The 135,778-nt window shown below is 52.5% G+C and overlaps 8 protein-coding genes, 1 long non-coding RNA gene and 1 pseudogene across 24 annotated transcripts; 5 read left to right on the top strand and 5 right to left on the bottom strand.

Annotated features, from left to right (window-relative positions):
* Positions 1-260: 260 nt before the first annotated feature.
* On the top strand, positions 261-11,988 carry COX5A (cytochrome c oxidase subunit 5A). Its single transcript, XM_019751022.2, has 5 exons — positions 261-465; positions 5,626-5,742; positions 7,996-8,117; positions 9,866-9,988; positions 11,822-11,988. The coding sequence occupies exons 1-4, from the start codon at positions 360-362 to the stop codon at positions 9,977-9,979; spliced, it is 459 nt and encodes a 152-aa protein (XP_019606581.1). The 5' UTR covers positions 261-359; the 3' UTR covers positions 9,980-9,988; positions 11,822-11,988.
* Positions 11,989-24,029: 12,041 nt separating this feature from the next.
* On the bottom strand, positions 24,030-26,166 carry LOC141570640 (uncharacterized). Its single transcript, XR_012494876.1, has 2 exons — positions 26,028-26,166; positions 24,030-24,583 (listed from the first exon to the last, which is right to left on the bottom strand). It is a non-coding gene; the product is annotated as an uncharacterized LOC141570640 (long non-coding RNA).
* A 564-nt stretch (positions 26,167-26,730) lies between these two features.
* On the top strand, positions 26,731-32,701 carry FAM219B (family with sequence similarity 219 member B). Of its 4 annotated transcripts, none has more exons than XM_019751011.2 (5): positions 26,731-27,078; positions 27,285-27,372; positions 28,095-28,172; positions 28,588-28,636; positions 30,067-32,701. In XM_019751011.2, the coding sequence occupies exons 1-5, from the start codon at positions 26,865-26,867 to the stop codon at positions 30,229-30,231; spliced, it is 594 nt and encodes a 197-aa protein (XP_019606570.1). In that variant the 5' UTR covers positions 26,731-26,864; the 3' UTR covers positions 30,232-32,701. The 4 variants fall into 4 exon arrangements, with proteins under 4 accessions (XP_019606570.1, XP_019606569.1, XP_074184396.1 ...); XM_019751010.2 differs by having other exon boundaries at positions 30,064-32,701; XM_074328295.1 differs by having other exon boundaries at positions 28,588-28,721.
* On the bottom strand, positions 32,702-41,135 carry MPI (mannose phosphate isomerase). Of its 5 annotated transcripts, none has more exons than XM_074328293.1 (8): positions 41,059-41,135; positions 40,462-40,589; positions 39,484-39,684; positions 38,600-38,741; positions 38,069-38,251; positions 36,217-36,390; positions 35,388-35,596; positions 32,702-32,919 (listed from the first exon to the last, which is right to left on the bottom strand). In XM_074328293.1, exons 1-8 carry the CDS (start codon positions 41,072-41,074, stop codon positions 32,884-32,886), a joined length of 1,089 nt encoding a protein of 362 aa, XP_074184394.1. In that variant the 5' UTR covers positions 41,075-41,135; the 3' UTR covers positions 32,702-32,883. The 5 variants fall into 5 exon arrangements, with proteins under 5 accessions (XP_074184394.1, XP_019606573.2, XP_074184392.1 ...); XM_019751014.2 differs by lacking the exon at positions 32,702-32,919 and adding an exon at positions 33,200-35,096 and having other exon boundaries at positions 41,059-41,126; XM_074328291.1 differs by lacking the exon at positions 32,702-32,919 and adding an exon at positions 33,200-35,096 and having other exon boundaries at positions 41,024-41,089.
* A 45-nt stretch (positions 41,136-41,180) lies between these two features.
* On the top strand, positions 41,181-42,802 carry LOC109457832 (DNA repair nuclease/redox regulator APEX1; annotated as a pseudogene).
* Positions 42,803-46,206: 3,404 nt separating this feature from the next.
* On the top strand, positions 46,207-67,460 carry SCAMP2 (secretory carrier membrane protein 2). The gene is made up of 9 exons (XM_019750995.2): positions 46,207-46,385; positions 56,924-56,992; positions 57,577-57,675; positions 59,841-59,958; positions 60,451-60,579; positions 61,150-61,309; positions 62,411-62,512; positions 65,665-65,782; positions 65,968-67,460. The coding sequence occupies exons 1-9, from the start codon at positions 46,329-46,331 to the stop codon at positions 66,100-66,102; spliced, it is 987 nt and encodes a 328-aa protein (XP_019606554.1). The 5' UTR covers positions 46,207-46,328; the 3' UTR covers positions 66,103-67,460.
* A 573-nt stretch (positions 67,461-68,033) lies between these two features.
* On the top strand, positions 68,034-74,873 carry ULK3 (unc-51 like kinase 3). Of its 4 annotated transcripts, none has more exons than XR_012494875.1 (16): positions 68,036-68,260; positions 68,916-69,056; positions 69,141-69,261; positions 69,841-69,945; positions 70,608-70,751; positions 70,962-71,044; positions 71,451-71,606; positions 71,773-71,878; positions 72,081-72,121; positions 72,351-72,453; positions 72,592-72,656; positions 72,739-72,817; positions 72,891-72,931; positions 73,275-73,341; positions 73,559-73,625; positions 73,747-73,817. XR_012494875.1 is itself a non-coding variant. In XM_019751023.2 (16 exons), the coding sequence occupies exons 1-16, from the start codon at positions 68,159-68,161 to the stop codon at positions 73,761-73,763; spliced, it is 1,419 nt and encodes a 472-aa protein (XP_019606582.1). In that variant the 5' UTR covers positions 68,036-68,158; the 3' UTR covers positions 73,764-74,873. The 4 variants fall into 4 exon arrangements, 2 of the variants coding, with proteins under 2 accessions (XP_019606586.1, XP_019606582.1); XM_019751023.2 differs by having other exon boundaries at positions 73,294-73,341; positions 73,747-74,873; XM_019751027.2 differs by lacking the exon at positions 68,916-69,056 and having other exon boundaries at positions 68,034-68,260; positions 73,294-73,341; positions 73,747-74,873.
* A 5,207-nt stretch (positions 74,874-80,080) lies between these two features.
* CPLX3 (complexin 3) lies at positions 80,081-84,426 on the bottom strand. The gene is made up of 3 exons (XM_019750953.2): positions 84,103-84,426; positions 82,813-82,900; positions 80,081-81,119 (listed from the first exon to the last, which is right to left on the bottom strand). Exons 1-3 carry the CDS (start codon positions 84,264-84,266, stop codon positions 80,898-80,900), a joined length of 474 nt encoding a protein of 157 aa, XP_019606512.1. The 5' UTR covers positions 84,267-84,426; the 3' UTR covers positions 80,081-80,897.
* Positions 84,427-84,952: 526 nt separating this feature from the next.
* On the bottom strand, positions 84,953-96,357 carry LMAN1L (lectin, mannose binding 1 like). 4 transcript variants are annotated; one of them, XM_074328287.1, is made up of 14 exons: positions 96,168-96,357; positions 93,730-93,884; positions 93,515-93,622; positions 93,350-93,408; positions 91,814-91,913; positions 91,326-91,446; positions 90,515-90,570; positions 89,781-89,913; positions 89,340-89,491; positions 88,635-88,782; positions 88,068-88,135; positions 87,177-87,300; positions 86,446-86,573; positions 84,953-85,420 (listed from the first exon to the last, which is right to left on the bottom strand). In XM_074328287.1, exons 1-14 carry the CDS (start codon positions 96,340-96,342, stop codon positions 85,340-85,342), a joined length of 1,608 nt encoding a protein of 535 aa, XP_074184388.1. In that variant the 5' UTR covers positions 96,343-96,357; the 3' UTR covers positions 84,953-85,339. The 4 variants fall into 4 exon arrangements, with proteins under 4 accessions (XP_074184388.1, XP_074184390.1, XP_074184391.1 ...); XM_074328289.1 differs by having other exon boundaries at positions 93,730-93,963; positions 96,168-96,284; XM_074328290.1 differs by lacking the exon at positions 93,730-93,884 and having other exon boundaries at positions 96,168-96,295.
* Positions 96,358-101,589: 5,232 nt separating this feature from the next.
* CSK (C-terminal Src kinase) lies at positions 101,590-119,289 on the bottom strand. Of its 3 annotated transcripts, none has more exons than XM_019750999.2 (13): positions 118,657-119,289; positions 106,260-106,338; positions 105,833-105,946; positions 105,613-105,725; positions 105,079-105,298; positions 104,204-104,297; positions 103,941-104,006; positions 103,758-103,857; positions 103,576-103,666; positions 103,060-103,133; positions 102,780-102,975; positions 102,590-102,676; positions 101,590-102,415 (listed from the first exon to the last, which is right to left on the bottom strand). In XM_019750999.2, exons 2-13 carry the CDS (start codon positions 106,272-106,274, stop codon positions 102,233-102,235), a joined length of 1,353 nt encoding a protein of 450 aa, XP_019606558.1. In that variant the 5' UTR covers positions 106,275-106,338; positions 118,657-119,289; the 3' UTR covers positions 101,590-102,232. The 3 variants fall into 3 exon arrangements, with proteins under 3 accessions (XP_019606558.1, XP_019606559.1, XP_074184387.1); XM_019751000.2 differs by lacking the exon at positions 118,657-119,289 and adding an exon at positions 117,500-117,874; XM_074328286.1 differs by lacking the exon at positions 118,657-119,289 and adding an exon at positions 112,697-112,719.
* Between the last annotated feature and the right edge of the window lie 16,489 nt (positions 119,290-135,778).

Raw genomic sequence — 135,778 nt, 5'->3', positions numbered from 1 at the left:
TCCCATTTTGAGGTGATAAAGTAGTCTCCGGAGCCGGACTTCAACCACGACACCGTCCACCGCTCGCCTCTCGTCTTCCTTGCATTCTCGCTCCATGATGGCCGCTGCTGTCCACGGAACCAGAGCCCCATCGGGACCGGAGCGGCGCCGAAACGGTTTGTCCGTAGGGCGCCGCCGTAGCCCGCTCGCGGCCGCCTGGTGACCCCTCCCGCCTAGGCGCGAGCTCCGCAGTGGGCGTGGCCTCACGCCCCGCCCACCGTGCGTCGGTGCGTGAGTTCGGCCCCCGCGAGCTCCGGAACGGCCGGTGAGCTCACAGCCGGCTTCTCTTCAGCTTCAGCCTGCGCGCCGCCATCGCAGTCATGCTTGCCGCCGCTCTCCGTCACTGCGTCGTAGCAGCAGCTGCAGCCGCCCGGGCCAGCGCTAGAGGCCTCCCACACCCCGCTCTGGCCCCCGGCTCCGCCGCCGGTAAGGCTCCCGCCTGCCACTGCCTGCGCCCGCGTGTCCTTGCGGTGACCTGGGCCCCCGCCGCCACGCGAGGGCAGGCTCGCCCCGCGGCCTAGCGGCTGCCCTACTGGCTAACGGCCGAACCTAGTGACCGCGGGCCGCCCTCTCCGCCGCCTCTGGGTTTAGAGGACTCGAGGACGCGCCCCAGGGCTTCCTTCAGCGCCACTTCCTGGTGCGAGCAGCCCAGACGGGTCAGATGTGGACCTGCTGTGGGCGCCAAGGAGGGGGCGCAGCGCACCTCCCGTGTCCACCCAACCCTTTTGGTCCCCGGGCCATGATCGTACCCCGGCGCTGACCCTTTCGGCCACCTGACTGGAAGTGCTCGCCGCCGGCCTGCAGCGCCTCGGCGAAGGTGACATTGAGTCCGCCGGCGCGCCGCTCAGTGTAGAGGTCGGAGTGGCCCCTCCGGGAACCTGGGCACCGCCGCCCCCAGCGTCTTTCCTAAACACAGTGTGCCTCCGTGTGGGACACAGTATACTTTTTTTTTATCAGGCGTTTATTTCTCGGCGACTTGCGTGTCTCCTTCACAGACCGTTCTTGGTCATTTTTAGAGACTCCTGTGCCACGTTCCAATAATCCCACGTTTATAATAGATCGTGTGTGGTGGTTTGCTGAGGTCTGAAAGAGAGCCCGAGTATTGAGAGGTCATATAATAAGAATGTTACTGTTTCGAAAATGGGGTGCCACAGACCAGGAAGGCTGTCTTCTACAGACGTGAGGCAACTTCATTCTTTGCTCCGGGTTAGAATCCTTATTGCTGGAGTATGAGATGTGCCGCTGACCCGTCTTATGTTTTGCCTTCGTCTTCTGTGTGTGTCCTGGGTGACTTTGAGTCCAGCACCTTGCTTTTAATTATTGTAACTGTACTTTGATCTTGGGCCATGATGGTCGTATATGCTACATCATTTAGCCCCTAATCATGCGTGTTTAAACATAAGAACTCAGAAACTCAAAAATAACAAGGTTTAATTGGCTATTTTGAGTGTTTTAACTAGACACTTCAGAACATAGTATGTTTCGCTTCGTTCAATTTAGACCTTCATTTAGACTTTATCTTCTGTAATTTATCAGAGAACGGTAAGGCTGGCATACACGTCAGAGATCACTGCGATCATCTTATTTTATGGAAGAGGAAACGTAAGCCCATCTTGGGAAACTGACTCCTCAATTAAGTGGTAGAACCATTTTCTGTTAGCCACAGTTATTTTTGGCCCATCCTGATGTTTGTCAGATTTTGTTTTTTTAATTCTTTCCTTATCTAAATGCTAGAGTAGCAAATACTACTTTAATTTTTTCACGTTGGGGAGGATTCTTACGACTTCTTCAAAAGAATTGCTGCATTTTGTTGCAGGTTGAGGAAAAGGCAGAGATTTTTGTCAAACTAAATTAAGGGAATTGTTTTTTTCTGACTAAGTTTGAACATAGTGGTTTTGTCTCCTAGGTGTTCTATTCATTCATGCTCTTGAATATAATTAGTAAACAAAGCTTTATTTTAGGTGTTTGTCCCATAGGTCTAAATATTTGCCACAAGGAGGCAGTATTATTTACAGTTGTGTCAACTACTTTCTAACTGTGTGACCTTGGACATGTTAGTTGACCTTAAGACTTAGTTGCCTTTTACCTAAAACTGAGATAATAGTTGATAGTTGTGAGGCTTAAATGAAATAAAGTAATTCTTAGCACCTTGCCTGGCACAAATGTTTAATACATATTTGCTTTATTATAGTGCATTTCATTTTTGTATATTATAGGTTGGGGTTTATTATCAGTGTGAGACTGAAGAGGTTTTATGCAGTTGAAAGTCAGAAAAGATTAAGGTTCTTGGATGAGGCGATCCAAGGTCAAAAGAGTATACTTGAAAGCGCTCTGGAGAGGTTAACCTGAGAGTCCTCAAGTTTGTTCTAGTTAAGTTGCAGCCCAAATTCCATATTTGGTCTATGAAAAAGCCTCCAACTTGAAACAATTGTTTTCCAATAACTGCTGAATTAGATAATTAAAATGTTTTAAATAATGGCTAGATTCTCTAGTCAACACTTAAAACCTACACAATCCTGGCTCCTGCATCCTTACCCTGATAATTTGGGAAGGGTGGGAGGAATTTTCTCTTTCCCTTTCCTGGTGCAGGGCTGAATTTATTTAAGTAGCACTTTTTATCACCTTCCAACCTTTTCTGTACCACTTCCAATTTCCAGATTTCCAGCCTTCGAGCCCCAAAGTCCATGCCTGCTCTTAAGCTGTGCACCTCAATAACCCTGTCTTTGAGCTTGTTCATGTACCCTCTCCATTAATTGGTTCTTTCCTTTACTCCTAGTATCACCTCCACCAAAATATCCATTCTTTGGGCTTTGTCCCAGCTGATACGTTATTAAATGGAAAGCTATCTAATTAAACCAAAGGGATTAATGAGCCCCTTAATTTTTCTAAATATGTTAGGTTTGTTTTATTTTAATAGAGTGCCTAACTGAATGCCGAGAAGCAGTGTTAGAAATAGCTTTTTAGATTGAGGCTGTAAAAATGTCCCAGTTTTTTATAGCTGCTTCCCTTTTTCTACTCTGGAACCTTCAGGTTGTATGAAAGACAGAGCAATTTTTTTCTAAAATAGTTTGCCTTACAAGCCTCAAAACTAGGTGGAAATGCTATACTTAAGTTTGGGTGGGTGGCGGGGAGGGTGAGAATGCCTATATAGTTTTACCTCAAAATCAAAATGTTAAGCATATGGGGGGCAGGTCTATAGCTATGAGACTAGAACCTACTCTACCCAGTACTGGAATTAGGAATATATAATTTAAACCATATTGAGAGTTTTTTGCCCTCCTGGAAGGGATGTTTGTTTCTGATACATGCTTGGTGTCCTAAATAGTTGTTTCATGTAAGGTTTTTTGTTTGTTTGTTTGTTTTTTTAATACAATCAGTTTGTAATTTGAGACTCACAGAAAGGAAGGTAAACAAATTATTGAAGGGGATCCATAGCTCTCCCTACCGGGATTTGCAGTTGCTAGTCATCTTTTTTACAGTTAGAAAACAAAACAAAGCTACCAGCTGCTAGTGAAATATATGCCCAGCAGTGAGAATGATGAAACACTTTTCTGGGTGGTCGGAAATGTACACTTAATTATTACGTCTGGGGAGGGAATACATGTATTTCAGTTTTCTTGGGTAAATACTTAGAAGTGGAATTACTGGGTGGTATGGTCACTGTGTGTTTACCGTGATAAGAAACTGCTAAACAGTCTTCCAAAGTGGTTGTACCATTTTACACTTGCACTTTTAAGTATTCAGCTCAGGATAACTTTAGTTTTTGAAAAGGGTAGCCTATAAATTTTTGGTAATGGTATGAGAGGGTTGTTGTGATCTATGCTTTCTGTTATATTAAATGTGAATGTTGGTCTTGAAAGAGTTATTAAATATCCGTATAGTTTTGATTAAATGTTTGCACTTAACAAATACATTTAGGTCTAGAGAGCCAATCTTTTTTCTTGTCATAGAAATTAAAGGATGTCCAATTCCAGCCCGTGGATATACATGTTCCACTTCGTTTTGGAAATAACTTAGGTCTCTGGTAAGATGGGGACTTGTGCTGTGGTCTTCTAACTAATGGCAGGTATTTTGCTATAGGCTCAAATGGTAATTTAAGCGAGAATCCTTTTGCTTAATCTGGTGACAGTCCATCTCCAGAACTGGCTAGTATTCCATCTTTTCATGTTTTTCTGTTTTTCTCTTTACACTTTCTTCTGCCAGTGATTTTATTAAGGATGTGTGGGATATTCTAAATGTTTAAATTTCGGAGTATTCCTACAGCCCAGAGATTTCTGGGTAGTTTTTTCCTTTTTTGGACAAGACTTGTAAAATAACTAGAAATTATATCAGGCTTGTCTAATTCATCTAACAGGAAATGCAATTTTTTAAATGTTTTATTTCTGTAAATTATGATTTCCATAAATAGAAGATCAATTAAGACAAATTTAGGCAAAGATTAATTTATAGCTACCATTTATTGAGTACCTATCTATTATACAAAGTGCTAAACCGTGAGTGGTGTTACCTGGCTTTCATCGTCATAATCTGCTAAGGTAGTGGTATCCCCATTTTACAGACAAGGAAAATAAAACTTGAGTTAATTTTACCAGGGTCAAACAGTGGGAGAGTAAGGAGCCTAGCAGTACCCAACCACTAGGCTCTGCTGCTTTCTAAAACCCAAAGGTAACATTTCCTTCTCCCCTGAACCCCACCAGACAGAGGCTGTTTAAAAAGAATCCAGATTTCCTGACTCCTAGTTCAGTGTTCATTTGACAGGCAGAAACTGAAAATGGGAAGGTTTTTCATATGGTACTGCAAAGGGTGTATGATTGGGAACAGCATGCTAAGTGTCCTATTTTTTAACAATGTTGTATTTTTAAAATTTCACTTCTTAGAAATCTTATAAAGCAATTTTTTTTGTTGTTGGGTGTAAGTCAGAGGGCATGTTTTCCCTTAGGAGATTTATCAGAATTTTTGGGAAGGGGTCTGTAGTTTAATAAAACAATTTTTAAATTACCGTTGCTTTGTCGGGATGTGTAATTTATTTTGGAATATAATTTAATAGCAATAAGATTTTTTTTAATTTATCAAAAAAGTATGTTATAAATTCACTCAACTAGAATGAGCGTTATTTTAAATTAGGAATTAATACTCTGCTTATTGTAGAAATACAGACATTGTGGAAGTGTGTAAAGAAATGAAGTTTAAAAAGAAAGGAAGGAAGCTTTTCCTTCCAAAGATACCAATGTTAACAATTTTGAGCTAGCATTACACATTTGGAGAAAAAAGCAGAAACATGCATCTATAGTCCTTTTTGTTCTACTTTCCTTTGCTTAATTTTTAAGGTATTTTTTTCATATAAATACATAAGATTTGTTTCATTTGGCCTGCTGAATAATTTTCCTACTGTGACAGTTGATTCAAAACTTATGCATTGAATGTACTTAATATCACTGAACTGTATACTCAAAAATGGTTAAGATGGTGAATTTTATGTTGTGTGCATTTTAACACAATAAAAAAAGAAACAAACAAACCTTAATGTATTGCAAGGTATGTCAAGTACTACTTCTATACATTGAAGTTATTCTGTCTTGATTGTAGCGCTCCAGTCAGTTCGCTGCTACTCCCATGGGTCACAGGAGACAGATGAGGAGTTTGATGCTCGCTGGGTAACATACTTCAACAAGCCAGATATTGATGCCTGGGAATTGCGTAAAGGTAATTGGAACATGGTCATATTTGCCTATTTTGGTGTAGAATTAGGAGCTGCTTGGTAGTCTTCTACTACTTTGTTGGAAGCAACTGTTTTGAAAATATGCATCATGTAAGCTGGGTGCTGTCATGCAACTTGCAGTTAGAAAATATTCTAGTTTCTATAGTGAGTGTTTCTTGTAAAACAGGACTTTAAGGCAGGCACAACTAACATTTTGGGCCGGGTAATTCTTTGTTGCAAGGGCTGTTTTTCGCATTGTAGGATGTTTAGCAGCATCCTTGGCTTCTACCCACTAAGTGCCACCCACCCACCCTAAGTTGTGACAAACAAAAATGTCTACTGGGGGACAGAGTCACCCCAGATTAAAACCACTGCTATAATGATAGGTCAAGGTGAGCAAGAGTTAAGTTTTGCATCTTTTAGATTATTTAGTCACGTAGTCATTTGGGTCTTTTCTCCTCTTGATAGTAGTTTGGGTTTTTTGTTATTTTTATTCTCAGTTATGATTTGTCTTGCCCTGAATAAGTGTCCAGTCTGAGTACGCTAGATTGTTGCTAAATTTGCAGATGGGTGTTTAACATGAGTAAGTAGCATTAACATAACTAGTCTAATAATTAGACTGGTGATTAACTTATTTTAAGTGTAGGTAACTTATCTCAGACCAAGACTTTAGCCTCTGTGACAGTATTCTAGCATTATAGTCACTGGTGTCCTTTGTTTAAATATTTTAAAATAAAAGCAAGAAACCTAAATGTTTCAGACTTCTCTATGGAGATGTAATGACTCCATTTTGCTGCAACCGGGGAAATTCTTATTGAATAATCTTGAAAAGTAATGAAAAGAATAGCAATTCTGCATTCCCATTAAAAGAATCTTAAATTTTATGATGTGTCATTTTGTGTAGAGCTGAAAGTAATCATGCCCAATCATTTTCTGGTTGAATGTTTGAGTCTGTGCACTAAAGTTTCTCTATATCTCTGTAAGGTCATTATTTGGGCTTCATTAACTCTCCTTAAGCATTTCTCTGGTTGTCTTTAGATTACTTTCCAATCAACTCTATTTTAAAGCAACCAAAGTATATATATTGTACTAAGAGTTAAAGATATGAGTTGAAAATGACCCTCTTATATGAAAAGAAACCAACAAATTATTATGAAAATAGTGTTTGCATTTAAGGAAACTCTTGGATTTTTCCCCCTTCAATCTGCAGGCTACTGCATACATAGTTCCTTTCTTTCCACTTTTAATTCATTGTGGAAGGTCCACTGTGATCTTGTAGAATTTGTTAAAGGTAGATTCTCTCATTTTATAGAGGAGAATAGAGACCTGACAGGGTTCCAGGGCCCAATTCCAATGTGTGTGTAGAGGCTTCCCCACACCAACAAACAAATCAGGACACCAGCAGGGTGTCCAAAAATTCCACTCAAGGTGGCATTATCTACCCTACCCAGAAGTAGCATCAGATTCCACAGGTAAAGGGCTCAGTCTCACAAAACCACCCTCCACTTCAGAGGATGGTCCTAAGCCCAGGTTGTTACCCATGCTTCTGACCTACCAGCTACATATCAGAGGTTCCCACAAACCCCTCCTTGGGTTCGAACAGCTCACAGAACTCAAGAAAACGCGTTTACTCATGAGATTACTGATTCATTACAAAGAATATAAAAGGATGCAAGTCAACAGCCAGATGAAGAGATACATAGAGTGAGGTTCCAAACGAAGGAGCTTCTGTCCTTATGGAGCTTGGGGCCAGGCACAGTGGCCCATGAGCGTGTTCTAGTACCCCAGGATGGAAGCTCTCCAAAAAAGGATCGAGTTGCTAGCCTTTGGGTTTTATGGAGGCTTCATTACCTAGTCATGATTGAGTAAGTCTTTGACCTTTGGCAATTGATTCAACTTCAAGCCCCTCCTCATCCTTGGAAATCAGGGGTGGGACTGAAAATTCCAATCTTCTAACCTCAGGGTTGGCCCCTACTAACAACCAGCCCCCACTCTTGGGTGGGGTCCAAAAGTTACCCCTTTAACATAACAGGAGACACTATTGTTGCTCTCATCACTTGGGAAATTCAAGGGGGTTTGGGGGCTCTGTGCCAGGAGCAGGGACAGAGACCAATGTATATTTATTATAAATCACAATGTCACAAGGCCCAAACAGACAAGATCAACGTGTCTATGGTCCAATAAAAATGTAAATAACTACATTGTAGTCTGAGTGAGAATAGTCCAGGTTGACATGGCCCCTCTTTTTGCTTTGACAGGGATGAACACACTTGTTGGCTATGACCTGGTTCCAGAACCCAAAATCATTGATGCTGCTTTGCGGGCATGCAGACGGTTAAATGATTTTGCTAGTGCTGTTCGCATCCTAGAGGTTGTTAAGGTCAGTGAAATAACGCTAAATTTGTTCTGGAAGTGGGTGGGCTGTCGATTAGGTAGCAGCATATTCTGTATTTTTTAATTTGTTAAAATACCTAAAATTCGTTCTTATATAGCTAAAGGTAATGCGTGTTGTATAGGTAACAATCTTTCTGGAGCTCAGTTCGGCAGAATTTATCCAAGGCCTTAAAAATTGTGCTTGATGTCCTTTTGTTCATCAATTCCATTTGAGAATTTATCTTAAGGAAATAATTAAGGCTGTATAAAGGTTTAACTATAGTTTATCTTTGTGCTATTTATGATAAGATATTAAATGTTGCTCGTGGTTTCTTAAGATGGGACTTCCCAGAAGAGGTTATTATTACACATCTCTTAATGTTGTAATGTGTTTAACATTAAACATATTTATAGTATATTAACTGAAGAAAATTATGAAATAATTTTTGTGGTGTGACCTCTTATTAAAATATATATTTAAAAAATATGTATATATATAGAGAGACGAAAATGTAGGAGGATATATTCTCCCTTTTGTTTGATTATAGTTTCTAATTTTTCTATAATGAGCAAATAAATACATTGCATTTTAAACAAGCATTTTATAATTAAACACAGCTGAAGAGACCTAGAATTTGTTAATGGCAGAAGAATAACAGCCTGGCAGTGTCTTAGTCCGTTTGACTTTTTATTATTTGTCCCTGGGAAACTTGTGGCAATATATAGGTATAATTATATGGTATGGTGAGAGTCAAAACTCTCTTACCCTGGAAATAAGTATTCTTTAAGTGTAGCTCTCTGTGAAAAGACATGGTCGATTAGAAAGAAATTCAAGGTCTGTAAAAGGGAAACTGTGACATTACTTTATCTACAATGGGTAAGATAATTAAGGGTTCTGTAGGCTATCAGTTTATTCAGCACTCGTAGTTAATTCAGTTAGGGTCTCAAATTGGAGGCACATTTAAAAACTTTTCCTGTGTTAACTTAATTATTCCTGTGGCCTGCTGGGCATGTTTAATTACCTTCACAAAATTCTGTCATCACTACCTTCTTTTTCAGTAACTCGGGCTTTAAAAAAATTTTTTTCTGGATTGAGTCTAATTGCCTTTTTCTCAATGTGTCTTAAAACTTACCTTGAATAGTGCCCACATAGTTGCTCTTTATTGAACAAATATGTTGACTTAAAAGTTAAGTGACTTGGGCTGGCCCGGTGGCTCAGGTGGTTGGAGCTCTGTGCTCCTAACTAGGAAGGCTGCCGGTTCGATTCCCACATGGGCCAGTGGGCTCTCAACCAGAAGGTTACCAGTTTGATTCCTTGAGTCCCTCAAGGGATGGTGTGCTCCGCCCCCTGTAATAAGATTGAACACAGCACCTTGAGCTGAGCTGCCGCTGAGTTCCCGGATGGCTCAGTTGCTTGGAGCGCGTGCTCTCAACCACAAGGTTGCTGGTTCGACTCTTGCAAGGGATGGTGGGCTGGGCCCCCTGCAACTAGTAACGGCAACTGGCCCTGGAGCTGAGCTGCACCCTCCACAACTAAGACTGAGAGGACAACAACTTGACTTGGAAAAAAGGCCTGGAAGTACACACTGTTCCCCAATAAAGTCCTGTTCCCCTTCCCCAATAAAATCTTAAAAAAAAAAAAAAAAAAGTAAGTGACTTGTATTCTCTGCTACTAGCCTCCGCATTTTCAAGTTCATTTTGTAAATAGATACGGCTTTTCAGAGAACTAAATGTGAATCTTTCCTTTACCATCAGGACAAAGCAGGACCTCATAAGGAAATCTACCCTTATGTCATCCAGGAACTTAGACCAACTTTAAATGAACTGGGAATCTCCACTCCAGAGGAACTGGGCCTTGACAAAGTGTAAACCCCACGGGTAAGCGACATACCACTGAAAAAGACAGGAAAAAGTCCAGGGAGGGGTTAGGGAGTGACACTTCCGTGTTCTCAGAATAAGATCTCTTAATGGGCTTGTTAGCGGAGATTTAGAGAGTACCAATGATGACAACTTCAGGGAGCTAGGATTGTTATTTCTGGTCGTTATAATTGTTCTCTTACTGGTAGAGAGGCAAGTAAAAGTCTCCTCAATTCAAGAGCCATATAAAATATTGCAAGCATAGACAGTAAATTTAAGCACACACAGGTTTTCAGATATTACTATTTTGCTATATCTGCTTTAGTTTTTTTTCCCCCAAGAAATGATTGGTTTCATATAGAGTTGAAGCCCTCTGTGTACCCTTCCTTCATTTCAGCCCTTGAACCTCCTGCAAACTAAAGATAATCCATTGCATTCAAGGTGTTTATCATGCATGCTTTATACATCTGTTTTTAACAGCAGGATTTTATTAATTTGATCCTTTTGCTTTTGTGTGCCCAGGTTAGAATTTAATAACCAAGTAAATATGTATCGATAATAAAAACTTGTTACCTTTAGTTCTCTGTGGAAAGACAGATCATGTAATAAAACTGGCCACAAGATTGTCTAGGTAGTGAGCAGTGTGCAGAAAATCCTTTGTATAACAAAATATATAAGCAGTAACCCATGCTTTTTATTTTATTTAGCAAACACATGCAGTGTATATAATTGTTGGTATGGCAGTGTTTCAAGTGCTCTATAAATATTAACTCACGTAATCCTCGTAAACTGTCCTGTGAGGCAGGTACTATTATCCCATTTTACTATTTACTGATGAGGAAACAGGCACCTTGTCCAAAGTCACGGTAGGAGAATCCATGTTTAAACCCTGCGGTCCGGCTCCAGGCTCCATTACCCTTACTGTGCCACATGTCCTGTGTAGGCATTTAGTAAGGCCATGCTCTTATTTCTCAGAGGTAAACAATTGAGGTTTAAGTAGAAGATTTGCTTCCTAAGAGTGAGAGGAAGTTTTTTAATAGTGGAATTAAACTATGTTATAAAAGTTCCAATAAAAATGGACCCGAAATTATTTGAGGAGCTAATATCAGATTCCTCATAAGATAAAGAACCAGTGAGCCTGGTTACGATATCATTAGCAAACACTAATTTAAAAATCTCAGAACTCAAAGAATCCCTACATTCAGTCTTCCTACTGGCAGACTGAGCAGAAAATGCCTGAGGCTTTGTAATCCACATTTGGTATCTCTTTATAAAGCTTGTGTTTTGGAGTAGAGGTGTTAATTTTGTCTTTGCCCAACACCACCACCTTCCTGAAGTCAGGTAGTTCATCTTTGTAATATATAGAAAGGTTTTTATGTTATTTAAAATGTCTTTGAGTACTTGGAGAAAACTTGGTATTCAGAATAGAGGATTTCCTAGTTACATTTTTAGAGCTCTTTGGTTCATATTTCATAATGGACTCTTAAGAGGCTGTCTAAAACTTGGGCTTAATTTTTATTTTATCAAGTACTATTCCAAGGATTCCAGAAGATCTTTGTTAGATATATTCTAGCAGCAGTAACATATTTCTTTTTTAAAAAAAATTTAGAGGGCTACTTCTCAGCACTTTTCTGATTGGAAAAGAAGACTAACCCAGTAAGTTCCAGGTGTAAGAAAACAAAAAAGCCACAGAGCTAGTCTATGCGTTGATGTAGGCGGGATAGAGGAAGAGAGCAGAAAAGCCCACATGGAGACAGTGATCTCCCCGGGCTGTTGCTCTGAGGCATGTTATTTGTAGTAAGATTTTTACCTTTTCTTTATGTCCTGGCTAATTCTTCATGTTTTCTCTTACAGCTGGGCTTCCCAAGGATTTACTGATAATGCTACTTGATGTAAAATATCACCTGGAAATACTGATGATAACATATTACCTTATTTGAACAAGTTTTCCTTTATTGAGTACCAAACCATGTAATGGTAACTTGGACTTTAATAAAAAGGAAATGAGTTTGAACTGAAAATAGGTATTGTTCCTGTTTTTGCATTGAAAAGCACAAAATGAACTATTATAGGTCCATTGGTTTCACAGTTTTGTTTTTACCTATCTGCTGAGAGAACTGCTTTAATTTTCTGGAAACAATCTGACCTGAGAGTCAGCTGTATAAACATGTTTGGGTGCACTGGCTGGTAAATTAGCTAAAGTCTACGAGTCATTTATATAGGATTTCCTTATTGACAGGGCCAGCAGAGCACCCTGGACTTGGGGGATTGGTGGTCCGGGATAGATGAAATTGTGTACCTTACCCGAACAGGTGAAATAGTTTCAGAGTAGTCACGGAGATAATCCTGTGGGCGTGCTGTGTGGCAGCCAGCCCCTCTCTTAGTGTCCCTTTCCTAGTGTCCTCCAAGGCAACAGTAGCCTTGGACATCAAAGAATTTGCTGTTGCAGATTTGGAGGCTTTCTGCTTGAAGAACTGAATAAATAAGTTTACCTTTTTGAGAGCATTAATATAATAAACAAATCCTGTCTTTAGAAGCTCTATAAAACTGGAAAGCAGCTGCTGGATAAAGAGGTTCTAGGTCTGGGTGACTTTTACTATACCCAGTTCCGACTGCAGCATCTGGGGAATAGGATTAATGTTAGGCTGAGATGTAGATGTCTTCTCTCCCACAGCCATGTAAGGAAAGGTTAGTAAAATCAGTTTGGGGAAGATTTTAACACTAGTGACCTTTTATAAAAGGCTGATTGGCTACCAGAAAGCCCCCCTCCCCTTTTTTAAGAAGTAGAAATGTGAAATGAACTAAAACAGCCACGTACATCTATTTAATGTGTAGTTGGTAGGCCATAGTTCTGTAGCAACATTTTCCTGCCCTTGTAAATCCTAGAGAATGGGGGGTCGAGGGGAGGTGTTACCAGAATAATCACATATATAAAGATGGCATGGCAGATTTTGAAAGTTCTATGAACATACATATGGGTACTGAGAAAGGCAGTGATGTTTAAGCTCAATCCTAAAGCATTGGGGGTGTTGGTTTAGATAGGGCTTTAGCTCAAAGGTAATTTTAGTTGTATGACATGTTTGGCTTTTGCACCATTCGAGTGGGGAGGAGGGGTTTTTTTTGACAGCTACCATATGTGCATACATAATCACACTTAAATCTGCTTCTTTAATTACCCAGATCTAAAGGATTTACTCTAGCTAACTGAAAAGGGACCATGTCAGTATCATGGGCTGTTACCATACTGGAGGAAGACAAAATGGTTTCTGCCCTTAAAGTCGTGGGAGGAGCCTAAGGAGGGAACGTAGGTTCACAAGTATCTGCAAGGTAAAGTAAGACCATGATGGTCTGCATGCCACAGATATTTATTGAACAGGTACTGTATACTAAGCATTGTGCCAGGGACTGAAGGTAGAGCATGAGCAGGAGAGACAGAATTGGAGCCCAGACAGATGAGGTAAGAGCACAATTTAGGTAGCTATTCGGCATGGTTATAACTTAATGAGGATTTTGAGTTAGGTTAGTAGCAGTAGAAATGGAAAGAGAAGAACTTTGAGAGCCACGTTCTTGAGTTGTAGTTAATTTGGTGAGGAGGAATGAGAACTCTTGGAAGATCCATTTTACAGATTTGAGTGATGGTGCCATTCCTAGAAAACGGGAGTCAGCGCAAAGAGCAGCTTGGCGCAGGATGGACAGGGTACTGCATTTGATTCTGGCCTTGGTGCATTTCAGGCATTAGTGGGCAGGGTGGGTCTAGAACTCCGAAAAGAGACAGAGACAACAAAAAGTGAGATTTCTGAGGAAGGCCATTTGGAGGCAGAGGTGAAGGTGGCTAATGGCTGAGCAGATACACTTAGCGGGGAAAAGGAGAGAAACTTTTAATTAGAAAATTTCAAACATTTACAAAAGTAGAATGGTATTATAAATTCCTATAAACTCATCACTCCAGCAATTATCAGTTCATGGCCACTCTTATCTGTATCCTCATTTACCCCAACTCCAAATATTTTGAATCAAATCTCAGGTGTCATTTCATCTGTAAATATTTTGGAGTATCTCAAATTATATATATATATATATATATATATGCATAACCACAATAAAGCATGACTTAAACTTTTTTTAAAGGAAGTTTTGGTGGTGGCCTTTTTTCCTTCAAGTAAAAATATCTTTACTGGTTTTCTTCATTATACAGTTCGTACATTATAAAGATAATACATGCTCATGAAACAATATAGAAAAATACAAGAATAAACACGTAAAATTTCACCAGTTTTGGTGATCAGCTTTCCAAGTGTTTCTCTGTTGTGCTCGTTTGTACACTTACATGCTGTTTTACAAACCTATTTTTCTCCCCTTTGCTAGGTCAAGACTTATTTTCCATGTTGATGAATGAATGTCTGTCTCCTACTTTTTGTGTGGTGTTTCAACTTGGGTGATGGCTTTTGTAATGATTTGTCAGTAAGGTATAACTTACATGCATTAAAATGTGGTAATCTTAAGGTATACAGCTTGAATTTTTACAAGTGTATATCCATAAAATCAAATGAATGACTTCTAAAAGCCATTTTTGTGAGGATTAAATGAGATTAAGTGAAGTTGTTAGCATACAGGGATGTTCAACACATGTTAGTTTCTCTGCAGTGGAACTGAGGGTGAAGTGATCGTAGGCGTGAGGGAGGACTCCTGAGAACCTCAAGTCCAAGAGGGTGACTGGAAAGATGGCGATGGTTGACTACGGTATTGGCACTTATTTTCCAGTTACAGTTGACATTCAGTGTTATATTACTTTCAGGTGTACAGCGTAGTGGTTAGACTTGATACTATTTAAAAGTGATCCCCCCAATAAGTCTAGTACCCACCTACACCATACATAGTACAATATTGTTGACTATACTCCCTATGCTGTACTTGACATACCCATGACTATTTTGTATCTGCCAATTTGTACTTAATCCCTTCACGTGCTGGAGATTTTTAGTATGTAGCTGGATCTAACTGGTAGCTGGAAAGCAGTGGTTACTGTTTCCTTTTCATTTTAAGTTCTGTTGAGATTTCTAAATTTAGTTTTTACCTGAGTAAGTCATTTGTGCTGTAGAAACAGGGATTTGTGATAAATTTTGTAAATGCTTTTAAACCCCTTAAAGTTTGTTACAGCAACACCTTAGACTGCAGAAATACGCACTAGCTTTTAAATTACGTTATGTATCTCCTTTTTCTCTAAAGTAAAGGTGGCAAAGTATGGCCCCTGGGCCAAATCCAGCCCACTACCTGTTTTAGTACTGTTGGCAAGCTAAGAATTGTTTTTACATTTTTAGATAGTTGAAAAATCAATAAAAGAATAATACTTCATGACATGTGAAGTCATGAAATTCAGAATTCATTGTGCATAAATGCGGTTTTACTGAAACACCAGCTGTGCATTCATTTGCATATTATCTATAACTGCTTTTAAAAAATGTAAAATACACATAAAATTTAACATCTTATATTTTAAGTGTACAATTCAGTGGCATTAAAGTACATTCACGTGCAATCTATGGCTACTTTGCACTGTAATAGTAGAGTTGAGTAGTTGGAACAGAGGCTGCATGGTCACAAGGTCAAAAATATTTTTTGCTGAGTATTTTTTTTATTAGTTTCAGGTGTACAAAACAACAGTGATTAGACATTCACACCCCTCACAAAGTGATCACCCCAACATGTCTACTACCCCTCTGACACCGTGCATAGCTATTACAATACCATTGACTATATTTCCTATACTGTACATTCTGTGACTATGTATTTTTTAAATTATAGGCGACATTCAGTATATTAATTTCAGGTGTACAGCATAGTGGTTAGACATTTATATAATTTATGAAGTGATCCAACAAGTCTAGTCGTTATCTGACACTATACAAAGTATTTACAATATTGTTGACTATATTTCCCACATTGTATTATTGCACAGCCCCATGACTGTTTTGTAACTACCAGTTTGCACTTCCTAATCCCTTCACCTCTCTCACCCATCCCTCCAGTCCCTCTCCCACCTGGCAACCATCAGTTTGTTCTCTGTATCCATGAGTCTATTTCTGTTTCGTTTGTTCGTTTATTCTGTTTTTTAGATTCCACACATAAGTGAGATCATATGGTATTTGTCTTTCTCAGTCTGACTTATTTCACTTAGCGTAATACCCTCTAGGTCCATCCATGTTGCTGCAAATGGTAAGATTTCATTCCTTTTATGGCAGAGTAATATTCCATTGTATATGAGGTCCGACAAGTTCGCAAACTCATCCTAGAAAAAGTGCTACATACCTCATTGCTGAATATCACTATGGTCACCTTCGAAGTTCTCCCCTTGGGAAGCTATGCACTGACACCAGCGCCTAGTCCACCCTTCAAAGCGATTTTGGAACTCTTTTTTTGGAATGGCCATCAGAGCTGTCGTATTATCCTTGATGTCCTGAATGTCATCAAAATGTCTTCATTTCAATAATATTTCCTTTTTCTTCTGGTAAAGAAAGAAGTCACTGGGGGCCAGATCAGGTGTGTAGGGAGGGTGTTCCAATACAGTGATTTGGCTAAAAACTCCCTCACAGACAGTGCCCTGTGAGCTGGTGCGTTGTCGTGATGCAAGAGCCATGAATTGTTGGCGAAAAGTTCAGGTCGTCTAACTTTCACGCAGCCTTTTTATCACTTCCAAATAGTAAACTTGGTTAACTGTCCAGTTGATTACCGATTCATAATGAATAATCTCTCTGATATGAAACAAGGTTAGCAACATCATTGCAACAAATTCGCAAACTTAATTGTCAGACCTTGTATATGTACCACATTTCTTTATCCAATTGTCTATTGGGCATTTCAGTTGTTTCCATGTCTTGGCTATTGTGAATACCGCTGCAGTAAACATAGAGCTCCATATATCTTTTCAAATTAGTGCTTTGGATTTCTTTGGATAAATACCTAGGAGTGGAATTGCTGGGTCATAAGATAGTTCTATTTTTAATTTTTTTTTTTTGAGGAACCTCCATACTGTTTTCCATAGTGGCTGCACCAATTTGCAAACCCACCAACAATGCACAAGGGTTCCCTTTTCTCCATATCCTCATCAACACTTGTTTGTTGATTTATTGATGATGGCCATTCTGACAGGAGTGAGTGGTATCTCACTGTGGTTTTTGCATTTCTCTGATGATTAGTGATGAGCATCTTTTCATGTCTATTGGCCATTTGTATGACCCCCAGACAAATGTCTATTCAGGTTCTCTGCCCATTTTTAAATTTTTTATGTCCTCTTGTTGGATTGATCCTTGTATCATTATATAATGTCCTTTGTCTTTTATTATAGTCTTAGTTTTAAAATATTTTGTCCAATATTAGTATTGCTACCCCAGATTTTTTCTCTTTTTCCATTTGCATGAAGTATCTTTTTCCATCCTTTTACTTTCACTCTATGTGTGTCTTTCAATCTGAGGTGGGTGGTCTCTTGCAGACAACATATACATGGGTGTTGTTTTTTTATCTATTCAACTACCCTATGTTTTTTTCTTTTTTAATGTTTTGGTTGGGTTCTGTTTGTTTGGGTTCTGTTGGGGGAGTATATTGGGGAACAGTGTGTTTTTCCAGGACTCATCAGTCGCTGTCCTTCAATCTAGTGTGGAGGGCGCAGCTCAGCTCCAAGTCCAGTTGCCGTTTTCAATCTAGTCGCAGGGCGCACAGCCCACCATCCCATGCAGGAATTGAACCGACGGCCTTGTTAAGAGCTCACACTCTAACCAACTGAGCCATCCAGCCGCCCCTACCCTATGTCTTTTGATTGAAGCATTTAAACATTTCCATTTAAAGTGATTATTAATAAGTACATAGTTAGTGTCATTTTATTATTCATATTTTTATCTTTTGTTTGTTTTCACCCTTCTTAAAAAGGTCTTTTTATTTTTCTTTTTTAACTTTTATTTATTTAAGTGTGTGTTTCCAGGACCCATCAGCTCCAAGTCAAGTAGTTGTTTCAACCTAGTTGTGGAGGGTGCAGCTCACAGTGGCCCATGTGGGGATTGAACCGGCAGCCTTGTTGTTAGAGCTCACACTCTAACCAACTAAGCTAACCGGCAGCCCCTTAAAGAAGTCCTTGTAACATTTCTTATAATAATGACTTGGTGGTAATGAATTCCTTTAGCTTTATCTTGTCTGGGAAGCTCTCTATCTATCCTTCAATTTTAAATGATAGCCTTGCCAGGTAGAGTAATCTTGGTCGAAGGCCCTCATTTTTCATCACTTTGAATATTTCCATCCACTCCCTTCTGGCCTGCAGAGTTTCTGTTGAGAAATTAGCTGACAGTCTTATGGGAGCTCCTTTGTGGGTAACTAACTGCTTTTCTCTTGCTGCTTTTAAGATTCTCTCTTTGTCTTTAACCTTTGGCATTTTAATTATAATGTGTGGCCCTGTTTGGGTTCATCTTGGTTGGGATTCTCTATACTTCCTGGGCTTGTATGTCTATTTCCTTCACCAAGTTAGGAAGTTTTCAGTCATTATTTCTTCAAAGAGGTTCTCGAACCCTTGCTCCCTCTCCTCTCCATCTGGTACACCTATGATGCAAATGTTATGCTTGATGTCCCAAAGGTCCCTTAAACTATCTTCGTTTTATTCTTTTTTCTTTTTGTTGTTCTGATTGGGTGTTTTCTGTTACCTTGTCTTCTAAATCACGGATTCAGTCCTCTGCTTCATCTAATCTGCTGTTGATTCCTTCTAGTGTGTTCTTTATTTCTGACTCGTTCTTTTTTTATGGTTTCTGTGTCCTTTATGCTGTGCAGTATCTTTCTGTTGAAGTTCTCACTAAGTTCCTCACTTAATGCTTAAGTTCTCACTTAAGCATTCTTATAATCAGTGTTTTAAGCTCTGTTTCTGTTAGGTTGGTTGCCTCCGTTTCATTTAGTTTTTTCTGGAGGTTTCTCCTGTTCTTTATTTGGGATGTGTTTCTTTGTTTTCTCATTCTGGCTGCCTCTCTGTGTTTGCTTCTCTGTATTAGGTAGATCCATGTCTTTCAGTCTTTGCCGCGTGGCCTTATGTAGTAGGTGCCCTGTGTGGTCCAGTGGTGCAGTCTCCCTGGTCACCTGTGCGTCTGTTCCAGGAGTGTCCATTCTTTGTGTTGTATGTGTTCTCCTGTAGTACTTCAGCCTTGATTGTTTTTGGCACGTGAGTGGGGTTGACTCCCAGGCTGGCTGTGTAGTTTGGCTACATGTACAATATAGGAGCTGCTGTGTGGGGGCAGACTCCTCAGAGGGGGCGTCACCCCAGTGGGCTCTTATGCCTGTTGAGACCACCCTTTGGGTGTACACCTTGTGGGGTAATCCGATAGTGCTTTCATGTGATTTTTCTGGTGTCTCTTGGGAGGGGCTCCCATGAAGGACAGTTTCAGACTTGCCTGTGACCAGGCACATGAGTGGGATTGACTCCCAGGCTGGCTGTGTGGTTGGCTGCTGCCTGTGCTGGACCCAGAGGTGTGTGGGGTTGGCTTCACTGTGAACTGAGGCCAGTTGCCACCAGTATTGGACCTGGGGCTGCTTAGCAAAAGGCCCACCCTTTCTGCCCCAGCCCTCTTGCCACCTAAGAGTTGTCTCTAAGGCTAAACCGTTGAAATAGCCTCCTTCGTTTCACAGGCCCGGCTGGTTAGCCTGGTGTTGAGAGTGTTCCTGGTGATGCAGCAACTAGCTGGCCAGGGCAAGGTCCCAGGGAGTCACAAAGCATGGCTGGTGGGTTTCACAGTCTGCAGACTCAGCTCCTGAGCCAGTGCTGGGCCCATGACCACTTTTCAAAACACCCTGAGAACACTGTGGCCAGCCACCACTCACCTGAGGTCTACAGATCCCCATGAGACACCCAAGAGCAGCTCAAGCCGTGGCCAACTGCCCGGCACCAAGAGTTCTCCAGGCTGCTATGCGCCACCCCTTGCTTTGAAAGTCTCCTGCAGCTTTTGGGGCGGGGCCGGCTGCCCAGTAGCTGAGAGTGTCCGGGGTGATGCAGCACTAGCTGGGTGGGGCAGGGACACAGGGCATCACCAAGGTGGTGCACACACGTGGATTCTACCAGACCAATGCAGTCTCAGATTTGGCCTTTTAGGGGAGGGTTCAACATTAAAAAGATAATGCCCTCTTTTAGGCTGCACATGAGTCATGTTCCACACAGGGACAAAGCCCTCACTCCAGAGCCACACAACTTAGTCTTTCCTCATGTGTCTCTGGCACCTCTCTAGTTGCCACCCCTACACCAGATCCCAGTTGAGTGTTTGCAAGCGAGTCTATGTGCAGGCCATTTAAGAGATTATCTGGGTTTCCAGCCGCTTTCTATTTCACCAGGACAGACGGTCCTTGCTGCTTTTCACTACCAGATGTTGTGCGGACTCCCCTTCCCCACACAGGACCCCTCCTGGTGTTTAACCACTTGTGGGTTTGGGATCAGCCCGTTTTGTGTCTCTATCCCTCCTACCAGTCTCGATGTGGCCTCTTCTTTATATCCTTAGTTATAGGGGTTCTGTTCAGCTGCTCTTCAGATGATTCTTGAGGTTGATTTTTCTATAATTTAGTTGTAATTTTGATGTGATCCTAGCAGGCAGCAGGCATAGCGTCCACTTAATTCGCCATCATGGACCCAGTCAAAAACATTTTTTTACCTGGCCATTTATAGAAGAAGATTGCCAACCCCTAATCTAAATTAATAGAAATTTTCAAAGGAAGCCAACATCTAAATCACAAGCCTATGACTAAAAGGCAAAGGTGACTAGATAAATTTCTTACTGCCATCAAATGTTTATGCCTCCCCCCTCCCGTTGGTCAAGTTGGATTGACTCCTTTGCTGTGCTGGAGAAAATAGGTACATCTTTTAGCTCGATGGATTCTAGCTCTACCTAAAAGAAGTAAATAGTAAATATTGTTCACAATGTAAAGAGGAGGATCCTTCCACCACGTGATGGTTTCTATCCTAACAGAATGGGGTGTCTAGCTTTTTCTTTCCTACTCTTTATTTTGAAAAATTTCAGACCAATTAATGGTTTGCTACATTTGTTTTATATCTAGTATATACACACACTTTTTCTCTCAACCATTTGAAAGCAAGTTGCAGACATGACACTTTACCCTTAAATACTTAAGTAGACATCTAAGAATAAGGACTTTCTCTTCCTACATAACCACAATACTGTCAATATGCTTCAAAAAGTTTGGCATAAAATAGTTTATTTTTCGAAAGAGTCAAGGCCAGGGGTGGACGGGAGGCTCAGTTGGTTAGAGCACGAGCTCTGGGCAACGGGGCTGCCGGTTCGATTCCCACATGGGCCAGTGAGCTGCACCCTCCGCCACTAGAATGAAGTCAATGAGCTGCCGCTCAGCTTCCGGGTGGCCAGATGGCTCAGTTGGTTGGAGTGTAGGCTCTCAACCACAATGTTGCCGGTTCGACTCCCGCAAGAGATAGTGGGCTCTGCCCCCTGCAACTAACAACGGGGACTGGACCTGGAGCTGAGCTGCGCCCTCCACCACTAAGATTGAGAGGTCAACAACTTGACTTGGAAAAGTCCCGGAAGTACACACTGTTCTCCAATAAAGTCCTGTTCCCCTTCCCCAGTAACACTTTAAAAAAAAGAAAAAGAGTCAAGACCAATGGTGGTGTAGAATGCACTGCAATTTGCATTTGCCAGATTGTTTCCTCATCATTAAAATCCAGTTAAATGTTTTTGGTAAGAATATGGCAGAGATGATGGGAAATTCCAATCATATCCCCTCAACAGGGACACGATGACAGTATGCCCTAACATCTTTTTATTGCATCTACCCATCAGCTGATGTAAGGCAATGTAATGCAGCATAATATGTTGCATTATGACCATAATAAGGTGGAGAAATAAAGTTGGGGTTCAGACCTGTGTTCACATTCCAATCTACTACCCACTTGACTGGTTAAGTTACCTACCCATCCCATGCTTCAGTTCTATTATCTAAAAATGGAGCTACCTTGCAGGGTTATAAAGAGAATGAAAAACTAGGCCTTAATTATAGTCATCATCATGAGTGTGGTGCTGGGGAAAATGGTTGTAGCCTAGCCATTCTTTACCAAGCTTTGCTAGCTGCCACCACGGTTTTTGCTGTCTATTTAACTAGTTGCCAGGGAGCTTGTCCTTACCACAAGGAGTCCATCTTCACATTTTGCAAAGGCATTGTTCATTTTGCCCAGTTTTGCATCATTTTCCTACATTGGGGAAGTTCATTCAAAAACAGAGACAAGAGCCATGATGCTCTCCACAGCTGTGGCCATGCCTTTATTTATGATTAGCTTTCTGCCCAGTGTTTCAATTCTAAAAGTATTTTGTTGGAGCAAGTGTTATGCTCTGGAGGCAGATTCTGCACATTTCTCTCTAAAATTTTGGAGACTGTCATTTATAGCAGTGTGCTAGGACTGCCATAACAATATCACAGACCGGGTGGCTTAAAGAACAGAAACTTATTTTCTCACAGTTCTAGAGGCTGGAAGTCCAAGATCAAGGTGCCAGCAGGGTTGGTTTCTGATGAGGTCTGTCTACCTGCCTTTGCAGATAGCGAGCTGCCTTCTTACTGTGTCCTCACAAGGCCTTTTTCTCTGTGTGCACAACCCTGGTGTTTTTTCCTCTTCCTATAAGGACACCAGTCCTATTGGATTAGGACCCTACCCTCATTTAACCTTAATTACCTCCTTAAGGCTGTATCTCCAAATACAGTCACATTGGGGGTTAGGATTTTAACATAGGAATTTAGGGGGTGGGGGTGGGAAAATGACAGAATTCGGTCCATAACATTAAAGATACACACCTGGGGGCTGGCCTGGTGGCTCAGGCTGTTGGAGCTCCGTGCTCCTAACTCCGAAGGCTGCCGGTTCAACTCCTCAACTCCCGCAAGGGATGGTGGGCTGCGCCCCCTACAACTAGCAACGGAAACTGGACCTGGAGCTGAGCTGCGCCCTCCACAACTAAGACTGAAAGGACAACAACTTGAAGCTGAACGGCACCCTCCACAACTAAGATTGAAAGGACAGCAACTTGACTTGGAAAAGGCCTGGACGTACACACTGTTCCCAATAAAGTCCTGTTCCCCTCCCCCAATAAAATCTTAAAAAAAAAAAAAAAAAGATACCTGACTGGTATAAAAAGAGGACAGTTTTTTGAGGCAGATAAGGATTCAGCTCTCAATTCTACAACATTGTGGTCTCAGGAAAGTCAGCTCCAGTAATCATCAGTTTCCTTATACGTATATAAAGTGGGTAAGGCACTGCCATATGAGGATGTTCCAAAGACTGGGAAATCTCTCTCCCTAGAGAGAAGTAGCACGAATTAATGTGGGGATGAAGGTGGGGCAAGTGACCTGAGAGCCCAGAAGGACCTGCAGCTTCATGGGCTCTATCTGTTAGTTTTCTGTGCTCTACCAATAATGGGTGAAGTCGAAGGCTAGAGTCTGAAATCTAGTGAGACGGGAAAGAGAGCCTCGGAAGCTGCTGGATAAAAAAATTCACCCCTGATGAACACAGATTTAAAAATCCTCAACAAAATATTAAACCCAAATCAAATAATAATCAACAATAGGTTAAATAAACCAACAATAATCAGCAAACCAAAATCAACAATAAATTAAAAGGATCATATGATCAAGTGCAATTTATTTCAGAGATGCAAGCATGATTCAACATCCTTAAATCAATCAACCTGAAACACAAAATTAAGGGTAAAAATCGTATGATCATCTCAACAGATATAGAAAAAACATTTGACAGAATTCAACATCCATTTATAATAAAAACAAATGGGTTTAGAGGAAATGTACAGAATTCAACATCCATTTATGATAAAAACAAATGGGTTTAGAGGAAATGTACCTCAACATAATAAAGGCCATATATAAAGGGCAAGCCTTGTTTGGGGGAGCAGGTTACCAAAACACATACATACATAAATACATACATGAAATGAAGTCCATATATGTATGACAAGCCCACAGCTAACATCCTACTAACAGTGAAAAACTGAAAGCTTTTTGTCTAAGATCAGGAACAACATTTTTTTGTTGTTAAGATTTTATTGGGGAAGGGGAATAGGACTTTATTGGGGAACAGAGTGTACTTCCAGGACTTTTTTCCAACTCAAGTTGTCCCTTCAATGTTAGTTGTGGAGGGTGCCATTCAGCTTCAAGTTGTCCTTTCAGTCTTAGTTGTGGAGGGCACAGCTCAGCTCCAGGTCCAGTTGCCCGTTGCTAGTTGCAGGGGGCACAGCCCACCATCCCTTGCGGGAGTTGAACTGGCAACCTTGTGGTTGAGAGGACACGTTCCAACCAACTGAGCCATCTGGGAGGCAGCTCAGCTCAAGGTGCCATGTTCAATCTTTAGCTGCAGGGGGTGCTGCCCACCATCCCTTGGGGGACTCGAGGAATTGAACTGGCAACCTTGTGGTTGAGAGCCCACTGGCCCATGTGGGAATCGAACCTGCAGCCTTCGGAGTTAGGAGCATGGAGCTCTAACCGCCTGAGCCACCGGGCTGGCCCAGGAACAACATTTTTATTCAACATAGTATTGGAAGTCCTAGCCAGAGTAATTAGGCAAGAAGAAGAACTAAACTGGAAAAGGAGAAATAAAACTGTCACTATTTGCAGATGACATGGTACATATATAGAAAACCCTAAAAGTTCCACCAAAAAACAATAAACTGCTAGAACTAATAAATGAATTCAGTAAAGTTGCAAGAATCAAAATGAATGTATAAAAATGTGTTGCATTTCTATAGACTAACAATGAAATATCAGATAAACTAACAAAATAATTCCATTTACAACTGCATCAAAAAGAATACCTAGGAATAAATTTAACCAAAGAGGTGAAAGACCTGTACACTAAAAACTATAGGACTGAGTAGAAGGGGAGGAAGAGGGGCTTTGTGCCCTGTGTGCTGTGGCAGTTCTTGCCAGGAGACTCATCCACTTCAACCTAGTCTTTATTCTTTGTGTTTGTTTTGGGCAGTGGAAAGTAATTTATTTTTCTTAGATTCCTGGTGAACATAATATCTTAAACAGGAAAGAGAACTGCCCACACCCAGGTCAGGACAGTTGGGCAATCACAATTTCTTCATTAATAAAATGAGTTTGGACTATATAATTTCTAAGATTCCTCCTAGCCCCAAAGTTCTATGATTCTAAATTAACTAAACATTAAAGAGGAGGAAACAGGACATTCATTCAACCAATATGTAAATTATGACTTTGTGCTAAAAACAAGGGATGCTAAGTGAGTAAGGCAGTCTGACCTTGGGGAGCACACAGCCAAGTGAGATAATAAACACTGAGTACTTAAAACACTGTGTAAGCTTTGTCAGACTACATTTCTGAGTGGTTACTACACGCTCAGTGCCACTGCAAGCACATGACAATTTAACTTCACAATGCTATTAAACAGGTACTGTTATCATCCCCACTTCTCAGCTAAAGAAACTTGAGACATAAAGAGGTTAAATAACTTGCCAGCAAGTGACAGAGCAATTAATCTGGATTCAGGGTCCATGTTCAATCACATAGCAATTAACTGAGCGCTGATGAGACTCAGGAGGGGCTTGGATTAGGGCACCCCGCCTCTTTTTTACTACAAGTTCCTGGAGATTTTGTGACATTGAGTGGATTTCAATCACATTTTCTTTGACTCTTGAAGTCCCCATCAATTTAATAGGCAACATCATTTCTTTCGAGTCCACAGGGCGCTGGGTTCAAATTCTAGGTTTACCACTTAACTAGTGAATTTGACCAAGTCTCAGTCTCATTGAGTAGCAGGGGTAAGTAACCAGCTTCACTGGGAGGTCAGGAGGTTTCAACATTAAGTTAGGTCATAGGAAATTGGCATTTCTGGAGGTCAAAATGGGTAGAATCTATCAAAACTGTTAGCATTCCTTTGTGCTTCTAATGTTTAAAAAACTCCATCCCTAAATTCTTTTTTTCTATCCTAACGCACAGTCTTGCTCAACTGTTTGGGTGGTTGAGCCCCTGGGGGCTCAGAAGTTGCACATTGTTGACTTACCCTGTGGAGGCCAATAAATTAGCCTCTGGACAGCCTCATGAGATTTGGCAGTTCCTACAAGGATCTGGAGCTTCTTTCCAGCCAGTTACAAGCACATCCCTTGAGGGCCAGAGAAGTCAAGAGCAGTGACAGCTCCGTGCCCTACCACACACAGGCTCAGCGCACTTTCACCCTTCTTTCTACAGCCTATTTTACCCTTGTTTGTCGCTGTACGACGGATAGTGACGTTGGTTCTATTTTAAAATGTGGAAACTAGGCCCATAGAGGATCTGGCCTCGCCCAAGGTCTCAAACACCGCGTAGTGTTGGAAATAACGTGGGTTTGGCACTGCCTCTAGTTATGTGACCTCCGCAGGGTTCTTGAACCTCTCCTCGGGCCTGTTTCCTTTTCTGGAGAAGAGCGCTAATACTTCCCTTTCTCTTACAGCTCTTTCAGGTTCAACCCAAGCTCTCCAGGGCCCGCCCTTGGGGGAAGTCCGGCTGTGGCCATTTGACCCGGGAGACCGCGGAGAGCACGTGTGTGCAGCAGCGTAAACGGCTCGGTCCGCGCGCGCACACCCGCGGCCCTCCATAAACACCTATATTTGATTTTGACTCGAGAAAGAAATACCCTGGGCAGCCCGAGGTTCAGACTAACTGCAAGAACGGCACGGCGCCAGAAAGGCGGGACTGGAACTACCCCGCCCACGGAAGGGCGTGGCATCCGGGCCACGCCCAGCGAGGCGGGGCCGGAAGCCTGTGCAGGTACGGCCCGTGCCTGCGCGCAGCCGTCGTGTTCAAAGACCGCCTCCTTCCCGGCTGAGCGCTTTTTACCCACTCGGCGGGGCGTGACCAGGCCATGGCGACCGTGGAGCCCAGCGGGTACGCCGCGCGGGTATCTACATCCGGACCCCGGCCCAGCGAGGCCTCGGGCCGCGTGGCAGGAGCTGCGGAGCCGCCCTCCGGGCGAAGCGACCGCAGAATCCCCCGGCTGGGGGAGCGGACCTCGGCGGCTGTGGAGAAGCGGGGGCCGTACATGGTGATGCGCGCGCCTTCCTTTCAGGCGAAGCTGCGTGAGTGCAGCCCGATGGGGGTCTGTGCCTGGGCGGGCTGCCGCGTCCCCCGTGAGAGATCCGGAGCCCCGCTGGGGCGACTCCGGAGGGGCACCTATAGCCTGTTCCCGCCTCCGAAAATCTGTTCAGCAAGAGTGGGTTCCTGGCGTTTGGGAGACACGGCAGAGTGGGGGAGACCCTGCTGACCTGGGCCCTTTGACTTCCAGAGAAGCACCGGGACCTGGCCAAGGCCGTTCTGCGGAGAAAAGGCATGCTGGGGGCCTCGCCGAACCGCCCCGACTCTTCAGGGAAAAGGTGTCAGCAGGCGCCACCTCCTCTGTGCAAGCAGTTTGCAGAGAAGGCCTTAGTCTTCGGACTGGGAGACCGAGGACGCACGTTTAAGGCGGAGCTAGGGATTCCCCTGACGCCAACCTGTCAGGTTCACTGTTTTAAAGTAGGAAGAGGAAGGACCCCACCCCCACCCCAGCCCCCCTTAAAGATGTGATTGTGTCAGGGAAAGTGCTGTGGAATAAGAGAGTTTTGTCAGGGCATAGACTCATTCACTAAGTTAGGGGGAGCATAATGGCTGGGTCCCTAGGAGTGAAGATGGAGAGCAGTGAGAACAGCCCTTGCTGTTATTTTTTAAAAACAGAATGGTTACACTCTGAGGGCTGGGTAGGACATTGTCCAGGGCCTCTCTTACAGATAAGAGCTGAAACTCAGGTGAGGGGATTTGCCTGAGCAGTGCATTTTGTCTGTTCTCCGGTTAAATGAGCTGTTTGGGGGTTGCTTTTTCTGATTCATGAAAGAGGAGGTGTGCTTTTTCCTCCCGAGCACTAGGGGGCGTGGTGCAGGGAAGTGCATATTCTGAGGAGCTGTAGCCAGATACATGGCTGGCGGTGGTGGCTGTGTGACCAGATGGAAGGCAAGTCAGGAGTAGTGCAGTCCGTTCTTTTTCCATAAGGGCGACGACTCTGGCTTTCTCTGTCAATGCCGGTGCTTCATCTATGCTTGATTTCTCCCCCATCTCCCCTCAGGTCAGTGAAGTTTAACAAGGGTTATACTGCGCTTAGTCAGAGTCCAGATGAAAACCTCGTGTCCCTCGACTCTGACAGGTGAGTGCTCCCCTTGAAAGTAGCCCTTGGGGAGCGATGGGGTAAAACTGCAGGCTGCTTGGTCGCTTCACTAGTTCCTGCTCTTCGCGGAGCCTTATGCATGTTCAGGACTGCCTTTGGAGCGCCATCCCTTCCCAAGATGGCTTGCTTAGAGGACTCGGGACTCGTGCTGCTCTTGGATTTGGGGCACCAGCCTTGTCTGGGGGAGTTCGTATTGCACTGTTCGTGTCAGTGACCGTCCCTTCTGGAGCCCTTGAAGGAACCATTTGTACTCACAGCAGATTCTGGGCTGGAGTTGTGTGGTGTGCTCTTGCTTCCTAAGGCCTGCAGACCCCCTTGCATGCTCCCCACCTTGCCTTTTGCAACTGTGCCCCACAGGCACCCCTGTGAACTGACTGTCTGCCTCTTCTCCTAGTGATGGGGAGCTGGAATCCACATACTCCTCCGGGTATTCCTCTGCAGAGGCAAGTCCAGAGCCTTCCTGTGCGGGGCCAGGCTTCAGGCATTTGTCTAGTGCCTGCTGTATGCACGGCACTGTGCCAGATTCCGGTTGGTTCTCCAATCTTCTACTCTGCCCCTGTCCCCTAGCAGAGCTATAGGTGTCTAAGGAGCACTGTTGAAAATCCAGGACTCTTAGGGCTGGAAATGACCTCACCAGTCTTCTAGTCCAGGCCAGCACTGGAAAAAGGAATCCTCTAGATAAATGTCAGCGAAGTGTTTACCAGCCTCTGCTTGCTTGGATGTTTCTTGTAACTGGGTACTCACTGCCTCCAAGAAACCTCGCTGCCTGCCCTCCCCACAACACATACACATCATTCCTTTTTCAGGCAGCTCTTAGAGCCAGGTCTTCCTCACTAATGTGAGACGTCTCCTGCTGCCTGCTCTTAGTGTCCCTAGACCTGCCCTCCAGTGTCACACAGTAATTCTAGTCTCCCTTCTTTTGATTTTGATCTGAGATCAGCATTCCTGTCCCTGCCCCACCCAGCTTGCTTTCTTCCAGGCCCAACAACTGTTGTTCCTTCAGTTGTTCCATCTATGGAACAATTCAGACTAAGATACTCCTGGGCTGGCCTTTTGGACATGTTTTCAGTGATTGTCCCAGACAGAAACGAGGGACATAAAGTTGTGGCATGTGCAGCTCACTGCCTTTGACAGAAGTGAAGTGCTGGGGACCTGACTGTACTCCACTGGTATTTCTTCCCTTTTCTCCTGGAAACCCTTGACTACCCCCGAGTTTCTGCCAAAGAGAATCGAGGCAGTTTGTAAATTGTGTCCTCCTTGAATAGCTGGGTACCTAAGATTGTTAAAACTAAGAAAAGAAAAATTAACCAAGAGTCAAAGAAAGTCCTACACTCACCCAGACTGATTTTCCTTCTGCTCAGTGGAACTGGTAAAGCCAGGCTGACGGGTTCCACTTTGCAGGGAACGAGCTCTGCTGGCATCGAAGGACATGTTCTCCACCCCGTTCTACTGTAATTCATATTCCTTCACTATGCTACCCCATTGTTCTGGTATCATTGTGCCATATTCTTCAGCCTTCATGGGGACCAGTCTGGATTCCCAGTGGGAGTGGTCAGAGCATTGGTTTTCAAACATAAGTTGGAATCTGGTATTTACATCAGATGCCTCAGTATTTAGTGAGAGCACGTCCCCTGGGGTTTCATGACAGTGCAGCCTGGACAGCACTGGCTCAGGCCCCTGGGTACCCCTCGCTGCTGGGCGAGGCACAAGTAGGAAGAGATGGCACTGCCTCCTGTAGTCCGGGGATGTGGGGTTGGCCTGAGGGTGGAGCGTGGACAGGAAACTCTGTGAGGGGAACGTGGGTCTGCCTTTTGGGCAGCGGTCACTTCTGCTTTGCCACCTAGCTTACAGTTCTCTCTCCTGCTCTTAGCAGGTGAGCCAGGATGTGAGCCGCCAGCTGCTCCAGGATGGGTATCACCTGGATGAGATTCCGGATGATGAGGACTTGGACCTCATCCCCCCCAAGTCTGCGGCCTCCTCCACGTGTTCCTGCTGCTGGTGCTGTCTTGGGGACTCTTCCTCCTGTAACCTCCAGTAGACAGAACCCCTAAGATGGGCCCTGCTCGCCATACCTGCAGAGCCCTGTTGGCTCTTCATAGGTCACAGTGCAATGGGAACTGCCTCAGCCCCAGAATCACTGGAGGCACTGACCCTCTAGGAAGGTCAGTGACCTGCAGTTACCCCTTCCCGGTGCTTCTCAGGCCAGGGCCCCCATCTGGGTGATAGGTGGAATTCTGTGTTTTTCCTCTGCCGTTGGAGCAGAGTTTGGCGAAGCCATTTTCATAAGGGCAGGAATAGAGGAATTATGGCTCTTAATAGTGAGTGACAAGTTTGGCTAAGAAAGACTTTTGAAGATATCGTGACTGGTATTTGTCATCATGCTCTATTGGAGGGAAAAAATAGAGCTTTCGTGCCCAGGCAGTGCTGGGTGGTGGTGTGTGGAGGCAGAAAATAGCACTTGCGGCTTGCAGCTGAGAATCTTTGAAAAAGAACTTAACTATTTGGGACCAGTTTAAGAAATTCGTTAAGCTCTCCTTTTCCTACCTCTAAGATTGGTTACGGGTTTGCCCTTCAGGAGAGCGTAGAGCAGGGCCCCCTGGCCCTCTTCTGGTTGTGCCTGTCCTACTATGGCAGGGAGGACAGCAGCTTACTTGATGACACAGCAGGATCAAGGCTTCCAGAACCTTGGAACCCAGAGCGTCCCCAACTGGTTCAGCTGTCTGGGTAGGTTTAGTGAGTCTGGTCAGCCCTAGTTAGAGAAGAGTTCCACACTGCTCCACTACGTACATATTTGTCTTTCCTTGGTCGCCTTTCTTCTCCTTGATCTCAGCCAGTTTCTCCATCTCGTCTTTGAGCTAAAGTTTGGGTGAAGGGACTGGAGCTTCCCCAGAAGCCTCCATTTTTGGTACCAGCAGAGGGAGCTGCAGGGAGCAATCGGGTGCCTTCCTATTTGTTTAGCCTTTTAAATTGAGAAGTAGCAGTGGGTGAGAAGTATGCTGGCGCAGCTGTGCTGGATTTGACACAGACGGAGCCTCAGATGGGATGGCGGGACGAGCTGTGCCCCCTGCCAAGGCCCTGCTTGAGGAGACAATTTGCCATTGCAGGGGGCCTCCCTTACCCCTGTGTGGACCGTTAGCTTGTGTACGGACCTCCCGAGTCCTCTGACCACAGCAGGGGCCTCACAGTGGATGCCAGGATTGGACTTCACAGGAAGCCTCTGGGTGCCACGTAGCCTCTTAGCCCCGTGTGAACACAGCAGAAGGCAGGCAGATGCCCATGACCCCTACTAGACAGCATCTCGGGAGACCACAGACCTCCCTAGAATGTGTGTTTTACAGTGGCTCTGTTGTTTTTTTGCCCCACCTAGAACAGTGGTGTGCGCTGGACGGGAGTGGACAGGGTTCCCAGCCAAAGGGGCATGGTGGTCAGGATTGGCGCGTGTGCCCACGTGAGAAAAGTGCCTGGTCTGTTGTTTCCGTTGCCGTCCTGTGGCCACGAGGAGTATATGAGGGATGGCACAGACTCATCCTACTATGTCAGTGAGGTGACTGACAGACTGCGAACATCAGAGAAAAAGGCCGTATTTGTCAACTACCCTCATCAGCGTAATGCTATTGCTTGATTGGCATTCGTCTTGGTGCTTTTCTCAACTCCCAGGAAACAGAGGAATAGATGGTACCCAGGGTGCTGTGGCTGGCTTGTGTTCTGCAATCTAGCAGTGTCACAGCAGGAGGGAGGCAGGCAGAGCCCGAGGAGCAGGGGAGGCAGATGGTTCTTCTGTTCCGGAATGAGGCTCTGCAACTCTATACAGGGAGTGAGTGAGCCATCTCCGTTCTGAACCCCTTGCCCATCCACAGAGACTGTATCCAGGTCTCTGGTTTCTGCAGAGGTGGACAGTGTACATGAAGAAAGGGCTCAGATGTAGGACAGTGTAAAGGAAGACATTGGTGGTAACAGGAAACCTAGTGGGGGCCAAACGTGGCTGTGGCAGCCAAGCGTGGTTCCACTTTTCTGTGGGGGAGTTGGTTAGGGCAGAGCAACCTAAGCATTTGGAAGCTGCTGGGGGTGAGTGGCAGCAGGACCCCAAGACCAAGGCCCCCCAGGTGGTTGTTGCTGTTAATCAACACTAGTGTATCTGGCTGCGCCCATCCCAGGGGAGGCTGTTCCAGAGCGGAGTGACCCTGTGTGCAAGGCATTACCTTTGTGGAAAGTTGCAGGAACCTGGAATGGGGGACAGGCACTGCAGTGAAGCAGGATAGAAATGGTCAGTTTGCGGCTAGAGGCCAGAGGCTGAAATGTCACCCACAAAGGTGCCCAGAGCCCAACTGCCTTAATTCAGAGCACTGGGTATTGTGCAGGTGACAGTGCCCTGGGGAGAGGGGTATATTCGGGCTTACCTCGCACATGGGAGGGGTATGTATGGTATTTACAGAGTACTCTACAGAGCTCTTGGCTTAGGCTTTTCCAGCTCTGTAAGTTAATAACAAATACAGTCATGCTAGCTGAGATATCTTTGTGTTGCAATCAGATTTTTTTCTTAATTTATTGGGGAATATTGGGGAACAGTGTTTTTTTCCAGGACCCATCAGCTCCAGGTCAAGTCTTTGTTCTCAATCTGGTTGTGGAGGGTGCAGCTTGCTGGCCCATGTGGGGATTGAACTGGCGACCTGGGTGTCATAAACACTGCGCTCTAACCATTTAGCAAACCGGCCACCCTGCAATAAGACTATAAGAAAGGCCGAGGCCACAGTCATTGCCCCTTCTGAATTCTGAAATGAAGAAATGGCCTAGCAGCCCCACCCATGACCATTCCTCCTAGGACCTCTCCTCTTTATTGTACTCAATGGGTGTCATTTTCAGGCCTGGAGACCATAGATGGAATAGGCCTTTGCACATCAAATCTCTTTAGAATGAGTTCCCTTTCTTCCCAGGTCCCATTTTTGTTTGTTTGTTTGTTTGTTTTTTGTTGTTTTTTTCCCCCTAGCTGAGGAAATTTGGGGGCCAAAGAAACCAGTTTTGTTTTATTTTTTCAAGGAAGGCACAGCTCACAGTGGCCCATGCAGAGATCAAACGGGCTACCTTGGTGTTATCAGCACCACGCTCCAACCAACTGAGCTAACCGGCCACCTCAAAACCAGAACTTTTTTGAAGGTAGTTTCCTAGAATTCACCTGTACAGGGGGCCTAGTGTGGGCAGCAGCCCAGAAAGATCCTTTGTGCGAGTCTAAACCCTGACCCTATATAGGAGCCAATAGCCTGGGTCTCTGCCTCATCGGGGGTGAGATCTCAGACTGCCAGTCCGGAACTTCAGTGGCAAACAGACAGCTGTGCAGCCTCCTGCACAGGTGTGTCCCAGCTCGGAGAGGGTAGGCACTAGGGGAGTAGATGCCCTCCTAGGTACGTCCTGCCTGTTTAGAACAAGTAGCTAGCTTGCTGTGCACAACACAGATGGGATTGTTCTGTCCCTGAGTCCCCGTATCTACAATGACTGCTCTAGAGAAGTGGTTGACATTCTCTGTGAAGGGCCCACTTTGCCATTGTAACCAGAAAGCAGGCGGACAGTATGTAAATGCCGCCTGCTGGCCTTAGCGTGCTGATCCCTGCCCAAAGGCCAACTGAAACCCTGGAGAAGCTTGCTTGTTAGACCCACCTTCCACTGTCTGCAGGGCTGGTGGGCCCAAGGCCTGCCTGCAGCCTGCACACTACATCTGAGGCTGAAGCTGGCTGCCTCTCCCTCTCCTTCCTAGAAAAGGGCTCTGGAGTCTAGCCTACCCACTTCAGGGACTAGACAGACAAAGGCTGGGTGCTCTGCACCCCCACAGCCTCAACACAAGTGATCTTTAATTGCTTTGACAGAGCAAGAGGGTAACCATGAACTACACTGGTTGTGGGGACAGAGCCCCAGAGAGCAATTTCCAGGCTCTCGGCCTCACGTGGAAAGGCGCTGGCTCGGGTAGTGGATGGCCATCGGCTGTAACCAGTTAGCCAATTAGCCACTGATATAATTGCTGCGGCTGCACTGGTGAGTCAAGTCAAGGAGAGTCGGTTGGTTGGCAGGCAGAGAAGCAGACAGCAGGTTGCAGGTCGTGTGGATCCAGCCTCCAGTGAGACTACAGTGGTATGACTCCCCTACCTATGGCTCCGTGGGTGTTCTATTTTGGCCTCACCATGTCCTGCGTTCTTATGTGGAGAGCAGGACAAGAGACCCTGCAGGCTGCCTCGCATGGCAAATGGCGCAGCGAGCAGGGTCTCTCGCGTGACACTGGTCCACATGCCTACCCTTTCCCTTCTCTTCAGCCAATGAAACAGGCAGCCTCAGGGCCAGAACTCGCTTCCTAGAAATTAATTACCTACCCTTCTGCTGTAACATGCTGAGCTAATCATAGATTTCACCAGCCTATTTAATGCTGTAGGTGGAACAGTTGCTGTCTCCTGCGTTGAGTCTGGCTCAGGTGTGCTGAGACTACAAGGGGAATGTCAGCCCTTGGTCTTGACATGGGCCCCTCCAGGGAAGGAGATGGGTCAGCCTAGGCCTGCTCACTGCCTTCCAGCTCACTACTCCACCCGCTCTCCTAAGGTGTCCTCTGAGCGTCCAGAGCAGGGAAGGCATCGGGGCTAGGCCTGAGGCGGGCTGGGCCTGAGGGAGGCCAGGATTTCGGGGGACGGCAGGAGATGGCTGTGGCCTCTACAGCAGGCAGCAGGCACGGAACACGAGCAGGTCCTCAGGCACTGTGAGCTTCAGTGAGACGCTCTCGTTGGCTCCAACAAAGAGCACCCCGCCACGCTGCAGGGGGACTGCCGCCTGGGCCGTGGGAGAGCTGGCTGTCACTGTACCCTGCACCATCAGGAGGATGCTGGCAGAGTCCAGTGCCATGACCTCATACTCAGGGACAGAGCCAGGGACCTGGTCAGGAAGAGACGAGGCCAGTGCAGCTCAGACCACTCTGCCAGCTCGTGGGGCAATGAGGGAGAGCCCTGCCGCCTCTGCCCCCTGCTCAGGCTCCTGCCAACATGGAGGCCCATGTCTTATCCCTGGTATAGAGGGGATGTACAGGCCCTACGGCTGTCCCCCCACCGCCGCCCCGCAAGTGAACTTGACACAAAGGAAACCCAGCCCAGGGAATAGGCCACATTGTAGCCTTTGCCATGGTTTTCCATACCCCACAAAAGACACCCACCCTGGCCCCCTCCTTACCTCCATTTTCATAACAGTGAAATCTGGTACAGGCGGGTCATAGATAGAGAGGTAGGGGTCTTCCTGACTCCATGTTGGAGGAAAGAGCCTGTCCTTGCTGGGGCTGGGGGTGTAGCTGAGCATTTCACACAGAGTTGGCACATCAATGAACTTGGGTGTCAGGCCAGCACGTACTGTGTTGTCTGAACACGCCATGCACTCCACGCAGTCTGGGGACAGAGTTGTCATGTGCTACGCTGAGAAAGGAAGCCTTGGAGTTTGGCTCTCCAGGGCTGGGCCTTCTAAGCTGAGCACCATGACCTCCTGCAGTTAGGTAAAACTGTGAATGGCATCTCTGGGAGAATGAGCTAAAATACACCAAAAACAGGTGACAGGTCACCTGCTATTGTCAGGGAGTCATGTTCACTCTTGGGGGAGCCGCAACCCTCCCCAGACTCTATGTTGCAATAGCCTGTCCACGAGTGGATAAATAGCCAGCGTCAAAAGAGGCAACGTGCACTTTAAATGTAAACCATCTCTGGGATGATAGGACATGAAGGCGGTATGACGCAGGGGAAGTGCAATACACTGGTTCCCATACGCACTGACAGGCTGACAGGGCTCAACTGTGTCATGCCCTCCAGGGTTGCTGTGACGATTCCAGCAGTGCCCAGCACCGACCTGGCACCCATCATCCTCTTGCCTGCTTCCCTGCTGACCCCAGGAACCGTAGGAGGTCAAAGCTCGATGGGACCTTAAAGGGCTCCTCGACCACCCTCTCCCCCGTTCGGATGGGGAAACAAGGCCCAAGGGGGATGGCAGTGGGGCTCACTGCTGAAACGTGGCTCACCTCCGTTCAGGTAGGCATGGGGCACATTGGCCTCCAGAAACATGGCCTCCCCTGGCTTCAGGGTAAGCAGGTTCAGGAAGTAGATGGCAAAGCATCCGATATCACCTGGGTACTGCCGGTGCAGCTGCAGCAGGAGGCCCCCACAGACGTCCTCCACATTGTTCCCAGCAGCCACTGAAGGTCACAGAGCATGCCAAGGCCACTTAGGAACACTCAGGAGTAGTCCCTGTCCACAGCAGTGCAGAAATTGGTGGGCATGTTCTCCTGGCTATGTGCCCATCGTTTGGGGGCCAGCCAGCCCTGAGATCCCAGCCTGCACAGATGCCGTTTTTCCCGTTTTAACCATCTAAATGCCCAGCACTACACGAGGCATTAAAAGGACTAGAGTGGTTTTTTAGGACAGTGTTTCTCAACCTCAGCACTATGGACATTTTAGGCTAGGTAATTCTTTGTTGTGGAGACCGTCCTATGCACTGTAGGATGTACAGCAGCATCCCTGGGCTCTACCCACAAGACACCACTAGCACCCCAACCCAGGTTTAGAAAACCAAGTGTCTCAGACAACTGCCAATGTACCCTGGTTGAGAACCACTAATCTAGGAGCTCAAAATCTAGTTAGGAGATAAGCCAAGAGTTTCATGTCGGGTGACAAGCTGTGCCAGTTAGCCCAGGCCTTCCCCTTTTCCAGCATGGAAAGTACTGCATCGCAGCTAATTACTCAGTCCCAGGCAAATGGAGATGGTTGGTCCCCCAGACAGCATGAGGCAGAATGTGCTAAGGGCCAAAATGTGTCCTGCAGTCTGATCAGGAGGGCGAATCAGCTTGGGCTAGTGGTGAGAGAAGGCTTCTTGGGAAAGGGTTGAGTTGTCATGAATGTGTAGGAGGGAGGGTATTTGTAAGTAAAAGCAGGGTGTGTCAATGCCACAGTGAAACCAGCTGGTCTGGATTGGAGGGTGGTTCTGAGTCTTCATGTCTTCATACAGACGTGCCAAATGCTTACTCTGCTAAGCACTGGGCCACACAAAGCTCACAGAGATGGGTCCCTGGCCTGAGTTGCATGTGGTGACAGACTCACAGGTGCTAAGGGCTATACCTGACATGAGCTACGGGAGCTGCAAGCGGGAAGAATCACTTCTGCTGCGAGTGCAGGAATCCTACAGGGACAGGCATGCAAGCACAGGAAACACCAAACAACAAAGAAAACAGAAAACAGTCCTTGTGGCTCAAAGGTAGCAGGGGAAATGTGCAGAGGCAGTACCAGGAGAGCTCTGGGGTCACCTGTACGAGGGGCTGGGGTCTCATCACATGTGCCACATAAGCTCATGGCTGAGTCCCTTCTGCCTTGTTTTTCACTGTATTGTCTCTCCAACCCAAAGGTGACATGACCAAACCCACCAGTCATTTCCTGGACTCTCCTTAGTTAGCACAAGGTTGGGCACAGAGCAGGTGTTTCAGGAAAAATCTACTGATTGAGAGCTCTGGGCATCAGGCCTTTGGAGGAGAGGGTGGATCGCCTTTCCTCTTCCTGCTCTCTAGCCCAAAGTACAAATCCAGCCATGGGGAGCAGCTGTAGGGCTGGGGAAACCTCAGAACGCCTGGGAGAAAGACATCCTAACAGTCTTCCAGGCTAGTCTGTCTCCAGCCACCTGGAGAGCATGGCCAGTTAGGAAGCAGCATTCAACCTAGGGCCCTACTCCACAGACTGAGAAAGAAATGCTAAGTCACCAGCAGGCCATCTAAGTCGGACCCACTTTAGTTCCACTTGTGCAAAGGGGTTGAGAACCCTGTCCCACAGCCTAGTGTCTGCGCCGGGGACCCGGGCGGGGCATTGCACCCAGGCCGCGATACCCACCTTGCTGGGAGATCCGCTTTACCAACAGGTTGAGCTGCTCCACCACCACCTTCTTCTCGCTCTTCATCAGGTGGGAGAAACAGCTCTGCAGAGCAGAGGCCACAGCCTGGGAGTCACGGCTCAGGCTCTGCTTTAGCTGTGTTGCTGCATTATCTCCAACTAGGAAATGGAACTCGGGCACTTCTGTAGGAAGGCAAGGCCAGGCCAGGGCCCACATCAGGAAAGGCAAGATGGAACCCGTAGAAGTGGGAAATTTGAGGAGGCCTCCCCATCCCATCCCATCCCATCCCATCCCATCCCATCCCATCCCATCCCTAACCAAGGAGCCAAGCAATGCTAACCAAACTGCAACCACACCTGAGCCTGGTCTCATGAGCCTTTCTCAGTGACTTCAAGAATTCATGAGGCCAACCAGCCCCTCTGTTCCTGTGACATTCAGCCTCTGTTCTTGGCCACTGTCCAGCTCTGCCCTGGGTTGCCCATGCATCCTAGGCCCAATATGCACGCTCTCAGCATTTTGCCCAGCCTTACTCGTCAGAAAGGTCACAATCTCCTCAATGGGCCGGAAGCCACATAAGCCCTGGAAGGAGGTGAGAGCAATAGCCATCTCTGGCTTATGGTTGGCATCGGGGTAGTGCTGTGGAGCCTGGAGGTGCAGCTTTTCTGCCAGCTCCTGTGGAATGGCCAGAGGAAGAGGACGGTCAAGTGCCGTCACTTAGCAGGACACCAGTCCCACCCAGCGCTTGCTCTCTATGCTCCCCAGTCGCCAGACAGCAGTAGCTTCCTACCTCTGGCAATAAGTCCAGTCAAGGCATAATGCTGAAACTCTGGGTTCAGCCAACCCAGGGCAGGGACATGGGTTAAATCTGGGGGACAGCAGGGGCAGACTTTACGAGGCCTGGACTGCAAATCAGGACACCCAAACACCAAGCCAAGCTCTGACGCTAACAAGCTGTGACTTTGGGTAAATCCCTCACCTCTCTAGGTCTTACTTTGCTCATTTAGAAATGAGTTTAGACAGACAATGCTTATGCTGTGACTCCTGGGCTTGTTGCAGAAAGACTCCCTGGGGGTGGAGCTGAGGCAATGGCGAAGGTACCTGCCCTGCGCTAGAAGGGGTGAACTTCCCCCAAAGAACCATTTGGGAAAATGGCAGATATGAATAGTCCTGGGCTGGGTCAAGGGAGCCCAAGAAAAAGCTTGGAGAAACTCCTCTGGCATAGGTATCGGCAGTTCACTTAGACTGAGCCTGCCAGCATGTGTCCCAGCAAAGGGCCTTGTGGAGCTAAATTCGGAGTTGTCAGACCTGAATTTAGCTTTGGTCCGGAGCCTGGCAGGGGTGGAGTAAAAGTCATGGGAGGGCCTTAACATAAGCTCTTCTCTACCCTGGCCTCTGTGTCCCACTGATCCTGTACCTTGTTAGGGTGTGCCTGGATGGACAGGGCCGTTTCAACCGAGAGCACTTTGAAGAGGAAGGGCAGCTTGCCATTAAAGGTGTCCTTGACCTTGGAGCCCAAGCAGTCCTGGTTCTCAGCAATCCATTGGCCTAGAGTCTTTTGTGAGATGCGGTTGTCAAGAATCTTGGCATCGCCCCGGGGGTGGGTCCCCATCCACAGCTGGAAAAACAGGAAATTTGGGGGGAAAGGAAAGAAACTGGCACCACCAGTTTGCCTGCCCAAATCACAGTTACCCTGTGCTCCCCATAGGGCAGCTGAGTCCCGAGATGGGGCTCCCAGGACTGGGCATAAAGGCTTATGCCATGAAGGACATAAAGGGAGACAGCAGACCGCAGAACACCAGGAGTCAGGAGACCCAGGCTCTCGTCCAGGCTCTGCCTCTAGCCACCTGGGGAGGCTTGGACTAGTTATTTCCTGTCTCTGGGTTTCAGTTTCCTCATCTGTCCCATAAGGAGAATGACAGTTGCAACTGTCAAGGTCACTGAAAAACTCTGACTCTCAAATGGTTCTGTGAGGTGTTAGCATTCATTTATTCCAGTCTCAGAAGTAGAGGCTAAAGGCTTCCTATGCTTTGCCTTTTTCTCCACTAAACGGGCAGGAGAAATATTTAGTATTTTAGGTTTAAAAATGTAAAAAGTTAGTCAAAGTAAATATTCTAATTGTCAAAGACAGCTGAATTAAAACTCAGTAAGTGCTGTGAGCTCTTGGAGGAAGTAGGTACCGGAAATCTCGGCCTATTATGACAAAAACCTTTCTTCTTCTGGTGCCACATCTATCTTCATCAACCCCCTCTGAAGAGCCTAGAGCGCCTTCTCCCTCTTCACTGCCTCCCCCACTCGCAGCTGATCCATGTGACTCGCCTCAAGCCTTTTGAGTGGAGAAATCCCTTAGTCTCACCTGCTGGTCAAGTGGGCTGAAATACAGCCCGGGTCTCACCTCTGCATATGGCTTGTCCTCTGAAATCCCGGCCAGGGGGTCACTGCTGGCCAGCAGCCGAGCCACTTCACTGTTAGAACCCATCTTCCCCCAGGCATACTGCTGCACCACACAGGAAAGTGGGAATACTGGGGGCACAGAAAGAGGGTCAGCTTCTCCTCCACCCCTTAGGCCAGACCCTATTGTCCCCGGGAAAGTAGACACGAACTGAGGGTTTTGTCTGACAGACAAAGTCAAATAAGGGGTTTTGCAGGTTGTTAGTTGAGACCCTTCTCTGCAAGTCTGTGTTCCCATCTGCAAATCCGGCAGTGAGGATCTTCTGCTGACCTGAGGCAGATAGTTGTGCTGAGGTGATGGCGAGGGAGCGGGAGGAACCTATTCCACCGCACGCCATCTGAGTGACCCACGCGCGGCCCCCTCCCCTCGAGCGCTGCAATAACGGCTCAATCCCCTTCGCTGGTGTCCCTCCTCTGCCCGGCGCCCATCAATTTTTCCGCGGAGCCCCAAGGGTGGGTTCGACCTGGCAAATCATGTCGGGAAGTGTCCCCAGGACGCGACCCACCCCCACGCTCGCCTGCATCCCGGTGTACAGCACACCTCTCGGAGCCGCCATCCTCTCGGGACCCGACAAGCCTTCAAGCACGTATGACCTTCCCGGCAGCACCCGCGGCCCTTCTGCGCCCAGAGCTTCATGGGAAATGTAGTTCCTCAAGAATCTCCTGTGGGTCCTGTGAGCCCAGTGCGGCTATCCCCGCACTCTGAGTCCGTCTCCCACCTTCAGCAACCAGGAGGAGCCCCCACCAGCTCAGAAGCTCCTAGCCCGCAATCTTAGGTTTCAGTGTTTATTCGTTCCTTCACCGGACACATTTATTGAGAACCTGCTAAATGCCATGCGTGGGCTGTTCTAAGAGCTGGATATAACATCCGAGAACAAGATACGGATGCCTTTGCTTTTGTAGAGCTTCCATTCTGGTGAAGACAAGCAAACAATTATAATAAATAAGTCTTATCGTATGTTGAAAAATAAGTGCTATTAAAGTAAGGGGTGGGGGCTCCATTCTTTGTGCTCGGGTAAGGAAGAGCCAGGCTGAGATTCAAGCAGGTAACGGTAAAAATACTGCTTCGATGGGCGACGTGGCGCAGGAGGGTATTCGTTACAGTGATGCCAAAGCTTGGGAAAAAGAGAGCGGTGGCAGCAGTTGGGGAAGAGCCTAAGACTGAGTCAGAGGCCAAGAAGAGCAAGGTGGGAGCTGGAGCAAAGGAAAGTTAAAAAGTGGCAGAAGAGGGGCCAGTCCTGTACGAGGATCCCCAGATAAGAAAACCTTACTCAGTGGCAAATCAGCCACACTCAAGATCTCCTGCAATGTGGATGGGCTTCGAGCCTGGATTAAGAAGAAGGGTTTAGATTGGATTAAGGAAGAAGCCTCAGATACCCTGTGCCTACAAGAGACCAAATGTTCAGAGAATAAACTACCAGCTGAACATCGAGAGCTTTCGGGACTATCCCATCAGTACTGGTCAGCTCCTTCAGACAAGGAAGGGAACAGGGGTATGGGACTACTCGCCCACCAGTGCCCACTCAAAGTCTCCTAAGGCACTGGGGAGGAGGAACATGACCAGGAAGGCCGAGTGATTGTGGCTGAATTGGACACATTTGTGCTGGTAACAGCCTATGTACCTAATGCAGGCCGAGGTCTGGTGCGCCTGGAGTACCAGCAGCGCTGGGATGGAGCCTTTCACAAGTTCCTGAAGGGCTTGGCTTCCTGCAAGTCTCTTGTGCTTTGTGGGGACCTCAGTGTGGCTCATGAAGAAACTGACCTTTGAAACCCCAAGGGAAACAAAAAAAGAATGCTGGCTTCATTCCACAAGAGCGTCAAGGCTTTGGGGAATTGCTACAGTCTGTGCCACTGACTGTTTCCAGCACCTCTAACCCAACACGGCCTATGCCTACACCTTTTGGACCTATATGATGAATGCTCCATCCAAAAATGTTTGTTGGTGCCTTGGTTACTTTTTGGCATCTCATTCTTTGTTACCTGCATTGTGTGACAGCAAGATGTGTTCCAAGACCCTCGGCAGTGACCACTGTCCCATCACCCTATACCTAGCACTGTGATACCTCCCCCAAATCACTTTGAGCCTGGGAAATAAGCTCCCCAAACTAGCTTTAACCCCCCCCCACTTTAAAAACTACTCTCTAGAGAATTCTGCACTGTATTTCCCTTCTAAAAATATGAATCCTTTAACCAGGTTCCTAGTGACAGATGGGTTTCCTTTAAGCCCAAGGTTTTGGTTTTTGTGTGTGTGTGGGGGTGTATTTTTACATTAAACAAAAGCTACTGATGACTTCCTTTGAACTGTGACGTGAAAATAAAGAGCCATAATTTAAAAAAAAAAAAGTAAGGGGGTGGGTGGGAGTGGGAGGCAGTTTGCAGAATTTAAAAGGTTGTCTAGGTAAACTCTATTGAGAAGCTGAGGTTTAAGCACAGACTTAGAGGTGAGGAGGAGAGAGTGTTCTGGGCAGAAGAAACAGAGTGAAGGCCCTAAGGTGGGATCGTGGGAATGTGCCTGTCATGTTCTGGAGTAAATAGCCAGTAAGGGGCCAGTGTGGCTGGAGCTGAGTGATAGAACAGGGATGGTCAGAGAGGAAAGGTCCTAGGCAGAACTTTGGAGACTGTTGTGAGGACTTCAGGTTGTACTCTGAGTATCACAGTCATTAGTGGATTTGAGAAAAGAATTGCTGTGACCTAAGCAGGGCCTCACTGATGCTTGATGATGGCACATGTCACATGCAAGGCCCTTAATGTGTCTGAGCCTTATTTTCTTCCTCTGTAAAATGGGATAATAATGCCAAGCTCACAGGCTTATGGGAGGGGCAGCTGGGATGAGTGAGATGCAGAAAAGCAGTCAGTGCCAGATGCTCCTCTCATCCTCCTTGTCCCAAGTACCGCAGAACTCAGAACCGCAGCCCCTCCTCCAGGCTGAGCTGCCCATGCAGAAGTCAGGGGGAGGCACCCAGAACTCTCCATGGCAAAGGATGGGCTGGGCCTTGGCTGTGGAGTAATCTTGTTATATCCTGTGGAGAAAGGCTCTGACATCCGGACCTCCTCAGTCAAAAGCCCAGGAGGACAGCCAGCTGGAGGGGCCCAGGAACACAGCAGCCAAAGCTCCAGGGAACCTGGAATGAATGAGGGGCTACAGTCCTGACTTGACTTTCTCTCCCCTCCCCCCACACTGATTCCCGCAGTCTCTACCACACATGTCCAGAAAAAGAGGGGGGTACTGTTTCTGTAATTTTCTGTCTAGCTGTGAATATCAACCTCCCCTGGGGTCCCTTGGCTTAGATAAATCAGCCTGCATTTCAAAGGAAGTTTCACCATACACTAAGGAATAATAAAATGGAAACCACAAGAATCACACAAACAGCACACCTACACCTCACACATCTCCTACCTTTGAATACCTCTCCTCCTCATCTCCCCCTCCTCAGCCATGAACCTTCTGGGAGAAGAATGAGGAATTAGTTTAGGCACAGGGGTTCTTGGAGCACCTTCCACTATCACCACACTGAAGCCAGTTAGTCACTTCCTCATAGTACCTTTGAGGGAAGGAAGAACCTAGATTGTTGGGGCAGAGCCCGTACCCCATGCCAGAAAAATGTATCTGTAGGGAAAACCAGGGTGTTTAGAGAACCTAGAACCTTTCACCCTTACCTCTTGCTTGCCTGTCTCTAGTAGAACTGATCACACTTTATTACCCAGTGACGATCTGCTTTCCTCTCTCTCCTCCGTTAGACCATGTGTATAATTCAGTGTCACATTTCTGCCAGTGCCCAGCTGAGGGCTCAAGCCATATAGTAGCTAACAATTATTGTTATGTACTAAATCCTGTGCTAAACCCCTTTCAAGAATTCTCTCACTTCATTCTCAAGACAACCCTATGCGATAAATACTGTCATGAGCCCCATTTTAGAGATGAGAAAAATGGGTCGTGGAGAGATGAAGTAACTGGTCCAAGAGCATAGAGTGCCAACGTGCTATACCTCTTCCCTTGTTGAATAAGTGAATGAGTGACTAACTGCATTACGCTTTTTTTCCCAGGGAAGTGGACAGATCCCAGGGTTCTTCAGAGACAGATGGGTAGGCAAGCTCCACACTGATGATATCAAGTTCCATTCTTTCTGCACCACCCAGCATTATACCATCCTGGGCAGACAAGGAGAGACAGGATGGCCTGTGTTGTGTGGACTGTTGTCTCAGGCTACAGACAGCAAAGATCTCTGTATGCTGCCTGTGATGCTGTGATACAATAACCAGCTCCTGGCCAGAAGTCCTAAAACCTTTGTAATTTCCTAAGCAGTGAGGGTACCAGGGGCATCTTTTGTTCTAATATTTGGTCTTTGACCCATTTCTGACACAGAGCTCCTAAATCCCTTGGAATTTCATGGGTGATCAACCACACTTTTTGTCCTAATGAGGCAACTCTTGGTGGGCTCCTGGATGGCTTCAGGATGGGGCTGTCACCAGTAACACCAAGCCTTGGTGAGAAGCTTGGAACACTCAGCCCCACTTTCCACCCTCCAGGTAGGAGTTACGGGAGACACCGAGTTAACAATCGATCATGTCTATGTGATAAAGAAAACAGTAGAGGGTAATGAGTTTATGTTGTGGGGTAGGGAGCTGATCTAACCTACAGAGTGAAAACAGGCTACTCCTGAGGAAGGAGCATCTGAGCTTGGATTTGAAGGATAAGTAGGAGTTAACTAGGCGATGATGAGAGCATGGGCTAAGAGCATGCCAGACAAAGGACTATCAGGTGCAAAGGTCCTGAGGCTGACGGGAACAAGGAAGTTTGAGGAACTGAAAAGTCACTAGGAGGGCTGGAATGCATGGGGGTGGGCACAATAAAGGGGTGGGGAGGATAAGTAGGCGGGGGCAAATACTGCTGCACCTAGAGACCAAACTAAGAATTTGGGCCTTTATGGAAAATAATTGAATGATTTTAAACAGAAAATTCCCTAATAATTTTGTCCCCTTTAAATAGGTCTCTGGTTACATGAACAATAGACCAATTAGCAGGCCTGTACTAGTCCAGGGTAAAGAATGACAGTGGCTGGGCTGCATTCAGTGGCAGCAGAGACTAACAAAGCCAGAGAGATATGAATAAATAAGGTATAAATAAATATGGCTGATGGCTCTATTGCTGAACTCCCGCATTCACTTAACAAATGCTTGATGCCCAGGTTCAAATCCCAGCCTAAGCCCTAAACCTGTCTGGGCATCAGCGGGCAAGGCCTAAAAACGCAGCAGCTCTCAGCTAACGTGGAGACAGCTGCACGGTCAGTTCTTCAGAAAAGAAGCCCTCTGCTCGGCCCCTACCGTCAGAACCCTCCCGCATATAAGTAGGCTCACACTCCTGTCCCCTGCCTGAACCAGTGCGGGCTTCCCAAACTTGCCTCCAGGGAAATGAAAGGGTTAAGTTTCCGGCGCCACTTTGGGCAGTTAACTTGGGAAGTTTACTTTGGGGAGTTTCTTTGGACGCTATCAGACCGAGAGACAGTTGAGGACGGTTTCGGCCCCGCCTCTGGCTCCCTGGTCCCTCTGTGCCGCCGGGACCCAGGAAGAACAGGCACAGGTAAGCTGTACGTGGAAGCGAAGCGCACACCACGGGCGCCGCAGGGGGCTGGGCAAGAGGGCGGAGCGGACCTCTGTGACGCACGGGACCGTGCGGCTCGGGAGGACGCTGCGCCTGCGCCAGAACGTCTGTCTCACTCCCGGAAGTGGAAGGTCTACACGAAGAGTGCCGCTGGGTCTAGGTGCCCGAAGGCAGAAGCGCTCGCGGAGCTCGCTCGTCGGCCCCCGATCGCCATGTCGGCCTTCGAGACAAACCCCTTCGCGGACCCAGTGGACATAAACCCGTTCCAGGTAGAGGCTCCAACTCACAGCTTTCTCTCTAGGGCCAAAGGCCGCCACCCGGGCCGCTTTCGCCAGAGCCGGGAGACGTGGCGTAGGAGAGAGGGGCTCACTGTCCAATGGGAGAGCGGGCTCTGAGGGCTGGCCTATTGTAGCGTCTGGAGGGCGGGACTAGCAACAGGTGGAACTGGAGGGGCGGGGTGCTGTAGCCTGGGAAGCAGGCGAAGCCCTTCTGACGGGACACTGCTGAAGACATGGACTGGAGCAGACTGGAGACCCCCTTAGCGTCAGGGAGAGAAGTGACTTCACCTGAGGGGAAAATGTGGCTACCACATGCCGCAGTCTTGGCTTGAGTGCCGTTAGGAGAGGGAGTGACGACGGCAGCATAATGAGGTGGAAGCCTCCAGTGGGATGGAGAAATGTGGAAAATCCCAGGACTACCTCCCACCCCCCACCCCCGACAGCCAAATTAGCGTATAAGATATAGGAGAGCCCCCTGAGATTTGTCAGGAAAGGAAGGCTGGGAGAGGGTGAGAAGCTGAAATAGGGCCTTGATATGAATTTCAAACCTTGGCCATTGGGCCTGGTTTGAACTGGTTTGGGCTGAATAGAAGAGCCCAGGTTAGGGAGGGAGGAGAAGTGAGGGGGCTCTGAGGGCCTTGAAGCACAGGGAATGTTGGTCTGAGGGACCCGTGTGTGGTGGCAGGGTGGTTGAAATGCGCTGACCTATGAGCTGGCCTGACCTTTTCAACAAACGATGGAGGAAGAAACAAGTCTTCCTACTTAAAGCCAAAACCTTTCTGCCTTTGAACTAAGAGCACAGGGGTATTCTTTTTCCATGATGAGGGCTGGGTCTCCTGTTAGCGTCAAGTTCCTATGGCTCTTTATTTTACTTTATTTTATTTACTTATTTTTGAGAAGCTTTCTGTTATAGCATTATTATTTTCAATTAAAAAAATGTTTTATTAGTGTCAGGTGTACAAAACAATGTAATAGACATTTATACGCCTGCCCCATGCAACTACCCCTCTGACATCTTGTTTTGTGTCTGCTCACAACCAGTTCTAGGAAAGCTTGCTTGTGCTGACTGTGATTTATGAGCCCTGAGGTTTCTGCTTTGTCAGGATGTCACCCGGCGGCGCATTAACTTATCCTGCTTGTACTCGGGTCATTGGCAGCTTCAGAGTTTCCTGCAAGTGGAAGGGAAGTCTTTGGAGGGGTCCTTCCTGCAACTCACAGCATGAGCTTTCCCCCCCTTGAATCCCTTCAAGGGTCAAAGCCAAGACAAAGGAGACTAGAACAAAATTATTATACACTGTCAGGAGAGTGAAAATTTTATGCTTCTTTCTTGTTCTCAAGGTGACTTAGACAATGGCAGCCCTCAAGGCAGATTTTGGTAGCTTGTTCTTTGTAACGTCACAGAATTCCGGACATTCCTTTTGTCACTTAATGCTTCTTGACAGAATCTTTGCCAGGACCTTGTCTCTTAGGTAACGCACTCATCTCTATTAGTTGAGTAAAGAAAGACTATTTGCATTTTTTTTCTGCTAGTGTCTTCTGGTAATTGTTCTGCTTTAATTACAAAACTGCTATATAATACTGGAGTTTGAGCTGTATTAAGGATCTAGTAGCCTTTTGGTGTGTATGTGCTGTGTAGTCATTTGCTTTTTTTTTTTATTCTGTCAGAATCAGAAATAAAATGTCTACTGCGATCTGACAGAGGCAGTCAGCTGTCCAAAGATGCAGAGAGCTTGTTCCCAGTGCTAGCAGTGGGCAAAATAATTGGCCTGTGTTGGTCCTGTATTAATAGCAGCTTGAAAGTCTTAAACCACATCTTCAAACCCAGAAATGATTGTGCAAACTGTGGTAGCAGTAACTTCTGCATTCAACCGTCCATCAGCCAGACCCCAGATACGGCAGGACAGGAAGCAGCTGTGGTCCTGCGAAGAGCAACATCTGGTAGGGGATCCTGTGTGGCGAGGAGAGAGCTGGCTGGCTGCTGTTCTCCACCTCCTTACCCTGGGCTGGGCTGTTCCTCTTGGCACACAGTTGTGTGGGGAGAAGGAGCTTTGGAAGTCAGGCCCCAGGCTCCTTCTCCTGGAGAGCTGCCCTCCCTCTCCTTGTGATGGTAGTGTCTGCTTCCCTGACTGCCAGGGCTGGAACATTGGGAGGGTGGCTGGGTGCGAGCCCAGCTTCATTTACCCAGGGTGTTGGCACAGAGCTCAGGAGAGAGGTGATAGGCTCAGACACTGTCACACTTAGCCAGCCTTCAGAGCAGAGTCCCTTTTTCCATTACTTGGTGATGGGTTATGAAAATCTGCTAGGTGTTCAGAGTCCATGGGGGACTGTCAGAGCTGGGAACATCCTCAGAAATCCATCGCAGCCCCTTCACATTAGGGATGAGAAAACCAAGAACCCAGTGAAGTTGGGACATGCCAGAGTCACCAGCTAATTCGCAGCAGTAAGGGCCCCAGACCTGGGTCTCGTTGCCAGGACAGTGTTGTTTTAAAGGTTTTTGAAGTTCAGATATTGGTCTTACACGGCCTTGGAGTTATTTAGGCCAGCTAAGGACAGGCTGTGACATCATCACCACGGTCACCATTGAAATGAGAGAATTGGTAGGGGTGAAAGTAACAATTAGGATTAGCGAAGCTATTTCCCCCATTATGTGGGGCCGGAATAATACAGACTGTATTGGGCTTTTTAAGACGGTACTTTGAAGCAGCGTATCTTCTGAGGGATACCAGCCCTGAAAGATGCCCAGGGTTCTGCGCTCAAGTAAGTTGGGGAATCTCTGCTTACTCCATTTTACCTGAAGATTGACAAGGCTTGTTAGTTTGTTAAAGGCTCTGAGGAATCCTACAGTAAAGACATTTACTCAACTTTATTTGACCCGGCATTTCTCAAACTTATTCAACCATGGAATCCTTTTTCTGGTAACTCGCAATGTCCCGCGAATCTCTCGTGCCACTTTAAGTTGACTTCCTTACCCATGTTCTTTACCCACCCCCAGCCCGCACTGTGGGTGTGGGCTTCTTACCTGTTCCTTGCCTACAGGTATAACTGGGATTACTAGAAAACTTCCTGCAAAGTGAGAGCCCTGAAAGGAAAGTTGTCACAGGAGTGCAGCAGAAGTTTTACCAAATATGTAGGAGGAAGCAGGAAACTGCAAGCCAAGTGTTGCCGACTGATTTCACAACCTCCACTGGCACTCCCTAGTCCCTGTGTTAATGATGGTGCGTCTGCTTGGTGCCCTCTGCGTGTGCGGGTCCTGCTTTGGACTGATTCCAGTGTGTCTGCTCCCAAGTCTTCCTGTCCGGTCCTGTAACGAAGAGGTGGAGGGCTAAAGGCAGGCATTTGATTTTTCAGCTGCACGCTAACAAGCAGGTCACCAGGCAAAGCCCAGGGCTGCTTTCCCCTCGGCATTTCTGCCAGATTCCCCCCGGCGTCCGGCGCCCGATGCCCGCATTGATCTCCTGGAGGGGGCTGGACCAGCTGCTGGTGCTGAACAGAGAAAGCCTTTCCGGCTTTGTGGGTGCCAGATCACACAATATCGCTTTCACACATTGCCTCCCTGCAGTTAAAAGATAATCTCAGTGGTGTGGCTGCTTCCCAAGGATTTAAAACATTTCTCTCCTGTGGGAGGAGAAAGTGGTGGCAGAAACGTGACTTGGGTGTGAATGAAGGGACATGAGGCTCTGTGCACAGACATCGAGGGCTTTGCCACTTCCCAGAGAGGATGGGCTCCAGTTTCACTGTAACTGGGAATTCTCAAAACCACCAGTGGACCTGGTAGAGCTTTCCTCTGGAACAGGAGCACTGTCTCAAGAATTTTGAAAATGGCAAGGCTCGTATTGTGTAGCCAACTGTAGACAGCTGCCCGGGTGCGCTGTCTCCTGCCTTTCTGGTCGGTGCTCAGAGCCAGGCTGGGTATTAGCGCTTGGCCAGAGACAGCTGAACTTTGACTCTGTGCTTGTGTTAAGACTAATTCCGTGTGCAGAGGAAAGGTAACGTTTGCGCAGGACAAACAAAGGGTAGCTGTCACTTGTTCAGAGACGAGTGCTGTGTGCACATTAGCAAACGCGTACCTGTCCGGCAGTGCTCCTTTGAGGTGCTGACACATTTCTGCTCATCCCTGAGACCCTGCTGCTCTGAGGGTCCGTGCCGGACACCCAGGTAAATGGGCACATGGCCTGCCAGAGCTTCTGATCTGGCAGGAGAGCAAGAGCTCACTGACCGTGACAGCACCACGGGTATGACAGGGCAGGCAAACTTGCCAAAGGGATCGGAAGAGGAAGGGCAGACTCCTGTGGTAGAAAAGGCTCGGGCCGAGAGCACAAAGCCTGGTGGATGGAAACAGGGTATTTCAGGTCAAGGAGCACCAAGAACCAAAGGCCACTCACGTGCGTCACCCCCACGGCCCCCACACCTCCTCGCTCTCCTGGAGCCATGGGCCTGCGGTCGTCCACTGCTTGTGAGACACACACACGTTTGGCCGTCCTTTCTTGAAATTCTCTCCATCCTTGGCCTCTAACTCTGGTAACTCTCACCTCCTCCGCCTGTTTTCACTTTCTGTCTCATGTATTTAGGGGTGTCCTGGAGTTCTGTCCTTGGTTTTGTATACGTCTCTGAGTAATTTCTTCCACTGACATGGCTTCAGAATAGTATTCACATAACAATGATCCCGGTCTAGAACTCTAGCCCTCACCTCTCTCCTGAGCTTCAAACCAGTATTCGGCTGTCACCTGGCCATTTCCTACCGTTGCAACCAGGTATATTCCATAGGTATCTCCAGTCCAACCCAGTACCTTCTTGGGTCCTCTTCCCTGCTCCCACACACCCACTCCTGAAAAACCTGTTCTTCTTCTCCCATCATTACTTCTCTTGCTCATTGGTGGCCCTGTTCCCCCATCACCCAAGCTAGCAAGCTGTCACTCAACTTCCTTTCCCTTCCCTACCCCCCCCCCCCCCTTGCCCTGCAGTAGCACCATACCCTGACCAATACAGAGAGTGGCCGAGCCTGTGGCATCTACCTGAGCAGGGTCCCTGGAGTCCGTCCCCTTTGTCCATCCCCAGCTGCCCTGCCGTAGTTCAGTCCTCACTGTCACCCTGTGGACTGTCGCGTCCCTGCCAGTCTTCCTAGTATCCTTCTCCCCGTGTGGCGTGCTCTTGCTACTGGAGGAGACGGTCACAGCACTCCCTGCTCACAATCTCGGGTTCTCCATCCATGGCCCACAGGCCAAAGTCCCAACTCCTGCATTCTGGCCCGATGCTTCAGGCTGGTACCCTGCTGCTCCTGGCTCCACACCCCACTGCCCAGCCCCCAGAATCTTCTCCCATTCTTTGGGCACATGCATGCTGTTTTTATTTATTTAAAATTTATTGGAGTGACAATGGTTAGTAAACTGACACAGATTTCAAGTGTACAATTCTGTAATACATCATCTACACAGAGGGTACCAAAAAAATGTATACACACTTTAAGAAAGGAAAAAACTATTAAAATTGTAGTAATATATACCGATAACAAAAGATGAATACAAGTCACGTTTGACTTCTGCAATTACAGGAGGTGCTCAAAGTGGTTACCATCAGCGTCCAGACACTTCTGATGAAGGCGACCTACTGCTTGAGCAGAGTGACCAAAGTGTCCACTTGTACACATTTTTTGGCATCCCTGGTTGATATCATATTGTGTGTTCACCACCCAGAGTCAGTTCTCCTTCCATCACCATATATTTGACCCCAGTTACCTTCTTCTGCCACCTCCTTCCCATGCAAGCTGTTGTTAAAGATGCCGTGTGTTTGCAAACAGTTTTTGCCTCCCACTTTAGTGCGTGCTAAGTCCTTCAGCCTCTTAAGGTCCACTTAGATGCCACCGCACTGAAGCCTTCCCTGACTCCCCCAGAGAGCCTCGTCCCTGCGTCCCTCTGTCTGTGCCCCCACCTTTACAGCACTGACCACATGCTGTCTCCGCCGCCCCGGCCTCTGTTTCCTGCTCTGCGCTGTTTGCTTCTTGAGGCCAAGAACCAATGCTTGTCCTTGGTGCTCTCGCCCTGTGCTTGGTGTGTAATGGGTTGTATAAGGAGGTGGCAGGTGGCTCCGTGTGATTGCGGATGGGCTGTGCGGACAGCAGTGCGTGCAGCAGGTGGTGCAGGGCCCAGAGGCCAGGCCAGGCAGCTGAGGCTGCTTTCTGGGTGCTTCTGTGCCATGCAGGGAGGGCCCCGAGAGGGCCCTTGCTCATTGGTGGGGACTCAAGCTCTTTTTTAAAAGTATGTGTGTTTTTAAAGTAAAAATAACATAATCACATTATAGAAAATTTGGAAAACTAAATAAATCAGTCATGTTTCTACCAGTTTTTGTAACCATTTTATTTTGATGTGTTTTCCTGCCAGTCTCTTTTCATGTGAGTGCTTTTGACAAAAGAAAAAAAAAATGTATTCATGTAACAAAGCGTTTTCTGTGTTGCTGCTCTGTGTTCATAGCTGTGATTTTTAATGGCTGTTGAGGCCATTGAGGAAACAACAAAACATACTGTGCTTACTGTCAGTGGCTATTTAAGTCATCTTCTGCTTTTTCTCCTGTTGCAAATATTGGTGCAATGAATATCTTGCATATACAGCTTTTTACATGTTTTTGATATATTTCCTGAGGACGGATTCTCAGGTTCTGGGGCAGAGACTGCCAAGGTTGGCTGTGACGCTGTGTGCTTGGGACCCTGCCAGCCTGTCTGGGGATGCTTGTCCTTCTTCTGTGACACACAGCCTCCAAAGCAAATAGGACTTCACAGTTGTTCCAAAGTATTGGTCACTCTACGCCTCCCAGAGAGAACGGCTGAGTTTTCTTAGTCCATGAGGTACTTATTTAATGTGTTTATTTGGAGCCTGAAATAAACCCCACACTGGGAGCTTGGGTGGAGTGTAGGGTGGGAAAGCAAGGAAAAGTCACAGAGCTCGAGCACAGCCAGGACCTGTGAGACGCAGGGGAAGAGATTGCCAAACCAGTGAAAACAAGTGTGTTTGTCAAGGTCCCCTCTCCCACAGAGCTCTGGCCCAACTCTGCGGGGGGCGGCCCTCACACCCTGTGACGAGGAAGTGTTCCCCTGCCCCTGGGCTGTGGTGGGCCTTCCTCCCCTGCTCTTGAAGCCTCTCCTCCCTGCCTGTTCTCACTCCGCCTGCCCTGCCTCTCCTTCTGAGTGCCAGGTCTCAGCTCCTGATCGCTCGCAGACTCTGGAAGGGCAGGAGCTGCGCCCTGTTCATCTTGGTGTGTCCATCGCACTGTGACTGTTCACGGAATGAAAAGAACTGAGTGCAGCAGCTTTTTGTTATAAATTTAGTACAAGGCCTTCGCCAGTCTGAGGCCTTTGACAACGAGGGGGTTTTAGGTTACTTCTTTGTAAGTGAAACTTAGTTCTTACCATCCTTTTAAATAACTGCTTGACCCACTTATGAGTCAGCTGATGCTTGGGGAGTGGGAAGGATTGCTGCTGTTGATTGTATCTGTGACTGAGGGTCCTCATTCAGGCCAGCCGGGGTGAGCCCCAGTGGGCAGACTGTGTGTGTCCTGCCGAGGGTGTTCCCCAGGACTTCTCTGAGGCCCAGGGATAAAGAAATGAGCAGAAGCAGTTGTCCCAGCCACTCCTGGGGCCCTTGTCAAGTCCTTCCGGAGTGGAGTTCGTCCATTCAGCCACACATGATGGAGCACCTTCCATCTGTGGGCCATGTCTCTGGCTGTGGGGTGCACTGCTGACCCAGGCAGACCTGGGCTTTTCCCTCTCACTCAGGTTTGCCACTTGTGTCTTCAGAGACAGAGTTGGATTCAGATTCGGGCTCAGTCGGTACCCCTGAGATCCTGGATGAGCTGCTTCCCCTCCAGACCGGCGCTTTCTCCAGCTGCAAACGACAAATACTCCCCCTCCCAGGGTGGTGGAATGGGAGGAGGGTTCCGGCTGAGCCGCAGGACACAAATTGATTTGATGACTGTTTTCTCCGTTCTCCCAAGGAGGGACTGTAAGGAGGACAGTGTTAGATGCACAGCGGGGAGAAGTCCAGTCACTGCAAACAGGATGCCTTAGGGCAGTGAGGCTCTATCCTCTCAAGGAACCAGCTTGAGAAAGGCTGCTAGATCCTTCTTTTCCGATGGCTTGGCACAGTGGCCAGTTCTGGGGTGACTAGAAGTTCATAGTAGCTTCCTGGTGTGGGGAGCCTGGCACACGGTAGACACTCAGTAAATGTCAGCTCCCTTCCTCAGTTCTCCTCCTCCTTCCTTCTCTCCCTCCCTCCTTTCCTCCCTCTCCCAGGCCTCAGCTTCTCTTGAAACCACCCACATCTTTCGGAAAGAGCCCAGGTCTCCTCAGGTGGGAAGTCCCCGTGTCTCCCAGAGTGTTCCAGGCTCCTCTTCCCAAGCAAGGTGCTCTGGGCCCTCGGGCTGCCGCTGCGGTGCCGGTGCCCTACTCTGTGCGCCCTGGCGTTGGGCAGTGCCTCCAAGAGAAGGCAGAGGAGCCCTCCGGCCTGCAGCGTTTATCCTCGGATGTAGTCTGAGCTGCGGCTCTGCAAGCGCTTCCCTGAGCGCAGGGTATGAACCGGGCGCAGAAGCGCCTGGCTGCAGCGTTTACAGCCTGTTTGTAAAGGTGGGATTTGTTCATGGTGAGCCTGTGTCTTCAAGAGTTTGGAAAAAGGAGGAGGGATCCATGTGGACAGGGTAGTCGGCGCCCTGCCCCCAGAGTCCTCTTCTGGCTGACCTTGGTAAAGGAAGTGACACCTCTTCATGGGCCTGGAGGTGCCTGTTAAGCATGTGTATGCCAGCTCCTGAAACTGCCACCAGAGCTGCCTTCCGTCCTGTGTGCTGTGGCGAGTCTGGCTGGAGTAACCAGTTCCTCGGATGGTGGGTCTCATGTCAGTGACTTCAGCTCCCTCACTCTGCTGTGGCTTCGTGTCTGCTCAGTCGAAAAGGGGAACAGACACTGAGCCCAAATCTTTCTTGCAGGAAGCTAGCCCACTCATTCCAGGAGAAATCTGCTAGTCGTTCCCTCAAAACATAACCTCAAGGCCAGTTCCTCCATCTCCAAGTATTCTCCTGAACCTACCTCGTCACTTTGTCCAAGTTGCAGGAGCCACCAGGCAGGGATGGTGTCCAGCAAAAAGGACATAGCTACACTGCTTCTTTGCAGAGGAGAGTGGGTGGGGGTACAGAGCGTGAGGCCCAACCAGAGACAAGGAGTGAGTTGGTGGGTGTGCCCAGCTCTGAGCTAGGCTCTGGGGCCGGTCAGACAGTCTTACCCTCTAGGAACTGGTGGCCCAGCTGGGAAAATGAGAGTTGATACATGTGAAAAGGTTAGAGAACATACTCAACCTGACCCTGAGCCCTAGAAATGTTTAGACTAGGGAGCCAGCTCCTATCTTGAGACCCAGGACCAGTATTGCATACCCCCACAGAACCCCCTCAGTAGGAAAATTGAGGGTGTTCTCTGGGGGCCTGTCTAATGTTAATGCTGTGATTAAGAATGCGGCCTGTGGAGGCTTCCTGGTGGAGGTGAGGCTCGGCCAGAAGGATAGGAGCTTCTGGGTGAGTAGTGAGACATGGGGGTGGGAGGGTGAGGTGTGCAGATGGGAGCCTGCAACGGGCCTTGGCAGAGTGCAGTGGCTGTCTGCCCACCCTCACAACAGCTGTTTCCCCCAGAGCCCAAGCATCGTTGTTGAGCTGAGCCCGGAGCTGGACCTGAGCCCCATACCTGTTATGTATGGGGCAGGGCAGGTGATAGAGCTCTGCTGGGTGAGGGCAGGCTGCAGACAGCCTGGCTGGAACCGTCAGGGTGAAAGGGGTGGCAGGGAGCCCTGTGCAGGCTCTGGCCAGGGATGGGAAAGGAGAGATTCAACACTTAGGAAAAGGCTGTGTTCTCAGGACATTTTTGCATTTTTTCAAAAGAATCCAGATAAAAACAACGAAAATCATTTTTCCGGGTTTTTATCTGCACCCTTCACATCACTTTATTCCTAGCAAGTCTGCCTGGTTTAATCAAATCAGCACAGGCAGCCAGCAGTATGTTTTTGTTCCAGAACCTTCAGCTGTCCTTTAAAAACTAAGAGGAATAAAGGCTTTCTGTAAAATAATAAATACAACTGTATAGAAAGGTTATAAAGGGAAAAGTCGCCACCCCGTTCACCACCCCGCCCCCGCCCCAACCCCTACTACCTGGAAGTAAATACTATGAACCGAGTGAACCTATAAAGGGCACTGACAGCAGCATGTGTGGTGTCACTTCCCAGGCCTCAGAGGGTAAAGCTTGCGTTGTATCTTATGGGCAGTCATCTGGGCTGAAACCCAGCCCCTTTCCAGAAAAGGGACAGGGGTTGCAACTCTGTGTGGCTGGGCGGGCCGTGCATAGGAGCCTTCAGGAAAGGCTGCTCGGGGCCCCAGGAAGGACTTTCACCAGCCTCGCTTCAGCCCCGTGTCTCTGGGTTTGCCTGTTGGCCCTGAGCTGGTGACATTTCTCCGTCTCATCAACGTTCTCTCTTCTCCTCACGCCTAATGGCTCTTTTTCACCTTCTCAGGATCCCTCTGTGACCCAGCTGACCAATGCCCCACAAGGTGGCCTGGCTGAATTCAACCCCTTCTCAGAGGTTGGTGAGCATGCCCCCTTTCCCGGGTTCTTTCCACCCCCCCCACCCCACCCCCACCCCCGGTTCAAGCCGTTGTTCTCAGCCTAGTTGTGTAGGACACAGCTCCCTGGCCCCTGCTGGTATTATGAGCCTTGCGCTCCCCCGGCTGAGGCAGCCGGTCGCTGGTTATCGATCAACGGCCAGCCACTCATGGCAGCACACGGCAGCACACGGTAGCCCACAGCAGCCCTCGGTAGCCCGCGGCAGCCCACAGCAGCACACGGCAGCCCACGGCAGCCAGGAGACAATAACGTGAACTTGTGGGTGGGGAAAGATGAGGAAGTCAGGAATTCTCCCCTTGGGGTCCACGATCTGGGCCCCTCCCTGAAAAGGGTGGGTAGGGCAGTGCCAGGTGCTCTGGGGCCAGAAAGGCCAGGGGTGCTGGGTCAGGCATCACACCGCCAAGCCAGAGGCTTTCGGCTGAGAAGCTGCCGTGGGAAGCCCAGAGGGAGTGCAGGGGCATCACTCAGCCTGCTGTGGGTTTGCCCCCGTGTGGCTAATGAGTGCAGTCCACTCACCTCGCTCCTTTGATCCGTCCCACGCAGGCAAATGCAGCCACAACGGTTCCTGTCACCCAGGTCCCGGGGCCCTCCCAGCCAGCAGTTCTCCAGCCCTCGGTGGAACCAACCCAGCCAACACCGCAGGTACTGTTGACAGAGGTCCCTTTTGTCTCTTCTTCCCAGAAATGAAAGCACCCAGATCAGTAGCTGAGTCCCGAGATTGGAGGGTGGGCAGAGGGCCTTCACCCCTGGCTCCCTTTCAAGGGCCCTCTTGATAATCTCTTTGGGGTCGTCACTCACACGTTGAGGGTCTGCTTGCGCATACCCTCACCCCACACCCCACTGTCAGCACAAAACAAGCCCTACTCACCAGGCTGGCTCCCAGGTGTCTTCAGACAGAACAGTGCCCTGGCCGTGCCATTCCACATCCTCCCTGGGCTTTTGGTTTGTTCTCTTACTCAGGGCCCAGGATCTTTCTGGGTTTTTAAAACTCATTTATTCCTGCCTTCCTTTGTTCTGTCACCAAACACTGACTCTTGTCTGCTTGGCGCCCAGCTCTCCACCTGCTGCCTCACTGCCCTGCCTTACGCTCCTCGCCGCCCTGGTGAGCATGACCCACAGTGAGTTGTGTGTTGCAGCTCCTGCTTAGACAGGCCAGCAAGTTCCTGCCCGCCAGGTTTCTGGCGGTGAGCGAGCTCTCAGAAAGGCAGATGCTACTAGGAGGAGAGAGTATTCTCAGAGACAGCTACATGCGAAAGCTTCCAAAGGTAGGCAGTGCAGTGAGCACGGCGCCCGAGCCTGCCCAAGCTGGGCTCTGGGCCCCGGGGGCCCCCAGCTGCTCCTGCTGTCTGGCCGGTTCAGTCTGGAAGTGCTGCCCTGCCTAGGTGCCTGGGTCCCATCCATGGCCCCAGAATCTTGCAAGACAAGGCCTAGAGTCAAGGGCGTCTTTTTTGTCCAACTGGGTGGTGTGGTGGTGGGTTGTAGGGTCTTGGGTCCTGCTCAACTAAAGTCAGACTTGGGGAGAAGAGACTGAACACCCTCAGTGTGGTCGATTCTGGTCCTGCTACTACCCCAGTGCCCAGAATTTTCCTCTTGAAGGCAGCCTTAACTTTTTATTTTTTATTTTTATTGGGGACTATTGGGGAACAGTGTGTTTCTCCAGGGCCCATCAGCTCCAAGTCATTGTCCTTCAATCTAGTTGTGGAGGGCGCAGCTCAGCTCCAAGCCCAGTTGCCGTTTTCAATCTTACTTGCAGGGGGCGCAGCCCACCATCTCATGTGGGAATTGAACCTTGTTGTTAAGAGCTCGCGCTCTAACCAACTGAGCCATCCGGCCTCCCCGCCTTAGCTATTTGAGCACTCCTTTTGGAGAGAGAGAGAGAGAGAGAGAGAGAGAGAGAGAGAGAGAGAGAGAGAGAGAGGGAGAGGGAGAAGAGGGAGAGGGAGAGGGAGAGGGAGAGGGAGAGGGAGAGGGAGAGGGAGAGGGAGAGGGAGAGGATGAAAGAGAGAGGAGAGAGAGGAAACACACATATGTATGTACACATATGCCGGGCTTGTCATTCAGTGAGATGACCAGTTTGATATTTGCTCCCTGAAAAGGACTTTAGACTTCGGAGGAACTGGGCCCCCCAGCTGCACTTCCCAGGAGGAGCAGAGCCGTGGGCTAGAACTCCAGGCCCAGCTCTGCTCAGCCTCACATACAGGCCCCTGGCTGCCTCAGTCAGAGGCCCTGCTCTGCCTGGGGAGGGGATAGTGCTTGGACTCTGCACGCCATGGAAGCCAGGCAGAGCAGGCCCAAGCCTAAGGGGCCCTCCTGGGCTGCAGCCGGTCACAGTGCAGGGGGACCTCGGGGCAGCTCCTGGCAGCACAGCAGGGGAAGGGCCTTAACTAGAGATCCCCCAATGCCTCGCTTCCCCCCTCGCTGCTAGCACGCTGGCACTGTTCCGCTTTATACACATCTCCGCCAGGCTTCTCAAATGAGGCTTTGGTCCCTGGGTCCCTGGCTACGGGGCAGTCTCTTCTGAGACCTCTTACTCATTGATATCACCTCGAAGTCACTGTACCTGAACTTGGCCTGGACTCCAGTACAGGGAATGGTTCTCCTGTCTCACTTCAGGACGAAGGGGAGAGGAGAGCCCAGGTAATGGCGAGAGCCAGAGGTGCTGAGGGCCAGGCCTCTCTGTGGTGGTCTCAGGCACCTACAACGCAGGGCCTGGGACTGCCCGCTTGGCTCTCCCTGCGTGGGGCACGTCCCTCACTAGCCCTCTGTCTCTCGGGTCCGGTTGCTCCCATGTCTCCTTTTTGCTCCAGGCTGTGGCCTCTGCGGCCCAGGCAAGCCTGCTCCGGCAGCAGGAAGAACTGGACAGGAAGGCAGCCGAGCTGGAACGCAAGGAGCGGGAGCTACAGAACACTGTGGCCAGCCTACATGGTAAGGGAGGCCGGTGGGCCCTGGGCAGCAGGCCTGGGTGGACAGTGCCCTCGCCTGCTTGTTCCTGGGGCAGCCTCACCTTTGCGGAGCTCTCGGTCATCTCAGAATGGTGCTGGGCCTGGCGAGAGCGGCAGGGTGGGAGTGCAGGCCTGCACTGTGATACTCGTAGGTGTGGCTTATTTCTGCGCTCCTTCCCGGCCCTAAAATTCTTTGATCCAGCAGGGGCACTGGCCCTCGGTTCCTTGCTTATGGGCTGTTGTTGATAAAAATAATCACTTAGGCTGTTTAGCTCTATTTCCCAGTGCATTTGGGGTCCATTGTTCTTGGAGTGAGCTTGTGGGCGTGTGTCCCATCCCACTCATACCCATGGAGACCCTGTGCCCTGCTTGCTGGTGCCCCTCCGGGAGCCCTGGGAGCCCATAGCTGGGCGGTGTGTGCCCCCTGCCGGCTGCTGCTAAAGTGGGCCTCATCTCGTCCTGTCTTTCCACACAGTGAGAGAGAACAACTGGCCGCCCCTCCCCTTTTGGTGCCCTGTCAAGCCCTGCTTCTATCAGGACTTCTCCACAGAGATCCCGGCCGACTACCAGCGGATATGCAAGATGCTCTACTATCTTTGGATGTGTGAGTCGGCTCCTGCCCCTCTGAGCTCAAGGAGGAGGTGGCGTGTGTCCCGAGAACCCCCTCTATGCTCTGGCTGCTCCTCCCTGGCAGATTGCAACCTTCCTCAGGGCTGGCCGGGCTGTGGGAAACGTGGCCCTCCCATCTGCTCCCTGTCCTGGGAGCCTTCCCTCAAGGGCTAGTCCAGACAACGGGTCAAGTGGGTGGGATTAGCCGGAGGGTGCGAGCCTGTTGCACAGAGGCGTCCCCTCAGACCCCTGGGCTCCTAGGAGTGAGGCAGAGACCCCTTGTCGCACCCCCTGGGCCACCCCAGGAAAAGACTTCATTCCCCACAGATCAGCCCTTGGGTCCACACCACCTCCACCGCCACCCGTCGAATCCTGGGCTGTCCCCTTACTTCTTAGGAGCTGGTTTGGTCCCAGAAAAGCAGGAATGGGAGCTACCCCTGGGAGGCCTCTACTCCTGCTGCAGCCTGCCCTTCTCATGGACCTCACCTCCTCTCCGGTCTGGTGGCCATGTCGGGGGCCCTTCAGCCACCTTGGCTGCAGCCCATGTGTCTCTGCCCCTCCGCAGTGCACTCAGTGACTCTGTTCCTGAACCTGCTTGCCTGCCTGGCCTGGTTCCTAGTCGACAGCAGCAAGGGAGTGGACTTTGGCCTCTCGATCCTGTGGTTTGTGATCTTCACCCCTTGTGCCTTCCTTTGTTGGTACCGACCCATCTATAAGGCCTTCAGGTGAGTGGGGCTGGGGCGAGGGGGTAGTGTATGGCTGCCCTCCCAGGTAGCTGGGCAAGGGCCAGGAGCCCCGGGGCCCGTCCCAGCCAGAGCAGAAGAGAATGATGGGAAATTCCCTTCCAGCCCCACCCACAGTCTGAGCAGGCAGGGATTGGAGTCCTTCCCCTTTGTTGTAGCTGAGGTCTGCTCTGGGCACTGTCCTTGGACCAGGCCAGGAGACCTAGGGAGGAGAACAGGAGCCTTACTAGTCCTCCCACTGGGCCCGATCTGTCTGGTGCAGGATTTCAGCCCCTGGGAAGAGGGAGGGGACTTGCCAGCTCCCTTCTGAGGCTCTAGGGTGTGTCTCTGCTAGAGCCGGACTCAGATATCCTCTCAGTGACTCACTCTGTGCTCACCTACACCCCTCCCCGCCCTCCCTAGTTCCTCCGGAGCATCTCTGAGTGCCAATATTTGACCGATTGCCCTAGAATATACTGTGGACATTAATGGATCCGCTTCACAGACGCCTAGGGCTTTTGGGATTGTTCCTCAGAGCTGACGTTTTCCGTGCTAAGAGTCCAGCAGGCCCCAGGAATAGGGGGCAGGGCGGTGGCTGAACCCCCATCCCATGCACTGAGCAGGCAGGACCTGAACTCTGACTGTATTCCAGCCCTCAAGGTCATGGAGACGGAGGTACTCCAGACACCAGTGTTGTCTAGTGTTTTCTCCCCAAACACCCTTTCTGCCACCCAGGTGTACAGTTTTGTTGTCAGAGGTTTATTCTTTTAGCTTAGATTTTTTTCCCTGTTAGGAAATGCAAATACTCCAGGAGATGGACTGTTAAGCTCTTTATATTGTCCCTTTGGGGAAGCAACCTTGTTAGTTCTTTGAGGAAGGGTCAAGCACTGACCCCTCGATGGGAAGGCAGCGAAAGGCAGGCCCTTTTTGGTTATAGTCAGGGGTGTCTGTGTCTGTAGACACAGTGTGGCTGGGCCCCTGGAGCTGTCTTCTCTCCCTCCTCTATCCTGGCTCCTAGGGAGGAGAAATGGCAGATGAAGTGAGGAATGCTGAGGAGTCAGTCCTAAGCCCTCCTGTGACTCCTGATTTCCCCTCTCTCCACAGGTCCGACAACTCTTTCAGCTTCTTCGTGTTCTTCTTTGTATTTTTTTGTCAAATAGGGATCTATATTATCCAGTTGATCGGCATCCCTAACTTGGGGGACAGGTGAGACCTGGGGCAGTACAGAGGGAACTGTGTTTTGGAGACGAGGTTCAGCCCCTCACCCTATTTCACAGCCCCAGAGAGCCCGCACCGATGATCCCGCCTGCACCACGGTGGGGAGAGTGGTGGCTGGGCCAGCGTGGATCTGCCTGCGGGCCCCTCTCCAGTTCTTCACTGGTGGCCAGCCACTCACTGTCTTGCCTGCCCTTCACTTTCTGGGGTGTTGTGGGTGAACTTGGCGTGAGTCCTCAGGCTGCCTTTTCTTCTGCCACGCCCTCCTAGAGGCTGGTGTCCTTTCCACATGTCCCAGACAAGCCCTTGGGTTTGAGTGACTGCTGATGGAAGCCTGGTCTTTGCAGATCCTGAGCTGTGACTTTTTCCAGAGGTCCTGTAACCTCTTCTGGGTGGGCTCCTCTGCCTGCTCTCTGAGCATATGGTTGGTTTGAGTTTCCTGGGTGCTGTAGGCCTCCGCTCAGAATTAGTCTCAAAAAGAAAAGCTGATGGCTAATGTTTTCCTTTCTGCCTCAGTGCCCAGGAAACATTATATTTGGCTAAAAGCCTGAGGCTGGAAGGGGTGCACTGTTTTGGTCCCCTTCCTCCAGAGGAGCTGGCAGGTCCTGAGCAGTGGGGAAGGGGCTGATTCACCTGGAAGTCCGAGCAGGGCAAGCTGCCCTCCCCCTACCCCTCTTACTTCTGTGTTGTCTCTAATCTGGCCCCCTTTCTCTTTGTCTGAAGACCCAATTTCATTGCTCTGTACCCTCAGTGAGGTCCTGGTAGAAAGGCTGTGATTAATAACTGCTGTTTGCACCTTGGACTCAGGGAGTCCCGAGGCTTGCTTTCCGGTCCTGGCTCCACCCCTCACAGCCTCTGCGGCCTCCAGCCTCCCAATGCCTTTCTCATCTCTCTTCCTAACACCCACGGTGGGGCGGATATAATCGCTCCCCCCTTTTCTTATTGATTATAAAATATACGTAACATAAAATTTACCATTTTATTTACCACTTAAACCATTTTATTTTATTTTTGTGTGTGTTTTTTTTTTTTTTAAGGAGGGCGCAGCTCACAGTGGCCCATGCGGGGATCGAACCGGCAACCTTGGTGCTACCAGCACCATGCTCTAACCAACTGAGCTAAGCGGCCACCCCAAAAACCATTTTAGAGTATACAGTTCAGTGCATTTAGTACCTTCACAGTGCTGTGTAGTCACCACCTCTGTCTTGTTCCAGGACATTTTCCCCACCCCAAAGGGAAACTCCACACCCATTAACAGTGCCTCTGCATTCCCTCCTTCTCTGAGTCCTTCGCAACTACTAAACTGCTTTCGGTCTCTCTGGATTTGCCTGTTGTGGACATTTCATATAAATGGAGTCATAGCATGTGGCTTGTTGTGTCTGGCTTCTTTCACACAGCACGGTCCATGTTGTAGCATGGATCAGTACCTCATTCCTTTTTACGGCAGAATGTTCCATCGTTTGGGTAAACTGCATCTTGTTCATCCACCCAGCAGTTCATAGGGATTTGGGTTGTTTTACCTTTTTGCTGTTGTGAATAGTGCTGCTACAAACATCTCTGTACAAGTTTGTAGTACCCGTTTTCAGTTCTTTTGGATTTTTGTATCTAGGAGTGGAATTGCTGGGTCACATGGCAGTTCTGTGTCTAATTTACTGAGGAACTGCCAGTTGTTTCCCGTAGTGGCCACTTTACATGCCCAATAGCAATGTATGAGAGTTTCTCTACGTCCTTGCCAACACTTGTTATTTTTTTCTTTTTTCTCTTATTGTCAACCTACAGGTGTTACATCTCATGGGTTTTGACTGGCATTTCCTGATTGTTCATCTTTTATGTGTGTGTTAGTCATTTGTGTATCTTATTTGGAGAAATATCTGTTGAAGGCCTTTGCTAATTCAGTAATTGGATTCTCTTTTTGTTGTTGAGTTCTTCAGATATTCCGGATACTAGCTTTTTATCAGATATGTAATTTACAGTTTCTTTTTTTAAAATTCTGTGTTATTCTTTCAATCTTGATAGTATCCTTTGATGTACAAAAGTTTTTAATTTTGATGAAGTCCCACTTATCTTTTTCTTTTGTTGCTTGTGCTTTGGGTGTCATATTTAAGAACCATTGCCAAATCCAAGGTCATGAAGAGTTAGCTCTGTTTTTTCCTAAGTTTTATAGTGTGAGTTGTTACTAACTTGTTGATCTGTTTTGAGTTAATTTTTGTGTATGGTTGAAGTAAGGCTCCAGCTTAACTGTTCTGTGTGTGGGTATCCCATTGTCCCAGCATCATCTGTTTCGGAGACCATCTTTCCCATTCACTGGTCTTGACCCTTGTGAACAGCAGTTGACGACAGATGTATGGGTTTGTTTCTGAACTCTTTAATTCTATGCCACTGATCTATATATGGTTGGCCTTATGCTAGTACCGCACTGTTTTCATATCTGTAGCTTTGCACCGTGTTTCCCCAAAAATAAGACCTGGCCGTGCCATCAGCTCTACTCCATCTTTTGGAGCAAATATTAATATAAGACCCGGTCTTAAGACCAGGTATAATATAATATAGTACCAGGTCTTATGTAAGAACCCATCTTATAATATAATAGAAGACCGGGTCTATATTAATTTTTGCTCCAAAAGACGCATTAGATGATGATGATGGTCTAGCTAGGTCTTATTTTCGGGGAAACACAGTAGGAAGTGTTTAAGTCCCGAAGTATGAGGATATTCCCTGGTATAAATGAGGAAAGGAAAGAGACATGACTGACGGAGGGGCTGTCCCTGGCCCCAGTGGGAGGCGCTGAGGTGACAGGATGAATGCAGTGGGTTGGCCAGTAGTTCTCCTTTCCAGAGGGTGGGCCCTCAAGGAGTGGGCAGCAGGCCTTCCAGCAGCAGGAAAAGGCCGTACCCAGTGCTACTCCTGACTCAGGGCAACAGCCACATCCTCCCTTCAGATGTCATGTGGCCCACAGATTCCCCAGGGGCAGTGGGGGGGCCCCTCGGCCTCTCACAGGCCAAAGGCTTCTGGCCCACAGAGCTGGGTGCTGCAGGGGGATGCGTGGGTGGTGGTCACACACAGCGGCGACCTGGAGGAAGCTCCCTGGGAACCCCTATGGCCCTCCCCCACATGCTCTGTCTGGCTTCCTGCTCCCTTTGCAGTGGTTGGATTGCAGCCCTGTCCACCCTGAGGCAGAACTTGGCTGTGTCGATCATCATGATGGTGGCGGCTGGCTTCTTCACCCTCTGCACCGCGCTCTCCCTCTTCCTCCTGAAGCGGGTGAGTGGTGGGTGCTGGGCCGCCAGCAAACAGGCAGCAGGCTCCTCTCCCCTGCCTTCACTGTGGGGGTGTTCATCGCTCCACAGAGGGGCCTCCTGGGTCCCCAGAGGCCAGCAGCTTTCTCCCCGGCACTGGGTGGGAAGCTCGGTGGGCTGGGACCGCTCTCACACAGCCTCTCGCCCCAGGTGCACTCCCTGTACCGCCGGACGGGGGCCAGCTTCCAGCAGGCCCAGCAGGAGTTTTCCCAGGGCATCTTCAGCAGCAGGACCTTCCGCAGCGCTGCCTCGTCTGCTGCCCAAGGAGCCTTCCAGGGGAATTAGTGCTGGCTGTCCTCCCTCTGCTCCGGCCTTGCCTCTAGCCTGCCTTCTGACCCGTACTTCCCATGGGTGCCTTACACAGTACGTGTGCCCAGCACGGACCAGGATGGGTTTGCTGTGGCTCTTCCTCCTCTCTCAGCAACCAGCTCTCCTTTTCACCCGAGGGAAGGAGAGGGAGGCACAGGGACTTTTTTACACAAAGGAAAAAAAGGTCTTTCCTTCTCTGGTGGTGGTTTGGTAGGATTCTTTGGTCTCTCTGGAAGCAGTGGCACTGAAGTTGTCTTTTCCCTACACTCACGCATGCACGTACGCACTTGGCTCACCGGCCGACCTGTGCCCACCCCAGCTAGCACTGTATTTCTGTCAGCGCCCTGGGCCTCATGCCTCCCCCAGCAGCCTGGCCTGAACCCGGCTCCACAGACCCAGCCTGTGGCTTCCACAGCCCTGTCCTCTCTTCTTGCCCCTACTGGGTAACCTCCCAACGGCTCCCCTTTCAATGAGCTGCATCCGGGCTCTCTTCCCCAGATCACTCTGGACAGGTCTCTGTGCTTCCAGAGCATCTCGCCTGCTTCCCCAGCCTCTTTCCTGCCTGTGTTTTTCACAAACAGATGATAGCCCTTTCGGCCCCTTGTACCCTCCTGCTGTGGGCAGCACCCTGTGCCCTCTGGGGCTCTCCCTGAGCCCTTCCCTCTTTAGACTTACTGAATGTGCAATGGGGTTGGTTGGGATTTGGGGGTGGGGAAGGACAGAAGACGGCCTCGAGTTTTCGTGCCCAGCCTTTAGCAGTCTTCTAGGAGGGAGCTCTGACTGTTCCGGTGTGAGGTGTTTGGCTGGTTAGTTTTCCTCACCTCCTGGGGGACAGCCATACTCTGCCTTGGCCTCTGATTCCACCCACTCTGCACCTCAGCTCAGCAATATCTACTTTGTGTAACACTTCAGGAGGGCAGGCCCATCAGGCCAGAACTGCATCCCTGAGCTGGACTGATAAGCCGCCTTTTTGAGGGTTCCGGACTAATCCTCCAGGGGCCCCCATACCCCTTGTGGAGTCTAGGTCACCTGCCACTGGTCCTAGGTATGTCCCAAGAGGTGTGTCACTGATGGGCAACTAGGAGTCCATGGTTAACACCTGCACCCTGTCTTCCAGAGGGTGTAGGAGTGGGGGGGTGTCTGAGGGGACATCTCAAAAAAGCTGGCCAACCCAGTGGCTGCCCTCAGGCTGCCAGCCCACTCTGTCCCAGAGCCACTGAATGATAGGCAGTGACCAAGGTTTTACAGACTTCTTTCTGGAATGTTTTCTCCATGTACAGATGTATATGTTATGTCTCAATTTTGTGCTTAAATAAAAAGACATTTTCAGACAACACTGGTCCTCATGTCTGCTGGACTTGGGAGGATGGGGTGCCCCACAGGGGTAAGGGCTGAGGGCTCCAGTGATAGGTGAGAGGGGACAGGCAAGACGCTGCATCTGGCCACTTGCCCCCTTGCTGGTCTGTGACAGGACAAGCCTCTCACCCCTGGGGACCAGCCCGTTGCTGAGATCACTAGTGGCCGCTTATGTAGCACTTGCTTTAAGAGCTGCTGGAGGTCACAGTACTTCCACTCTAAGAGCTGCTGGTCTTGGGGGGAGGGGCGTCTTTGATCCGCCCCCAACCGTACACACCTGTTGGGTCGGGCTCCTCCCTTCCTGTTTCTCACGTGGGGGATCTCTAGGATGCTATCCGAGCCGGGATGGGATTCGCGGGTGACCTCGCCTCTATTTTTAGTATGTTCGGCCCGCGGGGGCCTCAGTTTCCTGAGATGGATCTTGCGGGTACTGGAGAATCAGATCTAGTGATTTCCAGTGCGGGTGGGGGCGGTGGACGCTCCTAGCGCAGCACTTGTGGCACCTGCGGGGCGGGGCGCGGGCAGCCGGGCTCCGCCCCCCGCGCTGCATTTCCGCCGAGCCGCTCTGGGGGCAGCGTGGAGTCCCGCCCTGCCGCTGCGCGTTCTCGTCGGACTCCTGACCGGAACCAGCTCCTAAAAGCAGGAAGCGCCCGGTGGCTGGCGCGGGGCGGCCGGGATGGCAGGTCCCGGCTGGGGTCCCCCGCGGCTGGACGGCTTCATCCTCACCGAGCGCCTAGGCAGTGGCACGTACGCCACCGTGTACAAGGCCTACGCCAAGGTGGGTGCGGGACGAGGCCGGAACCAGGGCACGAGGACTTCGGGGGGCCTGGCCGGGTGCCCGCCAGACCCCGAGCGAGCTGGGGCGGGAAACGGGAGGTGAGAGACAGCGTGAGAGCAGTTTGGTGGCCGCGGCCTGCCACGCCCCGATCTGACCTTGGCTGGACGAGGTGGGAGCTGACTGCCACCTTTAGGTCTTAAAAACAAACACAAGTTCACACACCCCTGTTTTGTCGGTAGAGGCAGGTGAACACCTGGGTGGAGCCTCGTGTCGGTGGCAGGAGACGAGGCTCAAAACCGGGAGGAGACTTGGTGGGCCCGGAGGAGTCTGGGACAGGCTTCTGGAAGGCTGGACCGCCTAGGGAGCAGAGGGGGCGGTTCTAGAGCACTGAATGGCATGCCTTAGCGGGGGCACCCAGAAGACAATGAAAGGGCTCATGGAGCAGAGGGCTGGACAACACCAGGCTGGGTGAGGAGGCCAGGATTCCAGAGTCAGGGGCCTCACTGGCCGGAGAGGGGAAGGTGGGAAGCCTGGATGCTGGTGTGACTGGGCAGACCCAGTGAGGGGAAAGGGGCAGTGGGAACCACAGCCTTTCTGGCCAGGCAGGGGCTCTGGCTCCCTCGAGGCAGAGCCCTCAAATCTCCTGTCCCCGCAGAAGGACACTCGAGAAGTGGTAGCTATAAAGTGCGTGGCCAAGAAGAGTCTGAACAAGGCATCTGTGGAAAACCTCCTGACAGAGATTGAGATTCTTAAGGGCATTCGACACCCCCACATTGTGCAGCTGAAAGACTTCCAGGTGTGGGCCTGGGGTGGGGACACCCCCTAAGGGGGCTGGAGAAGGGACACTGTCTTCAAGTTGTCCCTCTGCCTCTAACCACAGTGGGACAATGACAACATCTACCTCATCATGGAGTTCTGTGCAGGAGGTGACCTGTCTCGCTTCATCCACACCCGCCGGATTCTGCCAGAGAAGGTGGCTCGGGTCTTCATGCAGCAATTGGGTAAAAGCCTCAGACCCCAGCCTCACCCTTCCCGTGGTCTCTGCCCTCCCACTGCACCCCTGCCCCAGGCTTAGAGCCCCTGCTCTCTTAGCAGTTGCCTCCTTTCCCAGTTTGGAGTTTGAGGGCCCCATCTTTGCCACGTGCCCATCCCTGGCTTAAGGGCGCTCTGAAAGAGACAGAGGAAGGAGCCCCATCAGTGAAGAGGCTGGGTTTTCCACATGTGGATCAGAATATAAGGTCCTCATAGAACAATAGAACATTCCAGTGCTAGTGTCCAAATGCGTTTCTAAGAGAAAGAGTAGGCGCCTAAAGGGCTGGGGCATCCAGGGAGGCTTCCAGGAGGAGGGGAGACTTGGGGTAGGGGCAAAGGAGGAACGAGGGCCCTTGAGGCGGGAGTGGGGTGCAAATTCTTAGAAATGGAAGGAACCTGGTATTTATACACAAAACATTCGGTAGACCAGCCAGGCCAGAACTGGGGTTGTGCAGGCTTGGAGAAGCAGATGTGAGTTTGGGGAGGCGAAAGGTAGGTGGGAGATGGGCTCCTCTGACCTATTTCTCTCCATGTGTCCTACTCCCCAGCTAGTGCCCTGCAGTTTCTGCATGAACGGAACATATCTCACCTGGATCTAAAGCCACAGAACATTTTGCTGAGCTCCTTGGAGAAGCCCCACCTTAAACTGGCAGGTATGAGTGTGGAACAGCAGGGGGGAGGTTTGGAGAGAGGGCTGGGTTTTTGTGAAACCCTCTAGTGAGTCATCAGACACCGTAGGTCGGGAGATCCAGGGACCAGCCTCCTGACCGTCAGGAGGACCGTGCCTGGGCTCCCACGCTGCACTCCAGCAGTGCAGTGCTTGGCGTCAGGATCCAGACTCAGTGTGTGACCAGGGTCAAGGCGGGTCTGCACCAGGTTGGGGCTCAAACTGTGACTCAATCTGCCGCAAGAGTTGGGGGGGTGCGCTGGGGGAGGGGTGGTTGTAGTCCCTGATAGGATTTGGAGAAGAATTGACTTGAGGCTGGAGGCCAGTGAGTCTGGTATAACCTGAGCTTGATGGGACAGTGAGGGAGGGTTCTAACCCCAGGTGGCCTTTGTCCTCATGGCTGGTGTGAGCAGGGCAGGCATCCTGGAACAGGTGCACGGGGCTGTGTAGGGCGGGTAGGATTTATGGTCCCAGAAGAAGATGTAGCGGTGTTCCTAGTTAATAATGAGCAGAGGCCAGGAAGGAGGGTTGATCCTGGCGAGTCTGGAAGGGGGAGGAGCCCTGTGCTGGTGCTCAGTGTGAGGCTTCAAAAGCCAAGAGCAGAAGCAGCTGGAATTTGAGCTTTGCTGCCTGGCCTCTTGCCTGTAGACTTCGGCTTCGCACAGCACATGTCCCCGTGGGATGAGAAGCATGTGCTCCGTGGCTCCCCTCTGTACATGGCCCCTGAAATGGTGTGTCAGCGGCAGTACGACGCCCGTGTGGACCTCTGGTCTGTGGGGGTCATCCTGTACGGTGAGAGCTCTGTCCCCTGCCCCCACCCTGAGTCCTGCACTATGGGTCCTGAGGCAAGGTCTCTCTGGCCACTCCTGAAGGGCTCTAGCGAGAAGGCTGATTCTACTGCCCTGGGGCCCCTGCTCTGAGGGGTGTCAGGCCCTCCCAGGAGTGGGCCAGGCAAGGCTGGACCCTGTCCCCTCCCAGCCTGCCCTCTGCCTCCCTCCACAGAAGCCCTCTTCGGGCAGCCCCCCTTTGCCTCCAAGTCGTTTACGGAGCTGGAAGAAAAGATCCGGAGTAACTGGGTTATCGAGGTGGGTCCTGCAAGGCCTCAGCAACTCACTGGGGAGCAGAGGAAGTGAGGGGCCCTGGGGTGAGAGACCTCACTGCCCCCTTCACGGGCATGCTTGAAGCTCCGTTCAGTCCCAGGGACCCAGATCTGCCCACAGGCCATTGTGCAGACCCAGACCCAGCATTCCCAGGAGCATAATCCAGGGAGGGGCGACAAACCCAAACCAGGGTTCTACAACAGCTTGGGGTTCCAGTGAGGGCATGGGCAGGAACCTGGGGCGAGGCCTGGCCTTTCACCTTGACTTGTCAGTGTCCTCCTGGCTCTCAGATTCTCCACCGTCAAGCATGTACCTCTGGGGCATCCCCGGATAGGGTGGGCGCTGAGGTGTGGGACCCCAGTGTGACCTGCCCCCCACACTCTCCCTGCAGCTCCCCCTGCGGCCCCCGCTGTCCCGAGACTGCCGGGACCTGCTGCAGCGGCTCCTGGAGCGGGACCCGAGTCGTCGCATGTCCTTCCAGGACTTCTTCACCCATCCCTGGGTGGACCTGGAGCACATGCCCAGTGGGGAGAGCGCGGCACGAGCAGTGAGCAGCCCAGTGGGGACTGGCTGGGGTGAGGGCAGATTGGGGGTCTCGTCTACCCCTTTTGGTGGTGAATAGGTGGCTGGCCCCAGGGGGCAGTGCATGGGCTCAGGGGACCTGCTCTGTTCCCGTCGTGGTGGCTGTGACTCCGGACCTGCCCGTGCCCCAGACTGCCCTGGTAGTGCAGGCTGTGAAGAAGGATCAGGAGGGGGACGCCGTGGCCGCTCTGTCTCTCTACTGCAAGGCTCTGGACTTCTTCGTGCCGGCCCTGCGCTGTGAGTGCCTGGAGTGCACATGCCGCGGGGGTGGCTCAGCCCGCGCTGCACTGGGTTCCAGAAGCAGCTCCCCATCCAGAATTTTGTGGGAGACGAGTTAGAGAGTATATCTGGAACTTAGTGCTTTGGGGGATTCTGGAGGGTTTAGTGTGGGTCAGGACCCCTGCCTCAGACTCCTCCTATGAACTCCCACTTTCTGCAGACGAAGTGGACGCCCAGCGGAAGGAGGCAATTAAGGCAAAGGTGGGTGAGTGAGTCCCATGGAGGAAACGGGCAACGGGTTTGGGGGCTGCAGGGACTGGCTTTCTTAGGACTGAGACTCCTGTCTTGGGAAGGGGTCGGGCTGGCCTCAGGTGACCCCTGGCAGTACAGCTTGGAACAGTCCCTGAGGACCTGGGGGGAGAACCTGGCGGTGGGTGCTGGCTTGGGGGCAGGGCGGGACTGCCCCCCTCAGCCCTTTGTGCTCCTGCAGGTGGGACAGTATGTGTCCCGGGCTGAGGAGCTCAAGGCCATCGTGTCCTCCTCTAATCGGGCCCTGCTGAGGCAGGGGGCCTCTGCGCGAGACCTTCTCAGAGGTAGGCCCAGCTTTTGACTGACCACCAGGCCCCCAGCAACTTCCCTCCAGCCTGTGGGGGGAGGCAGATTGGGATCAGCTCCCTGGGGCGGAAAAACAGGCTGTTCCCCTCACGCTGAGCCTTTGTCCCTCAACCCAGAGATGGCCCGGGACAAACCGCGCCTCCTAGCTGCCCTGGAAGTGGCTTCAGCTGCCATGGCCAAGGTTTGTCCCCAGTGGGAGGAGTCCAGGTGGGGCAGGGAGGCTCTAGGTCATGACCCTCAGTGACCTGGTGCCCCTGGTGCAGGAGGAGGAAGCTGGTGGGGAGCAGGACGCCCTGGACCTGTACCAACACAGCCTGGGGGAGCTGCTGCTGCTGCTAGCAGGTGAGGCCCCTGCCGCCACACTCTCCCAGCCCCTGCTGCCCTGCCCTCACACATGCCCTCCCTCTCTTTGCAGCGGAGTCCCCAGGCCGGAGGCGGGAGCTGCTTCACACTGAGGTGCCCGCGGGGGTTGGGAGGGTTGGGACGCTTCGTCTTCCCCTTTGAGCCTGCTTCCATCTGGGGGAACCTCCTCTGGTTCTCTCAGGGAGTCTGACCTCCCAGACTGGAGAAGTCGGTGGCCCCATGCACTCCACTGGGGCTCGGGTGCTCAGGTCAGGGCAGTGGGACAGGTGGACCTGGGCATCCAGCAGCAGGAGGCTGGCGGGGTTGTGTGGTCAGGAAGGCTTCCTGGAGGAAGGAGCAGATAAAAGACTCGGGAGTTGTTCTGACAGGACAAAGGGTTCTGGAGAGCATAGGAGTGAGGAGCTCACTCTGAGGGCCCCTCTCTCCACACCCACAGGCATGTCTTCCCTTGGCAGGTTCAGAACCTCATGGCACGAGCTGAGTACCTGAAGGAGCAGGTCAAGGTGGGCCTTGACCCGGGACCCTGTCAGGGCGAGGCTGTGGGCTCTGCTCCTCTCTGTCTGACCCCCCCCCCGGGTGGGCGTGTCTCCTCTGGTCTCCATCCAAAGGCCTCCACTGCTGTGTCCGTCCCTCATGCTCGGTTGCTCAGTGGCTGTTGGTGCAGCTCCTGTACTTGCCCTGGCTGCCTCTCACCCCTCGTGCTGCCTTTATCTTCCACAGCGGAGAGAGTCTCCCTGGGAACCCGAGACCTTGGATAAGGAGGGGCTGTCAGAGTCTGTTCGGAGCTGTGAGTTCCACCCTGGTGTCCTACCCTCCACCCAAGGAGGGGTGAGGGCTGGGGGCAGCCTTGGTTTCTGTCCCTTTAGCAAGATGACTGACACTGACCCTCCCCCACCACCCCTCCACAGCTTGCACCCTGCAGTGACCCCACAGGACACCCGGAGGTGGAGGTTGTACTCCCCATGCTGCTGCCCAGAGTCCTGTGCCCCCTGCAACCTGGTGGAGCAGCCTTCCTGGATGGACAGTTCCGAGATCCCCGACCCCTCAGGATACTCTCCAGCCCCAAACGGTCTAACAGCCTGGGGGTGGGTGGTGGGTGTATGTGTGCACGTGCTGGGAGCATTAGGCCTGGCCGGGGGCCGGTGGTGGTGGTGGGGCGGGCGCTGGGAGAAGTGTTTCTTTCATGTGACCTTGGGTAGTTGGTGCTTGCTGGGCCCTGAGCCCATCAGTTTGGGAGCATGAAGACTTCTGTTTCTGCTCTGAGAAGAGGGCGAGGGCAGCTGCGCCCTGTGCCTACCCCTGTCCTTGCTGGGAGCCCTGATTGCAACTCACATCCATTCTTGTGCTGGGCTGAGCACTCCAAGTCTACTCAGGGACCACCTACCCCACGGTCTGCACTCGGAACTCGCCAGTCTTCCTGGAAGCTGATTCTTGCCCACCCTCTCAGTATTTTGAGATAATCCTTCAAACATGAAAATAATATACTTTGTTGTGGCCTGGCAAATTGGAGAAACCCATGCCTTGTTCCTGCTCTGGCCCACGAGGCACCAGCGGAGGGGAGGAGACTTCAGTGCTCATTCCTCCTGCCTCCGTCCTTCTTTGGGGAACACCCCCTACTTGCTGAAGAGCTGGTCCTGGCCTGGGAGAGCAGGCATGGGGGCTGCTAAGCCCTCAGGCTTCAGGGGCCTGGCAGCCCAGGAAACCTGCGTCCAGGTCTGGGCTGGCTGCTCCCCTAGTGTGTGCTCCGGGCAAGCGCCTTCCCCTTTCTGAGCCTGAGTTTCCCCATCTGTCCAGTGGGGTTGCTAATATTTCCTCAGTCCCCAATGTGGGCTTTTAGGAGGACAAAATGACTTTTACATGGAGAAGATTGTACACACCTGGAGTTGTTTGGGGCATTCTTTCCATAACTCAGAGGGTGTTGGTGATTTCTAATTCCTCCACCCTTCACCGCCTCCTTGGAAGAGCCATCTGTCTGCCCTACCAGAGGCCCGTTTGGAGTGTCAGTCATTGTTTCCTTATTAAATTATTTTCTGAATTTGTGCTTGATTTCTTCCCTGGAAGAAAAGAAGGGAGCAGGTCAAGGTGGGCCGCCTTGTTCCCAGGCTAGTGCTATAGGGGCCCCAGGAAACCCTGGGTAACCTGAGGGCTGGAGGGAGAGCCACATCTGCCTCCTGCTCTGAGCCCCCAGGGGACCCAGGAGTCAGGCTGACCAGCTGCCATTCCTTCCCACCACCTGAGGGGACTAGAGGGGGGGCAAGGCCCTTCCTCTCTGCACCTGGAGAAGGGTGGCTCCACTGCAGGAGTTTGGTCCTGTAGGTCCTGTGCTCTGCACTGCACGCTCCCTTTACCTCTTCCCTTGGGCTGGTGAGTGAGCAGGGATCTGGACAGGGAAAAGGGCGTCCGTCCTCCAGGATGTCGTGCTCATATCCAGCCTCCCGGGAGCCCCCAAACCTGGGGTCGTTTCCAGCAGTCCCTCACCCCCCCCCCAGGGTCTTGGTCTGAACAGCACTTGGGAGCATCTTTGGGGTTTTAAGGGAGGGGACCCTTCCCCCAGGCAGCCACCAAGGCAGCAGTTCTGTAGCGGTAATCAGATACCAGCAAGGCAGCCCTCCAGCCTACATTAAAGGGCTTCCTGCACAGGGAGGGAGGGAGCTCTGCCCTGAAGTCCTTGGCCTGGCCATCTAGGGACATGGAAGAGCAGTGGTTCAGAGGGTAGGAGGTGGGACTAAACTGGCTCTGCCACTTGCCAAGAGACCCACTGACTGGCCCGCTCCTTAGTAAAACAATGAAGTGAAGTTCCCTTTGGGAATCTAAGGATGTACATGAACCTGGCCACACAGTGAGAATTCAATACAATGTTGTTTTCAGATGTAGGGAGAGAAATGTACTCAGGTTATCTCTGGAAGGGGCTGAACAAAAAAGCCTCAATAAGTAAAGGAGGGAAAGGAATGAGGCAAATGAATGGAGCCAGTTGTGGGGATGAATGGAGAAGATTGGATGGGAACGAGAGAGGAAGTAGGGAAAGAGGGGGGTGAGAGACTGGCTATGGTGATGGGGGGGAAGGGTTGGCTCACAGACCCCGCATTGGCTGCCTGGGAACAACAGCCGGAAACCCTTATACACATGGATGTGGAGAGGAGCGGGGCCGTGCAGGGGATTGGGCTCTGCCTGGGCAGAGTGTTTGGATGGTCTCCAGGCTGGTCCTGTGTCTGAGCCACATGCCAAGGAGGGAGGCAGCCCAGCCAGAGGACTAGGACCAGAGGAGGAGGGAGGGTTTGCTCTGCAGGGCTCTCGTTGAATGGCAGAGACCTATGGGAAATATGCTAATCTGCTTTTAAAAACTAATTGTTTTCCTTTTAGAGGTGGGAGTTGTTTCTACTTTTCACCTTGAACACTGTGAAAGTGCCCAGAGTGGGCAGACAGCCTCCCGCGTCTGGATACCTCATCCTGTCCTACCTCCACGCAGCCCCACGCTCGGAGCTGGCATGGGCCAAGCTGGGGAAGCACCTGGGCTTAGGAACCCCTGTCTCCCAAGGGGCCAGCCTTGGGGCAGTAGATAGGCCTTCTGGAGCAGCCTGTGGGACCCAGGGGTCCCTGTGTCCAGCCTGCCCCTTCTTTTGCTAACTGGGGAGATGTGAAAGGTCACTGAACCTCAGTTCTTGATGACCTCAAGAGGTCATCTAGGAGGGCTCTTGTCCCCAGAGGTCGCTGCTGTCCCAGCCCTCACTGAAAGGGAGATGGTGCAACCCTGAGGCTGGAGCACATGTCAGTGGCCACTTTCCACCGAGTAACACCTACATCTATCCATGCGAAATCCCATAGATGCACAGACACAGGCCACAGACCTCAGACAGACACACAGACACAGGCCACAGACCTCAGACAGACACACAGACACAAGCCACAGACCTCAGACAGACACAGGCCACAGACCTCAGACACACACAGACACTCACAGGCCACAGACCTCAGACACAGACACACACTCACAGGCCACAGACCTCAGACAGACAGGCCACAGACCTCAGACACAGACACAGGCCACAGACAGACAGACACAGACCTCAGCCACACAGACACAGGCCACAGACCTCAGACAGACACACAGACACTCACAGACCACTCAGACACACAGACAGGCCACAGACCTCAGACACAGACACAGACACAGGCCACAGACAGACAGACACAGACACAGACCTCAGCCACACAGACACAGACACACAGGCCACAGACCTCAGGCAGACACACAGACACAGACACACAGGCCACAGACCTCAGGCAGACACACAGACACAGGCCAGACGTCAGACACAGACACACAGACACTCACAGGCCATAGACCTCAGACAGACACACAGGCCACAGACCTCAGACACAGACACACAGACATTCACAGGCCACAGACCTCAGACAGACACACAGGCCACAGACCTTAGACAGACAGACACAGACACAGGCCAGACGTCAGACACAGACACACAGACACTCACAGGCCATAGACCTCAGACAGACACTCACAGGCCACAGACCTCAGACAGACACTCACAGGCCACAGACCTCAGACAGACACACAAACAGGCCACAGACCTCTCAGACACAGACACACAGACAGGCCACAGACCTCAGACAGACACACAGACACTCACAGGCCACAGACCTCAGCCACACATAGAAACACAAAAGCCATGTCCAAGTTCACAGACTGTGCTGATCCTACATAGACTTGCATTCATGCTCAACACACGCAAGCACAGTCCCTGCTGAGGAAGGGCTGAGGCAGCCTCAATGTCGCTGTTCCCCCGACCCAGCGCCCCCTGGCCTCCTTGCTCTCCTGGAGCCTCACCCGGATTCTGGGAACAGTTATGCCTGGTGGGCACTGGGCTAGAGGCAGGGCAGCAGGCCTTGTGGCTCCGTTCCAGTCCCCTCACATATGGCTCCCCACCTCCCAGCAGCCTCTGGCTCAGCTGGGTCAGGAGGCACGGCCAGCAGCTCTGGCTCAGCAGACGTTCTCCCAGATGCCCCAGCTCTCTCGTGGGCCTCCAGTGTCTGAGGAGGGACCATCTGGCCGCTGGGGGGTGGGGCGTTTCTCAACTCCAAATCCTGTCGCCACCCTCCCCAACTCCTCCCTGGGACCAACAGGGCTCAGGAGAATCACTTGAGATCTGCACCCCTCTCCCTCCGGGAACTAGGCTGAGCTGTCTGGATGGGTGGAAGGAGACGCCGTGCAGGGGCCAGGGCGTGCCACCAATTTCCCTGAAATCCCCATATTACTGGAGAACTGAGGGTGGAGGTGAGGGGAGCAGGTGGTCATCTTTGCTGTCCTTCTCTTCCTGAAAGAGTAGTGGGGGGGTCAGAGGGGCTGTCTCACCACCTTTCCACATTTCCTGTATCCTCACTCTGCCTGCGAGAGTGAGAAGGGCGAAAGAAGGCGAGAAGAACCAGAGGAAGAGAAGGACAGAGCCTGGGAGATGAACACCTTGCTCTAAGTTACGGGGCCTTACTGGTGGGCGTTCGTCACCATGGAAAGGGAAGTTCTGGTGGCAGGTGGCTTTCGTTGTGGCCCTCACATCACACCAGGTGGGGGGGGCAGTCATGGAGCAAGTGATGCTCTGAGTGAGTGGGAGTAAAAGCAGGACGGGAAGAGCAGCCATCCCCCGACAGGCCTGAGGGCTTGGGAGGGGGCTCCAGCTAGGCCAGGTCTCCCCAGCTGAGGGCCTGGGAGCAGGACAGGTATGAGCCAGGGATGAGGCAGCGGGTGTGCGACCCAGCTGGAGGGGACACGGACTGACAGAGGAACCAGAGAGCAGGAGAAGGAGGAGGAGAAGCAGGGCGAGGCGGGCAGAGCCCGGGGACCCCTCAGCCTGCATTCCTTGCCCGTTTCTGCCTGAGCCCCAGAGCCTCCTCCCCCCCATTCCAGGGACATGCAGACAGGTCGGGGCTTCTTGGGGGTTCCCAGGCTGTGAGGAGGAAACTAGTGTGGGCCTCAGCCCCCTCCCCCTCCCTGAGCCCAGGCCCAGCCATTCCTGTTTTGTGAGGGTTCAGTGAGTGCTCACCTGTCTCCCTGCAGCCCTGTCTCCCTGCCTCTTCTGCAAACCGCTGAGGATGAGGGGGTCTGTCCGATCCCATTAGCAGGAGGCCGCTGGAGGGTGGAGTGCTGACATGGGCCTTGCTGCTGATGCTCTGAGGAGGCCCATGCCCCCTCCCCCGCCTCTCCCACAGCCTAGGGCCCCAGTTTGGGTCTCCTCCAGCTCCACAAAGGTTAGGAGGGGTTTTGTCCAGTGAACGCCTGGGGACAGCCTAGGGGACGCCCAAGAAGGGCCCAGTGTGACAGCGGGCAGCACTGCCCCGATCCTGGGCCTGTGTCCTGCCCTGCCCTCACCCTCCTAATTCCTCATCCTCTCTTTCTCTTCTCTCTTCTGCCTGACCCTTCACGCATCACCTGTTGCACGGGTGTTATGTGCTTTGTTCTTATTTTATAAAGGAGGCCTAATGGAAACTTTGCCCTTGAAACCAAACCCTCAGATGGCCTTTCTGCCTGTAAATCTTGGCTGGCTTCCCAACAAGGCGGTGCTGGGTGGGGTGTGGTGCTGGCCTGTAGCCCCTGGTTCCTGCTCAGCCCCTGGGAAGCCTGCTTGTGGAGGCTCCTGGTGGTTCCCTGGACCCCTACAGGTGAGCAGGAGGAGATTTGGGGCCTTCAGTTTTTTTAAAGAATGAGTTACCATTTATTGATATGGCTTATCCTGGGCCAAGGGCTTTTCAAGTAAATGGTCACCTTCGAAACATGTATTATTATTTTTTGAGAGGGAGGGCCTCTTTATTTCACAGGGGTGAAAACAGGCTCAGAGGAAGAAAGGGATCTGCTCAAAGTCACACAGCAGTGCCAGGGCTAGAACACAATTGCATGTCTTCTTTTTGTCATACCTTCCATCTCCAAGGTGAGGAGGGGACGTAGGCACAGTTACGAGAGACAGCTGTGGTTGAGTGGTAGCCCCTCCTGTGGTCTCAGGTCACGCCCCAGAGGCCCTGCCCGTCCAGCTGGCTGCTACATCCTCCTCAAAGCCCAGATCTGTTTCATCCGGCCCCAGGCTGGACCTGGTGCTTGTCCAGGGCCCTGAGAGGGTAGAGCTGGACCATCTTATAGGGGCTGGTGCTGCGTGAGGAGGTAGAGGACACGCCCCAAGGGCAGGGTTGGGGAGCGGAGAATAAGACTCCTGAAGAGCAGAAAGAAGTCAGGGGACAGCAGGTCACTTGGAATTTTTATTTTTCACTGAGCTGAATGAGGAGATTCAGCTATGGAATCCAGAGAGAGTTCTACAGGAACAAAACAGAAATTGGCTGGGCCCTGGGCCCAGAGGACACAGGGAGCTGCCTGGGCCACTGTTCCAGCTTCATCTTTGGCACTTGGTCCCTTGCACAGCATCGCTCAGCTCCCAAGAACCAGAGCCCACAGTGGCAGCTGCTTGAGGCTATGGCTGCAACTGCTGCCCTGCCCAAAGAAGGGGTGGGATTGACTCCAAGGGGCCAGGGAGGCCAAGCTAGAATGAGTCTCAGAAATCACCCCATCCATCCCCATTTTGTAGATGAGGAGCAGTGCGTTTCAATGAGAATAAACATGAGAATCATACTCAGGCCTCCTGTCTGCTGGGGGTGTCTGCCTGAAGCCTCCTGTAAGCATATCTGAGTGTTGGTGTCTAGAGGGGCTGGGCACCAGGGGGCTGGCCTGTGCATGTGTGTCTGTGTGTGCCAGGATGCATCTGTGGCGTATGCCTCTGCACATGCCGAGGTCTCTGTCCCTCTGTGTGTTTCTCTATGGGTGCTCTGTGTGCAGGAATGTGGGGTCATGGCTAGAGAAGGTCGGGCCTATTCCGACAATTTTGGGAGGCTTCCCCAGGCTGAGCAGGGAGGGTGAGTCCTGAGGGGTGGAGTGGGGACATTGCTCCCAGTAGAGAGGGAGAGACCAGAGGCAGGCTGGGGAAACAAAGCCTTGGTGGGGTAAGGGTCGCTAGTGTGGGCCCAGCCCTCTGGTCACCCCAAGGGGCAACCCCAGGGGGAGTAGTCACATGATGTGGCACTTCTCAGCCGATTGCTTGAGATCCCCCAGGGTGGCCTGGGCCTTGTCCTTCAGTGAGCCAAGGTCCAAGCCAGGGAGGCTCGCCAGCTGCCCGAGGACTGAGGCCCGTTCCTCCTCCTCTGCGTCTTCCTCAATCATCTTCGCCAGCCCCTGGGGCAGCTCCATGTCTCCACCTGCCATCTGGATCTGGCTCTCATCAATCTCGTTCTGAAGGCAGGAAGGGAGGGGTGGGGTGGGGCTGGAGGTCTGTGGGAACTCTGAGCAGAGGGGGCGGGGAGGAGGCCTGCACCAGGCTCCAGGCCCCTACATTGTTCCAGTGAGGTCAGCCCCCTCCCCCACATCCCAGGACCACGCGTTTGTTTGACACTTGGACATGGAGACCTTGCACTTTTATACCACCTTACTTCACTCTGAGATGCTGAAGGTAAGATCCTAGTGGGTGTCAAACTGTTACCACCAGTAAGTCATACATTAAGTAGGTAACTGTTTGGTAAGAAGACTGTTGTTGACCACGCTGAAGGACGGCGCCAATAATAGTGATGGGCACCGTCCCTCACACACCTGTTACAGGGCCAACGCTGAGCTGGGTGTTTCAATTCTCATAATGACCCTGTGAGGTAGGTACTGTCCTTCTCCATTTTACAAATAAGGAAATTGAGACTCAGATAATTTAAGTAACTTGCCCGAGGTCATACAACTAGGAAGTGGGAAAGCTACATTTAAACCTATGTCACTGATTCCAATATCTGTGCTCTCTCTGCAAGGCACCTACTAACGGGCCTCACCCTTCCATATCCCTTTGGGGGCCCTGGGGCTTTCCACTTTCTGTCCTACTCAGTTACAGCCAAGTCTTCCGTCTTCTACTGGAATCAGAGTTCCCTGATGGCAGGAGTCTCTTATGTGCTTAATGAAAGCATCTGAGGAATGACTCTATTCCTAGCTGGGTTTAACTCAGCCACTTCCCAGAAAAGTAGGCTGTCTGGACCAGTTCTCCCTTTGAGAGACTTCCAAAAAACTGGTTGATTCCCTGTGGGGAGTCAGAGGCAGCCAGAGGTCCCAGCAATATTGGTTGAATGAGTGAATGTGATGTTCACATGTCTGATCTTCGCATTCAAGTGGAAGATCAAGGCTGGTGTACCACAGCCGATAGCGTTGTAGTTCTGTTTCTCCTCAGAGGTGATCATAGTCTGGGCACTGGGAGTGGCTTGTGCCTCAGGTCTTTCCTCAGGCAACAGGCATAGTACATATCCAGACCACCAGGGGCTACAGTGCAGGGGGGTGGGGGGGGGAGACTTCTTCCTGGCTGCCTGGACAGCCAAGGGGGCACTTGGCTCTCTGTAGACAGACCCATTCCCTGAAGGCAGTCAGGGATCCTGGAGAAGCACAGGCTCAGCATTCACAACTCTATCATTCACCAGCTGTAGGACCTTAGCCAAGCCCCTCAGCTTCCTTATCTGTAGATGTGGGTGAAAACTAGCTGGCAGAATTACTGAGGGGTTAGGTAAGGGTGCGAAGGTCAAGTGCACCTGGCACACAGAGGGTGCTGCCTTCTCCCCCACCCTACCCTCCAGGGGTGTTCAGAAGCCCCAAGAGCACTCACCCCCGAGGTAAAATCTGCTGCCTTCCAACTCTTCATCTGCCAGGCCTGACGGGCTGTGGAATATGGGTAGGAGGACAGGGGCCTGGACCGGCCCCAGAAATGGAGGACAGGGCTATCCCTCAGTGCCAAGCGGTGGTGCTGGCCCAGCTCCAGTTAACCGTGAATGAATGAAGGAGTTAGAGAAGGAAGGAGCTAACCAAGCTCTCCAAGAGTCTTAGGAGCTGAAAGTCGCGCAAAGGAGTGCAGAGCTGGGAGCTCAGGGTCCCGGATGCGTCTTGCAGACCCGGCTCCTAAGCTTACCTTGCGCAGCTGGTATTTGTCTCGGAAGTGGCTCCGCAGCGTGGCGCGCTCTGCTTTTCTCTGTGTGAACTGTGCGTCCCGCTCCATCCTGCGGGGGCACCGGGGGCAGAGTCATTGCCAGGACTGAGGGGATGGGCAGGAGGGTCTCCGTGTCAGGACAGCGACTGCACCGCTCCCGCCCCGCCGGCCTGTGTCAGGAGGGTGCTCCAACCTGGTGGGTTAGCCTGTGGCCTCTCCCTCATCACAGCGCCCTTTCTCATCTCCGCACCCGCCTCTCTGGGTGGAGGTATGGGGGGCGGGGCCGGGGGGTGGGGGTGGGGGTGGGTCATACTGTCTGTCTCTCCCTGCGGACCCTAATATATGTCCCTCTTGGCTTCAAACTCGGTCTGTCTTTTCCCTCCTGACAGGTTGTGTCGAGTGGCAGGAAGTATTTGAAACAGACTTGGATTCGTGTCCCCGCTCCATTACCACTTTTGGTATGTCTTTGGGTAAGTCACATACCTTTTTCCTCTTTTGTAAAATGAATATAAGATTTTGCAATTCACAAAATTGTTATCAGGATTAAGTGAAATAATAATAGCTAACATTTAATGATTTGCTCTGTGTGTCAGGCACTGTGCTAAGCAGTTTATATGCATTAAGTAATTTAATCTACATAAACATATAAAGCATGTTTTATGATTACATCCCCGTTTTACAGGCGAGGAAACCAAGGCACAGAAAGCTTCAGAAACTTGCCTAAATTCATCAAGTTAGAAAGAAGCAAAGCCAAGATCTGACCCACGCAGCTCTGGAGTCCAGCTCCTAACTCCACTCCAGGCGCCAATCTGTCCCAGCATTGTCAGCACACGAGTGGCTTCAATAGCTACCAGTGCATTGATCTCAGGGTCTGTCTCCGTGACTTTGAGCCCCCCTCAGCTGCACCGCTTTTCTCAGAGCCTCAGGCTCAGAGGAGCTCCAGACTCTGGGACCAGATCGGATTAAAGGATTACTTGTTTCAGTCAGAAATGTACGTGCCCCCACCCCATCCCACGTCCCTATGGCCCCTGCCCCCACTTCCTCTGGGCCCCAAAGCGAAGCTGGCGGGCGTCCTGGGTTTGAGGTGGGGTGGCACTGGTGGCAGCCTAGAGGGCACATTCCAGTCTCTTACAGAATCTAGAAAAGTAGGGGAGGGGCTTGAGGTCTGAGGTTGCCTTAGGGGTGGGCCAGGCGGCGGAGGGGGGCGGGGGGGGGGGGAGGGGGATGGGGGCGGGGGAAGGGTCGTTGGAGCCCGGAAGGGTTCCCACTCACTTCTCTTCCACCAGTTGCTTCTGATATTCCTCGTACTCCTCTCGGCTCATGCCCTGCGCTTCAGCCGCCGACTTGTTCCCGTCCCCCTTGTCCTCGCCGCCCCCCAGGCTCCCAGTGAGATTCTTCAGCTGGCTGCCCACCATGGTCTTCACCATGAACGCCATGGTCTTCACTGGCCCGGGCACCGGGAGCCGATTACCACGCGCCAGGCACTAGGCACGTCCGCGCCTACTTCAGCACTAGGTCTCGCGGACAGCTCCCGCCGCGGGCCAGCACCCCACGCTCTGCGGCGCCCGCTGTCCTCCCCTGCCCGGGCCCGCCCCCACCTCCTAAACCCCTCCTCACCGGGGGCGGGGGGCATTCACGGGGCTGAGGAGGCTGTACCACGTGCCGGCTCCGCACTCCCGCCTCCCCCACGTGCCTCCTTCAACGCCAAGCTCTGCCGGGCACTGCTGACAACGGATTAGGGCCTTAGGGGGTGGGGTCGCTCCAGAGTGGAATAGGCTGCGCTGATACGCACCCGGGAACTCTGCCACTCCCTCCTCACGCCGATTGCTGATAGCCAGGATTTCAGCTAGGAGTTGAGAGTAACAGCGAGGGGCAAAGACCCAGCCCTAGGCCCTACCCCATTCTTCTCTCCTACCTGCTGTCCCAGCAGCTGTGAAAAAGAGCTTGACGCTAGAAAAGGGAGGGAGACACGGGGGGAGGGGCGTGGTCCCAATGATGGCTCCCTGGGTTGCCTCCGAGTTCTCAATCCTGCCTGCCCTGCAGCTGCAAGCGGGGCAGGGCACCTGGAGACACCCCTCCTTGTTCTGGTGAATTTTGGAACAGAATTATACAGTGGGACTCCTCCCTCCATAGTCCAGGGCTCAAGGTCTGTGCAATATTGCATCTTTTGGCGGTCATGCCACCCCTTGGCCTCCTTGCATGCTTGAAGCCCACTCCCAGCTACCTCTCCAGAAGAGGTAAAAGCCTGCAGAGAGATCAAGGCAATCTTGGAAGGTAAATAAGCATATCAAAGCATGGGGAGAGGGAAATCACTTTAATAAGGTTGGCGCTCCCCCAAAGCTGAGGTAGGAGCTGGGCACCCAGAGGGAGAGGGTACTGGCCTAGCCCTCCACCTCCCAGACACCATCCACTTCCCAGTGACGAAAAGTAGACACTCCTTCAGGGCTTCGAGGTAGGTCATGCATGCATGCTGGGGGAGAGGGGCTGCCTCCTCAGACCCCACAGGGCCCTAGGGGTGCATGGTGCAGGGCTCAGGGGAAGGCTGCCTGTGCGCAAATAGTCCTGAAGGCTCTTGTCCAGCTCTTGCTTGCTGCCAGGGAGAGAAGATGGTTACGTGGGCCTCTGCTTCTCTGGGCCTTTGAGACAGGGCTCCCTACACTTCCTCCACGCACTGCACAGCCTCCCCCGCTCTGGGGTCTTCTACGGCTCCCTTGGCCTGCCCCATCAGGACCACACTTTCCCCCTGGCATTCAAGGTCTATCCAGGTGGCTCCAGCCTCACGGCCACCATTGTACTCTTATGTTACACATAAGCCTGTCATCATTCCACCTCGTACCTTTGCTGTTCTCCTCACGTGGAGGTCGTCCCTTTCCTCCTCTGCTTTCAAAGCTCAACACACGTCCCTGCTCCTCCAGGACCACCGTGGCCCACAGTGCTTCCCCTTGTCTTGAAACTCCATCACAAGCACTGCCAGTCCCACTTCTGAGCTCGTTAGCACACCCTAGGTCTCTAAGTGTGTCACACATTCAACAAACACCCACCAAGCAGAAAGGGACCTCTTCCTAACCTCTGTGATTCTCTTTGCCCATTTTCACAAAGTGGTCCCACCCTTTGCTCTGACAGTATTGAACTTGCCACTTTTTCTCCAACACATTGTGTTTCTTTCATGCTTCCATGCCTTTTCTCACGCTCTTCCCTCTGCATTTATGCCTTTGCTTATCTTGTCAGGTTGGAAAACTAGATGCCTTGATGACCCCTATCAAATGTCCCTTCCAGGTCGATTCCATGACCTCCCCAAGCTGGGGCTAGTGCTTTTTCCTGTATTCTTATAGACTCTGAGCTTCCTGCCACCCTGGTACTGACCACATAGGGTGTGACTATTAGGTACTTGTCAGTTTCTCACACTCAAGAGTGAGTTCTGTGAAGGCAAGACTCAGCTAGGACCAACGGCTGAGTGCCTATTGAAAAAGATGGGTCCTAGTCTGGTCACTGCTCATTGCCAGCTGGGGGACCAGGCAGGTCCTGGGCCTCAGTGCCCTCTCTCTCAAATCAAATGGCTATGTCCCAGAACCGAGCCAGGTAGGTGTAGAAAGTCCTGCCTGTGGGAAGGCCCACCTGAAGTGCATATAGCAGAAGAAGCCCACAGTCTGGATGAAGAGGAAGACCAGGAAGAGGTGGGGCTGCAGACATGAGAAGGCCCCTGGGGGCTGGCCAGGGGGGCGGGCGTCCTTGGCTGCCACTTTCTAAAAGGGAAAGTTGTAAGTTCCTGGATCAGCTTCCTGCCCAGAAGCAGGGGGGTGACCTGGAATCTGGGCCACTGTGGGCTCTGTTTCCCTCTCCCAGGCTTGGGGCACCGTTGTTCTCATCCAGGGGACTTGGAGAGGGGGCAGAGTACAAAGCAGCCCCTCCCCAGCACCCACGGCTCCATCTGGGGAATAGCTGGGAAGGCCTGGGGCCCGGAATCATCAGGGGGTTGAAGGTTCTTGAGGCGAGAAGGAGAAACAGAGCAAAAGACAGGGTAATGGTGAAGGCAAGGAAAAGAACAAGACAGGGCAGGGGTGTGGGGGAGAGCAGGCTGTCCTGAGTGATCTTGGTCACAGCCCACTCCCGTTTCTCTTCTAGTCATTCAGGGAGTGACCAAGTGATCTCCAGGGCCCTGCTGGCACTGGGAGTCTGCGGGACTCTCCGGAGAGCAGAGAGAAGATGAGAGCTGTGTCCCTGTATGTGCATACACACAGGTACAGACAGGTGTGCCTGTCAGGGGTCCCAAGGCGGGAGGGCCTGGGGCTACAGAAGTGTTGGAAGAAGGGGGCTGAGCCCCACGGTGCACCATCCTTCCGCCTCACCTCCAGGCCCCGAAGGTCCTTCTGCAGGAGGCTCAGGATCTGGGCCAGCTCTGAGAAATGATGCTTGATGCCCACAGGCAAGTAGAAGACGTGGGCTCTTGAGGCCATGTGAGCAGCCGCATCCCTGGTGGGGAACGGAAACCAAGGGAGAGGACTCATCACCCCTTCTGGTTGCTCTCAAACCCTTTAACTGTTTCTTATCATCCCTGGCAGTAGCACCTGGGTGGATAACAGGCACCATCCATAGAGCCCCTTCTTGGGGGCTATTCTTACCCCAGTCCTTCTTTCTAGACTCTGAGACAGCTTTAGCTCAGAGAAGGGTGTCCCTAAAGCCCCAGGCTCCCTGGGCTCTGCCTTCCATCCCCAGCATTCAGGGGATTTAGCTCTCCTCCCTCATCCCACCTTCCCACCCCCAGCCACAGCATCTAGCCTGAGGTCTCCCACTTCCCCCCATCAAGATGACCCCCTGCCCCCAGGGCTCTATGCTGGGGGCAAAAGGAAGTCAGGGACCCCCTACCACCACTAGGCCTGATCTTGGTTGTGCTCCCTCCAAGAACCCCCTCAAAATGTCCTCTCCTTCCAGGAGCTGTTCCTGAGAAGGGCTCAGATTTCCTGGGGTGGGAATGTTGGGTGGGGGCCCTCCCAGGGACAGTTGCTTTTAAACTAGGACTTTCAAAACTTTAAACTTGATTGAATTTAAACAATTAAATTCAGATCAACTCAATAAACCTAACCGCCCCCAGCCCCTCCCTATGTGCCAGGCTTTGTGCTGGTTGCTCAGGAAAGGATGAAAGTAATCAAGGTCTAATAGAGGAACTCCAGGCAGAGAAGCAAGTTGGTGGAGTAGGGCTTTTCTTCTCCCTATAACCCCTTCTCACCCTGTGCCCTTACCTCATCTCTTGCAGGTCCTGGAGCAGAGTCTGCTGTCCACAGAGCAGGGTGCTGACCTTGGCAGAATCCTGCAAGAAAGCCAGCCTCTTTTTTCTTTTTAAGGAGGGCACAGCTCACCGTGGCCCATGTGGGGATTGAACTGGCAACCTTGGTGTTATCAGCACCACGCTCTAACCAGCTGAGCTGACTGACCGCCCCCAAGCCAGCGTCTTCTCTAGGGCCTAGGCTTTGGCCTCTCTTCTCAGAGTCCTCCTTCCCAGGGTACTGCAGCCCTGCCTGTTCCTTCTAGAGGCCTTACTTACCAGATGACCTGGCCTTCCTCATTATGGAGTTTATCTGAGCCTGGTCCATCTCAGCTTTTGGATTCCCCCTCCTCTCAAACCCTCTCCTTGAGGGAGGTTTCCCCACCACAGTGGCCACTCCTGGACTTTCTCAGAAGCCCTCCACTTTCTAGAAGTGTTTCCGCCCCTGAAGGAGGCACGGACGTGGTCCAGTCCCCTCCGCCCCCCTTCCCCAGGGCACAGTGCCCATCGTCTCCCAGTGAGTGGGCCCCAGTGTTGCTGAGACCTGGAGAGGTGGCCGTCCCTCTCTGGGGTGGATAGAATCTGGCAGGAGGAGTCCTGGGCATGGAGGGAGGGTCAGAGGGGCCTCGCCTTGGAGTGTGGCATGCCTGCTCTCTTCCCCACTGCAGCAGCCCAGCCTCAGCTGCTCTGACCTTAGGAAACAAGATTCAAACCTCGAGCCGCCAGAGCCCAGTGAAGCGCACAAGAGCCGCTGGCCTCTTCTGCCCAGCATCTAACATGGTGACTGAGTTCGACTCAGGCCCCAGGCTGGGCGTGCCGTGGGGCCCGACTTCCTGGGGAGAAGCCAGGATGGCAGTGGAGAGGAAATGACGATTCTGGTGCATCTGAGCATTAACAAGCCGTATGGGAATCAAGTCACATGTGGAGCTACATGCACCCAGTCTATTTTTGTCACTTGTCTACAGACCCATGTCCAAATACCTGGCGTCTCCTCTCACAGCACAGTGGGTGGCTCCTTGGGCAGACCTAGCTTCCTGAACACCCTCCTGTCCGGCAGGTCCAACACATCCTGTGACCTGCAGCATTTCACCCCTGCCTTCCTTTCCCTCTAGACGTTGGGGGACAGTAGTTCTGAAGTATAGTGCTTGCTCCCCTTTCTGAGCACAGGGAGCCCACTGGTGCCATGGGACCCCGTGCCTAGGGAGCTCAGCCTTTCCAGGCCTGCATGGATGTTTGAGGGGCCACTCACCCAGGTACCCTCAGGCCCGGCCTTGCCTGGGGACCCCAGCTGCTTCTTCCATTGCCTCTCAGCCTGGGCCAGCTGCTCGGAGAGACCCTGGAGCGCCTGCAGGATCTGTCTGTGTCTGCCCAGTGTCTCCTCCAGGTCAGGGATCCTTTCCCCTAGGGGTTGGGGCAGAGCTGGGCCAGCCAGCCAGTGGGGGTGGGGCAACAGATCCTGTCTATTGGGGGCTTCTTGGAGAGGGATCCAGAAAGGCATGGCTTCTGCCTCCAAGAGTGTCCCCTGGAAAGATGTGTTTAGGTGGCGGGGTGGGGAGAGGACAGAGCAGGGTCTTGCTTAGATATGGCTTCTACCTCCCCATCGGTTAAAGGATGCCTGAATCGAAGGGCAGAGGGTCCTGTGATACTCCAGTGGGCCCCTGCCCCACCTGCCTGCTCCTTGGGCCCCTACCTTCTCCCTGGTCTTTGGAGCTCAGCTTTGGAATCATGTCCTCCCTGGTGCCCAGGTCCAGCTTGGCCCGCAGTCCTTCCAGCTGTCTCGCCAGGCGGAGCTGCTCCATCTCCAGGAAGGGATGTGGGGGAGCCTGGAGGAGGAAGACAAAAACTAGGGCCTGAAACCTGTGAGAGATCCAGGGGTGAGAGGGTCACACAGGGCCCACCACAAGCCCAGTCCCTCTCCCTGGCCAAATGTTCACCCCAGCCGAGGAAGAGCCCTGGTTCCGCCTCAGCTCAGCTGCCAGACCCTGTGTTTCTGGGCCTATGAGCCTTGCTCCACTGCCAGTCCCCACACCCTTCCATCCCGCTGGGGCCTAGACCCCAGCAGCTCTCTCAGGCCTCAGGCCTTTGGTCACGCCCATCATGCTCTCAGCTAACTGCCTCTGTTCCTTCCAGCTTGTCTACTGTCCTGGCTGGTTAGGACCCCCTTGTCTGTGTGCCCACGGTCCCCAGCCAGCCCGGGAGGTCCTTGAAGACAAGCCCTGGCTCTGGGTCCCCTTTGCCCCCAGCACGGCCCAGCACAAGGCCTGGCCTGAGCAGAGCTCAGAGAGCAGGTAGAGATAATGGCTGGAATGGCAGGTCCGAAGGCACCATGACATGAGCAGAAGCATCTGGGGGAGGGGTCCCTGGGCTGGGGGAGTGGGGCCTCTCCCCAGCCTTCCCCCTAGGGGGGCCCAGGGCTGACATCACCTCTGGACCCGGCTCCCTCAGACTGTATGTCAGGAAGGACAAGACATCATGGTCATCTGGAAAGGGGGTTAGAGAAGAGAAGGTAGGACCTGCCACCCCAGCAGCCAGCTCACTCACTCAGCCCTCACCCACCCCCAGGCTCCAATCTATTCCAGGCAAGCAAAGAGATCTGGGTGACCTTGGGCAACTCTGATGCTTATCTTGTTTACTTCATAGGAAAGGTGTGAGGGCCAGACAAGCAGATGGGTGGGCTGTGACCCCCCCCCATTCAGCCAGAGGTGGGCCCCCAGTGAGTAGGAAAATTGGACAGTCCTGGGCTAGAGCCGTGGAAGCAGACTGAGCATGGCTGCTACTGGCAAACGCCGCTCTGTGGTGGCCATCTCCTCAGCATGGCTCTGACCATGTCACTCTCCTCCTCAGAAACCTTCCATGACTCCCCAGTGCCCAGTCTAAAGATCGAAGTCTCGGCATTCATGGATGCCTTCTGTCTGATTGGACCTCACTTTCCAGCTGTGGGTCCCTCCATGGACTCTGCTTTGCCCCATTTCCCTAAATGTCCTGCATGGCTGCCCCTCTGCCACTTGTCCCACAGCTCCCAGCCAGGGGCACTTATGGGCCCAAAACTTCTTGTGTTTTACCCTAGTTGAGACTTTCAACAACTCTTGCCAGGAAGATGGGAGAAGATTTGTGACTTGCCCAGGTCACATGGTGAGAAAGTGGCTGTCCCCAAACCCAGTGCTCCTTAGAAGTCGTGCCCAGGATGATTCATTAGGCACCATTCCTCTGCTCTTACCTGTCCTCAGGCCCTCACCTGCCAGCGTGCTGGTGGCTGCTGAGACCCCAAAAAAACCTCCAGGGGCCAAAAGCAGAGGCCCCACCTCGACGCACACTTCATCTGGGTCGTTGGGCGTGAGGCCGCTGTTCAAGGACACCTGAAGGGCACAGGGGAGAGAGCCCCTTGCAGATGGAGTCCCCCTTCTCCCCTGTGCCCAGCAGGGGGTTTAACTCTCTGGCTGCCCTGGCCCTAAAGGGGGTCAGGCAGTCACAGGGCTTGGTGGCAGAATGTCATGGAGAGCTTGGCACACCTAGCCTCACACGTATGTGCTCTGGGTCATTCAAGAGTCTGTAGGGAGGAGGACCAGTGTATGCGTTCCCCATGTGTGCCAGGGACCCTGTGTGCTGGCACAGGCCGGAGTCTGTTGGGGTCGTGGGCCACAGATCACACAGCCTTTCTCAGCTCGAGCCTGTAATCTGCACACCCCACCGGGAGGACCCCCAAAAGCAGGAGTGTTCACTCACGTGTAGCCTCTGTCCCCAGTAGGTGATCCGCACTCTGAAGGGGTAGGGCCGGTTCCGAAAGTCCCGGTAGCAAGAGCCCAGCACCCGGCTGGCTCCATCCCTGTGGGGACTTGGAATCCAGCCAGGCCACACAGGACCCAAGGCCTGGCCAGTGGGGCAGTCCCACAGGCCGTTCTGCCCAGACCTGCCGCGCCATATCCCCCAACTGGGTGACTGCTGTGGGACATGTCCCTGTGTCTAGCTTAGCAGAAGAGAGAGGGGCAGGAGAACAGGCCGTGCCTGGAGGAGTTGGGGACTTGTGGTTTACAGAAGGGGCCAAGGGCCTCTCCGTGACTTTTCTTCCCTAGGGGGACAGAGCCTGGACCCGCAGTGGGATTCCAGCCCTCAATCCCCAGGCCTACCACCTTCTCCCGCTGCCCCACCCTCCTTCCCGTGCCCTTAAACTCCAAGTTCCCCTGCGCCTCTGGGTAAGGCCTCTCTTTCCTGTCCCTCTGCCAAGCTTGGCCCGCAGTAGGACAGACTCAGGTCGACAGCACAAGATGAGTCCTAATAGCTAAGGTGCCGGCCCTGCAGGACAGAGCAGCAGGCTCTGGGGAGTTAGGGGCAGGTGCTGAGCCGAGAGGTCTGTAGTTTCTCTGGGCACATGGACACAGACGCTCCTCACAGCGCCTGCCACAGCGCCTGCCCCTGCTCCATTCAACTCAGAGGGAGATGGCACGGAGCAGGGAGAAGGCACCTGTGTGTGCCTCCTAGCTGTGACCTTGGGCGTTACCTCAGCTTCCAAACTTCCAGTCCCCCATCTTTAATGTGAGGACAATAATTGAAAGCACCTCATAACGTTGTTATGAGAGTGACTGAGACCATGAATCCAAGTGCTTGGTGCTGCCGCGCACACGGCAAGCTCCACCTCGTAGTGTTAGCAATTATGCTCATTGTTACGAGCTAAGTTGTTTGCTGACACTGATGGACTGGCTTAGCTACTGAGGAGGGAGCCAGGCTGCAGGGGGGGAAGCCACGTCATCTGGGAGAAAGCGAAGGGCGCTGGCAGGCAGGCAGCTGGCACAGGGGAAGGACATGGCCCCTTCACAGGCAATTCTGGCCTCAGATTTCAGCTCTGTACACAGCTGTGTAACCTCAGGCAAGTACTTCACCTCTCTGGGCCTCCATGTCTTCCCCTGTCATTGGAGACTAATAATCCCCATTTCTCAAGAATGTTGGGGAACAGACGAGATGATGTGTGTGCAAACACCCAGCACGGGCTTCACCTGCGTCACTTTACTATGCCCACTAATTTGAGGCTCTTGGGCTGAATGACTGGGGGAGTCAGTGGGGCAGTTCCCAGGAAGAGCAAGCAAACTCTGGTCCTGGGCCCAGAGGAGGGGCAGCCGGGACTGAGCGGGAGGGAGCCCAGGGCGGCAGGGAGGGCACAGCCCTGGGAGGGGTGGGCTTCCTGTGAGAGGCGCGGGCAGGGACACGAGTGGGTAGTATGAGCACAGCGCAGGAATGGGGGTCGGTGTCAGTCCCACGGGCCCTTACCGAAGCGGCTCGGAGTGGGTGTGCCCGTCACTGGCCAGCACATGGACGGCAGGGCTGCTCTACATGGGACGGGACAGGCAGCCTGAGTGTGCGCAGGGAGCGGCGTGAGGGTGCGGGCGGGAAGGAGGCTGAGGGTGATGGTGTGGGGAGGAGACCACTGCTCACCTGGGTATTTTGGGCTGAGGAGTCAAAGAGGATCCCAACGCCGTCCCCCGAGGCCAGACCGCCCAGGACAGAGCCGACTTCACCCCTGCCCTGGGTGTACCACACAGCCTGCGGGACCTCAGCTACTCAGCTCCTCTGCAGGACACTGCAACCCGGGCTCACCGGCCGCCTCCCTGCTGCACCCCCTCTTCCGGGCCTTGGCAGAGGCCACTCACCAGGCCCTGGGCTCCCTGGCGCCCCAGACCGGTCACCCTCATCTGCATCTCCACCTCCCAGCCAGAGAAGAGGACAGGGGCCCGGCTCCACACAGCGCCACTTCGGTTCCGCATGGATGGGGCCAACCGCACTTCCTCCAGGCCCAGGATGGCGTCTGTGGACCAGGCAGCTCAGGGCCTGCGCGCCACCTTCCCCTTTGCCCCATTAGTCTCCCTCATTGGCCTGGCTTGGCTCTGGGAGGAGGAAGCAGGTAATATCAAGGCCTGCCATTAAATACCAGGCCAGCTGGTCAGATGGAGGAATCCACTGAAGAAGTGGGCACTGGAACCACCCAAACTGGGCACCTTTGCCAGGGGAGGGCAATAAATGCCAGACCCATATAAGAGCAGCCTGCCCGCACCCTCACTGGGGCCTCACAGGTCTGTGAAGACTGCTTTGTACCAGACCCCCGCTGACAGAGGAGGAAACGGAGGCTCAGAAAAGTTAAGGAACTAAGGGGATTGGAACTCTGCTCCACCTAACTCCAAAGTACAAGCTTCTTTCACCAGGAGAGAGCTTGAGACCAAGCCTTTCTTTCTGAGACGAGGAAACTGAGGCCCTGTGAGGGAAAAGGACATGCCTGAGACACAGCACATAGCAGCGCCTTTGAGAGAATAATGACTGGAGGGCTCCAGTGTTCCAAAATGAGGCTTGGGGCTTCCTGGTCAGGGGGCTAGAGGGCACTCCAAAATGAGGAAAGTGTGAAAGCAAAGGTGGAACTAGCCTGCAGGACTGGGAGGAAAGGGTGAAGGATGGAGCACGCGTGCGTGCGTGTGTGTGTGTGTGTGTGTGTGTGTGTGTGTATTACCACTGGTGGAGATGGGGGGGGACAAAGAGGAGAGAGGAGAAAAACTGAGGCAGGCTTGGCAGGAACCAGAGGGAGGGAGATCAGAGACCCCACCCCAGCTGGCTCCCTACCCCTTTGACCTGCCAGCCTGGAACCTGGCCCAGGGCCTAGTCCCTTGTCCCTGCCAGGACTTTCCATGTACTGCTATTCCAGCCTGTTTACTCAGCAAAGGTCAGGGCTGGGGGGTGGCCCAGGCTAGGAGACTGGAAGGCCAGAAGTCCTGGGGGCCCTTGGAAGTCACCAGTGCCTCTGAAGTGACTGGCAGGAGGCAAGGATCGCCCACTGTCTACTACACTGGTGCCTTCAGCCTTATATGGCTTGTTCATGGGACCTCGCCCCAGACTGTGGGCGCCTTAAGCCCTGTGTCTCTGGGATGGCCGCAGGGGGAATGGGGGAGGGAGTCTAATAAAAGGATGGATGAATGAATGAATGAATGAATGAATGAATGAATGAATGAACAATGAACATATCACTGGGTGATCCAGAGCCTCTGCCTCTGCTGCCCCACATGGTCTGTGACACCTCCGATTTGGCCCAGAACAGTCAGTATGGTACAGGCCCTGCCACCCCAGTGCTGACGCGGCCTGACATGCTGCTGTGAGAAACAGCCCCTCCTTTGTTTACTTCCTGTGCCTCTGAGGACTAGGCCAGGACCCGTGATAGGACCTGTCATCTTAAAGGGATATTTGTTCTGGTCTCAGTAGCTCTGTTTCTCAGAACTTCCATCTCATGGACACAGAAATACACAATGGATCTGCTTTCTATCTTGGCTTTGCTGCTAGGAGGCTCTGAACAAGATCCATAGCCCAGCTCTGAAGGGTGGGCAGGCCTCACAGCATATGTTTTGGCAACAGGCCACATTCCTGGACTCATTTCATGCCCCGACCCCAAGCCTCATTCTTCTTGCTCACTCTTCATTTAAGTTCTGCTCTATTGCATAGGTCCTTGTAAGTCTTCAACAATCATTTTTGAAATAAAATTGGGTAGAAGACAGTCTCTTTGTAGGTCCCGGTTTGGAAGGCCCTGAACACAGACGTGTGGGCTATGATGCCCTCGTGCCTGCTTCTACCCAGCACACGTACAGGGCATGGCTAGGGTACCCCTCCAGGCAGCCCGCACCCCGCCCCTTCTCATGGATAGCCACAACCTGACACGATGGAGCCAGAGAGTGGAGGTTTATGCTGGCCCAGGTTGCCCTATGCGTGTGTCTGGCACTCAGCATGTGAGCCTGTGTGTGTGTGTGTTCACAGGTCCAAGAGGCAGGGATGGGGGGTGAGAGCATCCTCTGAGGAGAGGCAGAAGAAGAGAAGAGAAAAGCCTTAAGGCAGAGAGGAGAAACTGCAGCTGGTGGATAGGGCTGGGATGTGGTGTGTAGAACAGGAGACAAGCCTTGGAGGGATCCTGGGCCCCCGGCACTGCCTGCCCCAGGCCTGGACCCATCTTCGGCAGGGGCTGGCCCACCCCCCACCAAGTCACAGCCACCCTGAGTGGTCAGCTGCTCCAGCACACTGAGGAAACCTGGGCATGCTCGGTCCCCACCTTACCCCTCACCTCCATGATGGCTCCAGAAGGGTATTCCAGCCCCAGGCAATGCCAGCCTTGGTCCTTTGAAACTGAGCTTGTACTCAAATCTTCGCTGAGGAAGACGGCCCCCGTCAGGGCTGTCGGGGGCCAGGAGCAGGAGGAGAAGGCAGAGCAAGGGAGTAGGGCCACAAACCACAGGCATTGTGAAAGGATATAATGTCCCTGCCCAGGGTGGATCCCTAGCTGGGTGGCCAGGGAGGGGCTCCGGGGAAGGGCCAGGTGGGGAGGAGCGGGGGACTGGCTAGGAGTTGGTTTCTGGCACTGACTTCTCCCTCCTTCCCCACACAGACATCCTGTTCCTTCCAGGCCTGTCCTCAGGCCACACCCCTCCCTTACCTCTAGCCTGACCAGCTGAATCCCTGACCCCTGACACTTGTCTCACCTGAGCTCTGCCCACACTCCTGGGTTCAGGCCACCTTTCCACCTTCCCTCAGCTCCAGCAGCTGAGCAGCCTCAGGGATCACAGGGACAGGCTACCCTTCAGTCACCCTGGCCTCTCCTCTGGGCTTGGGACAGACTTCCACACGCTGCCTTTGTCCTGCAGACAGGTGTCCTGGCAGTCTGGCCACCACCCGCCCCGTCCTCCCGGTCCTGCTTGCTCCCCTGTAATGCTCAGCTCTCCCATATTCCCAAAGGCGCAGGCCGCCAAACAGCCTGGTTTCCTCAACAAATAAACTACATGAAAAACTGAAAGAGAGCAAACAAATGCAGTGTGTGAGCCTTGTTTGGAGCTTAATTTTAACCAACCAACTGTGGGAAAAAGTGAGACAATTGGGGAAATTTGAACAATGGGTGTCTGATTAAATTAAGGAATTATTTAAAAAATTTTTAGTAGTAATGTATTGTGATTATATTTCTAAAAAGTCTTGTGTCTTTTGGAGAAATGTGTTAAAGCTCTGGAGTAGCTGCTATAATGTCTCACATCTGTTCCAAATCCCCCAGACTTGGTGGCACAGCACTGGCCTTGAGTTGATAACTGTTCAAGTAGGATGGTGGGGGCATGGGGGTTCATTGTATTCGTCTCTCTACTTTTATATGTTTCATAATTTCCAAAATAAGCACATTTAAAAAAAATAAGTCATCTTATATTTCAAATATTTTCATCCAAATGTTGGTTTTCCAGAGTGGCTGGCTCATCTGCCAAGGATTCTAGATGCATGAAGTTTGCTAATCTTTGTAAGTTCCCAGTAGGGTTCAGTTACAGAAGCTCTGCAAGTTAATTAAATCAAGGCTGTAAATGGAAACTTCTAGGGCATGCTGAAGGAAAATGCTCATTTCTCCACACTGAGCCCTCAGCCACCTCCACCCGCTTTCCTGGCACTTTCCCAGCCGCATTGTGGAAACGGGGGCCCCATCCCGGCCCTGCCCCTTGAACTTCCCGGCTCCTGGCCCTGCCAGCACGTGCAAGGCCTGACCATGACCCGTTCTCTGTGCTGAGTGGACACTTCTTTTTTTCTTTCAAGGAGGGCCCAGCTCACAGTGGCCCATGAGGGGATTGAACTGGCAACCTTGGTGTTATTAGCACCGCGCTCTGACCAACTGAGCTACCCGGCCACCCAAGTGGACACTTAACCCAGTCTCTGCGATGTGAAACGCCATGGACATCCCCTGCCCCCACTGCCCCATGCTGAGCACCCCCCAGGGCTCACTTGCTTCTTCCTGCCCCCCCACTGCTTGCTGCTCCCTTGATACTGCTCTCTCTCCCCAGCCCTTACACTGGGCTCCATACACTGCATCTCCCCCACTCACCACCTACTCCCTGGCCAAGCTCATCCATGCCTGTGGCTTCAAGCACCTCTGCTGTGGCCACGATCCCCAAAGCTCTACTTCCAGCCCATCTTCTCCCCAGAGCCGCAGGCTCGAATGAACATCCAACTCCTCAGGGAACAGCTCTGTTCAGATGTCACACAGGCCCCCAGGTGACATGTCCAAACCAAACTCCTCTTCTCCAACACCTGGCCCATCGTCGTCCAGGGTTGGGGGCTCATGCATGGTACCCCCATTTTACTGAGCCAGAGACTGGAATCCCCCAGATCCCTTCTGTCTCATCCTCTCATCGGCCATCAGCAAGCTCTTCAATCTGCTCTTGCCCTCTCATATTGTGGTACCCATTCTCTCCAAGCCTCAGTTTCCTCGCCTGTAAAATGGGGATAATAATAGTGTATATCTCCAAGAGTTGTTTGGAGGGTTAATGAGGTAACACACCTATTGTGCTTAGAACAGGGCCCAGCAGACAACGAGTGCTCAGCAAGACATCAGCTGTGTTTACCTTCCTCTCCACCTCCTACCGGCTTTGGCTTCACCAGCCCAGGCCACTGTCAATCACCGCCTGGCCACTGCAGCCTTCCCACCGTCTCCCCGTTTCCACTTGGGACACCTCCTCACCTCCCAGGCCAGATTGTAGTCAGGAGGATCTTTCTAAAATGCAGATCTGACCCAGTGATTTCTCTGTCCTAAACCCTTCCATCGCTCCTGGTCATCTTTGCATAAAGTGAAACTATTTGTGGGGCCTGCAAAGCCAGGTAGGTCTGGGCCCTGCTTTCTCTGCAGCCTTACTTGCTCCCAAACCGCACCACTGGAACCTTCGCCCCAGCCACTTATGCACCTCACCACCTTTGCCGGGCAGTACCCTTCCTTTGCCAGAACACCTTGCTCTCTGCCGCTACCTGTCCTACAAGCGTCTGAGAAGCTGCCCTGCCCCCCATCTCCTCTATCTCACTGGTTCTGTGTGGGCAATGGGAGATGCCCACCAGATTCTGGGCACCAAGTTGAGTTCTGAGTGGGATCCCATCAGTCCATGAGCTCCTTGAGTCCGTGAGTCCTATGTCTTGTTCATCTGTGATGAGCCAGTGGCCAGCGCAGAACAGAACGGAAAGATGAGAAAAGAAAGAGGGGAAGACAAAGAAAGAAAGTATAAATCAAGTGAGAGGAAAGGGAGTAATGACAAGGAAGCTAACATGCCACCAGGTGGGAAGAATAGTCACGTCCAGGCCCCAGGCCTGCATTCCCGTAGGTCCCCATCAGCGGGACCCTGTTTCTCGTTCCACATTGTCGCACCTGCTCCAGTTCCGTTATGGTGCCTGCCTGGCCCCTCCATGGCCCATGGCCACCAGACCATTGTCTGTCTCTGAACCGAGCCGGCTTGGCCCAGCTAGTAAGAGCCCATGGTGCTGCCTTTAGTGAAGAGAAGACCACTGGGTCAGCAACAGTCAGGTTCGAGCTCCCAGCCACTGCGGCCTCAGCCGACGCTGGACAGTCACCAGGCACGGCTGCCTGGCTCTGCAGGACAGTCCCTCTCCTATCGCAGGCCCGTTCCAGCTCACCCCCCCTTGCTCTAAGAAAGGCTCCACCTTCTCTTGCTCCCTTCCCCTCCCCTCTCTTTTTCTGCCTCCCTCAGTCCTTCCCTTAGGCAGTCAGATTTGCTCAAGCTTCTGCCCTCTTAATTCTCTACCTCTCGTCCTCCCCATTACAGCTTAATTTCTGTGTGGAACTTTCTGCATGGCCCTCCATTGTCATCTAGAATCTGTTCACACCAAACCCAGGTCCTGCCGATGTCGCCAGTGACCTCCTCCTGGCTAGCACTGATGGGCACTCGGCCTGCCTCATGTGTCTTCTGGGACACGGGGACCTGCTGGCTCGTCTTGGACTCTTCCCTCGGCCTCGTGACAGGGACTCTGTCTCCTCCACACCTGGCCTGGTCAGCCTCCTCTAGACCTTTGAGTGTTGAGAGTGCCCCCAGGCTCGGTCTTGGGTCCCCTTCTCTTATGCATGTCCCCTCCCAAAGTGACCTCCTCCTCGCATGCTTCAGGTTCAAGCCAGACACTGTTAACTCCCATTTCCCTCTCCAGCCTCTGGGGTCCAGCAACTTACTTAACACCTCTTGGTAGGTTCAAAGGCACACTCAAAACTCATCATGCCCTGAACAGAACTTGTTTTCTCAATACGTCTCCTGGTTCCCGGCTCAGACGGTCCCCTGCCCCTGCTCGCCCACATCCATTCTGCTGGAGTCAGGCGTTGCTATGGCTCCTCTCTCCTTCACCTTGTCCTGACTTATTACCAATCTTACCTCCCTCTGGAGTCTGTCCACTCCCACCATCCTCTCCCATGGATCAGTCCTCACTGTGCTTCCTTCAGACTTTCTCCACCAGCAGCTAGGGTGATCATTTCAAAAATACATTATCTGACATGTCACCCTCCTGCTCAGAACCTGTTGCTCGCTCCCCCTCTTCTTGGAGACCCTGGAACAAGCTGCCCACCTCCAGTCTCAGCATCTGTTCCAGGAATGCTGCTACCTAACCCCCCCAACCCCTCACCTGTTCATTCTTCCAATCTCAGCTTACATGCTGCCTCTTCCCGGAAGCCCTCCCTGATCTATAGATAAGATCTGATTCCCCTGGTATGTTTCTTCCTTAGCACTTATCAGTTTGTAATTAACTGTCTGTGATTGTCTTCCTGTGATCTCCACAGGGTCCATTGCTCACTACTGAACACCACTCCTAGCACACTTCAGGTATTCAAATATTTTGTTGTTGAACAAATGGCCTAATTTTAGAAAAACGCACCTGGCAGTGTGCAGAGGACAGATTGGGGGAGGTAAGGAGGCTGCCGCACTGGGCTGGGGTTGGGGTGGGATGGGAGATGGTGCTGGGCCACAGTGCAGGCTCCAGGCACACTGCAAAGCCGGGATTTCAGCCCTGGGGTTCAGGCCCTGCGGGCTAGGGCAGGAGGGGACAGAGCCCCAACTGGACAAGAGAACCCCCAACTGCACTGAGCACTGCCCTGGGGAACCTGAGCGGGAGACAATGCCATGGCTGGTCCTCCTTCTCCATCTGTGCCCTCCTAGAGCCCCCCTCCCTTACGCCCTCAGGCACAAGGCTGGGCATGTGGTGGAGGTGGCGATGGGGTAGTTCCTTCATCTCCGGTGAACCGTGCGCAGCAGCAGCTCAGAGCCTCCTTCTCCTCTCCCTCCAGGGTCAACATCCTCTCTGAGGCATGAGATACTTATGTTGCCTCCTACCAGGGGACCCCCATCTCCATCCTGTCAGGCCTGGCTTTCTCCCCTCCTTGTACGGATGGCTTGAACAACACAGCAGGGAGAGGCAGCGGCGCCCCCAGGCAGTACCCTGTGGATGGGGCCCCAGGGCCAAGCCTGGGCTGCAGCAGGGCAGTGGGGGACGGCAGGCGGTGAGAGCCCCCCCCACGGCAGACACAGGACACTCGCTCGTGCAGCTGACACAAAGCGGCGGCCACCTCTCCCGGCCGTGCTCCCCACCCGCTCCACTCACAGGGCAAGCGCAGGCCCACTCACAGAGACAGGGGATGGACAGGATGGCACAGGGATGGGGGCGGGGGACAGGCAGGCTCGGCGGAGGAAGCGCCGAGGCCGGGCAGCGGTGTCCTATGGAGTGGTTTATTACGATTCCATCTGGAAGGCAGGCGGCAGCACACGAGCTCCAAGCCCCTGACACGTCCGCCTCGGGCGCATGCAAACAGTGCAACATGGTCAAGCGCAAACACGGGGCGACCGAGGCGACACGGAACACGGAATGGGGAACAAGGCTGGGCCCTGGTCCCTGGAGAGGGGCCTGGTCTCCCCAACCCTGCAGGGCAGGACAGGAAAAATAAGATTCGTACTTCTTGTAAAATGCCCATTTGCTGGGTACTTTCTTTCTCCTTATCTTGAAAAACAATAAAAAATAAACACACAGAAAAAAATCTCAAAAAAAGGAAAGGAATAAAACTCTAGGAAGGTGAGAGAGGGGAGGCCAGGAGAAACCCGGCTGTGGTGGGGCGTCTGCCTCCCGCTCCTCGGCCTCTTCCCTCCGCGGAGGGGCTCCCCACACCCCACAGGGGGGTCCATGAGAGAAGGTGCCAGGCCTAGGCGGAGTCCCTGGGGGCCAGAGGGGCGCAGACTGGGACACAGGAAAGAGGCCCACTGGGCTCAGTCAGGCTTGGGCCCAGCAAGTGGGGCATGAGGGCCAGTCTGTCCAGGTTCAGTCCCCACAGGCCCAGGGCCTGGGCAAGGCCTGCCGTCACAGGTGCAGCTCATGGCTTTTGATGTGCTCGAGCTGCTCGCGGAGCTGCAGGAAGGAGGGCCGCGCGGTGGCATCCAGCTGCCAGCAGTTCTTCATGACCTCGTAGACTGCAGGCGGGCAGCCGTCGGGGGCATCCATCTTGTAGCCCTTCTCCACCCGAGGGACGACATCCTTCAGGGGCTGCGGGCAGGCGGGGTATGAGTCTGTGCGGGGCCCAATCCCTGGAGCGGACCCCTACTCAGCATCCCTCTTCCGGGGTCCCCTTCAGCTCTGCCTCAGAGAGAGGCCCTGGAGGCCCCCATACCCTGCCAACCACTCCCTCATCCCCAGCCACGCCCCAGCACCCACACTCACAATTCTTGGATAAGGCACTCGCCCAAAGGAGTAGATTTCCCAGAGGAGGATTCCGAAACTCCACACGTCAGACTTGGTGGAGAATTTCTGCCAGGTGGATGGGCAAAGCAGTGTCAGATCCTGGGCATTTGGGGGTGGGGTGACCCGGGACCCCTGTCCACCACTGCGCAGGCTGGGGAAGCCCACCCACCTTCTCTCTCAGGGCCTCGGGGGCTGTCCACTTGACAGGCAGCTTGCCCGTGTCCTGGGTGCTGGAAGCCTCCTTGGTGAGGCCGAAGTCGCTGACCTTCGCCACGTTGTCCTCGGACACCAGCACGTTGCGGGCAGCCAGGTCCCGGTGGACAAAGTTGTTGCCCTCCAGGTATTCCATCGCCTCGCAGACGTCTCTGGGGGCGAGCCAGCCACAGGTCCCCTCAGATGGGGCTCCTATAGCAGGGTGGGCCCCCTCCCCCAGGGGCTGCTTCACTCACAGTGAGAACTTGAGGAGACAGTCTCCGCCCAGCACCGACCGACCCCGTGACCGCAGGTAGTCCACCAGGCTCCCCTGGGGCAGGAGACAGACCCACCGGCCCACAGGTCAGACTTGCCCTCCAGCCCTCAGGAGCAGCGGGCCTGGGGCTGGGGAAAGGGTGACACCCTGGGAGGTGTGAGGAAAGGGGCAGAGCACGGGAGGAGCTGGCACGAATATCAAAGTCTTATGCTGGACACTGTGCTCAGCCATTATCTCTTAATTCTCATCAATCTCCAAGGTAAACTTTGTTAGTATCTCCATTTCACAGATGAAGAAACTGAGGCTTAGAGGTGACACAACTTGTCCAAGGTCATAGTGAATAAGTGATGAGCCAGGACAAAAGCTGAGCCCTGGAGACAAATATCAGTTGGAGGGAGGGGACTGAGAGCAGGGTCCCAGGGTGTGTGTGTGGGGGGGCCTGGGGCAGTCGTGTTTCACTCCAGTGTGGGGGATGGGGCACGGGGCAGGCACGCACCTTGCCCATGTACTCGGTTACGATGTAGAGCCCGCCCTTCTCCTCCACAATCACGCCCAATAGCTGTACCAGGTTGCTATGCCGAAGTTGCCTGGGGCAGGATGGGATGGTCAGAGGCTGCCCAGCCTCTTCATCCCCTCCCTGCGCCAGGGGACCTCCCCACCCACCCCGGCCCAACTCACGTCATGACCGATGCTTCAGCCAGGAAGGCCTGGGCAGTGGCGTCGTTCTTAATGCACTTGACAGCGACTTTGTTCCCTCGGTAATCGCCCAGCATCACATCTGGAAAGAAAGAGTTGGGGGTTGTTCCCGGACTCCCCACAGTTCCTGGGACCCTCGAAGGGCTCCCAGCCCCTCCTGCTCACCTCCAAACTCCCCCTTCCCAATAGTCTGCAGCAGCTTCAGGTCCTTCATATTCAGCGCCCAGCCACCTGGGAGACGGGGAGGGGTGCAGTGAGCGGTGCTGAGGCTGGAGCAGAGTCACAGCAGGGCTCACCTCGGCTGACTGGCCTGTCATGTGTGCAGACCCTTGCAGGTCTCCAGAGCCTCTGGGATGGGGCAATGCCAAGAAGCCTGGGTAGCAGGAGGTGGGCAGGCAAGTGAAGACTGGGGATGGGGTGCCACTCACTGCGGAAGAACTCATCCTGGGCTGCCACTGTGCCCTCCATGACCTTTGGCTTGATGAGTCGAGTGCAGAGGCCATCAGCATCCGAGGTGTAGTGCTGCAGGGGACAGGGCAGGCTCACCAGCCGTTCACACGCACTGCCCAGGTCTGACCACCAGAGGGTGGCAGAGGCTCTCCCCACCCAGCCCTGAGTCCTTTGGGTGGGGGTGGTCCCTATTTCTGGCAGGGCTGGGGTTAGGGAGGCCAGAGCCTCACACACCTGGCCCACTGCCCACGGCACCCCATACCTAGGTGCTGGACAGACCCGCCATTGTTGCTACCAGCATTCCCAGGCAGAGGGCAAGCCCTGACTCAAGCCAGACACCAGCTGTGCCCAGGACCACCCCCTGCCAGAGGCCAAGCTGGGTTGCAGGGGGAGGGAGCTGAGAGTGGGTGTGGAAAGCATGTGGGAGGCTGCCTGGGGCTACCGGATGCCAGGTGTGGCCTGGCAAGGCCTGGCAGAGCTGGCCTCAAGAGCTGCAGGGCATTAGGGTACGTCCATGCGGGAGCCGGCGCCCGGGGACTCTGGCCATCCAGGTGCAGCTCACGAGGACATGCTTATGTACACACACTTGTGCAGGCAGTTCTGTGAGTGGCTTGAGGGAAGCTGGTTCTGAGATAAGACAGACTCAAATTCAAGTCCTAGCACCTCAAATTTATAGCTGCGTGGCCTCAGGTGGGGTGCCTTAACGGCTCTGACCCTTCATTTCCTGAAATGGGTAGTGCCCCCCTCTCTGTGAGGGCAGTGTGGGGCCAGAGACCCACCCCGGCACATAGCAGGCCCCCATGGAGGACGAGGACTCTCCCCGTCACCCGCCAGAGCGGTGGCGGCCGCTCACCTCCACCAGCTGCATGAGGTTCTCGAAGTACACCTCCTCGTCGATGCTGAGCTTGCTGGCGTGGTACATGATGCGGTAATGCTCCACCTTCCCGTCGCAGCTCACGCACAGCGTGTAGTCGCCGGGGTAGTTGGTGCTCTCCCGCACCAGGAACAGGCCCGTCTCCGGCGGGCACAGGAGCCGCTCCGCCTGCTCCCGCGTGATCTTACCATGGAACCAGCTGGGGGACGTCGGGCCAGGGGTCACAGCAGCCCAAGGCTACAGAGCCTAGTGACCCCAGCAGCCCCACTGCGTCTGCCAGGCTCCACTTTCGGGAGGCCCTCCCCCTGGGGCCACCCTTCCCTCTTCAGTCCTAGCCCCATCCACCCCCAAGGTCCAGCACCCACACCCTTCTCCTCATGGCAAGAAGCCCTCAGGATGTCCCAGCTCTTTCCTCGGGCCTCCCTGCTTTCCTGCCTCTCTTCTGGGGGAACCGGGCCTCCGTGTCCTCCCTCCTTCCCCGCCTGGAAGAGGACGTTCCGCAGTGGTACGCACGGCATGAGGCTGAGTTTGGTGCCGGCCTTCACGCCCTCCCGCTTCTGGACGTAGTTGGCTGGGATGATGCCCTCACGGCCCACCTTATTCTTGGCTTTGTACCAGTTTGGGTCCTGGGGAGAGGGCAGCTCAGACATGCGCTCAGGCCCATGCTTCCCTGCAGGGGAACCAGGACCCAGAGGTGGGAGGCCAGGTGGGGTGGGTGTGTGAGGTGCGTTACCTTGGTGACAGCCACAATGGTGAGCACGTCGCCCTTGCAGAAAGGAAGGTCCTGCTCGGCTGTGCCGAGGAAGTTGTACTTGGCAATACATTCTGTACCGGACGGCCAGGCGGCCTGCAGGGCAGCAGACAAGTGGGCGGATGCAGCCGGGCCTCTCCACCCACCTGCCCACACCTCCGAGGCCACAGACCTTGGCTGGCGCCCCCTCCCACAAGAACTCTGGGTCCCCTCCAGCTGAGATTCCCCCGCTGCTCCCATCTCGAGGGTCCTGTGTCTGAGTGCACCCTGGAATTCTACTTTGTTGAAAGCCAGGGCTGGGACAGAGGGCTGGGAACAAATCGATCTGAACCCTCATTCTCTCTTCTGCTCAGCACCCCCATGGGGGTGGTAGGGACGCTCACTGGCCTAGACCCCGCCCCCGTGGTACCTGTATTGCTGACATCTTCTCAGAAGACCTGGCGTCCCGTGTCACAGGAAGGCTGCGCTGTCACTTGGTACCATGGGAGCTGTGGGAAGAAAAGCACGATTGAGGAGGGAGGGGTGTAAGGAGATGGCTCCCTGTCCCAAGTCACTGAGATCCCAGTCCTTCCCCACAGCAATATGTCCTGGTGCCACCGGTGCCCAGGGCTGGGACTGGGGGCAAGGGTCGTCCTCCCCAGTCCTCCCCCAGCAGGCTGAGGGCCCTGAAGCAGGGAGGGGGCAGGAGCATGAGGGCCGAGGACCACTGGGGACAGAGGGGGCCACCAACCCTCAGCCCATGGGGGGGTCTTACTGCCCGACAGAGTGGCTAACAGGCCAAGAAGGTTTGGGGGCTGGGGATCACCAGTGCCACCTGCCCCATCCTCCCCCAGCCCCGATGCTAGCTAACTGGTCTGTGGGGGAAGGGGGCCCAGGGCAGTTCTGTGAACCTGAGGAAGGTGCTGTGTGACTTGAGAAAGCCACCTGTCCTCTGTGGGCCCCTTCGCCTATGAAAACTTGCCCAGGCAGTATCTCTAAAGCCAAGGTACACCAACCCCATGGCCTGGTTACCCAACTGTGTGCACACCCAAGGGAGAACAGGACAGGTGTCCACTGCAGCACGATTTATTACAAACCTCAAACTGGGAACTGCCCAAATGCCCACCAAGAGTCAGATGGATAAAGTGTGGGATGCCCATGGAACAGTGGACTGCAGCAAACATCAAGCTACAGGTATGAGACCACACCAATGAACGTGCAGACATGTCACCCAAGAAGCCAGACACAGACAAGCACATGCCATGTAGTTCCATTCGTATAAAGTTCAAAATCGGGCCAAATCCACGATGGTGACTGCTCTTGGGAAGGGGCAGTGACTGGAAGGGACGTGGGGGGGTGGGCGGCTCAGGGTGCTGGTTATGCGATTGTCTGGTCCAGTGGGGGGAGGTTCACTGTTGTTCACAGAGCTGTACCTTGTTGATCAGTGTACTTCTTGGTGCGTATGTTTTCTTCAAAGGTTGACTCCTCTGAAGAGCCACCCGAGCCAACCCCACCCCTACAAGCACCAAGCCAACCCATTGGCACACATGTGCTTGTACCTGTCTGAGGAAGCAGGGGCTGGGGCTACTGTTCTCTTTTACAGATGAGGAAACTGAGGCTTAGACTAGGTCAGTGACTCCCCACACTCACAAACATGACCTACCCCAGGCCAGGTAGTGGGGGAAGGCCTCTGAGTGGAAGTGGCTGGGGGTGTGAGGTGAGCAAGGGCTGCAGAGCTTTTGACGGATGCCTGCAGGAGAGAGTGCTGGGGCTGAGCCCTGAGCTGCAGAGGGCACCCCAGGTTAGTGTGACAGCCTGAGCAAAGGTGCTGGGGGAGAGACAGGTACAGCGATGCGAAGCTGGCCTAGCTGGCAGCCCTGGTGAGGGAAACTGGGAGACAGACCCTGACCATCTGAGCAGCCACCAGTCTGCTGTGGGCACTGCTCGGAGTGGGCCTGGCATAGGGGCATCAAATGCCAATCTGAGGGACCAGAGTTTGCTTCTGATGGCCAGGGGCCTGGGGGGTCTCAGCAGCAGAGCATGTGGTCTTGGAAAGAAGGAGCCAGAGAACAGACCTGTGAGAAGCAGCACCGCTTCCGGGCCACACTCCTGGTTCTAGAGTCAGGTAGAGTATGCAACCTCTGCTGAGTATGCAACTAGGGTGAATGACTCAACCCTTCTGAGCCGCAGAGCCCTTACCCTGAAAGGTGGGGACAGGGATCCCCTGCAAGCAGGCTGTGGAGGGAGTGGAATGAGGCCCAGAATTACCTGGCACAGGGCCTGGCATAAACCTCACCCAATGCCCCAAAAGCCAGCCGGTCAACCTCTGCCATCTGACAGGGAGACTGAGGCCCAAGGGGGATGAGCCTTGCCCCCCCAACCATCATACACATGCACGACTGAGCTATCTGGAGTACAGCAACCACGCCCTGGGCTCCTGTGGTCTACATGCTGTGCGAGCTATAAGCTCCTTACCCCCATTTTATGGAAGCAGAAACTGAGGCTCTCAAGGTTGAATGATTTTCCTGAAGCCACAGCCCAGACCTTGAATTGGGGCCCCCAGTCTTCAGGCCCTTCTGAATAGAGGCTCTGCTAGCTCTCCATAGCCTCACACCTCCTCTTCCCCCCATAACTCGAAGCCACTGCAGGAGGGCGTGGAGGCTGTGGCACCATTAGTCACCCTCCCAGCTGTCAGTTTGCAAACACTCCTTTCCTGGCCTGCAGCAGCTGCCGCCGCCTCCCCACTGACTTGATGATAATAATAAAAATAATAACAGGCCCTGTTTTCTGAGCACTTACTCTGTGCCAGGCCTTGTCTTTGGCAGGTTATGGCTCATCAAGTCCTCTAACAACTGAGAGAGAGGCAACTGTTATCCCCATTTTACAGATGGGGACCCTGAGCAAGGCCAGGAGGCAAGGTGGCCTTGCCTGAGCTCACACCTCAAGTGAGAATCCTTGCCCGCAGACAGCTGAGCTCTCAGGCCAGTCCCCCGCCCCGTGCCTCCCTGCCTCCTCTACCCACACCATGCCAGCACCACACTGGCCTAGGAGAGCATGCGCACTGGAGCAGAGAAGCAAGCAGTGCTGAGAGGAGGGGCAAGCCCAGGCGGCAGTGGTCAGCACGGGCTTCCTGCAGGGGTTGGGCTTGGATGACAAGATCTGGAGAGAAGAGGGAAGAGCTAACCTCTCCCCTTTGCTCTGCTGGCTGCGGCCTGGGGACCCAGTATCCCCATCTGCACAATGGGTTGGTGGTAACTCTGCAGCTCCAGGGCTAGTGTAAGGGCTGGATTGCCGCCTCTCAGTACCAGGAACAAGACCTGCCTTGACACAGAATCCCTGCCTGCAGGAGCTCTGGACTCTGACGGCTCCTCCCTGGCATAGCCAGGAGGGCTCAGCAGCCTCCCAGTTTGGGATCCCTCCTTAAGGCCCTGAGGGTCCAGCTGGCCACCCCCTCCAGGTCAGGGACTAAGAGCCAGAGAGGCTGTCCTGGGTCAGGCACGGGGGACCCTTCCCGGGTGGTGCGAACCTGGCTTCAGGCCACTGTGGAGGCAGCAGGAACACTGGCCTGGAAGTCGGGGCTCTGAGTCCTGTTCCTCGCTCTGCCACCAATTTTGCTGTGTGACCTTGGGAAAGTCACTTGACCTTTCTGAGACTTGCTGGTGCTCCAGCAGCTCAGCTACACCTGTTTCCCACCTGCTGTTCTCACATCAGCGTTGGCATTTCCTTCCCACTCCCTCCCCTTGCTCTACCCAGGGAACTTCCACTCAGCCTTCAGGGCACAACGGAAGCAATGCTTCTGCTGCACATGTGTCTAAAAAATATGTGGTGGGACAGTCCCTGCAGCACTGTTTGTAATAGCAAGAGATAGGGAGACAATCCTTATGCCCGTTAATAAGGGACCAAGTAAATAAATGACCAACTACCCCTAAAAGAGAACACCAGACTCCAGATGTGACGGGACACAACAGCTCTAGCTGACGGGACACAACACGCTTCATGACAGAGTAAGGAGAAATGGCAAAAGCGGGCCCAAGTCATCGAAGGAGAAGCTGCTGGACCACCCGACCGATGAACCAGAAAGAGGAAAGACACCTTCACAATAGGGAGGCCTGGCAGACCCCTCGTTAACCAAATGCTTACATGAAGCATCACCAACAATGAGAGAAGCGACACTGCCTGCCTCCTGTGCCGGCCGGCGCACCGAGGAGGACACAGCTTCCACGGCGGTATTCTGCCGAGCTGTCTCACCTGACTCCCACCAGGAAGATGCAACCCGGCCCGAACGACTGGCCTGGACTCCTACAGCCCGTCATGAATGACAAAACAAACAAAGGCCGCGGCATATTCTAGATTAAATAAGACACCAAAGGAAGGCCCACAACAACATGACAAATACGCAGGTGAAGGATGTGTCATCCTTGTTGTGGGAACTGTTCTGCGACATGTACACATATCAAGTCATTACATTGCACACTTTAAACTTACACCGTGTTATATCAACTATATTTCAATAAAGCTGGAAAAAAGAAAACATGACAATAAGATTCAATGAGTCATTCTGAATCGGATTCTGCTTCAGAGGCAAAAAATAGCTATAAGAATCATTTGGGGACAACTGGGAAAAGGGAATGTTAGATAATATTAAGTGTGACCACGGTACTGTGATTATGGAAACGACCATGCTCAACTACTTGACAGTGAAAGCTGTGATGTCTACAACTAACACTCAAACAAATCAGCAAAACAACACATGTACACACAGGTCTATGCATCCAAAAGAACAGGTAAAGCAAAGGGGGCAAAATGTTCAGAACTGGCGAATCTGGGTAAAGGGTATATGGGTATTCATTATACTATTATTTCAGCTTTTTGGTAGGTCTGAAACACTCCAAGGGCTGTAAGAAAGAGCAAGTATACGGTCTACCCCAAACTGTGTTTTTAAGGGGACATACAATTCACCCGCAAATTCAGCTATGCGCAGGTTACCTTTGAAAGACAGAGGAAACTGATGACCAAGTCTGCCTCTGGGATGAGAAGGGGGTGCATCGAATTCAAGGGAAATTTCCTTTCCACTGTGTATTTTGTCCTTTTTGACTTTTTTTTTTTTAACTCCATGCATCTCCCCTAAAAAAAATACTGAAAATCCATAACTTTTGGAAAGCCACTTGTACCAGGAGCTTCCCGTGGTCCCCCAGCTGTGCTGGCTGTCCCGGCCGTCACAGCCTCTCACACATGCCCACGCTCCACCCAGCAAGAACAGCGCTGGTCCTGGCCTGGGAGCTGTGCAGGGGAGGAGCTGGGGGCTCATGCATGTCCCCACATGGGCTGGGCCCACAGTGGCTGCTGGGTAAATGAGTGCTGAATGAATGAATGAACCAACAAACAAAAGGGGGAAGCTAGGCTGACTGCACCACATTGAGGTCCCATAACCAATGGGACTATATTTAACCCCAAAGGACAGCAGCTGTCACCCCACCCCCACAGGGCTAGGGGACGGGGAACCTTGGAACTTTGTGAAGTCAATGCTTCACTCTAACTTTCTGTCGCAAAGCCTGCTCCCAGCAGTCCTTGCGCCGGGGGCCCGGGAACAGGCTGGGCATTGTGCCCAAGCACTGAGGTCAGTGGCCACAGCCTCAGGCAGGCCTTTACTGGGAGCCTAGGCTGGCAGGGTGGAGCGGGGTGGGGGGAAGCCCAGAAACTCCAGCCCTGGTTTAGACCCCCACAGCCAAGCACACACTGAGGACCAGGGTAGGTCAAAGGGCTCCTGCCCTGACCTCTCACCAAAACGACTGCCTAATGGGGCGTGGGAGCCTTCAGTAACTGTTTACACCCAGCTAAAAATACCCACTGAAAGGGGAAGTGCACAAGAGACCTGGGGGAGTGCAGGGCCATGGCCCCCAGGGACTCTGGTTCTGCCACAGGACCCAGCTGGAGTCTGGGGGGCGGGGCACGGGCAGCCACTAGAGGCGCGAGGTCCACCTTACCTTCTCATTCTCTACACCAGTGTTCCAAGAGCCTCCCTTGGCACCCAGCCCCATATTTTGTGGGCAGGGATGGGAAAGAGGAGGAAAAGGCTCAGGGGGTCCTGTCCGTGGGGCCCCAAGAACTCCACTCGATGCCCCAACAAAATGCAGACCTGCTGCTGTCCTCCTGGCTACCAGACGGTCAGTCATGGCCAGGTGTGCTCAGTACATCAACAGACAGGAGACAGGGCCACAGGGAGGGCTTCCAGGAAGAAGGGGCGGGGGCTGGGGGCACTGTGCGGGGCCATGCTAGGTCAGGCCAGGCTGAGGATTTCAAACTGGTGCACAGGGAGGTAATTAAGGCTGAGGAGGGCTCAGGGTGAGGGCCCAGGAGGCTCGGTAGCCGAGGGAGGTTTCCCAGGTCACAGGACAGGTACAAGCAGAACTGAGTCTCCAATTTGGGCAGCTCCCTCCGAAAGGGCAGTGCACCTGAGAAGGGCGAGGCGCTGTCAGCAGTCGGGCTGGTTCGGCAGCACTAACATCAGCCCCACCTCTGGTTCTGCAAAGGACACCCAGGCTGCAGGCACTAGACGCCCTGGCCACGCACCAGGCCGTGGGGGTGGAGGGTCCCCACTGACCTTGGCAGGTGGTCCCAGAGCCCTCACCACTGCGCAGATGTCTCAGGGTCGGGCAGCTGTCAAACTGGGCACGAGACCCTCGGAGACGCCTAAATTTCCCTGGGGAACAGGGGAGTGCTGGAATGATGGCCCCAATTTGGCTCCAGTGTGTGTTGCCTGGCCCCTTCCCCACCCTTGGCCCGTCCTCAGCCTTCAGCACCCCTGCCCTAAGGGGAGGGCCGAGTTTAATGGCTGAAAAATGTTAAAACGAAATTACAGCAACTCACTGGCTTTTTTTCCTGACCCCACTGGCTTGGTGGCACTGGAAATTCCGTGTAGCGGTGTGGGAGGGGTGGAGGCTGGAGAGGCCGCCAGTGGGAATCTCCTCCCCTGTGGGAGCCCCCTGCGGCTGGAGGCTGACACTCCTGGCCCAGAAAGGTTTCTAATTACCGCTCAGGAGCCTAATTACCTACATCACTGGGCAGTGGGGGCTGGGGCCTCCTCAGCGCCCCCCAAGCCTGACCCTGAGCAGCGGCTGTGGTGTTTGCATCTCCATTTGCCTACATTTACTTACAGCCTCTCCGCACTGACCTCCAACAAGCCCTTCACACCGTGCAGCTCCTTGCCCCTCCCCGACGTCTCCTAGTCAGGTTACAGGCGGGGAGACTGAGGCCCAGAGGCCCATGGGCTGTCTAGAACTTTGGTCCCAGATTCCTGGTCTCCCCATCTCAGAATGGGACCCCCAGAACACAGAGCTCGGAAGGGAAAGCGATGGGGGCCCAACACAGGACATCCAGCTTTGCTGCCACGTGAGGGAGGAGGAGGATAGCAACACCTCTCCCAGAGGGACGGGCTACAAAAAGGAAAGCACAGAATGAGAGCCTCCTGAGCCATCCTGCCTCAGTTACTTTATCCCCCAAACCCTGTCAGTTTCCCTGCTGATCTGTCTGACAGATGAGGAACCAGCTCTGAGCAGGGTCACCGGCTTCTAAGGGGTAAAACAGGGAGTTGAGCTCAGAACTGTCTGAACGTGGTCAGGAGAAAAACCCCCAACCTTCCCGTGGGCAGGACAGATGACATTGTGAAAATGGACAGACAGGCGGCAGCCGGTCGGCTCAGCTGGTTAGAGCGCGAGCTCTGAACAGTGTTGCCGGTTCGATCCCCACATGGGCCAGTGAGTTGTGCCTCCTGCAACTAGATTGAAACTACTTGACTTGGAGCTGATGGGTCCCGGAAAAACACAAATAAATAAAAGTTTACAAAAAAAAAAAGAAAAGAAAAAGGACAGATAGGGGAAGTCTGCCCAGAGTTTGGCCTTCCTGCTTTGGGAAACACAGGTTAGCTACATCTGCGCCCACTCCTGACTGCCATACTCGGTCTCACACAGAGAAGCCGCAGCCCTAGAGAGGGTAGAAGCTTCAAGCAACGACCTCTGCCCGCACCCTGCTTCTTCCGCAAATGCTTATTGATTTTCATGGCCCTTCCCTTCCAGGAAGCCCTCCTGGCTGCTCCAGCCTACGCAGATCCCCAGCTTCTGCGATCTGCGCTCCCACCAGCCCTGCCATGAAGTGGGAACCACAGGACTGCCCTAACTGACTCCTCTCTGAGTCTGATCTCCCCTACTGGCCAGCAGGGGAGCTCACAGGGTTCCTTCTTCATTCTCCCCTCCAGTCTCACTGCAGTGTGGACAACACAGGCCACAGATGCCCAGGTCTGGATGAGGACCAGGTGCTGGGCAGGGCTGAGAAGCAGCAGCCAGGGTGGGCAGGCGTCAGATGACACCAGGTTCTCACCCACCCACAAAGCTTCCACCTGTGCGGAGAGCAGGACAGGCAGAGGGGAGCACCCGGCAGCCTCTCTCCTACTTGCTCCTGCAACTTGGGCCCAGACCACGGAAGGGGTGGGGGCGGGGGAGGCGGAGGGAAGCTGCGGTTGGAGGCCCAGCCCCACCGAGGCGTATACAGCGAGTGTGTGATGAGAAGCTGCTCTCATCACAGTATCTCAAAACCAGGAAGAGAAACTGAGCAGGCAGAAAGGGTGAGATGGGCGGCATGGGGCCCTCAGGTCCCTGGGGGCCTACCAAGGAGAGCTCTCAGACAGTCACTGGATAGACCACTTTGTCCTTCTGGGCCTCAGTTTCCCCACGGGAAAAGTGGGATTCTCTCCCTGGTCCTGCCAACCTGCCCGACTGGTGCAGGCTGCATCATCCGAGGTCTCGCTGAGACCCCACAATTGGTGAAGCACTCCCAATACCCCAGTGGGCTTTGGCCTCTCCTGGAAGAAGGGGCTTGGCCCCCCGAAGCTAGTCCCGCCTTGCTCGCTTCTCCCCTCAGCCACGCAGGGAGCACACTAGCTCTTCCTTTACCAGCTCCTTATTTTTAGGTCTAAATTTGACTTTAATCATTACTTAGCAGATTCTATTTCCAGCCCTTGGATGAAGGGACCCAGAGGAGAGGAGAAAGGGAGGTAGTGCTCCTTGCCTAGTGGGGGGGTGGGGGTGGTGGCCTGCTCCTCCACCCATCCTGTCCCCAACCAAGGAGGGGAGGCACTGAGAAACATCCAAAGGGCTCACCCCAGCCAGGCCAGCATCTTGGAGAGGACCCCACCCTGTGACCTCATCCCAGCCCAAGCTGTGGGACAGGAGGGCAGCTGTAATACCCACTTCCCCTGCACCAGGCCAGAGGTCTGGCAGCCAGAGTTCGAGGTCATGCACTGAATAGGCCATCTAGGGCAGACCCTCTGCCTGGGGTAGTCCTGGGTCATCCCAGGGTCATCTGGGGCTATGGTCTCCTAGGCTCAGGGGTGCCATGCTGAGACTGGTTTCCTCCTCCCGTCCAAGGGGGTGGTCCCAGGAGGGCACTCCCAGTTCTCTGGTCTCCAGAGAAGCAGAACAAGAGGAAGCACGCAATGTCACGGGAACGCACACTCAGGTTAGATGGGGAACACCTACCAAGGAGGAGGACGCTGACACACAGGACTTCCCCAGGGATCTGTTGGCCACCTAGGTCCTCTTCAACTCCCAGCCGGGGGAGCCCTAATATCCCTGCCTGCCCCAGCTTCCTCCTTGCCCCGGGCCCTGGGAAAGGGTGCGGAGACAAGGCTGGCTGAGGGTCAGAATGCCTGGGTTCCCTGCCCAAGTCTCAGCTTTTCCAGGGAAAGTAGGCCTCTATCTCCACTGGGGAAATAAGGGGCCTGCCTAGGAAGTAGCCAAAGCTGGGGGACGGGAGAGAGCTGGGATCTCAGAGAAGAGGCCTTGTTCACTCAGCTCCGATGCTGGGAGAAGGATGGGTAAGGTCAGGTCCCAGAAACCGACCAGTAACCCATCTTCTCAGGGCCAGGCCATGATCTGGGCCAGCCAATCACAGGGTGACAGGAAGGCAGCAGGCAGGAAGGCGGGACAGGCACCAGCCAGAGCAGTCCAGAGTCTCAGGGCCAGAGGGTTTTAGAAGGGCCCCGGGCCACAGAGCAACCCTTGGCTGGTGAGTCACCAGCCACCACTAGCCAGCATCTTCTCCACAGTCTGTGGTGGGCACTCCATCAACAATGCCCCCTCCCCCGCCCCGACAAAGTGCCTGTGACGGCCAGGGGCTGTGCCAGGCACTTTCTAGCACCTTGGTGCATTCATACTGCCCGCACATTCCCCTCTGGAGCAGGGACACTGTCCCTGGTGTGTACATCGAGGAACCCTGGCTCAAACGGTGACCTGTCCAAGGTCCCTCCTCCCAGGCCTAAGTGGCATAGCTGGGCCTGGAAACCAGGTTGGATGGGTGTCAAGTTGCCTGCTCTCTCCGATACTCCTGGCCGCTTTGCGGGCCTGTAGCAACCACCACCCCAACAACAGTCAGAAAACAACAGTGCATACGCTTAGTAAGAGGGTCTGGGTAGGGTTGCTGTGGCAGCTATTTGGAAAATTCTACAGCTTTCCCGAGGCAACATTACACAGACCGTGTAGCAGCATGAGAAAATGCCCACAGACACAGTATTAAATGAAAAAAGTTGTCACGGCATGCACACTGAAATGACAATAGCGACGAAGGAAAAAAACCCAGGAAAGACTGGCAGGGAACTCCAAAATGCTAGTCACTGTGCCAGGGAAGAAACAGTGGGTGATTTTTGTTTTGTTTTCTACATTTCCTGTAGTGCTTTGTTACTTTCTAAATTAAGAAACTAATACATACATAATTTTCTCGTAATGAGTGCAGACTCACTTCCCTGGGCCCTGCCTGCCCCCAGCTCTGGCCCTGGTGTCTGGGACAGTTTCTACCATGGCAAAGCCCCTCAGACTCGTGACGGTCTCTCCTTACTTTCTCTTTCCTGTACCAAATACCTCTGCTCTTTGGGGATTATGTGTCAAGGCTTTGAAATTCCTCAAAAGATGGAGGCCAGAACTGGACCCAGGCTGTCCTGCCCATTCAGGCCACCTGGCGGCTTGCTGGGGCAGCTAACTGTGGCTCCTGGGCCTCGGCCCCCGCCTGTACGCTCTGTAGTGTCTCAACGTCTTGGGGCCCAGTGTCCCCTGCAGTGGTGCTGGGGACTGTTTTCTGGTCCTTCCTTGCCCCCGATCCAACAAAGAGAAAAGCAGTCACTTCTGAGAGGGAGGAAGGCACCTAGCTCACCAGGTAGGAAAACACATCCCTGCACATGTGCCAGCCTGCAGCCAGACCCCTTTCTACAAAGGCCACAAGACCCCGGCCACCCGGGTACAGCTCAACCATGTCAGGCCTCAGCCCCAACCCCAGGCTGGAAAGGAAGTTAGGGCTGGGTGAGGGGAGCCTCACAGGCCGACCTCATCTGGGTCCTCTCCACTGTGCACGTCAGGGAGACTGGAAAAAAACTTTTAATCAAGGGCAGAGCCTGAGCAGGGCCCCAGACATGGCTCGGCGTCCTCCAGGGAAACTCCCACCCTTCCAGGAACAAGAGGACCCTACCACACTCCCAGTCTCCCTCCTGCTGCCTTCACCCTGGGGTCCCATCAAGAAAGACGCTGAGATCCCCATGTGTGGGGAGCTTGGAACAGGCCCCTGGGTGTCCCCTGAAAATGCTCCTATGCCAAGGCTGTGGGATGCTCCCTGTGGAAACAGGGTTCTCACCTTCCCCATGTGGATCCCGTTCACGCTCTGAATCTGGCTGTTCCTATGCCATCTGGGCCAAAGGTGTGGGAGGGCAGGGTCACGACGGAATACCAGGCTATTTCAGCTCAGTTCCAGGGCCACACCAGACAGGTTCCCCCATATCCTCACCAGTGGGACCCAGCGTCAGGCACCAGGGGGTAACCCCAGGGGCAGTGCAGATGCCTGAGCCCATACCCAGGCAGAGCTGGGGCCGGAAGTCCTCTGCCTCCTCTACAGGCCTCTGTAGGGGAGCACATGCTCACCCCACAGGGTCCCTTGGGCCAGGATGGCGGCCTGTGTCCCTGGTGAGTGAAGGTGCTTGCCTGGCTGCCCTCCACCTACAGCAGTTCAGCTCTGTAGAGTGGGGGATGGACGGATAGTCAGCAAAGCTCTGCCAGAAGCCTGCGGGAGCAACTTCCCCCTCTGAGCCTCAGTTCCCTGGTCTACTAGGAGGGGAGAGGAAGGGAACCCCTAGTTAAGTTCCAAGGATCTGGTGGCTGGACACGCCCCTTCCTGATACCTGGCCTGGGCCCTGAGGAGCCTGGGAGAATGGGCTAACCAGGCTGCCAGGAGGTGGGGGCATGGTCCTAATGCCCAGTGTCACCTCTACCCAGGACAGAGGCCCTGCCCAGTTTCCCCACCCAAGGGTCAGAGGTTCCTTGGCTTAAGCCTGGTTTTCTGGGAGGCTGAGGGTGACAAGCTCAATCTCTGGGCCCTGGGATTCCTAGAGCAGGCAGGGCCTCTGTTGGGAAGCGAGGGAGGGGTCATAACCAGGCAGACCAGGGAACCTGCAGGGAGGCCCTGGGTATGGAATGACAAACTGCCCATTCTCCAGGGCTCTGGACCAGGCTGACCCCTTCCCTCCCGGCTACAGCCAGACCCCACACGGGGGAAACAGGCGGAGAGACTCGGCTGGCCTGAGCAAAGTCTGTGGGGGCTCATAAGGCAGTACTTCCCTCCTGTGCTCCCCTCCCAGTCGGGCTGACAGTGACTCCCGGGAGAATTCGAAACCGGGAAGGAGGGGGTAAGGGAGGTGGGGGATGGGAGTGGACGCGACGGCAGCTGCAACAGCAGTAACAGAAGCGGGACGTGAGACCGCCACCCTCCTCCCTCGGGAAATACTCAAACGCACTCACCTTTCAGGGCACTGCGGTCCGGGCCACCTCGCTTTGGGCAGCATTAGCGGCCTGCGGGACGGTCCATGCCGCCAGGGGAGAGGGGAGGGGCGCAGGGGTCCCCGGAGGATGCGGTACAAAGAGGTAGGGGTGCGAAGAGAGGGTAAGGAGGGACGGCCAGACGGACGCAGGGGGCAGCCGCGCGGCCAGGGTCGGGGAGGGAAGAAAGGCGGGGGAAGGAGGGCGAGAGGGAACCGGGGGAGGAAACAATGTAGCCGGCGCGGCCCCGGCAGAGTTCCGTTTCCGAACGCCGCCACCAAGGTTTGATTTTGGAACGTCGCGCCGGCTGCCGGGGGCCGCCCAGGACGCGGGGGGCTCCCCGCGCTCCACGCCCCGGAGGCTCCGGCGGCCACAGGCTGGCTGGGGCGGGAGGGACCGCTGGCTGGAGGGACGGTCCCGACGGCGGCGAGGCCGGGTGGTCGCCCCACTCGGACCCCACCCCGGCAGGACCCCCGACAGGGTGCGGGGTGGGGCGGGAACGGGAGGGCGGTGGCGGGCTCGGCGGCGGCGGCCAAGCTCAGCTCGCCCGGGGCTCTGCTGGGAGGAAGCTCACAGGCCTGGCGAGAGGAAGCGCGGCCCGGATCCTCCGCCCGCGGCAGCGCGCCTGCGCGAGGGGGCCTGCCAGGCGTGCGGCGGGGCGTGGGCCAGTGGGGCGTGGGCCGGCGGGGGCGGCGCCCCCTGCCGGGCGCCGGGGGTACTACGGGGGGTGTGTCCGCGCCCACGCCCTGCCCCCACCTGCAGGCCTGCGATGGAGGCTCCCGAAGGTCCCGCGCAGTGGGCCGACCAGCCCGCCTTGGAGCCACCTGCAGTCTTCCCTGGGCGCAGCTTCTTCCCGGATGTAGAAGCGATTGAGGCCGGGCCTGGGCCCCTCTCCTTGAATCTGTTTGTGAAGAGTGGGCCTCACTCGCAGCAGGAAGCATTCATTCATTCATTTATTCTCAGATGATTAATAGCTCTGACGACGGGACAGGCCCGGTTCCGGACTCTACTAGTAGGACCACTACATTACTGTCAAGGTGTTCTCGGTACTACTGACCAGCCAACAGACAAGCTCAAAGAAATAACTGATAATGGTGTACAAGGTCCACAGGAAGCAGAAAAGAAGGGGGAGACTAATGGGGAGATTTCATAGAGCTGGGACCCCAAGCAGAGGGAACAGCATGGACCACGGCAGGGAGAGATGAGAGAGCTTGATGGCTCTGGAACCTGGAAATAGCGCAGTATGACAGTGTAGGTCCAGGAGAGTGGTGGGAGATGAGGTCCCCGGAAGACCAGGGACTAGAGAGATCCAAAGAGCCTTGTGGGACTTTCTTAGACTTTGTTTTCAGCCTGGAGGCAATGGGGATGTTGTCAACAGCTACGTGACTTTGGGAAAGTTAATAAACTCTCTGGGCTTTAGTTTCCCCATTTGATAAAATGGGGGAAATAATAGCACCAACTTCTTAAGATTTTGTAGGACAGGAAATGAGTTAATACATTTAAAGTGCTTAGTGAGCAGGGGCTGGCACATGGTCAGCCTTCAGTTAAGTCTCGCGTGTTATATATCATTATTAACAAGGAGCAGGGAAGAGATCTACTTTGAGCTACAGGAGCAGACAGTGGGTGTGGGTGGGGGGTTAGAGAGTGGGGGTCGGTGAGGGGAGAGACCAGAGACTCCAGTGCAGGCAGGACATGTGGAGGCGTTTCCCAGGGTTGTGTGGGCACAGAGGAGGGACGTTCTCCGGTAGGGGAAATGAGGTGTACTGACAAAGTCTTGAAATTCACAATAAGCGAGGGGCTGAGGGAGTGCGGTGGACAGTAAAGGGCCCTGTGGGAGAGTGAGCTGGGGAGACTGTGGCTGCAGATTGCAAAGAGCCTTACATACCAGGAGCAGGAGTTGGGTGTGCCTTCACCCAAACCACAGGTGACCTTCTGACCCAATGCACCCCTAGCCAGCTTGCCACTAAGGCTCCAGCCCTTTAAGGAGGGGAGTGGTAGTCACACCCCTACTCTTTGAGGAGATATCCAGTAAGTCTCAGAGATGCTATGGTGGAAAAAAGCACGAATTTAAGGTTCAAATCTTAAATCTCAGTGGGGCCATTTACTAGCTGTGTGACCTTGGGTTAGTTACTTAAGGTCTCGGAGCTCAGTTTCCTCTTCTGTAAGATCAGGCTCAAAATACATCTCTCTTATGAGAGATGGTACAGATTCAGCAAGATAACGGCTTTGGGGGAGGGAGGAGGGGGTGCTTAGCTCAGTTGGTTTCCCTTTCTTTCCTCTGAGGTCAAGATGGAATGATAAAGTGGGGCCGGATGGGGCCACCTCTTAGCCTAAAGGGAAGCATTTCAGCAGCTCTGCAAAGCCTTCTGGAAGGGAGAAGTTGACATCTCCCCTACCCTGGCTGAGTCAGCTTGCAAAATGGGAAAGGACTGTGGGGACTTGGGGAAAAGGCTCTAATCCCTGTCCCAGTTTTGTTACCTACCCATCTTCCCTTAACCCCAAGTACATTTGACATTTTCCCTGGGTTTATGTGGCCCAGAGTGTGAACTTTGGAGTCAAACAGATTTGCATTTGAATCCTGACTCCACCTCTTCACAGCAGAGTGAAATAAGTTTTTTAACTTCCCTGAACCATAGGCACAGGGGACAAATCAATAAAGGGCCCTGTTCCCACAGAACTCTCCTCTAGTGGAAGAGCCAAGTAACTTCCAACCTCTTCATTCATTCATTCACTCATTCAACAAATACTTATTGAGCACCTACTAAGTGCTAGGCATTGTTCTGGATGCTGGAGATGAAGGAGTGAGCAAAGAGTAAGTATGGGTCTTGCCCAAGAGGAGAAATCAGTAAGCAGGGCAATTAGACCCTGTGGTATGAAGGTGATGAGTGCCCGACGGAGGCGCGTGGACCAGGAGTCAGGTACAGGTGGCTCGGCAGCTTGAGGGACAAGATCAGTAAGCGGGGGAGAGTAGTATGAGGAAGGGGCCAGGGCCTGGAGGGCACTGCGGACCAAAGCTTTGGTTACGTGAGTTTGGGTTTTGTTACATGAGCAATGGGGAGCTGTTGAAGGATTTTAAGCAGAGGAGTGACATGATTGAGTGAAGGGCAGGAGACCAGGACAATGCTTTGCATGGTCCTGCCGGTGGTGACAGGAGTGAGCTCTGATGGACAAAGGAGAGCCATGTGACAGCTCTTGATGAAAGGCTGTTTGTGGGGAGTGAGGCCACAGGAGAAAGCAGGCCTGGTCCTCAGGTGTGGCTGGAGCAATCGAGGAAACTGTGGTAGTGTTTGCTGAGGTGGGAGGGCCTGGGGGAGGGGCAGGCTGGGAGTAATGCTCAGGAGGTGGATTTTGGACAAACTGAGTTGAAGACACCTGTGAGATATGGAGATGTCAAGCCAGGATTTGGAGCCACTTTTTACACACCAAGGCTCAGAACAGGAAAAAACTTTCTCAGAGTCCATTCCAAGGCGTGGGCTTCAGGTCTGAGGACCTCCAAAGCTTCCCCATGCAGTGGACTTTAGGAAAGGAAATCATTAGAGCAGGGGCTTTGGGTTTTAGGATTTGGGAGGAATTGATGAGGAGCCCCGTCCCAGCCAGGTAGGCACAAGCACTAGCTTTCCCAGGCTGGGCTACCTGTCCCTGGCATGAGGAAAAGGAGAAAAGAGGAGAAGCTGGAGACCCCGGAGGTAGGGAATGGAGCTCAGAACTTTGGGCTGCATTTTGATAAGATCCAACTGGGTAGCTCGATGCAAAGTTAGGTTGGTTATTGATGGCCAGAGGTCCAGAGCTTAAGCACCTTCATGGGTGGGCTGCAGTCTGCTCTCAGGGTCTCCTGGGAAGGGAAGGGCCTCTTCTCAGCCACCCTAGCTCCTCCCCTTCCCCAGCCTCTTTGCTTTGAGATGACAGTTTAGAGAAGCTGGTGTGAAATAGTTTGAAACTCAGTCCCGTCTGGGCGTCCCCCAGGGCAGAAAACAGGAAGCCAAGATTAAAGGCAGATTTCCAGCAAAGTCCCCTCAACTTCCTGCAGAGCAGGTGCCCAGGCTGAGCTGATGTGAGCAGCTTCCCTTGCTGACAGCACCTGGGGTGACCTGCATGGCTGGCCCTCCTGCTTTGGGAGCTGTTCTTTGGCCCTCTCATCACCGTCACACTCCGGAATTCTGCCAGGCCTTTGGGGAATGAGCCTCCTCCAGAAAAAGACTGGAAGGTGGAAGGAGCCGTCACTGGGAAAGAGGACTGGTGTTGGCACCGACAGGACACAGCACTGGGGATATCTGGGTGGCAGGGAGACCAAGCAGGAAGGGCATGAGTTTGAGGTCACTCAGGCCCAGTGTGAATGCCACTTCCCTGCTTCAGGGTCTCACTGACCTGTGGGGATGGGTCAAGGGGTGAAGAAGTGTGAAGGGGGGCTTAAGGAAGGTGGTCAGGGAGACCAGACCAGTGCTAGGGCTGAGGTCCTAGGGAAGGCCAGAAGCCAGGAGACAGCAAGTGCCCAGAGGGGCCCCTGCTCTCTGAACACCAGGGGCTGCTGGGCTGGATGACCAAACTGATATCCACACCTGCTAAAGACTCAGCAGCTGTGGAATCGACAGGGGGCCAGGTGGGCCTCCCATGTGACCTCTCTCCCTTCCTGATGTGCAGGAGAACAGGCTTCCATGAGCTGCACCAAGTCAAGAAGCTGTGCTCGCCTCCTGCAGAGGCAAAGCAAAGCCTCAGCCTGCATTCTCCTCAAGGAGCCTGAGCTCCCAAACGCACAAAGCTCTCCTTGGGAGTAAGCATTGCCCATCTGAATCTAGGGGTGTCACACGTTGCAAACCTCTCTCCTTGGGCTGGCTGAGTTTATCATGAGGACAATGCGTTGGCATAAGAGACCCAAGTTCGAGGGACAGAAATCGCTTCTGCCTTTGGGCAAGTCCTCCCTGTTCAGGCCTCAGTTTCCCCATCTGTGTACCAAAGGGTTGCATTTGGTGTTCTCCTGCAGCTCTGACTTCGTGGGGATGGTGGCTGCCAACTGTCTCCAACTTCTGTCCCCCTGGGACCAGGGAACTACCATTTAATGAGCACCTACTATGTGCCAGGTACTTTATTATTATTACTGATGATGATAGCTAATATTTACTGAGTACTTACTAGGCGCAAGCATTTTTTTTTTTAAATGCCAAATGAAAGTCTGTTCTCTTCGTTGTACCAATTTGCTCCAAGGGGATTTCCTAGGAAAGTTAGTCTCTGTTTCCCACATGATGGTGGCAGAAGTCTTGATGGTGGTGGCTTGGTGGATTCGGGGCTTTAGTGGTGGTGACACAACTGAGAGGCCATTGGGAGCTGGAGGACCCCACTCCTATGGCCTGAGGCAGCATGCACATAGGGCCTCCCCCACCACACCATGGGGGTTAACTAGCTGGTCCTCTACCTTGAAGGTCAAGGGTCCTGGGCTCCCTGATTTGCAATCTCCCCAGAGTGGGCAGATCCAGAGCCAAGTCCACGACATGAATTGGTCAAGGTACCTGGGATCCCTGCAACCTTTCTTGGTGCTTCCCTCATGGCACATATATCTTTCCTCCTCCTTAGTCCCTGTCTCGGTGAATGTTCTGTCTGGGGGGAGTACAGATGGTCACCAAGGCGATGAGTTCCCAGGAGCTGTGCAGCTGTGATGTGCGTACAGGACACTGGAGCCACCTCCCAAGAGCTTAGGCCCTGCAGGAGGAGCGATGCCTGAGAAGCAGGCTGAGGGGACAATGGGAACAGAGGCTCTGGAGCTGGAAGGGATTGAGCTTTGGGAGAAGGGGAAGGAGGCCAGGACGGGGTGAGGTGCAGGGCATGGGGGCCGAGCCTTGGGAGCAGAGGCCGAGTGGCCAGAGCCTGCAGGGCCACCTGTGAACCATGGAGTCTTTGGATCCCCTCCTCAGGGCAGAGGGACCCTGCTATTGGAGGGCTTACCACAGCCTCTACTGTGCATTTGCATTTTGAAAAGATCCTTCCTGCTTCTGGGTGGAGAATTGACTGGCTTTTTGTCTTCCAGGAAGCTGCAGTGACACTTCCCAAATCTCAAGGCTAGGCTACCCCCCTCTCCTGTGCCCCTCATGGCCCATTTCTCAGCATTGTAGCACTGACTTTCCCCTGGGTGCGGGTCTCCGTATGTGTAGTTGGAGGCTGGAACCCGCTGGAACCCGCTTCTCAGACGTTGGTTGAATGAATGAGTGAATTTCTTCCTTTCTTTTTTTTTAATGGGGAATATTGGGGAACCGTGCATTTCTCCAGGATGTCAAGCTGCTGTTGTTGTTTTTTTGTTTTTCTCAATCTAGTGGGGGGCACAGCTCAGCTCCAAGTCAAGTCGCCACCTTCAATCTAGTTGTGGAGGGAGCAGCTCACTGGCCCATGTGGGAATCGAACTGGTGACCCTGATGTTATGAGCACCGCACTCTAAACACTGAGCCCACTGGTTGCCCACCGTTGGCTCAGCTCCAAGCTCAAGCCTTTGTTTTCAATCTAGTTGTGAAGAGCGCAGTTCACAGGCTCATGTGGGAATTGAACCGGCAACCCCACTGTCAAGAGCATGTGCTCCAATCAACTGAGCCATCCGGCCGCCCATGAATTTCAGTTAGTAATAGTAGTAGTAGTAGTAATAATAATAATAATAATAATAATAATAGGTAACACTAACTAATACCAGGCTTACCATGTGCCAGACACTATCCTAAACACTTTACACGCCTTAATTGCCATTTAATCTTTGCAATATATTTGTGAGGTAAGTATCATTGCATTTTGCCGCTAAGGAAACTGAAGAGGAATCCCCGGGAACTCAGCTATCAGATCCTAGGAAGCAGAGGAAGGACCCAGGATGCCATCGCATCATTCTCACCCAATTTATCCTAATAGCTTCTGGGTTAGAGTCTTGGCCTTACGCCTGCCCAGCTGTGTGACCTTAAGCAAAAGGCACTTAACATTCCTGAGCCTCAGTTTAATCATCTCTAAAATGGGAGTGAGAGGCCGACCTCACAGGGTACTTATGATGCTAAGATGAGATGAGGTATGAATTGCAGGCACAGTGCTTTGGCTCAAGGCACCTTTCACTCACCAGCAGTTAGATGAATATTTTTTCTCTGACTCCTGAAGCAGGCTGTGTAGTCCTGGCTCTCCCCTGCTGTCCTCTATGAATTCAAGTCCAGCTCCCTGAGGCTTTTGTCTGTTCCTGAGCTGACAGTTTCACAATGACTGATGAATTGAAGCCCTCCATCATCCATTCACCCAATACTGAGGGCGCATTGACTACTTTCCAGGGACCAGGGGCCACTGGGGTTGGGCAGGTCCAGAAGCTTCCTTGGATTTCCCCTGGAGTCCTGGGCTTGCAAAACCTCTTACAGGTTAGGGCTTTCCCCTCAGAGCTGCCCAGAGACCTTCACCTGCCAGCTCTCAGCTCTGAGCTGGACCAACCTCCACCCAGAAGTCCCCAGGCTCTGCTTTGCGGATTGGGAGCCCCAGTCGGTCCTGTTCTGGCTTCTTCGTGGGAACTGTTTAGGGGAAAGCAAGAAAAGGGTCCTGGCGTTCTCTGTAGTGCAAAGGTTGGAAACTTGGCCTAGGGTGAGGCGACAGAGCACCAGGAGCAGGAACCAGAGGTTTGCCTGGCTTGAGCGTCAGGCCAAGCTTTTGCAAATTACATGCAAATCCTGTTGTCCAGGTGTTATACCTGTGAATAAGCCTGGTGCCAACATCTGTCCCTGTCAGATCAGGGCTGCTTTCAAAAGTCCCCTCCCTTGGTTGAGAGTGGGGTAGGGCTGGATAGGAAGGGGACCCTTCCTGAGCCAAAAGGAGTTCCAGAAGCCACCTGTGCGTCAGGGATGGGGCCTGGAGTGCCCTTTTTCAGTGGGCTCCAGGGACCAGGTGGGATATGTCCCTTCCCTTTGGTTGTACAGCCCCTCCGAGTTTAATTCTAAGCAGTGTGTGTCTGGGTGGGGGAAGCTCTCTGAGGACAGGGACTGGCTCCTTTTTCTCTGTCCTTCCACGGGGTGGCACTGAGCCTGTAGCAGTAAATATGTATTGAGTGAGTAAGTGAGTGACTGAATTCTCCTTGGGGTCTCCACTGCCACTCCTGCCACAGGTCTCATGGCTCCCCTTCCAAGAAGAAGGTCCTTGCCTGCTGCCTTGTTGTCCTTGCCCCCAGCCCATCTTCCTGAACCCCTACCCTTACCGTCTGGGTCTCCAGAGGCACTCTCCTGACAGAGGGAGCCCCCTACAGGTGTAGGTCGCCTCTTCCTCCAGTCAGGGCCAGTTCTGGTTAGAGAGGTGATCTGTTCTCCCCGCAAGACTCCCCACCACCCCTGGGGCCATGCAGTTCTAATTCCTCAGCCAGTAGTACAGCAGCCAGTCCTCTGCCAACCCCCACCCCTCCAACTCTACCACAGGCAGGCAGCAGTGAGCAGCAGCCTCAGAGGGAAAGCTGAAGTCTGGGAGCCTGGGTCTAGGTGCTTGGTGTCCACAGGGACCTAGCACTGGCTGAATGAATAAAGATTGAAGTTGGGGTGACAGGACCAAAGCTTGGGAGGAGCCGCTTGCTTCCCTGAGCTTGTGATGCAGAAGCAGCATGAAATTTCAGGTCAGCTAGGGTGAGGTTAGGTGACAGAGGGAAGCAGTACCACAAGCACTAGGGACCCTTGGAGATAATTTTCAGCGGCAGCTGAGAGCCGAGAGGCCAGGGGCAGCATCCTGTTCAAACCGCACTGGAGGCCCCATCTTAGCTGTCTCCTGTTGCCAGCTTCCTGGAGCCCTTTTCTGCCGCTTTTGTGAGCAGGACGTTTATTTTTTGCTTATGTTAGCCAGAGGTCGGTTTCTGTTGTTCGTGACTTAGAACCCTGCCCGGTGCCCCCTGACCCCACCCCTACTGAGGCGGTGGGAGGATGAGGTAAGGTCCTGCGTGGGAAGTGCCAGATTCATAGCAGCGATTAGACAAAGGCCATTGTCTTCCCCTTGCACTCCCCGTGATGACTTGGCTTCTGCCTCTTTTATTTTATTATTTTTAAGTAAAGTTTTATTAATCTTACTAAGTAAATACATACAATTTTTAGTGTAAGTAATGTTTGTAGTTTGGTCTCTAATGGTTCTGACTTGTGGTCTCATCAGGTCTGAGGGGGAACAGCGCCTCCTGGTGGCCAGAGCGCAGATTCCCACGAGGAAGGGAAAACGATGGGGCTGGAGGAAGAGCAGAGTCACAAGGCTCTGGCTCGCAGCCCCAGGGCCACGCCAGAAGAGCAGGCATATGTGTGTTCTGGAAGAGGCTGGCTGCCAGGAGCCTGGAGAGGACCCTCTCCCGGGCGCAGCTGGGGCCAGAGGCAGAGCTGACCCTCCCCAAGTGGGAGAGTGGCAGGCTGGCCGGGGGAGATGAGCACAGGGAAACAAGGGCAACTGGGAAGGGCGGTGATATGGCCACTTCCGGAAAGCATGGGCGGGTTGGTCATTCCTTCACAGAGAAGCAGAAAGCAGCCTTTCTAGAAACCCCAGTGGCCCCTGTATGGCTCTGGAAGGGCTTTTCCAGATGGGGTGCTAGTAGGGAACAGCCAGACCACCAGCTGGCTGACAGGATTCCCCAGGGTTCTCTACCTGGGGCTGCCTTCCCACTCCAAGGTCACCACCACGCTGGCCCTCTGGGCACCTGGCCTAGCCTTAGCATTGCTGACACCCCTGGGGTTTCCTGACTAACAAGAGCAAGGTGAGGATGAGGAAGGCACACTCTGTTGAATACCTACTGTGTGCTGGGTGTTTGTACATTTGATCTCATTTGATCATTATCCTTCAAGGAAGACAGTAGTATCTAGATTTTATCTGTATGGCACTGGAGGCCCACAGTGGTGACTTGTCAAATCAGCCGAGACCCTGGGCTCTCTCTCCTGCCCCCCGAGGGGGCTCTCAGACAGCAGTTCCAGAGGCTCCAGGCCCCAGGTCCTGGGTTTGCTTGGCATGAAGCGGCTGTGAGCTGGGGGAGATGTTTCCATCCAGGCAGGAGCTGCTGGTGCAGGGTCTGGGTGGAATGGTCCTGGGCCTCCAGGTGGGAGGCAGGACTGGGATGAAGGGGCATGAGGGACAGGCTGGGGACAAACTGCTGGTTTCACAGTCTGCTCTGAACCTTCTTGGCGGGCCTGGCTTTGGCGCAGGTGTCATGTGTGGGTGCAGGGAAGTCTGAGCTGCAGGAGCCACCAGCACGCCTGACATTAAGTGCAACTTTGCAAATGCCTATTGGTGTCGCCCTGGGTAAGTGACCTCCCCTTTGCACCCCTGTACGCATCTGCCTGTTGGGCATGGACACACTGCCCTTACAGAGTGTTGCGAGGACTGATGGGCACCGCATCAGGAGGGGCCTGGTGAGAGCAAGTGCTCAGGTGGCATTGGCAGAATCTAGGGGGCAGCTGGACTCCAGATGTCACCAAGATTCTACGATTTAATTCCTCTGAATACAAAAGCCCTGGGAAGAGGTAGGTAGGGGTGTACATGCTTGTAGAATGGGCCACTCAATCTCTGTGCCTGTCGGCGCATCTGTAACCCTTGTTTGCTCACCTCTCGCAACAGGTAAGTGAGTAGTGTGAGTCCCAGGAGGTCAGAGTTCCCGGTGCTCCCAGCGCAGAAAAGGTGATAAGTAAGACTTGGGGGTAGTGAGCTCCTTTTCCCAGATGTAAAGAAAGAAGTTGGACTCTTGGTAGGGAACTGGACCAGGAATTTCTATTCCGGTGTGTGATGACCAGACCAGGGAATGATGGGAAGAGGGTGGGGAGTCCCTGGCCAGTCTTCGTGCCTTCTCCAGAATTTCTGAATAGGAAGGACTGGAGACTTGTCTCGAAGCTGCATTTGCAAAGTAAATTCACTTTGTCTATTTGGAATGAGGTCCCCAGGACTGTGGTGACTGACCCATCAGCGTCAGTGGGACACATGTGCTTCTCTAAGTGGCCACCAGGGGGTGGCCCAGACTGCACTCTTCGAGGCTCCAGCTCTGAGCAGGAGATTGGGGGCAGATCCTGGCCTGGGAACTGAGAACATGGCTGGCGGCTGGAAGAGGGGTGCAGAATTGGATAGCTGCAGGAGTCGGGGGAGGAAGGGCCATTCTCATCGCTGCAGATCACAGCCCGACTTTTTTGGGGGCAAAGGCAAGGGCAAAGTGACAAAGTTTCCTTTGAATGATGAGTCCTGCTACTGGAAAAAGTTTGCAGACTTTGAAGACTACAGTTGTAGCGAGTGCCTAGGAAAACTTCCAGCTCAGCATTTAGGGACAATTCCCCCTCCTCCGGGGCAAGGAGAACGTGAAAGTGTGGCTGCTGGGAGGAACGGCCCAGTGCATAGGCGGAGAGGAGCTTCCAGGCTAGTGCCCACGCCCAGGTGGGAAGCATTCAGACATGGGCATGGACCTTCCTGGGGTACCCCTGGTCATTGCCTGGGTGTGCAGACCGTGTGCTACTTTTCCAGGGTCTGGGGCTTGCACACCCCTGCAGGGAAACAGACCTGGCAGAGAAGGGAGGCTCACAGGGGGCGCTGGTGCACCAGGAGCAGGCCTGTGTAGATGAGCTCACTTCCGAGCTCGCAGCTCTGCACTGGCTCAGCACAGGCACCTCATGGGAAGACAGACTCAAGGACTTCAGCCCCTGGGGATAGTCGCTTGGGGGGAAGGCAGCCCCTTGTCAGCCTGCCCAGGTACATCCTCAGGGGTGCAGGGGAGGGGCCAGAGAGTCAAGCCAGACCCAAGGATGGCAAAGAGGAGATCCTGCCCAGTCCCACCTATTGTCTGCCTAGCAGGCTGTGTGGGATCCTGCAGGATGGGTGAGGGGGTGGCCGCGGCTGGGAGGGGGCCTGGCCGGGCAGATTGAAGGCTGGGTGTTTAGCCTTGCCCATACACCAGTTTCCTAGGTGCCTATCAAGCGCTTAGTTTCCTCATCTGTGCCATGAGGTTCACTTATTTGCTTATTTATTGCACATTTATCTAGTGCTCAGCTGACGGCAGGTGCTTTGCCATCATGCAGCCCTAGGTTTGAGTCCTTCTTCTGCTACTTACTTGATGGGCCATGTATGTGATGTTTCTGGGCCTCAGTTTCCTCATCTGTAAAAAGGGGTAAATAATAGTGTACGCCCCAGGGGACTGTTGTGAGATTTAAATGTTCATGATGCCATGAGGAAAACAGGAACTGGCTGCGGCCCTCTGGGAGCGCGCAGTGTAAACATACCGAGAATGACGCTGCTCATGTGAACTGGCAGGGACACAAGGGACACACACATTCACAAGCACTGATGCTTGTACACAAAAGAAGCAGCATTGTAAGAGGGGTGCCTTTCAAAGACTGGGTTCAAAGTAGAGGGTGTCTGGCTCCCGGCCCAAGATGACCAGCTCAGCTGTCTGTAGGCCTTGGTTGGTGCTTATGGCATGTGTGTACATGCTTGCACGTGCATGAAACCTGATTTTTCCCTCCCTCAGTTTGTGAGCTGGCGGGGGAGGGAGGGCAGAGCCAGGGGAGTGGCCAACTTCTTACCCCCTTAACCTCCACTCCTGGTCTCTGTGATTCTGCAAGAGATCCCAAATGCACAACTGGAATAGCATTGTGTTCAAGGACCCAAAAGATCTAGGTGCTGGTTCTGGTTCATCCACTTTCCTGGGAAAGCCACCTCCCCTTTCTGAGCCTCTGTCTCTCCACCTCTAAAATGGGGTTATTTCACAGGTGAGGCTGTGCCTTCCCTGAGAGGGGCTGGTAATTTGCCCATGAGCACACAGTAAGCCTTTTTCTGCCTCAGGACCTTTGCACATATTGGCCCCTCTGACTGGAGCTCTTTTTCCTCTGCTCTTCCTATTTAATTCGACCTCCTCTGAGAAGCCTGACTTGATCAACCCGTCTAAAGTCGTCATCCCTATTTGTCTCTTCATAGCGCCGTTGCTTCTTCTTCATAGAACCGCCCTTACAATGTGTAATTGTGTATTTATTTGTATGTTTACTTCTTTAGTGTCTGTCTCTTCACTAGGCTGTAAGCTCCCTGACAGCAGAAGATAATCAGGCTAATCTTGTTCCTGCCATATCTCCACCAGCTGGCATGGCATCTAGTACATGGCAGGTGTTCAATCAATACAATATAAATTCCTTTTTGAAATAGGAAGTCTGTACAAAATCCAAAAGTTACAAACGGAGGAAATCTGTCTCAAACCCAGGTCCCCTAGACATCCATTGCCTTCTATGGAGAAGAAACTTGCTTTTTTAATACATAGCTGCAGGATAGTCTCTGCAAATATTAGTATACTATGGCTAAAAACATAAAAAATGGTAACAAAACTAGATACCCTGACCTTCAATGTCATTTATATTATTGTGGATCTACATAATTGATTTAGTCATTTCCAGATTCTTGGAATTAATGGAATGCTGCAACAAAAATCCTTGAACATATTATTATCATCTGTGTAAACTTAAATGAATTTCTAGAAGCACAATTGGCTGGTTCAAAGGGTACTTGTCTTCAAAATTTTTGACAAATATTGTCAAATTCACTTAAAAAAAAAAAAGATTTTAATTGGGGAAAGAGAACAGGACTTGATTGGGGAACAGTGTGTATTTCCAGGACTTTTCCAAGTCAAGTTGTTGTCCTTTCAGTCTTAGTTGTGGAGGGTGCAGCTCAGCTCCAGGTCCAGTTGCCGTTGTTAGTTGCAGGGGGTGCAGCCCACCATCCCTTGCGGGAGTCCAACCGGCAACCTTGTGGTTGAGAGCCCACTGGCCCATGTGGGAATTGAACTGGCAGCCTTCAGCATTAGGAGCACGGAGCTCCAACCGCTTGAGCCACCGGGCTGGACCTCAAATTCACTTTTTAGAAGTTTACTTTTTAACTAAAATTCACTTTCACCAGTATTGAATGTGAGTGCCTGTTTTTTTCAACACCCTTACCAACATAATGTGTCATCAGACATTTCATCTTTGCCAATCTGGTGAAAAACTGCATATCATTTTAAGTTATATTTCTTTTATTACAAGTGAGGTCAGACATCTCTTTATATTTTAAAAATTTGTATTTTCTTCTGTGAACAGTTTATTTTCTTTGTCTATTTTTTATTGGATTAAAAAAATAGGAACTCTTTCCATATTGAGGAAATTGATATTTTACCTGTGTATCATGGAGGGTCCCAGCAGGAAACAGATGGCATGCTCAAACCAGTTGAATCTGCAGGTGTCAAACAGGGATATTTACAAGTGGGTAGGCAGGGAGTAGGGGAGTTGGAGGGGTGGTCAGTTGCCTGAAAGGTACTACTGGAGGGGACAGCTACTTGAGCCCCAGGGAGAGAGCTGCATGGGGACAGATGCCTGAGAGGACATCTCCCATCTCCCCTTGTTAGAGCTTCCATTCCTTGAACCCAGCTTAGAAACCATAGGGCAGGAGAGCCTGTGGATGAGGGCCAGGCGGTCAGCCTCCCATTACAGAGAGCCGGGTGAAGGGTGGGAGGGGTCCTGGAGGGGCAAAAGCAAAGCTGTCCAGCACACATTCATTGCATGTCTTTGGATTTTTCATGCTTCTTTTAAATACAGAAATGATTTCTTTTTATTTCGTAGAAGCGATCTTTTACAGCTTTTGGGCTTATATCAAATTTAGAAAGGCTTTTTCTACTCTCAGATTATTTAAAAAAATCAATTCCATGTTTACTTCTGGCCTCTTATGGTTTTATAACTAACATTTAAATTTTTGATCCATCTGAATTTATTTTGGTGTTAAGAGGGAGGTAGGACCCAATTTTTTTCAACATTATTTGTTCAATAATATATCTTTTCCCCACTGATTTGAAATGTTTCCTTTTAATAAAAGCTTGCATGAATGAGTGAATTGGCAGCACTGCTGGGAACAAACACTGCTCTGTCATCTGCCACACAGCACGAGGCCCTGCCTGGGGTCTCTCCCTAGAGCCCTTCCATACCCCTCGTGTCCTCTGAATCTCCAGAGTGGAGCTGGTGTGTGGTCCACAAGGAGGTGTAGCTCCTGGGCTGGCCCAGTCGCGAGTACCAGTGTGCCAGCGGGGGGTGGGGGTGGGGGTGGGCATGCATATCAAATGCTAGTCCAGGGGGTGTGTGTATAAGTCTGCAGATGTGGGGGCACCCACTGTCTGAGGGTGCATGCACATGGGCAAGCTTGGGCTTGGAGTGGTCAGGCGTATACATGTGCGTGAGTTTGCCAGGTGTTATGTTCAGGTGGATCAGCACGCCAGCCAGGTATGTGCATGCTTGCAGCCAGGTGGGTGTTTGCAGGTGTGCCTCCTACCTCCTGTGCCCTCAGGGCCAAGGGAGCCACTCAGTCGCGTGCTTGAGAGTCCTTCTTGCCGTGAGAATCAAGGAATCTTAGTCCCAGATTTGCGCCCCCTCTGAGGTGGGGGTGGATGTGGGGAAGCAGCTGGCAGGTTAATCACGCAGGTTTGTGAAGTGTGTTTCTGCTGTAGTTTGCTGGCAATGGTCACACCTGAGAACCTGGAGCCCTGAACCTGGTGACTGGGAGCAGAGACCCTACCCAGAGTTTTGGGGGCCACGGTGTGGAAAATGAGTACTGGGTGAAATCCAGGCAGAACTCAGCTTCCACCCACACATCAGAGAGGCTGTGCTCAGGGCTAGTGTCCACCTCACTCCCAGGTCAGGAGGGCCCGGCAGCAGGGAAGGCCTCATACATTCCACACCCCACACATAGCTTCTAGGTGGGGACATTGATGCCCAGACTGGGTGTCTTGTCCAGAGCCCCTGGTCAGCAGCCCACCTGGCGTGAAAAGTAGCATCTCCACACCCCAACCTCAGAGGGCCCCTAGTCTGATGGTGGAGGCAGTGGGCCACGTTGGGGAGAGAGAGAGAGAGAGAGAGAGAGAGAGAGAGAGAGAGAGAGAGACAGGTGGGGTGGGGGTGTAGGCAAAGGTGCTGCTACTCAGATGGAACCCTGAGTGCTGAAAGGACTTTCCGGGGAAAGCACTCTCGGCCCCCCAGCAGTGTGCCCTATACCCTCTGGAGAGATTTATGGGCTCTGACCTCATCCCTGTCGGCTGTGGAGGAGTTTTGGCTGAGACCCAAGCTGGATCCTTCTCTCTCACCTTTCCTGGCTCAGTCCCCAGGCCCCTGACCGTCTCTGGACTGGCTTCCTGCACTCAGTTGGTCAACACTCATGAAGACTGCTGTAGCCGGGCTACACACAGGGGACACAGATGAAGAAGAACAGGGCCCTGGACTCTTTCAGGAGGACCCAACCCAGCCCCTGGGGAGGCGGTCAGGGATGCCTCTGAAAAAGGGTGGGGGAGCCAGAGCAGGTCTTAGGGACAGAATGTACTAAGAGTGAGAGGCCCTCCTCTGGAGTAGCACAGCGGGTGTCCAGGCTTTCCTGGGGCAGGCAAAGGGGGTGGGCGGTGGCCTGTCCCACTGGGAGGTAAGTTTCCTTCTGGCAGCTCCTTCTCACGCAATGGTCCGGAAGGGGTTGGGGGCCCATTGTTCCCTGGCACGCCAACATCCCCCCCCCAGCCTCTGGGTGGGGGGAGCAGTGGAAGGAAGTGGGCTGAGTCCAGGCCCTGGCAAGACCCCAATAGTAAGAGGGTACAGGGTCCTGGGAATGCCGGCTCACACATATGTGTCTGGTGTAAGCACAGCAGCGTCAGCAACACATGTCATGGGTTTGGTCCTGTCCTGAGCCCATCCTTCCCAGCCTTCCGTGTGTGTGTGTGTGTGTGTGTGTGTGTGTGTGTGTGTGTAGCATTAACCTGATACCTGGCACTTTACACACTCTATCTCATTAAGCCTCCCACCAACCCCGTGGGGTAGGATTACCATGCCCAGCTGCAAGATGAGAAAATCTAGACTCAGAAAGGTTGTGTAACTGGCTCAGGGTTAGTGAATGAGCTGGGATTTGGACCTCTCTCTGAGCCAGCCTCCTCCCTTATCCCCTTTCCCTTTCCCAGGCCATGCTGGGAATTGGACTCTTATCATTAAAAACTGGCCCAAGATGGAGTGGGGGGTGCCAAGTGGAAGGGGTGGCCTGGGGAAGCATATCAAGTATCACCACATTATCCTGAAACCAGAAAAATCCGCTGGTACACAGAGCCCACCAGGAGAGTGCAGGTGGCCTCAGTGAGGACCAGAGGTGACCT

This window comes from Rhinolophus sinicus, linkage group LG03 (genome assembly GCF_036562045.2).
Source record: "Rhinolophus sinicus isolate RSC01 linkage group LG03, ASM3656204v1, whole genome shotgun sequence".
Taxonomy (NCBI): domain Eukaryota; kingdom Metazoa; phylum Chordata; class Mammalia; order Chiroptera; family Rhinolophidae; genus Rhinolophus; species Rhinolophus sinicus.
Note: the sequence above shows the minus strand (reverse complement) of the source record. Positions and strands in the feature narration are given on the sequence as shown.

What these genes read in the sequence shown, in the direction of transcription:
- COX5A (XM_019751022.2), top strand. Translation starts at nt 360, where the DNA reads ATGCTTGCCGCCGCTCTCCGTCACTGCGTCGTAGCAGCAGCTGCAGCC. An exon ending in TGCCTGGGAATTGCGTAAAG is followed by an intron (nt 5,743 to 7,995) that starts GTAATTGGAACA and finishes TTGCTTTGACAG; the next exon opens with GGATGAACACACTTGTTGGC. An exon ending in GCATCCTAGAGGTTGTTAAG is followed by an intron (nt 8,118 to 9,865) that starts GTCAGTGAAATA and finishes CTTTACCATCAG; the next exon opens with GACAAAGCAGGACCTCATAA.
- SCAMP2 (XM_019750995.2), top strand. Translation starts at nt 46,329, where the DNA reads ATGTCGGCCTTCGAGACAAACCCCTTCGCGGACCCAGTGGACATAAAC. An exon ending in CAACCCAGCCAACACCGCAG is followed by an intron (nt 57,676 to 59,840) that starts GTACTGTTGACA and finishes TTTTTGCTCCAG; the next exon opens with GCTGTGGCCTCTGCGGCCCA. An exon ending in CCCATCTATAAGGCCTTCAG is followed by an intron (nt 61,310 to 62,410) that starts GTGAGTGGGGCT and finishes CTCTCTCCACAG; the next exon opens with GTCCGACAACTCTTTCAGCT.
- ULK3 (XM_019751023.2), top strand. Translation starts at nt 68,159, where the DNA reads ATGGCAGGTCCCGGCTGGGGTCCCCCGCGGCTGGACGGCTTCATCCTC. An exon ending in TGTGGGGGTCATCCTGTACG is followed by an intron (nt 70,752 to 70,961) that starts GTGAGAGCTCTG and finishes CTCCCTCCACAG; the next exon opens with AAGCCCTCTTCGGGCAGCCC. An exon ending in GGGAGCTGCTTCACACTGAG is followed by an intron (nt 72,932 to 73,293) that starts GTGCCCGCGGGG and finishes TTCCCTTGGCAG; the next exon opens with GTTCAGAACCTCATGGCACG.
- CPLX3 (XM_019750953.2), bottom strand. Translation starts at nt 84,266, where the DNA reads ATGGCGTTCATGGTGAAGACCATGGTGGGCAGCCAGCTGAAGAATCTC. An exon ending in AAGCAACTGGTGGAAGAGAA is followed by an intron (nt 82,901 to 84,102) that starts GTGAGTGGGAAC and finishes GTGCCCCCGCAG; the next exon opens with GATGGAGCGGGACGCACAGT. An exon ending in ACAAATACCAGCTGCGCAAG is followed by an intron (nt 81,120 to 82,812) that starts GTAAGCTTAGGA and finishes TCCTGCCTTCAG; the next exon opens with AACGAGATTGATGAGAGCCA.
- MPI (XM_019751013.2), bottom strand. Translation starts at nt 40,855, where the DNA reads ATGGCGTGCGGTGGAATAGGTTCCTCCCGCTCCCTCGCCATCACCTCA. An exon ending in AGGACAAGCCATATGCAGAG is followed by an intron (nt 39,685 to 40,461) that starts GTGAGACCCGGG and finishes CTGTTTTTCCAG; the next exon opens with CTGTGGATGGGGACCCACCC. An exon ending in TCCAGGCACACCCTAACAAG is followed by an intron (nt 38,742 to 39,483) that starts GTACAGGATCAG and finishes GCCATTCCACAG; the next exon opens with GAGCTGGCAGAAAAGCTGCA.
- FAM219B (XM_019751010.2), top strand. Translation starts at nt 26,865, where the DNA reads ATGGCGACCGTGGAGCCCAGCGGGTACGCCGCGCGGGTATCTACATCC. An exon ending in CCCGACTCTTCAGGGAAAAG is followed by an intron (nt 27,373 to 28,094) that starts GTGTCAGCAGGC and finishes ATCTCCCCTCAG; the next exon opens with GTCAGTGAAGTTTAACAAGG. An exon ending in GTGTCCCTCGACTCTGACAG is followed by an intron (nt 28,173 to 28,587) that starts GTGAGTGCTCCC and finishes CTCTTCTCCTAG; the next exon opens with TGATGGGGAGCTGGAATCCA.
- CSK (XM_019750999.2), bottom strand. An exon ending in CCATTGTGGCTGTCACCAAG is followed by an intron (nt 105,726 to 105,832) that starts GTAACGCACCTC and finishes CCCTCTCCCCAG; the next exon opens with GACCCAAACTGGTACAAAGC. An exon ending in TGTCTCCTCAAGTTCTCACT is followed by an intron (nt 102,976 to 103,059) that starts GTGAGTGAAGCA and finishes GCTCGCCCCCAG; the next exon opens with AGACGTCTGCGAGGCGATGG.
- LMAN1L (XM_074328287.1), bottom strand. Translation starts at nt 96,342, where the DNA reads ATGCCTGTGGTTTGTGGCCCTACTCCCTTGCTCTGCCTTCTCCTCCTG. An exon ending in GCCAGGGAGCCCAGGGCCTG is followed by an intron (nt 93,623 to 93,729) that starts GTGAGTGGCCTC and finishes GAGGTCCCGCAG; the next exon opens with GCTGTGTGGTACACCCAGGG. An exon ending in TTCTGCTATATGCACTTCAG is followed by an intron (nt 85,421 to 86,445) that starts GTGGGCCTTCCC and finishes TCTCCCTGGCAG; the next exon opens with CAAGCAAGAGCTGGACAAGA.